This window comes from Heloderma suspectum, chromosome 1 (genome assembly GCF_057233095.1).
Source record: "Heloderma suspectum isolate Gila_16-S chromosome 1, 16-S_ref, whole genome shotgun sequence".
Classification (NCBI taxonomy): domain Eukaryota; kingdom Metazoa; phylum Chordata; class Lepidosauria; order Squamata; family Helodermatidae; genus Heloderma; species Heloderma suspectum.
Genome location: NC_139458.1, coordinates 9,952,501 through 10,096,679, shown reverse-complemented (window position 1 = coordinate 10,096,679; position 144,179 = coordinate 9,952,501). Strand labels below are relative to the sequence as shown.

At 46.6% G+C, this 144,179-nt stretch overlaps 2 protein-coding genes across 4 annotated transcripts; one reads left to right on the top strand and one right to left on the bottom strand.

Annotated features, from left to right (window-relative positions):
• Positions 1-83,210: 83,210 nt before the first annotated feature.
• On the bottom strand, positions 83,211-117,869 carry EXOC5 (exocyst complex component 5). 2 transcript variants are annotated; one of them, XM_084835397.1, is made up of 18 exons: positions 117,718-117,869; positions 113,002-113,096; positions 111,517-111,664; positions 109,764-109,958; positions 103,370-103,434; positions 99,733-99,761; positions 99,500-99,609; positions 97,631-97,675; positions 97,338-97,478; positions 95,703-95,785; positions 92,401-92,610; positions 91,208-91,355; positions 89,892-90,000; positions 89,269-89,389; positions 88,151-88,237; positions 87,695-87,803; positions 84,744-84,959; positions 83,211-84,485 (listed from the first exon to the last, which is right to left on the bottom strand). In XM_084835397.1, the coding sequence occupies exons 1-18, from the start codon at positions 117,826-117,828 to the stop codon at positions 84,297-84,299; spliced, it is 2,211 nt and encodes a 736-aa protein (XP_084691523.1). In that variant the 5' UTR covers positions 117,829-117,869; the 3' UTR covers positions 83,211-84,296. The 2 variants fall into 2 exon arrangements, with proteins under 2 accessions (XP_084691523.1, XP_084691532.1); XM_084835406.1 differs by having other exon boundaries at positions 83,697-84,485; positions 117,645-117,720.
• Positions 117,714-133,588, top strand: AP5M1 (adaptor related protein complex 5 subunit mu 1). Of its 2 annotated transcripts, XM_084835416.1 has the most exons (9): positions 117,716-119,075; positions 123,932-124,574; positions 127,339-127,566; positions 129,032-129,171; positions 130,487-130,572; positions 131,158-131,273; positions 132,271-132,468; positions 132,838-132,934; positions 133,248-133,588. In XM_084835416.1, the coding sequence occupies exons 1-9, from the start codon at positions 119,008-119,010 to the stop codon at positions 133,328-133,330; spliced, it is 1,659 nt and encodes a 552-aa protein (XP_084691542.1). In that variant the 5' UTR covers positions 117,716-119,007; the 3' UTR covers positions 133,331-133,588. The 2 variants fall into 2 exon arrangements, with proteins under 2 accessions (XP_084691552.1, XP_084691542.1); XM_084835426.1 differs by lacking the exon at positions 132,271-132,468 and having other exon boundaries at positions 117,714-119,075.
• The last annotated feature ends 10,591 nt before the right edge of the window (positions 133,589-144,179 follow it).

The following is a 144,179-nucleotide window of genomic DNA, read 5'->3' as shown; positions in this document are numbered from 1 at the left end:
GTGATGGCAGGTTTGCTTTGCCAGGAGTATGGGCCCTCCCTTCGCCCAGTAGGATATTACTCAAAGGTGCTTGACCCCGTTGCTTGATCATGGCCCGCCTGTTTGCGAGCTGTCGCAGCCTGCGCCCTCCTCGTTCAAGAGGCAGAAAAGCTAACCTTAGGAAGAGACATGGAAGCGGTTGTTCCCCATGGGGTTCCCCAGATATTAGGCTCGGGGGGGGGAATACCTCAACCCCGCCCGGCATTCACGCTATGAGATTGCCCTTCTGCTTGCCCCAAATCTCACCTTCAAAACCTCCACAACTCTGAATCTGGCAACCCTCTTGCCAGAGCCAGGCCAGGGAGCCACCTACGACTGCCTAGAGGTCCTCAACGAAGAAACCCTGGCTCGACCAGACCTGCGAGACGTTCCCTGGCCCAACCCCGATGAAGAATTCTACGGTGACGGGTCCAGTTTTATGAAAAATGGGCATCAACACACCGGAGCAGCTGTGGTATCCAGCTCAGACCGCTGGCTATATAAACTCTCAGCCCACCTTTCGGCCCAGGCTGCTGAAATGGTCACAATGACAGAAGCTTTAAAAATGGCCTCCGGTAAGCTGGCGAACATCTACACCGACTCCAAGTATGTATTTACGACAGTGCACGCACACAGCAAGCTATGGAGAGAGCAAGGTTTCATAACCGCCTCCAGACACAAAGTGGCCCACGGACATCTGATCACAGCCCTCCTTGAAGCTCTGATGCTGCCCAAGGAACTAGCAGTTGTGCATGTATATGCACATGGATGGGAAAAGGATCCCACTCAAAAGTGGAGGATCTCAGCCAAAGAAGCCGCCAAGGATGGGATGACGTGGATATGCCTGGCCAATCCCGCACCAGTAACAAAGCCCCAGTATACTGAAGAGGAAGAGACACAGGCCAAGATCTGCGGAGGGCAAAAGGGGACAGACGGGTGGTGGGTCCTGCCCCATGGAATCATGTACACCACTCTAGTAATTTTAAGGCAGATCTTGGAAGACCTGCATAATACCCAGGGCCATATGGGAGCTGGACCTATGGTAGATTTAGCTAGACACACCATCCTAGGGCCCGCCATGCACGCGGGTGCACAGAGAATAGTCACACACTGCCCTGTTTGCCTAAAAACGCACAGCAAAGGGAAACAGCCTCCCGCCCCGATGGGAGGGAGACCGTGGGCTCACTATCCATTCCGAAGGCTTCAAGTTGACTTTGCTGAGATGCCCCCATGTAAAGGTTTTAAGTATATGCTTGTGTTTGTTGATCAGCTCACTGGATGGGTTGAATGTTTCCCAACCCGTACCTGCCAAGCCCAAGTTGTGGCTAAGGCCCTACTCAATGAAATAATACCTCGGTTTTCTCTCCCTGAATCCAGTGAATCTGATATGGGGAGCCACTTTGTCTCTCAAGTTACTCAGAGAACCGCCCGGGCTCTAGGGATCCAGTGGCACCTTCACATGCCCTGGCGGCCCCAAAGCTCTGGCCAAGTCAAATGAATGAATAGGACCCTAAAGGAAACTTTAGTTAAGATAGGTGCTGAAACTCACCTCAAATGGGTTGAGGACCTCCCTCCCACCCTAACTAAAATCTGGAAAACACCCCGCAAAGGGATTAAGTTGTCCCCTTTCAAGCTCATGTTTGGGCGGCCACCCAGAGTTCTGTCCCCGGGACAACGCGAGGGAGCCACTTGGGAAGTGGAAAAGCAAATGTTGTGGGACCATGTTACTAGGTTGCAGTCTGTTTTGTTTCAGTTACACCGCCACGCCGCCGAGTTCCAGTCTTTGCTGCTTGACCAGACCATTCACCCTTTCTGCTCCGGAGACCAAGTCCTGGTCAAAAAGTGGAAAAAGGAGCCCCTGACTGCCAGGTGGGACGGACCCTATACTGTGGCCCTGACTAGCCACACAGCGGTAAAACTTTTGGGGTGGGATATTATTATTATTATTAAATTTATTAATCGCCCATCTGGCTGGTCACCCAGCCACTCTGGGCGATCTACAGCATACAATAAAACAGTTTAAAACAATAAAATTCTACAATAAAAACATTTTCTAAAATACCCTAACCCACCCCAAATGCCTGCCTGAACAACCACGTTTTTAATGCATGACGGAAGCTCATTAAAGAGGGGGCATGGCAGAGTTCCCTAGGGAGGGAGTTCCACAGAGTGGGGGCCACCACAGAAAAGGCCCTCTCTCTCGTCCCCACCAGTCTAGCTGTCCTGGCTGATGGGACAGACAGAAGGCCATCCGAGGCTGATCTTGTTAAGCGGCCTGTCTGGTGCTGCTGGAGGCGCTCCTTAAGATAGGCTGGGCCGGAACCATATAGGGTTTTACAGGTCAAAACCAACACCTTGAATTTGGCCCGGAAAACAACTGGTAACTAGTGCAACTCCTTCAGCACTGAAGTGATGTGATCTCGCCAGCAGCTGCCTTTAATCAGGCGAGCTGCCACGTTCTGTACCAGCTGCAGCTTCCGAACCGTCTTCAAGGGTAACCCCATGTAGAGTGCATTACAGTAGTCTAAACAAGAGGAGACCAGGGCATGTACTACCGATAGGAGCAGATGGTCGGAAAGGAAGGGGCGCAGCCGCCGTATCAGATGGAGTTGATACAGCGCTGTCTGGCTCACAGCTGACACCTGAGCCTCCATGGACAGCTGGGAGTCCAAAATGACCACCAGGCTGTGGACCTGGTCTTTCAAGGGTAGCCGTACCCCATTCAACACCAGGTCAACATCCCCCAGCCTCCTCTTGTCTCCCACCAAAAGTACCTCGGTCTTGTCAGGGTTCAGCTTCAGCCTATTCCTCCCCATCCAGCCACTCACCATCTCCAGACATTTGGGCAGGGATTCTACGGCCAACCTTGGTGAAGATTTGAATGAGAGGTAGAGCTGCATGTCATCCGCATATTGATAACACCGCACCCCAAACCTCCTGATGATAGCCCCCAGCGGCTTCACATAGATATTAAATAGCATCGGGGAGAGGATAGAACCCTGTGGCACCCCACAAGTGAGTGGCCACGGGTCCGAAACCTCCTCTCCCAGTGCTACCCTCTGGTACCTGCCGGAGAGGAAGGACCGGAACCACCGCAATACGGTGTCTCCAATGCCCAACCCCTCCAGGCGGTCCAGGAGGATACCATGGTCAACGGTATCAAAAGCTGCTGAGAGGTCGAGGAGAACAAGGAAGGAGCATTCACCCCTATCCAGAGCCCTCCTCATATCATCTACCAAGGCGACCAAGGCCATTTCTGTCCCATGCCCAAGCCTGAAGCCCGACTGAAATGGGTCTAGATAATCAGTTTCTTCCAAGTGTGCCTTCAACTGCATCGCCACCACCCGCTCAATCACCTTGATAGGTGGACTCATCATACTAGGATAAAAAAGTATCCAGACCAGACCTCTGCATCCTGTCCCCAGGGAGACCCAGGGTCCACAAGCAACAACCTTCTGCCCTCCCCAACCCCAGACACTCGGGGAGGCACAGGGCAAGATTTAGAGATGGCGTGGGACTATCAGGCTCTTGAGGGGCTGAAGGGACTTTTTCGCTGAAAATGAAGTGGCTGTGGGTCCTAGCACTACTTTCCAATGGAGTGGTGGGAGCGGGGCAATCTTGTTTTCAAGAAAATGGCCAAACAGTTTTCAGAACCTCTTTAGGGGCAGAATATTATGCATCCATGAAGTCCATCACCTGCCTTGGAAAAAGGGGTTTTGAGGTACAACTGATTAAACCTTACACCTACTACACTGGCAGCCAGAAACGCCAGTTACCATTAGGGACCAAGGTCTGCCTCACCAAGGGAGGACAGTGGGGATTAGATCAGTGGAACCCGCCGCGAGTTCGTAAAACCATCAAGCAAGTCATACAACAGGCCAGATTAATTACAAAAGCCCCTCCCAAGCCACCCTTAGTGGAAATCCCAGAAATAAAAGACCGCCCCTGGAGAGCCCAGTTAGGGATCCCAATGACAAAAGATACTAATAATGTATGGCTAGAGTGGGTAAAATACACAGCCAAGTCCTTAGACAAATCCGATTGTTTTGTATGCGCGGCCGGAAGTTCTGTCGCCAAGGTATTACCTTTTCCCTTAGGATGGGACCAGCCTTCCCTCCTTACTTGCATGATCCATCTGTTTCAACATCCCGATGCGTGGGGCAATGAGAGTTGCCAAGACCTCAATAAACTCTACCCCCCCCCTCAAAATAGAAGGTCGCGTCCTACACCCTGTGTCTTCCATGGAGGGATGGAACCACACTGGATGCATCTACCTGTCCTTAGAGCAAGATAGTAGCCCTCTGGGCAATGTCTCAACCTGCCTCAACACCACAACATTCCATAATAACTCTCTGCCCGTTCCCTGAGCGGGTATTGCGGTGGTGGTATTGCGGAGGCCTGGAGATCTTTGAAACCCTTCCCTCAAATTGGTCTCGGACCTGCGGGCTGGTTCAGCTTGCAGTCCCCTTTTCCATTGCTTTCCACCCACCCCAGCAGCTTGCTTGTTCCCGCCAAAGGTGAAGTGTGACCCCTTTTGACAATTGAATATATATAGATTCAGTAGGGGTGCCACGAGGAGTCCCTGATGAGTTTAAAGGGTGAAACCAGATAGCTGCGGGATTCGAATCTACTCTGTTTTGGTGGGCAACCATTAACAAAAATGTAGATTGGATTAATTACATCTATTATAATCAGCAAAGGTTTATAAACTATACCCAAGATGCTATAAAGGGATTGGCTGAACAATTAGACACCACTAGCCAAACGGCCTGGGAAAATCAGCGTGTTCTTGACGTGATGTTAGCAGAAAAAGGAGGAGTATGCGTTATGTTAGGCAGGAGATGCTGCACCTTCATCCCCGAAAACACTGCCCCTGACAGCAAGGTAACGAAGGCATTGCAAGGCCTCACCACCCTATCTGAAGAATTAGCCGAGAATTCAGGAGTTAACAACCCCTTAACCGTCTGGCTGGAAAAATGGTTCGGTAAATGGAAACATTTGGCAGCCTCTATCCTTATCTCGCTTGTAGTGGTAGTCGGAGTTTTGGTACTGTTTGGCTGTTGCATCATCCCCTGCGCTAGGGGTCTGTCCCAAAGATTAATTGAAACTGCCTTGTCAAAACAAATGCTTTTGCTTTATGACAAAGTCGAGATGGCTGACTAACGTGTTTAATGTCGATGAAAGGCTTTTAAGGGGGGATTGATAGAACCAAAGAGGCACCATCTTAAAGTATTGGCAGCCATCTGAGGCAGCCTCCTACAGTGGAAAGTCCTGAGGAAAATAGTCTTATCAACTGCCTTGTTGACACCAACAGTAACGGTCTGTTTCATATTAGGTACAGCCAGAGGAGCCCCCCCCCCCTCGAATGGCCGCCACTCCTGCAGCTGGTTAGAATCAGTTCCAGCTAGATCGCTTCCTGCCCAGCTTGCAAGAACAGGTCAGCCGTAGAGACATGTCAACTATGCATGCTTAATGAAGTTCATGAATATTATGTGGCCCACCCCGCATAGCTAATGAGGTCATTATACTGAATGTATATAAGCTGTACCAAAAACATCTAGGGTGTGGTTCTCCTTTGTGGCATTAGCCGCGACTCGAGAATCCACCCGAACAGTGCTGTTTGTCTCCTGCCAAATAAAACTGCGTTGGACTGAATCTCAGAGTTCTATGTGTTTCTAAGGGGATATTGGCATACCCCTCCTAGAGGGAACGAACTTAAGCATAATTTGTGCAACAGCCACCTTGGGTTCCTTGCAAGAGGAAAAAAAAGGGGGATATAAATGCAAATAATAATAATATCATCAAACTTGGTTCAGACAGCCATTTTAGCTCTGCCTCTCTGGTATGCCTGAAATGAACATTGCCTTAGAATTGCCTACAGCCTGACCATAAGACCCAGCTCCAGCGTCCATCGGTCCCTCAGCAAAGTCCCTCCTATGTCAGTGCCCTCCCCCGGGCTTACCTAGTGGGGGCCACAGCCAGGAACAGCAATACTCTGGTCAGTGTTCGGCAGCTGCCACCATTTAAATCTCCCACAATGCCCTAGAGCACTATTTGGATAGCATTGTGGGTAATTTGAATGGTGCCAGCTGCCCAGCACTGATTAGAGCACCCAGAATAAAGGGGCAGCAGGATATGCATTAGCAGTAGGCCCAATCCACTACTGTACAAGAAAGCTTGGATATATAAACCTCCAGTTACAGCCTAGACGGCGCTGATACAACAGTCTCCAAAGAACCTGTGCTCCTAGTCTAGGCACTTTCTGGACAGCTCCTCTGCCACACAGCACTATTTATTTATTTATTTTATTACATTTCTATACCGCCCAATAGTCAAGCTCGCTGGGCTGTTTACAAAGATGAAAAACATTAAAAATACAGTATACAGAGATTGAAAGCCATTTACATAAAAAACACAGGAACAGACAATGTACACAAGAGAACATATATCTAAAACAACTTCAAACAATCAATCTCAAGCAAACCGCCATAACCATAAGACAATCCAGGATTGATTAAAACTTATCATATGCTGCCAATTGCCTGGGAGAAGAGAAAGGTCTTAACCTGGTGCCAAAAAGATAACAATGTTGGTGCCAGGCAGGCCTCATCAGGAAGTTCATTCCATAATTGGGGGGGGGGCACCACTGAGAAGGCCCTCTCCCTTGTTGCTGACCTCCGAGCTTCCCTTGGAATAGGCAGCTGGAGGAAGACCTTCAGTGCTGAGCGTAGTGTCCAGGTACGTTCGTGTCGGGAGAGGCACTCCATCAGGTATTATGGTCCCAAGCCATGTAAGGCTTTATAGGTTAAAACCAGCACCATGATATACAGGCAGCCAGTGCAAGCAGGTCAAAGTCTGTGTCAGGAGTGTTTCTGGGTGCAGGGAGTTGGGTAGCAGTTCAGATTCTGAAGGAGAACTGTCAGACATAGGGGAGGTGTTTTCCCAGGCTAGTCTAGATATGAGCAGGCATGCTTCTCAGGTTACAAACGACCAGATGGCTGAGCATGAGGTTCCCCCCCACACCCCGTGAGAAGCAGTGAACAGGAGGAGGTGGGGTTTGGAGGTCATGACCTAATAGATGCTAGACACAAACGCAAAGCAAAGAGAGAGAAGGCAGGGGCGGAACTTAGACGGTCTACCCAATTGGCTTTGTGTGAAAAGCTGCGCTTAGATGCCTCACGAGAAGAGAGGGATCTCTAGGGATGTTGGGGAAATCCTCCACGGACCCCAATGAGGCCGGATTCAATAAAATCCAGCCCCCTGAAGTCCACGGAGGATCAGATCTCCTACCTGCACCTCCAGGAGCGCCAGCGATACAGCCGCCATTGCCATGTCGCTGGCTGGGCAGATTGACTGAGGATGCAAATGGCGTCCGGGATGCCATTTGCAGCCGTAAAGGCCTTGGTTCAAGGTAAATGCAGCCATTGATTCCATTGAATTTACCTTAAACGAAGGCCTTTACGGCTGCAAATGGCATCCTGGACGCCATTTGCGTCCGTGCTTTTGATTAACCCGATAGGCTACACAAATATTTGTGTAACCTATCATGTAAAAGCAGGGAGGATTAAAAGCTATAGACTGAAGCCTCTCGTCTGTGTATGTTTGGGAGTTGAAGTAAAGTGGGGACCAAGGGAATCTTGACAGTCTGTCTTATAGTTTGGACCTTCTGGTCCCCCTTATCAATCTGGTTGCCACATTTTGCAGGAGCTGCAGCTTCTGAACCATCTTCAAAGTTCAAAGGCAGCCCCACATAGAGTGCATTGCAGTAATCTAGCTTGGAGATTACCAGAGCATAGACAACTGAAGCCAGGTTATCTGTCTGGCTCTGTCTGCTTGGAAGGCCAGAAAAGATCAGGGACAGGTGATAATTCTTTCTGGTAGCAGCCTCTTGCAATTTGTGGGGTGCTGCTGCAGGGGCCCGAAATCTTGAGGAAGCTGTTCCGAGGCATGAGGGGAACCTGCAAACTCCCTGGGTGTGACCGTAAGTGGAACACTGCCTGTGACGTTTTGGATCCACCCAATATTGGTTTAGAGGCACCAGTGAGCCAGCACACCAGCCAAGAGATTCCCTTCTGGATCCTTTACAATGTCACAGACAACAGGACCTGGGTCACCCTGCAGCATCCTCCGCAATACCGCCAAGGTGCATCACTCAAACGGCAAGGTGCAGCTATTTGGGGAAATGCAATATCTTAGCCCTACACCCAGCCGACGGGCTTTTGCGGTGCCTTTTCTGACAGAGCGGGGCCCTTATACCTGCTCCTCTGTGCTCTGGAAGGAGACACAGGACTGGGCTCCGAATGGAGGACGCACGTCACTTGCATGTCGAGCAGAGCGCCTAACGTACCAGGCCTGACATCAGCGGGACACCGGGGGGACTCAGAATTGTGTCCCGCTGCCATGGGCTGACCCAAGTGCTTCTGCTGACCACCGTTCCCACCATCACCAGGTAAGCCCCCTGGGACTCCCAGTGACGTACAGGGGGCTGCAGCAGAGGGCAGTTTGCCAAGGATCCCCATCAAACCTGGAGTGGCCCTTTCACACACGGTTGGGCGCAAACCGTGAGTGTGGCCGCGGCGGCGGAAGACTTCCCTGGCCTCGGGACAGCTGCTGTCACAAAGACCTGGATCCCTACAAGCCTTTGCAGATGGACTCGTATGAAGCACAGCTGGCCTTTCGGTCTGCCTTGATGCAATTAGCCAGCCTGCCAAGCAGCCATTTTTCTGGACTCGAGCGTTCCCAAAATGTGACGAACAAGCACCGAAAGTTGTCACCTGCAGCTGCTGACTCTGCACGATGGCAGTCCAGCCTGGCTTAGAGCTCGGCCAGAGACTGTTCCCTGCCCACATGCAATCACAGGCAGCCTGCAAGACTCTCCTTGGGGGGGGGGGATTTGGGCTGCAACAAAGGAAAGTTAAACCTAGTGGCACTTTCCAACAAAACAGTGACAGCCACCTGGGCATTCTGAGTGGACAGATGGTAAGAAGTGGCGGAGGGGAGAGGGGAACCTGTACCTTTCCCTCGTGGGTAGATAAGGAGCTTGGGTGGGGGTGATTCTGAATGGGAAATGGCTCAGGGAGGAAGGAGAAAGGGGGTGATTCTGTATGAGTGAGGGTGATTGGGTAGGGGTAATTCCAAATGTATGGGGTGATTCTGAATGGGAAATGGTCCAGGGAGGAAGGAGAAAGGGGATGATTCGGAATGGGGGGATTCTGAATGGGAAAATGGCCCAGGGAGGAAGGAGAAAGGGGATGATTCTGAATGGGTGAGGGTGATTGGGTGGGGATGATACTGAATGGGTGGGGGTGATTCTGAATGGGTGGGGGTGATTCTGAATGGGAAATGGTCCAAGGAGGAAGGAGAAAGGGGGTGATTCTGAATGGGTGAGGGTGATTGGGTGGGGGTGATTCTGAATGGGAAATGGTCCAAGGAGGAAGGGGGTGATTCTGAATGGGTGAGGGTGATTGGGTGGGGGTGATTCTGAATGGGTGGGGTGATTCTGAATGGGAAATGGTCCGAGGAGGAAGGAGAAAGGGGGTGATTCTGAATGGGGCAGATTCTGAATGGGAAAATGGCCCAGGGAGGAAGGAGAAAGGGGATGATTCTGAATGGGTGAGGGTGATTGGGTGGGGGTGATTCTGAATGGGTGGGGTGATTCTGAATGGGAAATGGTCCAGGGAGGAAGGAGAAAGGGGATGATTCGGAATGGGGGGATTCTGAATGGGAAAATGGCCCAGGGAGGAAGGAGAAAGGGGATGATTCTGAATGGGTGAGGGTGATTGGGTGGGGATGATACTGAATGGGTGGGGGTGATTCTGAATGGGTGGGGGTGATTCTGAATGGGAAATGGTCCAAGGAGGAAGGAGAAAGGGGGTGATTCTGAATGGGTGAGGGTGATTGGGTGGGGGTGATTCTGAATGGGAAATGGTCCAAGGAGGAAGGGGGTGATTCTGAATGGGTGAGGGTGATTGGGTGGGGGTGATTCTGAATGGGTGGGGTGATTCTGAATGGGAAATGGTCCGAGGAGGAAGGAGAAAGGGGGTGATTCTGAATGGGGCAGATTCTGAATGGGAAAATGGCCCAGGGAGGAAGGAGAAAGGGGATGATTCTGAATGGGTGAGGGTGATTGGGTGGGGGTGATTCTGAATGGGTGGGGTGATTCTGAATGGGTGGGGGTGATTCTGAATGGGAAATGGTCCAAGGAGGAAGGAGAAAGGGGGTGATTCTGAATGGGTGAGGGTGATTGGGTGGGGGTGATTCTGAATGGGTGGGGTGATTCTGAATGGGTGGGGATGATTCTGAATGGGTGGGGGTGATTCTGAATGGGAAATGGCCCAGGGAGGAAGGAGAAAGGGGGTGATTCTGAATGGGTGAGCGTGATTGGGTGGGGGTGATTCTGAAAAGGAAAATGGCCCAGGGAGGAAGGAGAAAGGGGGTGATTGGGTTGGGTGGGATGATTGGGTGGGGGTGATTCTGAATGGGAAAATGGCCCAGGGAGGAAGGAGAAAGAAGCCCCTCTTCCACCACTGTTCCAGCCTCCCTCTGCTGGCCTTTTTTTAATTATTACTTTTAAAAACGTCAAGGGAAAGTTACACATTCCTGGGTGCCGCGTATAGCCTGAGCCTCTCAGGTGGAACTACTGGGCCAAACTATGTATGATGTCCAGTTGTGCACTGCTTTGCGCAGCAGAAGACTAGTGTGTGTCCAAGAATTGCTTTTTAAGCCTTCCCTCCCACCACCCAAGATTTATTCTACTAACCCCCTTCCAGCTGCTTTCTTACATCCCCACCACCATGAGTTCCAGACCCAGTATCTTTTTCCTCCTGCTCCTGGAGGGAGTGAGTCCTGCGTGGTTTAGCAAGCCCACAGTCTCACACCTTGAGCTAGTGTCTCTGGTAAACAGATGCCTGGAATCATTTGAATTTTCAAAAAATATAAAATAATCACAGTGGCATTATTTGAGAGGACAAAAATAAAATGCAGACTGAAGAATGAAAGGTTTCGTAATTGCAATTTGAAGAAAAGGCGAGAAAGATGGATTTTTACCCCCTTGGCTCTGCAGCTGAAAAAGCCTGCAAAAGAAAGGGATGTACAATGTGTGGAACACCAGCAGCAACTGTGTGTGTGCGCGCGCGTGTGTTTTCAAGACCTTTTGTGTAAAAAAAAAAAAAAAAAAGGAGATGGGGGGGAGGAAGAAATCCTTTGCAGGAGCTTTTCAATTAACAAAGTAGGATTGGTTTACCTGATAAAACGTTCCCCGTGTGAGTGTAATTGCATATTTATGCCCCACAGAGATTTTTTAATTTCTGTTCAGTTTGTTTGCCTTGAAAGTATTTGTCACTGGAAAAGGTTCTTGATGTGTAATTTTTAAGGCAGCATTAGCCGACTGTGAGCCTTGTTTTCATTTTAGATTTATTTCACCATGGACGGGTTTTGGAGATGATGCCTTTTGCAGTCCTGTATATACACAATATAATCTTTCTCAAGAAAAGAGGCAATATTTCAAAAAGCAGCAGAGAGGAAGCATATTGAATGGATACTGTCAAGGACCTGTTGTTATAGTTTTTCAGTGTGTCTGTAATTTTATTATTAGTATTATTCTCTATGGCTTGGAACAACTTGTATATCCAATTTTTTTTTCTTTTGTGGCTTGCCAAACAGAATCATCTCCCTGTATCATTAACAAAAACACACATACATAAAGTAACACGTCCTTTTGCACATTGTTAGCTTAAAGCCCATGTAGTGCAGTAGCAAAGAGAGTGCCTTTTTTTTTTTTTTTAAGTGTGATGGCTGTCACCCCCACCCCACCCCCCACAAAATGCCCTGGAATGGCACTGCATCGCAGGCATTTGGGAGGAATGAAAACTTGTTTATGAAACTCTGCACCGCTCCTTTTTACACCACTCCTTTCACCCACACCACCCCTAAAGGGTAAGCCTCTCAAACCTCTGAAGAAGTTTTGTCATCACCACTTTCCTTCCTCCACCAAAACCCCCTCATCCCTCTCATGTTCTTGAACCAAAGGTTCACTTTTGAGAATGTTTGACTCAGTGCGCTAATTAAAATGGTCTGTGTCCAGTGGAAGGAACTTATGGAACTTATCTTTCTCTTTCCTTCCCCCACTGCAGCCCAGGTACCCCTCCCCCCAAAAAACCCTCTCCAAAGTGTTGGGAGCCCCTCTTTTCCAGTGTGGGCATGAGAAAAAAATAATTTCTAAGTACTTGCTTTGTTTGTATCATTTCATTTGAATAGTACAGTCAGAGATACACATAATAATTGAAGAAGCAGCCAAGGCAATTTTAAAGAGGAAGGAAAGGACTTAGTAAATAATCACAGAACTTAAAACTGTGATTAGGTAACTTCAAGAGTATATATATTTCTGCTCATTTAGTAAAGCTAGGGACAGAAAGATTGATCAGCCCTAGGGTGCCAGCCCAGAAGTAGGACACCTTCTGCAATGAATCTTCCCCCCGCACACAATGCTTCCCTGTGCCATGCACACTGATGCTCAGTTATCTATTACATATCTGCTGACTGGTGCTTCTCCAGATTGTATGCAAGAAACACAATAATCACCTGTGTTTAGACTCTAAGAGGGTTTCTACACCAGCCTAAGGGGATCTCTACACCTCAAGTTTATTGCACATTCATGGTTGCTCACTGAATTGTGTGGGTCCATTACATGACGTCGTCGTTGTCCAGTCATTATTCCAGTATTTCCTCCCACCTATCCTGTGTTTTCCTCAAACAGAAAAAATGGGGTATTTTCCCAGATATGCGCAAATGGAGCGCCATCTCCTCCCCGTGTATTTCTCCCCTAGCGGGAATGAAGATCTCTGAACCGTTCTGCCACTCTGTTTTGAACAGGCAGGCTGAAAATGGCAAGGAGCCAAAATGGCACAGGAGTGGGAAAGCTGAACCCCCATAAGACCTTTGTCACCACCGTCGACATCATGACCATGCCCCCAAACATCCACACTCCCTGCTTCATTCCCGCTAGGGGAGAAATACACGGGGAGGAGATGGCGCTCCATTTGCGCATATCTGGGGAAATACCCCATTTTTTCCGTTTGAGGAAAACACGGCATAGGTGGGAGGAAACAGTGGAATAATGACTGGGCAGCAACGACATCATGTAATGGACCTGCACAGTTCAGTGAATGAGCAACCATGAATGCACAATAAACTTGAGATCCCCTAACTCAGGCCATGTATATGACAGTTGCCATATTTTTACAGTCCCAGTTAAGGTGCAGAAGGGGCGGGGGGCAAAAATAATTTCTCAGGACCCTGAGAGGCCACCATATATGCTGCTTCCTGGGCTGCATTCAGCTTGCTGGGCGACAAGTTATGCAGGTCTGATGGCAGCAATAGGTTAGCAGGTTCTAATGCCCCTTCAACAGCAGTTGGGAGACTCTGAAGTTGCTTTTGGGGGGAGAGAGAGAGAGAGAGAGAGAGAGAGATTACACGCATTACTTATTGTGCCCCACAGGAACTAGCACACATGACGCAGTCTTTAAAACGTTTTTGGATATCTTGGAATACAGGACTGACTGAATATCTGTTCTTCATCTAGTGAATACATACTATCGGCCCTGTGCATTGCAGTGTCCATCTATACTCTCTCCATCGCCAGTTCAGTTTAACGATAACCACCAGAATGCTAAACAGACCAACCAAGGTTTCATAGCCTAAAGTAATCCGTAGGTGCCACATCAAGCAATCTCTCCCTTTAGACACCCATGTGGAAAAGATAACGCACAACATCCAGCAAAGGACCTTTTCAGTTCTGCTGCCATCTGCATTTAAAATCCACAAATATGCATGTATTTAAAACTGGAGGGGGGGCGTTTGGAGGGGGGGCACAGGAGAGAAGCATCATAATCTTTACAGTCAGAGTCACTGATGCAGGTTTAGTGTGGTGTTTAATAGCCACCCTACCCAGAGCTGCCTTCATAAATGCAAGAGGGTTTCAGAATCTACGCGCCAGTGCCAAACTGCCAGGCTACGTGTGGATACAGCGTTAACACACTTACCAGGATAAAACAGATTTGGTTCCACCCTTAAATGAAATTACACACCAGGGAGATCGAAGGCAAAAGGAGAAGGGGACAGCAGAGGATGAGATGGCTAGATAGCATCACTGATGCAATGAATATGAACTTGAGCACACCCCGGGAGAGAGCGCAGGACAGGAAGGCCTGGCGTGCTGTGGTCCATGGGGTCATGAAGAGTCCGACACGACTGAATGACTGAACAACAAGAAAGATCTGCGCAAAATAGAAGTGTGAACAAAATCTGTCTCCTTAGTCCACAAAAGGCCAAAGGACTGGCTTTACTATAACCCTGTTCCAGCAGTCCTCAGAATACAGGTGGGCTAGACAAGGGGAGAAACACTCCACCCCTGACTTTGCACGTTCGGTGAGGGTTCAAAACAGCAAGAGGCCAGTGGAGGCTGGTGGCTCAGATGAGAGTGGGGCAGAGCACCTTGGAGAGCTCCTTTCAAGTTCTGACTGGTTCTGACTGAAACCTGAAGTGGGTTCGCCGCCCCACTGACATCAGAGCCACCAGCCTCCACTGCAACAGCCTTTGAAACGCATTCACCGAAATGTGCATAGAAGCCCCCTTTAGACATTCATGACAAATGCATGAAGATCAGCGGTGGAGCAGATGAGGGCAGCGTGTGCAGGATGTTGGGAGCAGGTCTATCATGCCCACTCCCAGGGCCAGCCCTACCATTAGGCAAAGTGAGGCAGTTGCCTCAGGCAGCAAATGCTGAGAGGAGGCAACAAGGTGCTGGAGGAGAGAAATGTGTGCCACGTGGCCTTCCCTATGCCCCCTAAGCTAGCCTGCTGCTTTCAGGTGTGGTGTCCCATTGTCAGTTTTGAAGACATATGTTCAGTCTTGGAGATAGGCTTTTGTACATGGAATGAGATGGGCCACCATCTTGTTCTTCACCTCAGGCAGCAAAATGTTTGGCCTTCCCTGCACACCCCTGTTCCCCATCCCAACTTTTAGCCTCCATGCATTCAAGCTAATGTCTGAACAGGGCTTATACCGACAGAAAATGCATGAAATCTAAGCATGCCTACTCGAAGCAAACCCGGAGAGTCCCAATGGAAGGCAGAGAGACACACCTCTCCTGCGTCATCCTTTTCTAAGTTGAAAAGCACCAAGAACTTGAGCCTTTCCTCAAAGGGAAGATGATCCAACTCTGCGATCATTTTGGTTGCCCCATTCTGCACTCTCCCAGCTTTACCGTATGGAAGGCTATGTACAATTCTGGTCACCACACTTAAGAAATGATAGTGTAGAGTTGGGAAATGTGCAGAAAACAGCAACTAAAATGATCAAGGAGCTGGAGAGGAGCAACTCTGCTATGAGGAAAGGTTACAACATATGGGACTGTTCAGCTTAGAAAAGAGGCAAGTGAGGAGAGACATGATAGAGGTGTACAAAATAATGCATGGTGTGAGTGGACAGGGAGACATTTTTCTCCCACTCTCATAATACTAGAACCCAGTGGGGTCATCCCATGAAGCTGACTGGTGGGTGATTCAGGACAGTTAAAAGGAAGGACTTCTTTATACAGCACATAGTTAAACTATGGAATTCGCTACCGCAAGATGTAGTGATGACTAGGGCTGTGCGGGGACCCCCCAATCCGGCTCAGGCAGATTTGGGGGGCCCCTGACCCACCTCAGACCCAAACCTGAAGCGGAGTTTGGATGGCGAACTCCGCTTCGGGGGGGCCCCAATGCCCCCACACAACCCCCCAGCTCCTTACCTGGGCCGCCTCCTCCTCCTCTGCCACCACCATCACCTTCTCCGTCGCCTCACCACCACCTTCGCTGCTGTCTTCTTCTTCTTCACTGCCACCTGCGGCCGCTGTCTTCACTGCTGCTGCTGCCAGCACCACCATCTCCTGAGGCCTGGACACATGGCGAATGGTCTTCTTCCAGGAAGTCATCATTTTTAAAATGGCAACTCCCTGCAAGAAGAGCAGTTGCCATGCGTCCAGGCCTCAGGAGATGGTGGTGGTGGGCAGCGGGCAGCACGGCAGCGGAGATGGCGGAGAAGGTGGTGGTGCGGCAGCAGTGAGGAGAAGGTGGCAGCGGAGAAAGGGGAGAAGGTAGGGACCTGGAGGCACGGGAGGGCTGTGCTGGGGGGGCTGGGCAGGAGGCCAAAGGTCCGAAGCACAACAAGCGCTTCAGTCAGCCCCCAACCCGCTCTGGGCCGCTTCGTGCCCCCTCCGTTTCGCCTCGGAAGGGGCACAAAGTGGCCCAAAGAGGCCCGCTTCAACTCAGGGTTCAGGCCTTGGGCCGAAGCAGTGCACAGCCCTAGTGATGACCACCAATTTGGATGGCTTTAAAAGGGGACTGGACAAATTCCTGGAAGAGAAGGCTATCAATGGGTACTAGTCCTGATGGCTATATGCTACCTCCAGTATCAGAGGTGGTGTGCCTATGTACACAGTTGCTGGGGAACATGGGTAGGAGGGTGCTGTTGCACTCATGTCCTGTTGTGGGTTTACCAATGAATGAATAGAATGCTGGACTAGATCTGATCCAGCACAGCTCTTCTTAATTCTTATGTCCTTATGTTCTCTTTTGATACAAGGTGACCAGAACTGTACACACTATCCCAGATATGGGGCCATCAAATGATGGTGCCCTATTTCAATCCCTTTTCTCAACATCCATAAGATGGAATTTGCCTTTTTCTACTATCACAGCACATGGAGCTGACATCTCTGCTGTGACCTCAAGAACTTTTTCTTGGGTTGCCACACTGGAATGAGGGTTGTTGTCCCAGACATTGTTTTGTTCCATGTGCATCACTTTGTACTTATTTACATAATCTCATCTGCCATTCTGCTGTCCATTTTCCCAAGATGGAATTTTACCACCTTGAATAATTTTGTATCATTTACAAACTTGACTACTTCACTGCTCACCTTTGACTCAAAAAAGGGAAAAGAAACCATGAACAAAGTAAATTAGACTTGAGAAGACTTCAGGCTTTTCAGATCAACTGTATATTTTACTAGAATCCTGAAGTCCACCAAGTGGAGCCAGGCATGAAATAGTTGCTTGGGAGCAAAACCAGAAGCCAGAGATCACTGGGGGCAGAGTCAAATATCTACTCCACCCCATGCACCGTACACTAGGATGACCTGAATATACAAATATAGATCTACATTTGAATTACTGCACAACAGGGATTCTAACAACCTAATTTAGAAAGGGGAAAATGCCTTTAGTTGTTGTGATTATTGTTAAACAACTGGGATTCAGAAATCTAAGACAACCTGGGGTGTTTCCAGATGGACAGTTCCTCCCACTGCAGCCATTCCATCTTTTCTTCCTCAGTAGAGTTTTTGTGGAAAGAAAAAAGATGGAAGAAACGGTGGGAAAACATGGGAAGATTACAAGTGGAAAATGTTGATGTTTAGACATGCGCGCACACACACACACACCAAAATTCTGTGAATTGCACAGTAAAAGTGTTATCTGGAAGCACCCCTGTACTCTTATGCCATACCTGTTAAGTTTTCCTACAAGCCTCTGGGCAAGGGTGTTATCAAAAGTGTTTGGCAGCCTGTTCCTATGCATTGTTACTAAAAAATAAGTCCTACTGAGTTCAGCGGGGCTTTGCCCCAACTAAAGGTGCATTGGATCACTCCCTGTGTCAACAGTGTCTACTAGATCACTTCTATAATCAAACAATCCAGCCCAATTAGAAGCAGTGAGAGACGTCAGTACAAAGTGGCTTATAGCCTTTGTATTTGTTGATGCTGATTCTTTTGCAGCAAGGTTTTGGGGTGGTGGGGTTCCCCATATGTTCAAACAATGGGTGCTAAGAAGCCTTCAGTAGCATTACAGTTCCTACTAGGGTTCTTTCTCCATTTGGAGCCATCCCATTTAAAGTGGCTCAAAGCTAGTTGCTCTAGAGCTGAGAGAATTTGGCTTCCTGAAATTCTCAACCCTATTGGCAGGTGGTCTGACCACTTGTGGATCATTTCATCAACTATTCTCCAGGGGGGGGATTATCCAGTAGTTTCTTGAGTAGCGGGATCAACCGTTAGCAGTAGCACAGCCTCCATTTTTCTTAAGGTTTAAGATACTGCTGGATACTGACCTTTGTCCCCCACCAAGGTCCTGATCCAGATCAGAGGGGCCGCACCAGCAATTTGCATTGACAAAAAAAGATCCCATTCATTTCATTGGGAACTTTTTTGCCCTTGCAAATTGCAGATGTGCCCCCCCGAACCAGATGGCGATCACAGTGGGGCACAAAGGGTTAAAGACCCCTACCATCTACACTAGGGTCCAGAACCAGATCCGGGAGTGGGGCATGCTGGCAATTTATGAAAAACAACTCTGCATTCAAAGGCATAACTTCATGACTTAAAATCACATGCCTGAAGGCCCTGAACATCAGGGGTTCTCCTCTGCTAGTTTTGACATTGAATATTGTTGTTGTTCAGTCATTCAGTCATGTCCGACTCTTCGTGACCCCCTGGACCATAGCACGCCAGGCCTTCCTCTCCTGCGCTCTCTCCTGGAGCGTGCTCAAGTTCATATTCATTGCATCGGTGATGCTATCTAGCCATCTCATCCTCTGCCATCCCCTTCTTCTTTTGCCTTCAGTCTTTCCCAGCATCAGGGTCTTTTCCAGGGAGTTTTCTCTTCGCATTAGGTGGCCAAAATATTGGAGCTTCAGCTTCAGTATCTGTCCTTCCAATGAGCAGTCAGGGTTGATTTACTTTAGGATGGACTGATTTGACCTCCTTGCAGTCCAGGGGACTCGTAAGAGTCTTCTCCAGCACCACAGTTCGAAAGCATCAATTCTTCGGCGCTCAGCCTTCCTTATAGTCCAGCTCTCACAGCCATACATTACTACTGGGAAAACCATAGCTTTGATTAGACGGACCTTTGTCGGCAAGGTGATGTCTCTGCTTCTTACTATGCTGTCTAGGTTTGCCATAGCTTTCCTCCCAAGGAGCAAGCGTCTTTTAATTGCATGGCTACAGTCACCGTCTGCGGTGATCTTGGAGCCCAAGAAAGTAAAATCTGCCACTGCTTCCATTTCTTCCCCTTCCATATGCCAGGAAGTGATGGGGCCAGATGCCATGATCTTAGTTTTTTTTAATGTTGAGTTTCAAATCAGCTTTTGCACTCTCTTCTTTCACCCTCAACAAGAGGCTCTTTAGATCCTCTTCACTTTCTGCCATTAGGGTGGTATCGTCTGCATATCGGAGGTTGTTGATAATTCTCCCAGCAATCTGAATTCCGACCTCTGATTCATCCAACCTGGCATTTCTCATGATGTACTCTGCATATAAGTTAAATAAGCAGGGTGACAATATGCAGCCTTGTCGTACTCCTTTCCCAATTTTGAACCACTCGGTTGTTCCATGTCCAGTTCTTACTGTTGCTTCTTGACCCTCGTACAGGTTTCTCAGGAGACAGGTAAGGTGGTCTGGTACTCCCATCACTTTAAGAATTTGCCACAGTTTGTTGTGATCCACACAATCAAAGGCTTTAGCGTAGTCAATGAAGCAGAAATAGACGTTTTTCTGGAATTCTCTTGCTTTCTCCATGATGCAGCGAATGTTGGCGATTTGATCTCTAGTTCCTCTGCCTCTTTGAAACCCAGCTTGTACTTCCGGTAGTTCTCGGTTCGCATACTGCTGAAGCCTAGCTTGTAGGATTTTGAGCATCACCTTGCTGGCATGTGAAATGAGCGCAATTGTACGGTAGTTTGAACACTCTTTGGCGTTGCCCTTCTTTGGAATTGGAATGTAAACTGACCTTTTCCAGTCTTGTGGCCACTGTTGAGTGTTCCAGATTTGTTGGCATATTGAATGCAGCACTTTAACAGCATCCTCTTTTAGGATTTTAAATAGCTCAGCTGGAATACTGTCATCTCCGCTAGCTTTGTTGTTACTAATGCTTCCTAAGGCCCACTTGACTTCACTCTCGAGGATGTCCGGCTCAAGTTCAGTGACCGCACTATCATGGCTATCAGGGACATTCAGATCTTTCCTGTATAGTTCTTCTGTGTATTCTTGCCACCTCTTCTTAATCTCATCTGCTTCTGTGAGGTCCCTGCCTTCTTTGTCCTTTATCATGCCCGTCTTTGCACAAAACGTTCCCTTGAGATCTCCAATTTTCTTGAAGAGATCTCTAGTCTTTCCCATTCTGTTGTTTTCCTCGATTTCTTTGCGTTGTTCATTTAAGAAGGCCTTCTTGTCTCTCCTTGCTATTCTCTGGAACTCTGCATTCAGTTGGGTATATCTTCCCCTTTCTCCCTTGCTTTTCGCTTCCCTTCTTTCCTCAGCTACTTGTAAAGCCTCATCAGACAGCCACTTGGCTTTCTTGCATTTCTTTTTCTTTGGGATGGATTTCATTGCTGCCTCCTGAACAATGTTACGGACCTCCGTCCATAGTTCCTCAGGCACTCTGTCTATCAGGTCTAATCCCTGAAATCTATTCCTCACTTCCACTGTATATTCATCAGGGATATGATTTAGGTCATACCTGAACGGTTTAGTGGTTTTCCCGACGTTCTTCAATTTAAGCTGAAATTTTGCAACAAGCAGCTCATGATCTGAGCCACAGTCAGCTCCAGGTCTTGTTTTTACTGACTGTATGGAGCTTCTCCATCTTTGGCTGCAAAGGACATAATCAATCTGATTTCGATATTGACCATCTGGTGATGTCCATGTGTAGAGTCGCCTCTTGTGCTGTTGGAAAAGAGTGTTTGCTATGATCAGCATGTTCTCTTGGCAAAACTCTATTAGCTTTTGTCCTGCTTCATTTTGTACACCACGGCCATGCCTGCCTGTTATCCCGGTGATTTCTTGACTTCCTACTTTAGCATTCCAATCCCCTATGATGAAGAGGACATCTTTTTTTGGTGTTAGTTCTAGAAGGTGTTGTAGGTCTTCATAGAACCGATCAACCTCAGCTTCTTCGGCATCAGTGGTTGGGGCATAGACTTGAATTACTGTGATGTTGAATGGTTTGCCTTGGATTCGTACTGAGATCATTCTATCATTTTTAAGATTGTACCCCAGTACTGCTTTTCCCACCCTTTTGTTGACTATGAGTGCTACTCCATTTCTTCTAAGGAATTCTTGCCCACAATAGTAGATATGATGGTCACCTGAATTAAATTCGCCCATGCCTGTCCATTTGAGTTCGCTGATTCCCAAGATGTCAATGTTCAATCTTGCCATCTCATGTTTGACCACCTCCAGCTTACCTTGATTCATTGATCTGACATTCCAGGTTCCTAAACAATATTGTTTTTTACAGCATCGGATTTTCTTTTCACCACCAGACACATCCACAGCTGAGTGTCCTTTCGGCTTTGGCCCAGCCGCTTCACTCTTTCTGGCGCTACTTGGAAATACCCTCTGCTCTTCCCCAGTAGCATATTGGACACCTTCCGACCTGAGGGGCTCATCTTCCGGCGTCATCTCTTTTAGCCTTGTGATACGTTCCATGGGGTTTTCTTGGCAAGAATACTGGAGTGGGTTGCCATTTCCTTCTCCAGTGGACCACATTTTGTCAGAACTCTCTGCCATGACCTGTCCGTCTTGGGTGGCCCTGCACGGCATAGCTTATGGCTTCACTGAGTTACGCAAGCCCCTTCACCACAACAAGGCAGTGATCCATGAAGGGGACATTGAATATAGGCCTGGTATTCTCTAGATATTCAAATATTTAGTCATTTATTTGTTACATTTCTATACCGCCCAATAGCTGAAGCTCTCTGGGTGATTCACAAAGCAAAACTTAAAACCATGCAATATAAAAACATAATAAAACATAACATAAAAACCTAAAACAGCTTAAAACAGAATGTTAAAAAAACAGCCAAACTCAATCAAAACCAACACATATTTGCCACATATTCAATAAATGCTTGAAATCTGTATTTGATATCTGATGGTATTTTGTTTCAATATTTGATATTTGATCATTGATATGCAATTATTTCATATGATAGTGTATTCAATAGTTGACTTACAATGGCATTTAGTGTTTGTCAGTTGATAACTCACATGATTTCATCGTGTTTCACACCCGCCAAACTCAAAACGATAAAGGGAGCCAAGAAAGCACTTTAATTTAAATTTAAGAGGTAAAAAAATTAAAATTCAGGACTTGAATGTGAGTTTCAAAATTTCACATTTGAATTTTGATATGGAGAAACTAAGCCATGGTGGCTTAGTGGTTAAGACGCTGAACTGCAGACCAGAAGGTCGGCAGGACAGCAGTTCGAGACCCGAGTGCTGTGTGACAGAGTGAGCTTCCGTCTTCAGTCCCAGCTTCTGCCAACCTAGCAGTTCGAAAGCAAGAAATTGCAAGTAGATAAATAGGTGCCGCTTCGACGGGAAAGGTGACAGCATTCCATGCACCTCAGTGTTCAGACATGCCGGCCACATGACCACGGAAGCATCTTCGGACAGCTCTGGCTCTTGGGCTTAGAAATGGAGATGAGCACCACCCCCTAGAGTCGGGCACGACTGGCTGGGGACACCTTTACCTTTTTTTTTTTTATGGAGAAACTAGAAAATTGCAAATAACTGTGAACTTGAAATATTTATGAATATTCATTTCAGCTCCAGCCTCCATTTAAAAATGACATCTCCTTATGCAAACATTGCTTGGGGTTAATCAATAAAAGATACACCATAAAGCAGTTTGTCTTTGATCTTCTTTAAAACACATAGGCGCACACTCATGTTGTGGGCCTTCCTTTGTTTGCCTGACCCATTTTTGAAATGCGACTTGTCACATAATCGATTCCACACTGCAAACGATACAACAGGGCTGAAAACAATTGGTGGCTGTGGAATAAATACCTTTTTACAGCCTATCAAGGTCAACTTTTTTGCCTGATGTACTTAACTAACCATGTAAAATATTACATCAGCAAGCCTACAGGGCACTTAGAGATAGATCCCTATTTGCATAATGTCCTCTGTTCGCTGCTCTGTGGTCCTTAAGGGTGTTTAGAATAACGGGCTTGCAAGAACATACTTAATCCAATCTCATTTTAGCTTTTTGCTCTTTTAAGATTTCAAAAATTAATAAATCCCCCAGATATTCCAAATTACCATGCGCTTTTATAAGCATAACTTTGTAACTTTAACCCATTTATGAACATACCCTCCAGGCATATGTACTAATGAATAAGAAATAACATTAGAAGTTTAAAAGATGGCTCTCTTTATGAAGTAATGTAGGAAAATCCTGTTAGCTGGATCAAGTACAAAAGTGTGATTTCTTAAAAATAGAAAATCCTTCACAAAATTACTTGTAATTAGAATAACCAAAGGATAAAAAGTAAGAATAGTTGAAGTATTGTCATTATTTCACTTGGTTTGTGGGGTATTTTTATGTATATATGATGAAACTTGTCACTAAAACCTGAGGTAATGTGTTCTTCCACAAAGAGCTGGCCCACAACATTGTCACGCCTGAGGTGGAAAATACAAATGGCCGTCCCTCTTCCAATAATTAAGATGGAGCACAATCCATGGGGAAGTTCTCCTACTCACTTCAATGAGGCTTGCTCAGGAGAGCTTCCCCACAAATTGTGCCCCATGGATCAGATGTATCTGTGTGTGGGGCGGGGGGGTCCAATCTGTCTTCACTAGCACACCAAATTTTCCAGCTAAGACGGCTGCCTCACCTTGCCTCAAGATGGAGCTCTCTCTCTGCCCTCAAGCCTACAGGAGCCTCCCTCCATCCCCTCCCTTTATTACTGTTTGTATTATATTTCGGATAAAATATAGGATGAAAATGCCATAAGCTTTGGGATCACAATGTGTGATAAACATTTCAGAAAAGGCAAGGCCGCTGCACATTAGGAAGCCCTTAACGATGGGGTATTCAGATTTTCAGGCAAGGAATTGACCCCTCAGGCCAATTCACTGTTTCCTTCTTTCTGAGTTAACACCGTCGCACAGGGGCACCACTCCAGCAAGGACAAACTGCATTAGGAAGCAGAGTTCCACGCATGGATTCTGCACCCAATCCCACACACAAGCCCCCTTCAGATGTGGCACACACATAGGAAGAGACTGAGGTTTCCCTAGGAGCTGCCTGTGGACTTCTACAGCTCCACTGTCCGTGCCTATCATATGGCCGTTAGGGGCAGCGGGAGCTGTGCGATGTTGCGGGTGAGGCCAGGCCAGCAGCATGGCGCCACTGCCCCTTTCTACATGTGCAGTCCCTTCATATGAGTAATGCATGAAGGGATCTACTTATAGACCTAATTCTCAGTGAGGTGATATAAACCTGTGACTCAGCTGTACCACTCCGGTTTACAGGTGGAGGCTCACATAATTGCTCCTCCCTTGCACACTGAAAACAAGAGTGTCAGGAAGAAGGCTCGCTCGAACCTTTCTGCCTGAGATGCTACTTTTCTATGTGCAGGGTGTCAGTGCTGGCTCCAGGTTTTTGAGGGCCCTCAGGCAAAGTACCCTCCATGGGCCCCCTCCCTCAGTGAGTCCACCTGTTCACCACCATGGTCATCCTCTTTCCCACCCTTGCTCCCACTTGCTTGCTGACAGGCGGAGAGCCGGTGAGCAAGCAGGCCGAGGCCTCTCCTGCTCCTCCTTCTCACCACCTCCGTTGTCTGGGCCAGAATGAGAGGCAGGTGGAGCAAGCAGAGAAGAGGAGGGGCGAGTCCAGGGGCTCTTGTCAGTGGGCCCTTGCTGGGGTGCGGACCCTCGGCAGGTGCCCGACCAGGCCTACCCTTGACCATGCCTGCCCTACCCCTGCGGAGTGTAGCCAGTTACCACCTGAGCCAAGAGGCCAGGTAGAGCCAAGCAGTGACACTCGCCCACCTAGGAACCAAGGGGTTGCTGTGGCTGCAGGGGAGGCTCTGTGGACCAAAGGGCTGGAAAAGCCTTGCTAGGGTGTTGATATACTAATGGAACATGCTTTTCTTCTGTAAGTTCTTAGTGGTGAAATCAGGCTTTTATTATTCCCTCTTAATAGTGGTTCGTGAGCTATTCCTGCCCCCCTTTTGTCGGTGTCATGCCACTGCTGGAGGAATCCACCTCAGAGGAGCTAGAGCTCCCAGAGCTGTTGAGGAACAGCCCATGTCAGCAGACCTGGGGGAGCCTGGGCCTTCAGGGAAGATGGCTGTGGGTCCATCCCCACAAGAGGAGGGGAACTTTGCCTCTGAGACAGAGGCTGAGCGACCATCTAGTCAGTGTAATCCTCTCAAGAGACAAGCCAGTAGACCTCCTATGAGAAGGAGTGCTTGGTTGGTTGCAAAGGAAGCCTCCCCAAGAGTAAAGGCTTTCTCTTGAGGAAATGCCATCCTCACAAACAGGACATTTGCCAGAGGGCCAGTGATGAACGTCAGCTGTCCCCAGGTGGGGTTCTGGCTATATAGGCTTTCAGTTAGAGCTTGCTAGCTGCTGGAACAACATCTTACTACGAGCTCCGGTGTTCAGTTTCCCTGATCTTGCTCTGTGACTGAGCCTCCATGCTACTGACCTTTGGACTCCTGCTTGACTTTGCTTCTTGGACTACTACCCCATATTTGGACCTTGGTTGCACCTCAGAGCTTTCTTTTGGAACTCACCCCTTTGCCTGGTGATACTGTGCCTTCAACCATTGCCTGTTTCCTGACTGCTCCTGCTTTGAACTGCTGTCTCGCTGGACTGACACCTCTGTGGTTGACCATTTGCCTGTTTATTGACTTGTCACTGGATCTGGCCCTTCATTTGCCTGAATGCTGAGTGTGACCCAGCCAAAACAGAACAGTTGTGGCATAGTGCATGATCTGCTGTGGGTCTCTGTGCATGGGTGGAAAAGGACACACGGTAACACAGGTGCTGGGGATCCTGCCACACTGGACCTGTGGGCAGCTCTAGTGCTAGAACTGGAAGTGAAATGGACTAGCTGGGCTAGAAGTGTTGCAGTGCTACTGTCATTGAGCTGTGGCCAACTCTGCGTTCTCCCATACACCAGTCCCTCCAGTGTGAGGCAAAGGGGTGGACACAGCTCTGATGATGTAGCTCCTCCTAGGGATCAGATCTTGAGCATGGGTCAGGTTTCTCAGGAAGCCAGGCGGAAAGGGATCAGCCAAGAAAACAGAAGGAGGTGAGCATCCAAAGGAAATCACAAAGAAGAGAAACAGATTCTCGGGATGCCAATAAAAAAAAATTGTTTTTGTTTTTTTAATTGTAGGAAGCCCAACACATTTCAGCCTTTTTCTTATTTTTAGGCCTTTTTCAGGGGGCTGTAACATCAATGGTAATAAAAACTTACAAATAGGACAACACACATAATTAAAACATTACTAAAATACAAATTGCCACAGGGGCTTATGCATGTATAACATTCTTATAAAAACCATATAAAACCTGCTTCTTTAATAAGAATAGCATACAAGTTCATACTTACTAGAGAAAAAAGTCCACAGAATTTGTTCAGCAAAAGATTGTCTCCTGTGTCACTCTGCTCACTGCACTGGCGACTAGAAAAGATGTTTCTCGAATCTTAAGGAAAGAGATCAGCACCATGGGAAGTTCTATGTGGGGCTGGAAGCTGAGTAGGATCCTCTGAACGATGCTCCAACGTGGATCAGAGCAAAACGGAGGCTTAAATAGGAGGTTACCAGAATTTGGGCTGGTTAGCTCAGCCTCTACATTGACTGAGGCTGTGACCCTTAAAGGGACCTAGCAGGGCTGGCCCAAGACATTTTGCTGCCTGAGGTGAAGAACTAGATTTTGCTCTCTCCCATTTCATGTACAAAAACTGGCCATATGGTTTCTTCAACACAGGTGATGGAACAGCTTCCTCCATTGAACCCAAAGGCAGCAGGCTAGTTTAGGAACACAGGGCAGGCCCTAAGGCACATAGCTCTCTCCTCTCACACCTTGCTGCCACCTCCCAGCATCTGCCACCTGAGGCAGCTGCTTCACCCTGCCTAATGGTAGGGCCTGCCCTGGGACCTGGTCTGTTTTAGCAGCCTCAGGCTGCGATGATGTGGGCTTGTCCTCATGATCTGAGTCCTCAGAGTCTGAGGATGGTAATAGAGCCTCTTCTGGATGCAGAGGAGCCGTGCCCTAGGGTTCCTCTTGAGAACTGGGTCCAGGGGAGACAGAAGCCTTATGATGCTTTCCGTGGCTGAATTAATCAAGTACATTTTAGTCAAAACACTGTCAGGGTTGCCCAAGCCCATCATACTTGGGGGGGGGGGATTCCAAAGGTGGGGTGCCGCAACCAAAAAGGCCCTTCCCCTGGTTGCTGTCAAATGCAGTGCAGGCTGGTGGCTCTGATGTCAGTGGGGTGGTGAATCCGCTCCAGGTTTCAGCCAGAACTGCTCTGCATCTTGGATAGCTCCTTTAGAGTTCTGACTGGTTCTGACTGAAACCTGAAGCAGATTCACCACCCCACTGACATTGAAGCCACCAGCCTCCACTGGTCAAATGTACATATGCCGACGATGGAACAACCAGGAGGCCCTGATCTGTGAATCCCCACAGGTGTCGTGGAGATTGGGCGCTCTAAAATAAGAGACCTATTGAACTTGTGCCCCCCCACACACACACACACTTCCTAGTGTAGCTAATCCAGAACAAAACACCCACACTCAGAGACACAGGCCTCCCAGGAGTGTTGGCAGAATCACGCCTGGAATCTGCCCCGCTTTACACCCTCCTTCCCATTATTGGAATGCAGGATTTAGTGTTGTGCTTTCACAGATATAAAATTAGGCTGACAGAAGTCTGGATTCTGGCTCTTGCTCTCTCCCGCTAAACTTGTACCGAGGTGGGAGCCAAAAGTTTTTGGAACAGTTGCCTCTCTCCAGATGCTGCCATTCATTTCTGTGGGAACAAGACCACTTACATCTAATTATGGTTTCTGCTCAAATTAACAGGACAGAAATGACAGCAACGAGGGTGGGGGGAGCCTCAGGATGAACCGGGAGACCTTTTCCCTGGCTTGGATTAGGACTTTAAGTTGGCTTTCAAGGACACCAACTCTTAGGCGGGGCCCGCTTTGCACACTTGACGGAATGCTTCACTTCTGTCAAAATGAAAGGCTTCTACACGCAGTCCTGCAAAGCACACTCCCCAAATGTATATTTTTCCTTTGTGGGATCCTCCCACAAATCTTTCAGAGTGCCACATATGTTTCCCATGGGAGAGTATAAAGAGCATTGCCATATCTTCCTGCAAAACTTACCGCAACATACGTCTAGCCCATTCGACCCACCAGGACAAAAGCCAGGGTGCTCACTGCTGAGAGTTCTTACTCTTTTGAATCATTTCGTTTGCCCTCGTTCTGCTAGTCCTGGAGAGGAGCAAGACGCTAAACTGGGCACCGAAGCCACACTGTCAGACCAGCAGCTCTTCTAGATGCTGAGATTTCACCAGGCATCGTTTACACACACTTTCAAAGATATATTCACAGTCATAAGCACTAGGAACATTTTAAAAATAATTTTAAAAAAGGAAGTTGTGTTCTGTGGCTAATACTTCATAGTGTGACTTTTCTGTGCTTCCACTGAAGTGTGGTATATACACAGCTCTGTTTATGCTTGATTTCATAATTAATATTCTTCCTTCTTTCCCTTCCTCGTTCTTCTTCATTCCTGGAGAAGTAACTGTCTCAGAACATTTCGATATCATGCCCAGTAGCCATTGATCCTCTATTAACCAGTTTAATCCTTTTTATATATTAAAAAAAAGACTAGGCAAGTGGCTATTACCACATCCTGGGCAGGGGTAGCTTAACCACTGTGGCCCATGCATTGGTAACCACAAGACTGGATTACTGCAATGGGGTTTACGTGGGGCTGCCCTTGAGATTTGTCTGGAAGCTGCAGTTGGTTGAGAACACCACAGCCAGGTTGTAATGGGAGCGGTTTATTGCCAGCATATTTCACCTACACTCATGGAATTGCAGTGGCTGCCTATATACCGCCAGGCCAGGTTTAAGGTTCTTGTACTTCTTTACAAAGCCCTAAATAACTTGGGACCAGAATACTTAAGAGATCACCTGATGTGCTCCTGGCGGTTCCATGTGAACCTATGGCCTACTTGGAATCTGCCTGGAGCACAGCCTTCAGTGTGGTGGCTCCCTCTCTGTGGAACTCCCTGCCACTGGATGTCTGGCAGGCACCAACATTGTTTTGTTTCCAGCACCTGCTGAAGACATTTCTATTTCAACAAGCCTTCAGCCACAGTTTTTATTGGTATTGGGTTTTTTTTTTTAAGTTTAATATTGTGTTTTATCTTTTATTGTTCTGCTTAGATGTGGAACAGTATATACATCTTGCAAATATAATAAAGTAAGTAAATAAACCCTCTACCAGCCTGCTCAGTTGCTGCACTCATCAAGAGATACCCTCCTGGTGGCACCCAAGATTTCAGAGGTTCAGTTCAGCACAGCTCGAAAAAGGGCCTGGAGGGAGCAACCCTATGGCCCCTAGTTCAGATTCCCAGCTCTGAGGCCGGAGACAGCACTCCGACATCGGAGGGGGGAATCCGAGATCCAGTCCGTTCCCCCTAGCAACTGGTGTGGAAAGAACCGTGCTGGCTGGCCTCTGAGGTTGGGACCGGGGGTGTTGCAGTGAGCAGGGCAGGGGGAGGCCGGGCTACAAGCTGCCCAGAGCCTCTGCCAGCCTCCTTCCCTCCCACTCCGAAGTGCTCCAGCTAGACGGGCAAGAAAGCCTGTCTAGCAAAACATTCCAGGGCCTGGTCTGAAGGCACGTGAGGCAGCCACCGTGCTGAAGTGAAGCAGGTCTGGGTCTGGTCAGTGCTTGGAAGGGAGCATGTAGCCGCCTTGAATTCCACAATGGAAGAAAGGCGGGATGCAAATGTAATGAAGGAAAGGAAGGAAGGAAGGAAGGAAGGAAGGTAGAAGGACAGGGAAGCAAAGATCACCTCTGCCACTCCTCCCACCCTGCATAGGATGATCATAAGCCTCCACGTTCAGGGGCTTATGATCATCGAGGGCACAATCAATAGGACTGTGTCCTTAGCGTCGTAGCGCCCACTCTCTGGAACTCCGTGCCACTACAAATTAGGGGGTTTGGGCACCGGCTGAAAACATGCCTTCTCCAAAAGACTTTTCAGGAGGTCATCTTGTCCTCTGTACATCCGTTAGACATTTCGTTAATGTTGGCAGTTCATAAATATCGTCAAATAAATAAATACCGTCCTCCCCTTGTTAGCCTGTAACTGAAGGTCCAGGCTTTCAACTGAGTCTGGAAGATGTGATGTGATTCTCTCACCTCTGCTGGGAAAACCTTGAACACTCCGTCTGTGAAAGCAAGACAGCTCGCCGTCGGTGGCCAGCTTCGGCCAATCGCTCCAGTCCCCAGCAGAGACTTCTCTCCAGCCAGCTATTAGGGTTACTGCAGCTCACTTCCAAGGATAAATTCCTGGCACCGCTCTGACTTGAGTTGACAGGATGAGTTTATCTAGAGGGAATGTATCATGGAATGTGCCACAGAACAGATTTTTCATTTGAGGTTCATTCCAAGAGCAGCAGTAACCAGCAGGAACAGTTACCCAAATGTAGGACAGGAACCCTTAGGTTGTTATTACCATTCAAAGTATGCATGAGAATAATAATTTTAAAAAATGCTGCTATTCAAGAAATTATTTTTGCCATTCTCCAGCTCTTGCAGAAAGCAAACAGCAAGTAGCGGGGCCTGTGACAAAACTGTGGAGCGCTCCTGTTCACGATGCCAGCCACCCAGCTAAGCCCAGTCCCACAATACTCTAATCCATTCCACCATCACTCCTTGCTTTTCCACGCCCACAACCAGTCAGTCAGCATTCCATTGTCACTGAGCATGCCCGATCTTCATTGGACTGTTTTTGCCTCCTCCAAACCTGGTGAGGGTGGGGGTGGGGGTAACTTTTTTTGTACTTTTGCAAATGTCAGGGTTCCCCTGAGCGTGCTGATACCTCCCTCTTGTGTGGGAGATAGTACAGGTTGGGCTACATAAGCAATGACACTCACATCCTGGACACTGGAAACAGAAGTGATGGTGGTGATGAAGCACTATCCAGGCACATGGAACTTTACAGAATAACAAAAGCAGCCTGGCTGGGGAATGCTGGGGGTTGTAGGACTTTCTTCTGTCTAGACATGCATAAGATTGTGCCCTTAGAGTCTAAACTTTGATATGAGGAGGCTATAGAGAAGGGATGAGCAACACTGGAGGATCCAGAGGGCAGTTTCCACTGTAGGGATGGTGGAGAATTTCTCCCCGAATCATCAGGGGGCCGAGTGCCAACGCATTCGGCCCCCTGAAATCAGCGGTGAAATTCTCCGCCACCCCCCCGGAATGGGACTTACCGTGGCCGAATGTCCCTCCTGGCGGTGGTTCGTCGGCTTTTCATCGGGGGCGGGGGCGGCAGCCGGTCTTCTGACCGGCTGCCGCCGCCGCCATTACAAAGTAAGGTGAAAAAAACAACAACCCCGTGATAGGCTACGTAACGATTAACGTAGCCTATCACGGCTGACTTTGGAAATCTAGCCGTGCTAGGCTACGTTAATCGTTACGTAGCCTATCACGGGGTTTTTGTGTTTTTTTCCCCCACTTTTTCTTTCGCGGCCGGGGAGACGGGGCGTGTCTCCCCGGCCTGAATTTCGGGCGGGCGAGGCGGGGCGCCCCCCCCCCGGCCTGAATTTCAGGGGGAGAAGCGAAGCGCCTCCCCCCCACCGCGAAACAAAGCTGCAAAAAGGTAAGTGACTTTCGTACATCCCTAGTTGCCACCCCTGGAGCCCACACCCTCACCCACAACTACTGAAATCGGCAGCAATTCGGCAGTGAGAAAAAAGCCACATTTTTGCTTTAGAACAAGGCATGCAGAGAGCACATGGCTTGTTTCAATGTAGGATCACATTCCTGAAGCCCCAGGACAGTGCAATTTTGCATTAAAACAACACACACACACACACACACACACACACCACACATGCACCCTTTGTTTTAAAGTGAAAATGCAGCTTTTTTCCTGGCCCTGGAAATTTGGCAGCAATTTGCCTGCATAGCAGCTATTGGGAGGGGGGACAAAAAAGGATGGGGGTCATATGCAGCCTGCAGGCTGCATCTCGCCTGCTCCTGCTATAGAGGGAGGGGAGGAGGATTGAAGGGAGGGTAAGCAGAAGAACAATATACATTCAGTCCAGTTGCGTGTACATAGGCTTGGTTTGGTTTCAGCTGGGGATGAGGACAGGGAGGTTAAGCCGGAAGCTTCACAATGGAAAAAATGGGTTTGGATCTGACAGAAGAGAGGCCACATCAACAGGTGTTCTGGGCGGGAGTTCCAGGGTATCAGGGACATGAAAGGAGAACAGGCAGCAACTGTTTTTAAGGGAACAGAAGCTGTTTGGATGGGTGAGGGTGGTGCGGTTCTAGGGGCAAATGTTTATTACAATCATTTCTCTGTGAAAGGTGTGATGATTTCTTTCTTTTTATTATTATTTATTTAAACTACCTATATGCCACTTGATATCATAAGGTTTCCAAGCGCCTTGCATTAAAAAATACAGAAAATATTATATAAAAACCAATGTAAAAACAGTAACAAATATGTTAAAACCATTACAAAAAGAGTAGAACGTTACAGAAATAGTGACACAGAGCAGTGCGATCGTAAGTCAGGGAAAGCCTGAGTAAATGCGTGCATCTTTAAGAGGCATCTAAAGTTTGCCACAGTTTACGCCTCTCAGATTTGGGGGTGGGTGGGAGGAGGGATCATCTGAGAATCTCGTCACATCTATAGAACAGAAGAGCCAATCAAGAGGCAGAGGTTGTGGGGGTGAGGAGGGGTCGTTGGGATCCTGCTCTACCTATTATGCCTCAGTTTTGCACAGCCTTGAGTCATTTGTGAAGGGCCATAGCTTTCTGAGATTTAAGGCACAATTTTATGCATGTTTAGACAGACAACTCCCAGCATGCCCCCAGCCAGCTATCCTTATGGAGATACTTTCATCACACCCTTTCAGGACTACCTTCACTACCATGAGGACTAGTGACTTACTTTTTGTTACAGAACAAAATGAAAAGTGTGATTCTTGGGAGGTTGCATTCTTAGCCCCAACACACATTCTGTTCCCTATGAGCAACTTCCCTGAACCCAGAAAACTAACACGGCAGGGTGTAGGCTAAGTTAGAACTTTGCTCCCTGCCGTGCCAATTCTCTATGCCGCTGGGACGTTTCTGTATGGAGGACCATTCTGTCAGCTGAGCCCTCACCTGCAGTCAGTGGAGGCTGGGGTCTCTGATGTCAGTGGGGCCCTGAATCCGCTTCAGGTTTTAGTCAGAACCAGTCAGAACTCTAAAGATGCAAATACACTTAGGTAGCTCCTTTAGAGTTCTGACTGGTTCTGACTGAAACCCAGAGCGGATTCACCACCCCACTGACATTGGAGCCACCAGCCTTCTGCTGCCGAAGGAAAGTGCTGCCATAGTGGTTGGCAGCTGGTCGAGGCCGCAACCTGCCAGCCGCAGCACCCGTGTTAAATTGAAGAGGGGTTGCCATGTTACTCTAAAGCAGTGGACAGGGTCCCTAAAAGCATATGCCAGAAGAAATGGGTTAATCTTTGAGGTGCCACAGGACTCTTGGTTGTTTTAAATTTAAGTGTTTGTATTGGCTAATCTTGAGTAGCAGCTATCTGAACCAGCCAGAAACTGCCGGGGGCAGGGGGGACATAGGCAGTGAGGGCACCAGAGAAGCAAGTATGAAGAGAGACTGAAAGAACTGGCATGTTTAACCTCAAGAGGAGAAGACTGAGGGGAGATAGGATAGCGCTCTTCAAGTACTTGAATGGCTATCACAGAGAGGAAGGCCAGGATATCTTCTCCATCATCCCAGAATGCAAGACACAGAATCATGGGCTCAAGTCACAGGAAGCCACATTCCAGCTGAACATCAGGAAAAACTTCCTGACTGTCAGAGCAATATGACAATGGAACCAATGACCTAGGGAGGTGGTGGGCTCTCCCACACTGGAGGCATTCAAGACGAGGCTGGACAGCCATCTGTCAGGGATGCTCTGACTTGGATTCTTGCATTGAGCAGGGGGTTGGACTCGATGGTCTTGTAGGCCCCTTCCAACCCTACTATTCTATGATTCTATGAAATTTAAAATGGGGCACGGGGTTGCAGCCTCGACCGGCGGGCCACCACAGTACTTTCCTTTGGCAGCGCAGTGGCAGCAGGAGGAGGGGGCTGGCATCAGGATCATATTACACCTGGCCTGAAACACCTGCCCTGGTTGCCAGTTGCTTTCTGGGCTCAATTCGTGGTATTGGTGTTAACCTTTAAAGGCCTAAACAGCTTAGGACCTGGCTAGCTAAGGGCCCGTCTGTCTCACTGTGAACCTGCCCAAGAATTAAGAACTGCAGGACAGGCCCTTTCGGGGACGCTGTTACCCACAGAGGCCTGTTTGTGGGGCATGCGTGAAAGGCCTTTCTCCTGTGTTGCCCCCAAACGCTCCCTCGAGAACTATGATTGGCCCCCACTCTTACAGCCTTTAGAAAGGGTGTAAAGACATACGCTTTCCATTTAGCGTTTTAAAATGTGTAGGGGGGGTTAAATGTGTTGTATGCCACCTGGATGGCTTTTTAGCAGATAAGGTGGTATATATATATATGGTAATAAGGGCACAATCCTATGCATGATTAGACAGAGAAAAAGTCATCCAACTCCCAGCATTCCCCAGTGAGCATGGCTGGCTGGGGCATGCTGGGAATTGTAGAACTTTTTTCTGTCTAAACATGCATAAGATTGTGCCATGAATGAATGAATGAATGAATGAGGTGCCAGAGGCACTGCTACTAATTTTTAAAAAACAACAACAAAGAAGCAGCATGTTGTGGCACGTGGGGAATGGGGAGGGCAGCTGGAAAGCACCTTGCTCAGGGCCCGCTCGAACTTGGAAGCACCTCTAGCAGCAATCCAAAATACGAGCCTGCCAAGCTTCTGCAAGCTGTTTTGAATGTCATAATTCCTCCCTGATGCTGGCTACCAACAAATGCCAATGGGATTACTCAGGAGGAGTACATTGGGTGAGCACCATGCCCTGTCATAGGCGCCGTTCAGATTGAACGGCATCATGCACAGCAACAACATGAAACTTTTGAAAAGCAAACAGCCAGTGTTTCAAGGAAGCATGATGGAGTAGTAATGGGGGACTTCCCCGATATTTGTTGGGAGACAAATTCTGCAAAACATGGCCCCTCCAAGAAATTCCTGACTTGTGTTGCAGATAACTTCCCCTACAGAAAGTAGAGGAAGGAACTAGAGGATCGGCTATCCTTGATTTGATCCTAACCAACAGAGATGACTTAGCGGATAAAGTAGCAGTTAGAGGAACTCTGGAGGAAAGCGACCATGTTATACTTGAGTTCTTGGTTCTAAAGGAAGCAAAAGCCGAGTGTAGCCAAACGCATACCCTAGATTTTAGGAAAGCCGATTTTAATAAACTCAGAAAAATGATCAGTAAGGTCCCATGGCAAGCGACTCTAAGGAGAAAAGGAGTCCAAGATGGGTGGGAGTTTTTAAAAAAGGACATTCTCAAGGCACAATTACAAACAATTCCAAGAAGAAAAAAAGGTGGAAGACAACAGAAGAAGCCAATGTGGCTTCACAAAAAGCTTAGAGATGACCTGAAAACAAAAAAGGACACATATAGGAAGTGGAAAGAAGGCCAAGCTACAAAAGAAGAGTACAGGCAGGTAACACAGAATTGCAGGGATGGCGTCAGGAAGGCTAAAGCTGAGAATGAGCTGAGGTTAGCGAGAGATGCTAAAAGAGAGGAAGGCCAGCATCTCTTCTTGATCATCCCAGAGTGCAGGACATGGAATAATGGGCTCAAGTGACAGGAAGCCAGATTCCGGCTGAACATCAGGAAAAACGTCCTGACTGTTAGAGCAATACGACAATGGAACCAATGACCTAGGGAGGTGGTGGGCTCTCCCACACTGGAGGCGTTCAAGATGAGGCTGGACAGCCATCTGTCAGGGATGCTGTGACTTGGATTCCTGCACTGAGCAGGGAGTTGGACTCGATGGCCTTGTAGGCCCCTTCCAACCCTACTATTCTATGATTCTATGATTCTATTTCTCTACAAATAGCAGTCTATGTTGTTCGTTGTTTATTCGGTCAGTCGCTTCCGACTCTTCGTGACTTCATGGACCAGCCCATGCCAGAGCTTCCTGTCGGCCGTCGCCACCCCCAGCTCCTCCAAGGTCGAGTCCGTCACCTCCAGAATATCATCCATCCACCTTGCCCTTGGTCGACCCCTCTTCCTTTTGCCCTCCACTTTCCCTAGCATCAGCATCTTCTCCAGGGTGTCCTGTCTTCTCATTATGTGGCCAAAGCACTTCAGTTTTGCCTTTACTATCCTTCCCTCAAGTGAGCAGTCTGGCTTTACTTCCTGGAGGATGGACTGGTTTGATCTTCTTGCAGTCCAAGGCACTCTCAGAATTTTCCTCCAGCACCACAGTTCAAAAGCATCTATCTTCCTTCGCTCAGCCTTCCTTATGGTCCAGCTGTCGCAGCCATAGGTTACTATGGGGAACACCATTGCTTTCACTATGTGGACCTTGGTTGTCAGTGTGATGTCTCTGCTCTTCACTATTTTATCAAGATTTGTCATTGCTCTCCTCCCAAGAAGTAAACGTCTTCTGATTTCCTGGCTGCAGTCAGTGTCTGCAGTAATCTTTGCGCCTAGAAAGACAAAGTCTGTCACTGCCTCCACGTTTTCTCCCTCTATTTGCCAGTTATCAGTGAAGCTGGTTGCCATAATCTTGGTTTTTTTGAGGTTTAACTGCAACCCAGCTTTTGCACTTTCTTCTTTCACCTTTGTCATAAGGTTCCTCAGCTCCTCCTCGCTTTCAGCCATCAAAGTGGTAGAGGAAATTAGGAAACAAAATAGCTGAAAACACAAAATAATATCAGTTTGGCTTCCCCACCCCACCCCCATTTCTGCTAAGCTCAGCAAATCACCCACAGATAATAATGTAAGACAATATTAACAATATAAGAACTTAAGAAAAGCCTTGCTGGGTCAGACAAAAAGGGTCCATCTAGCACAGTTTCCTGTTTCCAGTCGTGGCCAGGCAGATGATTCTGGGGAGCCCACAAGGAAGGCTAGAGTGTTGGACTGGGAGCCGGGAGATCCGGGTTCTAGTCCCCACTTGGCCATGGAAGCTCACTGGGTGACTTTGGGCCAATCACAGACTCTCAGCCCAACCCACCTCACAGGGTTGTTGTTGTTGTTGTGAGGATAAAATAGAGGATGAGGAGGATTATGTACACTGCCTTGGGTTCCTTAAGGAGAGGAAAAGGCAGGATATAAATGTAATAAATAAATAAATAAGGTATGAAGGCAACAGCCATCCCAGTGTTTAGTATTCGGAGGAGCTACAATGCCTCTGAGCCCGGCAGTTCAGTGTAGCTATAACCACTGATAAATCTCTCCTCTTTGTGATTGGGTACTTCCAGCTGGATGGCTCTTACTGCGAACAACCAAATGGCACTGGGAAGCTAGTCCATCTTGTCTTCCTTAACGTATTTTTTTCTGGTAAGAAAAATGACAGATGATGCGGTGGGAAAACATGGGAGGGCTACAAATTGAGGATGACATCGTCTGGACCCGACATCAAATTCCAGGAATGAGTCAGTGCAATTGCATAATAAATGCCTCATCTGGACACACTCATCTCATCCCCTTTTAAATTCACCTCAGTTAGTGGCTCTCATCTTGAGGCAGAGAGTTCCACCAGCTAATGTGCCACGTGAGGAACTTTCTTTTGTCATTCCTGAATCTGCTGCCCACTGGCTTCATTGGGTGATCTTCACGTGTAATGTCATGAGAGAGGGAAGAAAATGCCTCTCCAGTCACTTCCTGACTTACTGGCCCATTATCAGCTTGTGTAAATTCCCCCCACCCCCTACCCCATGCTACTTAACAAGTGATTTGCAGCTCAATTCAGAAGGAGCTATTTCTGCTGAAAAATCGGAAGTGAGAGCCAAGGCCCTTTTTCTGCAAAGACAATCTCCCTGCTTTTATGTCCAAGATCCTGGCTGCAAACCAAATGTCTGTCCTTGAGCTTGAATATGCTGTTGAATATGACTCCTCTCTGTACAAAATGCCTCTTTCTTTTTACCCTTTAACCAATAGGATTCGTGTATATGGGACAGAGAGATAGAGAGAGAGATAGACAGATGGATAGTTTTTGCCAGCATGAGACTGGCATGCTCTGCTCCACTAATAAAAGACCAGGCTGCAGAGAAGGGAGGGAGTATGATTTTCTGGTCCCACGTTTGACTCTGCTTCCACACTTCATTAGTATGCAGCCCCTGACAGATTACCCCTGAGGGAATGTGGCCCTTGACAGGAATTTTTTCCCCACCCCTGCTGCTATACAGCTTACGACCACAGTACCTGACGGAATACCTCTCCCGACCTGAACCTACCCAGACACTATGATCAACATCTGAGGCCTTCCTCCAAGTGCCTCCTCTGAGGGAGGCTCAGAAGGTGCCCACAAGGGAGAAGGCCTTCTCAGTGGTGGCCCCCTGATTATGGAATGATCTCTCCACTGAGTCCTGCCTGGCACCAACACTGCCATCATTTTGGCACCAGGTTAAGACTGTCTCTACTCCCAGGCATTTGATGGCATATGATGGGGACATTTGTGTTAGTTATTTTTTATCAGGCCCAGTACCTTATTGTAACTGTTTTTAGCTGTTCAAATTGTTTCAAATTTTGTATGTTAGAGATTTTGTATTATGTTTTTATTATCTTGTATTGTGGCATGTATTTTTGTGAATTGCCCAGAGAGCTTTAGCTATTGGGGGTATAGAAATGAAAACAACAACAACAACAACAACAATAACAACAACATGGAGCTTTAAATCCGGGACCTGAAGGGAGGGACGGGGGGAGGCCTTTGGAGGAGGGAGAGAGAACCAGGAGAGACTGGGGCCTATTGATATATGACTTGTATTACCAATTCTAAAACTGGAAATGCGGGGAGGGGTATTCTTCTATTGTAAAAATCTCACATTTGCATGCATTTCTTTTTACTTATTTCTTAAAAAATGTCTGCCCCACTTTTCTTTATAAAATGAACTCAATGTGGCTTACAAGCCCACCATTCATCAGCACATAAAAAACCATCAAACGGTTCAAGTTACAATAAAAACAGCTCAAATTACTGAAATCAGTTTCATATATTAAAACCAAGAACAGGATAGAATCATAGAATAGTAGGGTTGGAAGGGGCCTACGAGGCCATTGAGTCCAACCCCCTGCTCAATGCAGAAATCCAAGTCAGAGCATCCCTGACAGATGGCTGTCCAGCCTCGTCTTGAACGCCACCAGTGTGGGAGAGCCCACCACCTCCCTAGGTCATTGGTTCCATTGTCGTATTGCTCTAACAGTCAGGGAGTTTCTCCTAATGTTCAGCCGGGATCTGGCTTCCTGTCACTTGAGCCCATGATTCCGTGTCCTGCACTCTGGGATGATGGAGAAGAGATCCTGGCCTTCCTCTCTGTGACAACCTTTCAAGTACTTGAAGAGCACTACCATATCTCCCCTCAGTCTTCTCTTCTCAAGGCTAAACATGCCCAGTTCTTTCAGTCTCTCTTCATAGGGCTTTGTTTCCAGTCCCCTGATCATCTTCGTTGCCCTCCTCTGAACCCTCTCCAGTTTGTCTGCATCCTTCTTAAAGTGTGGTGCCCAGAACTGGACACAGTACTCCAGATGAGGCCTAACGAGTGTTGAGTACAGGGGAACTAGTACTTCCCGGGAATTGGAAGCTATGCTTCTATTAATGCAGCCCAAAAATGGCATTGGCCTGTTTTGCAGCCACATCACATTGTTGGCTCATATTCAGCTTGTGATCGACAACCATTCCAAGATCGTTCTTGCTTGTAGTGTTGTTGAGCCACATATCCCCCATCTTGTAACTGTGCATTTGGTTTCTTTTTCCTAGGTGGAGAACTTGGCATTTTTTTATCCCTGTGAAACGTCATTCTGTTGTTTTCTGTCCAGCGCTCCAGTCTATCAAGATCACTTTGAATTTTGTTTCTGTTTTCCAAAGCATTAGCTATCCCGCCCAATTTTGTGTCATCTGCAAATCTGATCAGCATTCCCTGCACCTCCTCCTCCAAGTCATTCATAAAAATGTTGAAGAGCACTGGGCCCAGGACCAAGCCCTGCAGTACCCCACTCGTTACCTCTCCCCAGCTTGAGAAGGTCCCATTGATAAGCACTCTTTGAGTCCGATTCTGTAGCCAACTGTGGATCCACCTGTTTGTTGTTTCATCTAGCCCACTTTGAGCTAGTTTGCTCATCAGGATATCATGGGGCACTTTGTCGAAAGCTTTTCTGAAGTCAAGGTATATGATGTCTACAGCATTCCCACGGTCTACAAGGGAGGTGACTTGATCAAAGAATGAGATCAGATTCGTCTGGCAGGACTTGTTCTTGACAATTTCATGTAGGCTTTGAGTAATCGCTGCATTGTTTTCAAGGTGCTTCCAGATGGATTGCTTTATCATCTGCTCCAGAATTTTCCCAGGGATTGATGTCAGACTGACTGGTCTGTAGTTCCCAGGTTCCTCCTTTTTACCCTTTTTGAAGATAGGGACAACATTAGCACTCCTCCAGTCATCTGGCACTTCGCCCATCCTCCATGATTTCTCAAAGAGAATAGACAGCGGTTCTGAGAGCTCTTCTGCCAGTTCCTTTATTACTCTAGGATGCATTTCATCTGGACCTGGAGATTTGAACTCATTCAAAGTAATTAGGTGTTCCTTGACCATATGCCTATCGATCTCAAGCTGCAATCCTGCCCCTTCAGCCTGTACTTCGCCTTTGCCAGGGGCGTCATAGACCCTCTTTTGGGAGAAGACTGAGCCAAAGTAGGAATTGAGCACCTCTGCCTTTTCTTTGTCATCTGTTAATGTTTTGCCATCCTTATTTAATAGCTGAACCACCATTTCTTTCCTCTGCCGTTTACTATGCACGTAGCTGAAGAAAGCCTTTTTGTTGCTTTTATCATCTCTCGCTAACCTCAGCTCGTTCTCAGCTTTAGCCTTCCTGACGCCATCCCTGCAATTCTGTGCTACCTGCCTGTACTCTTCCTTTGTTACTTGGCCTTCTTTCCAGTTCCTATATGTGTCCCTTTTTGTTTTCAGGTCATCTCTAAGCTTTTTGTGAAGCCACATTGGCTTCTTCTGTTGTCTTCCACCTTTTCTTCTTGTTGGAATTGTTTGTGATTGTGCCTTGAGAATTTCTTTTTTTAAAAGCTCCCACCCATCTTGGACTCCTTTTCTCGTTAGCGTCGCTTGCCATGGGACCTCACTGATCATTTTTCTGAGTTTATTAAAATCGGCTTTCCTAAAATCCAGGGTACACGTTTGACTACACTCGGCTTTTGCTTCCCTTAGAACCAAGAACTCAAGTACAACATGGTCGCTTTCCCCCAGAGTTCCTGTAACTGCTACTAGATAATTGGATAAGGCAATTCAGTATAAAAACAAGGGAGAGAGAACATTTAACCCACACTGAAAGTTTGGTGAAATAAAAAGTTCTGAGCTGCTCACCCGAAGCTAACAAGGGGGGCAAGTAAAAGTATAATTGAGTTTCGGTTCTCACAGTAAAAGTATAATTTCGGTTCTCTCAGTAAAAGTATAAATGCGTTTCAGTTCGCATATTGGTTCAACAGTGCGAAATTAGGTAAGTTTGCATTAAAATGTGAACCTGACGTTTTTCTCCCCCATCCCTGAACTTACATAACAACTGGATAAAGGCATGTGAAACTTTAAGGGCAAATTAAGACATGGCACAAGAAGGCCCGAAAACTTTAGATTTTGATGGAAGAAGAGTCTTGATATTTAAAAAATCACAGTCTATGAGATTGCTATACTACACACATGGAACACTTTCCAAATACCCATTCCCCTCCATAGGTATTGTGTTATTGTTTTTTAACTGATCAGCTCCAGGTGACATTTAATTGACCGATGAAGGCTTTTACCACCACACTTTGTTTTCACACAATTCTGCCTCGTTATATTGTTGGAAGATACCAACGGATCAATGCCTGTGCACTGAGGACAGACAGAGGCAAAAGAGAGCAGAGGGTGCCTGCAACCAAAAAGACCCTCTCTCTTGTATCATAGAATCCTAGAATAGTAGGGTTGGAAGGCACCTATAAGACCATCGAGTCCAACCCCCTGCTTAATGCAGGATCCACCCACTGGACCTCATTTTGCCCAATTAGAGCGGCCACAGGCAAAAAAAAAAAAAAAAAGCACAGGGCTCCATCCAGCGTTAATAATTGTGTAGGAGAGGCAAATTATATTAAAAAAAAAATATAGCTTGTTGTCAGACCTAGGAGAAATATGTCACACTTGAATTTGTGCTTGCTCAGCATTGGGGAACCTCTGGCCTGCAAGCTGCATTTGGGGGGGCAGCCCCCCATCAGGCCCATTGAAGCCCCATCCCCTCCCTAAAGCCTCACCCCTCAGAGAGGAAGTGAGGAGAGAGGGCAGCCAGCTCCCTCATCAGGAGCCACCACCTCAAGACAAGACCCCTGGAGCGCCCCCCCCATTGCTGCTCTTTGGCCATCTTCAAGTTGGTGTGCACGAATGAAGGGTATGTTCATTCCATATGTGAATGTGGTATGCATGCGTGTGAATGGTATGAATGGTGCGTGTCTGTTAGGGTGGCCGCTTGCACATCACCAAACAAGAGGAGAAAAGATGGCACTGATTTACATAAAATTTGCATATGCTCATTTAGAGCTAGAGGGATAGACAGGCAGACAAATGGAGAGATACAAATTCAGGGATCAATACCATAATTTAACTAGAAATGCAATACATCTCACGATAGCAGAGAAGAATGTGACCAGGGCTCCATCTACATAAGCCATTTACTCCGGGGCTGCTGTGATCTGAGGACCTTCGGGACATTCGACGCAGTCGCCACTTCGCAGCCTAGCCATGGTTTTCACAGGGAAAATGCGGATTTCCGCAGAGGCGTTTTGCTGTGATTTTTTTTAGCTTGCTGCGGGTTTCTCACGGTTGCTGAGCTGTCTGTCCCTTCCTCAAACTGACTTCGCAGTTTGTGGTGGGTGTGGGGTAGGCGTGCTTAGTGACTGCGTCACTCTGTGACGCCTTTTCACTCCTCCCTGTTCCTTTGCAGCTGCACAGTAACAGAGAGGTATCCATTTTGGAATGATGGGTAGGCATGTGCCTCTCACATGGGCATGCCCCTTCGCATGTGCAAACCATCGCGAGAGTTACCATGCCAAACAGTTGGCGTGGTAATGAAGGAGCAGACTACCCACATCTTTCCAAAGAGGAACAGACAGACACAAAAGAACCCCTAAAATATAAAACAACCACTAAAACTGAAGTGTCATACCTCTACCCTCACGTGGCTGCACAGCTGCGCATTTAAATATAATATGGGTTTTTTAAAAAAAGAGCAGCACGACTGCCGCAGTTGACTTTGCTTTAACGGCCATTTTTCCATTGGAGAAGTCCGCAGTAAATCACACGTGTACCGCAGCAGAAGCTAATTCACAGCTGCAATGCTGGGCAGTTACGACGGAGTGAATGTTGAAAGCGGTGCCGTGTAGATGGTCCCTAAGTGGCTACCTGCATCCCTGCTATTTAGTTCGCTGCCCAGGTGCTAAATCTGAATGGGCAATTTCAAGGCCCCTCCATCCTCCCCCTTCTCATGGACTTGGGATGGACAGCCATACAGTCAGAGGAGGCCTTCAAATAGAGGACTGTCCTCTGACAGGCCTTCCAAAGTAGGACACACGGCCACCCTGTGTGTGTGTCTACATACAGCACAAAGACTGAATTGAATTTCAGATTAGACTCGCTGATCCTGAGCTGCTTGTCCAAATAAAGGGTCCATTGCAATTTAAGATGGATCCTACTCAGCTTCAGTTGCTAGATTAGGGCCATACGAGGTTTTTGCGCATGAGTCAGCAAGGGAAACAAGAACTCCCTGGATCCAATTATACACTTACAGTGCAATCCTATGCATGTCTACTCAGAAGTCAGCCCCTCTGTGTTCCATGGGACCTCCTCCCAAGTATCTCCCAAGATCTTTCCACAGCATCTTCAACGCTGAAATATGGCATTATTCACATAGTTCCACTGTGTCAAAGGAGACATGCTGGTTGCTAGGAAAGTCTGGGAGAGAGACATTTGTATGTCTCTGACTTGGTGGCAGGGAGCACAGAGGATGTGTTCATTTTTTTTTCTAGTATTTCAGGCATCTTGGACTGCAAGTGTACTATATCCCAAGGCTGTAGGTTATTTTCAAGTAGCTTAACATTTTTCGTAGTCTTCCATTGAGGGCCGGGGATCTCTATCCCACTGGACTAACCACTGGGGAATACGTTCTTTCTCCTCAAAGCCAAGCAGATCCTTAAAAGCTGCTGAGCATATAAGATAAGCAGGCTTAATCTCACCTGTACTATTAAAATAATATCATAAGGCCCTTTCCCTTCTGCTCATTTGGCATCTGTTCTATTTAAACTATAGAAAAGAGAGGGAGGCGAGCATCCAAAGTAGACCACGAAGAAGAGAAACGGGTTCTCAGGATGCAAAAATAAATGTATTGTAGGAAGCCCAACGTGTTTTGGCCTTTCCCTTATTTTTGAGGCCTTTTTCAGGGGGCCATAACATGAATGGTAATAAAATTTACATGAATACCATTAATGTTACAGCCCCCTGAAGAAGGCCTAAAAATAAGGAAAAGGCCAAAACACGTTGCGCTTCCTACAATAAATTTATCTTTGCATCCTGAAAACCCATTTCTCTTCTTTGTGATCTATTTAAACTAGCAACAACAAAAAAGCTGATTTTTTTTCTGTGCAGGAACCCAGATCGAACACATAACATGCTTTACTAAAGTGCCATGAAACCAATAAATAATCACTTTTTTATCAGCAGCAAAGGTGTATAGAGTTGGTGGGTTTTTTATTATAATTATCAAATCAGGATTAATATACTGCCTCTCTCTTCTCACAGATTTAAATCTGTAAAAAGAACTCCCCTCTCCACACACACATGCATCCTGACTGCTATTCTTCCTGCCCAGCGAGGAACATTTCCACTGCACATGCCGTTTGGGAGACCCTTTAAATTACCATCCCCCTGCCTATTTGTTTTGTTTTTTCCTTAATGGCTCTGATGATGGATACTGTGTATGTGCTCTAATCTGTAAATAGACTCCTGGCCCAGAAAGCATCTCAGCAATGGAGCATCAATTGCACCAGCCTCCATTTAGTTGGGAGTTGAATAAAGCCACACGAGAGATGCATATAACATCAAACTTGCTGGATTAGAGAAGAGGACCTCGTGCTCTAAATCATGATTGTCAATCATTGCCCAGGATTAAGGGATATAGTTTAAAAACCTAAAAAGGGAGCACTTCCTTTTAACTTCTGCCTACTATGCATTTTGGATTATTCACCCAAAGAGAGCCTTGCTTGAGTCAAGGCTGCCTCCCTTCTGCCGCAGGAAGGAAATGCATCCTTTTGCCATCTGCCCAGCTGACTTTCAGCTGGAATCAAAGCAGGCGAGGGATTCAGTGGGAAGCTTCCTCCACCTCGATCTGCTGTTTAATTGCATCACTTCCCCCACCCCAGCCCCATTGAACTGGGTCGGAGGCGGCAAAGTCAATTTTCTAGTAAGCCAGTTTCCGAAACAAACGTGGCGTCTCCTCACCGGTCTCACCTGTGGGCTGGCTGGCCACCCTCTAGAAGTGCTGAGCTCTCAAACAAATTTGATGGGAGAATATTTCTTGGGTTTTATTATTCATCTGGCCATCTTCAGAAGTGAAATGCAAGGTGATAAAGGTTAATGGGAATAAATGAGCAACCTGTGTGTAACCCACTGGTATATTTTTCTTTAAGAATTCTGAGTGGGAATATTCCTGCACATGCTCAGTAAAAGGGTGAGATAGGGAGTGGCCACCATTTTAGGCAGTTCCCGAAATTGCAGAGTGGAAGACGCTTGCTTTCTCCTCCCTGTAAGACCCTGAACCTTAAGACAGGGCTGTTTATGATGTTCCTGTGTTGCTGGATCCTGATCCAATTTTTTTGAGAAGACTGTCGCGGAGCTGGAGCGAACGGAGTAGAAACTGTTTCTTTCCTCGGCCAGCAGAAAAATCAAGCTTCAGAGAGAAGTTTTATTTATATTGTTGTTGTGGACTCAAGCTGAAAAAAAAGACAGAACTTTGGGAGAGCTGTGCTGTGTTGTATTGTTTTGGTGATAAGTAAATTGTTATGCATGTAAAATTATTACATATGCATTATTATTGATTTTAATTAAGATATTAAAATACATGTCACTTGTTCCTGTACAAAGCCTTTGCTGTGAGTCCCTTTAGAGACCCTAAAGAAAAAGTGTTACATTTTCACCATATTAAAAAGGGTGATGATGACGATGACGATGATTATCCTTTAATATGCATGGTTTGTAAACTGATCTATACAGCCCCCCAGTTCAATATCCATGCTGCCGTGAATGTCCTAGGTGGCTAAGGCAAGGCCCTCTCCCACTTTCCCACTTTCTCAGCCTTGGCACCCATCTGCAATATAATATAATATAATACTGACCTATCTTGCAGGGTCCTTGTGAGGATTACAGCTGGATAATGGGGTTAGGTCCAGATTGAGGTGTGTGCAACTGGACCTCCTTGCTGCTTCTCTCCACTGCTTCTCCAACCTCCCCCCACCCAAAATGCTACCCAGACAGCTGGGGGACCCTGCTGAATGGAGTAGGTTGTGGTGCAGGGCACTGACATGGAAAGGGGGATCCCCAAAAGCTAGGTGGAGGCACCTCCTGTGAGCAGAACAGTGCTCACGGAATTTGCTTCTGCTCAATTGGAGACGATTCCCGCACACGCACACGCCACAGCATGCCACATTCTGCAGGGTCCCCTGTCACTTCATCGGGCATTTGGGGGCTGCCATGGGGAGGAGGGGGTGGGGAGCCTGCTTCTGCGTGCCCAGCTTCATGCACCTCAATCTTGAGCCAACCCTACGTAAGCAAAGTGCTTTGAATTTTCCAAAGTGCTCCATAAAGGCTAGAGATTACTAGCAGAGAGTCTGCATAACTCCCCAATCATGTACAGAGGGCCCTCCCTTTTATTCATACAACAACTCTGTGAGGTAGGTCAGGCTGAGAGATCACAAGAGGTCACATAGTCAAGCCTTCCCACGTATCGCAGTCATAAGAACATAAGAAGAGCTATGCTGGATCAGACCAAGGGTCCAGACCAAGGGGGTGTGGCCAGGAGAAAAGGGCGTGCCCTCTGGAAGGCTGTGGAGGGCCACATTCGGCCCCCAGTCTTCCGGTTCTGTACCCCAGCCATAGATGAGTTCTAAAGAAAGTTACCACAACAAATGTATTGATCTTATCCTCATATTTTTATATGACCTTTATATGGAAGATCTTAAAATACACTCTCTTTTCTGCAGTTTTATTTTCAGTATATTTGAGATATATTTGAATATATCTGATATCTTCCAGAAAAATGCCCCTCCCCTTGTCACTGGAATCTGAAATGACACAGCTGGTCCAAATATTATACTAAGGAGGCACCACATACACACACACACACACACACACACACAACACATACCATTGATACCTTTAAGACGGTGTTTCGATTAGTGCTGGGTACATCACTTAATCACCCCAAACATAAGCCCTTTTCACACAATTACACAGTTCCATGTGTCTAACGTATGTGCAGCTGTTGGGCGATGGCAGCTTTGGCTGGCAGCTTGACATGCAAACTCTCTCCAACGAGAAGGAGTTTTGTTGCTGAGGGGACTTGGAAGTTCTTGCTGCACACAGTGGGTTGCCAGATCGCCTGGGCTCAGGCCCTATAACCTAGGGGGGAGAGCATGGCAGCTAAGGAGCAGTGACTCACAGAGGTCAAGCGTGAAGCCTAGCCAGGTAGGGGATGCTATCTGATCGATGTGGGGGCAGAGCCTGGTAGATCAGGACGGAGCCTGATGTGCATGAGGGGGAGATAATAGCTAACACTCTCAGGCCAGGCAGAAGGTATCCTCCCCCCCCCCCCTGCCCGCCTTGGTTACGGCCTTTCTTTTTCAGCTGAGGTTTTCCTCCTTTTCTTGGAGACCCTGAGAAAGAAGTGAAAACCTGGAAGCTTCAATTCTGGCATCTAGGGATGGACAAGTCAAACATCCACTTGCCAGGAGTGTGTCCATGTCAGTGCCACCATCAAAAGTAAGCATGGTTGGGCTACGGATGGGCACACCCTCCCCAACATCCGGTTTGGGAGTGGGGATCTGCTGCAGGGAAATCCGGGCTTCTTAGGGCCCTGAAGTTTTCCCTGGAGCCCTGGTGCATCAGCCATAGTTCACCACAATATACATAGAAGGAGGGGCTTTCTGGCCGCAAAATGCCATAAACTATGCTATTTGTAGCCATAATTTTCCCACGGTAGGCTAATGGCGGCTGCTAGCCTATCACACCTTTTAGACAGCCGGAGAGCCGCCCCGCGAAATATGGCAGATGCACCAGGTAAGGGGGTTCCAGCCCGCTGCAGAATCCAGAGGTTGGATTCCTGGGAACTGGGCCTTATTTGGGTCCATAGTGGATTTCTCCAGGATCCCTAAGTTCAGTACCTGCCAAGGGCCCACACTGCAGCAGGGGCCCACTGACGAGAAGCCCCTGCACTTGATCCTCCTATTCCCCATTGCAAGCAGCTTCTTCCCCTGCTCTCGCTCTGGCCCAGACAACCGTAAGGTAAGGAGGAGCAGGAGATGCCAGGGCCTGCTTGCCCACCAGCTCTCGGGCTGTCAAGCAAGCAAGCGGGAGCAATGCTGAGAAAGGGGAGGAGGCGCAAGAGCAGCTGGCGGCAGTGGCGATGAGAAGATGGACTCCCTGAGGGAGGGAGCCCATTGTGGGAGGGGTGCCATTGGGGGCGTCTTGCCCAAGGGCCCTCAAAAACCTGGAGCCAGCACTGGGCCGTGTGTTCTACTTTACAGAGGACAGCCCTCTGCGAAGGTGTCCTCCGTTTGAAGTGCTCCCTACTCCGATCCCGGTTTAGCGATAAAGAACCCCCAGAAGGGAGAGCAGCAGGGGCAACCTTGAAGTGACCCACCCACGGTTGTTAGCGCCTGGTCAGCAGACTGAGCAGCAGGCACACAGGTCACCTTGTCTGAGCCTTTCTCACCAGGTTGAAATATATGATATTTCTACTGAAATTCCCAAAATAGTTTCCAAAGTTGCATGTGGGCAAATAAATCTGCATATGCCCATTTTATGCAGACCTGCGCCTCTTTTGTCCTCTTTTTGGGGGGTGCATTTCTTCTCTGGGGGGCAATATGTAAGTGGGCAGGGCCTGAACCTGGGACTTTCTGCATGCAAAGCATATGCTCCACCGCTGAGTAGGGATGTCCGGTGCGGGGAAATCTACCCTCTTGGGGCTTGACAGATTTTCCCGCCTCGGCTTGCATTTGCAAGCCAAGCCAGGGGCTCCCTGCCAGAAATCACAGACTTCTGACCGCTGCGGCAGCTGTGCGCAACTCATCTCCCCTTCTCCCTGCCAGGCCCTGGCAGGCCATTGCAGCGCCTGCCATTGTGCACAAGTGTCTCCTTCTCCCTGCCGGGGCCCCAGCAGCGAGAAGGAAAGGCTTGTGCACAATGACCGACCAGCAGTGGCAGGAAGGGCAGTGCCACGGCTCCCTCCCCCTTGCCGCCACCACCACTATCGCCTGCCAGCCGCTCCACACAACTCTCTCGAGCGAGAGAGTTGTGCAGAGTGGCCAGCAACAGCAGTGGCAGAAGTCCACAAGCTGGCCCAATTTGACGCACGTTGCATCAGGCCAGCTCACAGGCAAAGGAGCTGGAGGCCGGGAGGCCGGGCCACCAAGAGATCCGCGGACTTGACTCCACCAGATGGATCCCTCTGACATCCCTACCACTGAGCAACAGTCCATTTGATGGGGGGAACACAGACAGAGCCTCTGAAGCTGATCTTCCTGGCCAGGCAGGTTCATGCAGGAGAAGGCAGCCCTTTAGGTACCCTAACCCTGTGACTGTTTCACTTTCTGCCTGAGCACACCCCTTTCTCTAGACACACTGAAAGGCTGTCACAGAGAGGACGGCCAGGACCTCTTCTCGATCAGTGCAGGACACAGAATAATGGGCTCAAGTTTCAGGAAGCCAGATTGAAAAACTTTTGGGGAAAAACTTCCTGACTGTCAGAGCAATACGACAATAGAACTAATGACCTGGGGAGGTGGTGGGCTCTCCCACCCTGGAGGCCTTCAAGACGAGGCTGGACAGCCACCTGTCAGGGATGCTCTGACTTGGGTTCCTGCACTGAGCAGGGGGTTGGACTCGATGGCCTTGCAGGCCCCTTCCAGCCCTGCTATTCTATGGTTCTATGATTCTATGACATCAGACCCATTCAAAGCCTTACACAGTGTCGCTGCCTTGGTACAGAAGCCTTCCCCCACAGGATGCTCTCCAGATGTGTCGGACTACACTGCCCATAAGCCCCCAGCCCGATTATGGGAGTTGTAGTCTGACACATCTGGAAGGCACCAGTTTGGGGCAAGCTAAGGAACAGCAACATCCTGGTCTCATTACACTGGTGGTCTCATTACACCAGTGCAACACCACGACCCGTGACGTTTCTGCTTCTTGACTCCTGTCGCATCAGACCCCACAAACAAGCTGCCCCAAGATAAGAGGAAAGCAAATCCACTCTGGTTCTTTCAGGACAGGGGGAAAGAGGGTGGGGGGAAGAGCAAACCAAGTAATCTGATCAACACCTAACCTTTTAATCTGATTATTGCAACAACATGTTAATTTCTGGAAAAAGTTTGGCACTTTGTTAAATTGCTAACACCGCCGTGAATGGAGGCTCAACAGGTTGCTTCATTGAACGCATGCAGCCACTCCTGGCAAAGAAATTCCAAATTTGGACTTAATTAATATTCCTAGTGCTGGTTTCCATAGTTTCTTTTTAAACACGAGTACCAGCAGAACCTTGGCAGCAGCTTTGCCCATATTCTCAATAATAACCCCCCTCTGGCTGTCAATATGTACGAAAGAGAAAACATTTTTTGCATACCTAGAACAGCCTGTCTTTTCTCAATCTTTTGTTCTCCCCTCCCCCCCACCCCACAAAAAATATGTCAACAATGGTGGAGGGGGGGGTCATCTTTTTTAAAAAATGAAATTTTAATTAATTTATTTATTGCTTGACCCAGCTTAACGGACTTAACTCTCTCACGGTTGGTGTTCCACAAATGCACACACACACAAAATGCTTCCTCAGCAATATGTTAGGATTTCACAGCTGGTGACGATGACGATGATGATGATGCTTACAAAAGAGTAAGGATATGAATGTTCACGCGTGGTGTCAGCATGTTGCATCCTCAGTCAACTCCAACGTACCACCAGTCTCTCTGCTGATGCCTGCGGTCCCCATTTTTAAAGGTGGCTGGGTCTGGGAGCTGCCATTTGCGTTTCCCAGAATGCCCCAATGTAGCATCACTCCAGAGCATTGTGGGAAATTTAAATGGCAGCTTCCAGCCACTTAGCACGAACTCGGGGTACTGTGGTTGCCTGTTGCTGCTGCCAGAGTGACATTATGTGCCACCGCCACATAAGCCCAGCAGGGGCCACCAATGTGAAATGGGGCCCCCCAAAGGGCACTTTATGAGGACCCCCTTAAACCTGGAACTGGTCTTGAGGCTGTTTAGCAATAACAACGTACCTTAGCTAACCTAACATATTCCTTGCTGTATTTGTAAAAGACAGTGTACCACTTCTCGGTTTAGTCGTGCTTAATGTGCATGCTAGAATAGCGGATGTGACTGAAACACAAGCCCTCTCCATGCCGGGCCACGCCTGCTGCCCCGCCCCCTCTGTGGCAGCCCCGCCTCCTTCATTGCAGCTCTGCCACCCAGACCCACCACCTTCCATATAAAACTGTATGAGGCAGGGAGATCTCCCTAAAAGAGAGCCAGCGTTGTGTAGTGGCGAGAGCGTTGGACTGGGAGTCGGGAGATCCGGGTTCTAGTCCCCACTCAGCCATGGAAGCTCACGGGGTGACTTTGGGCCAGTCACTGCCTCTCAGCCCAACCTACCTCACAGGGTTGTTGTGAGGATAAAATGGAGAGCAGGAGGATTATGTACACTGCCTTGGGTTCCTTAAAGAAGAAAAAAGGCAGGATACAAATGTAATAAATAAATAAATAAATGGAGGCTGCTCCACACTTTCGGGTGGCCACTTACGCATTACCAAGGAAGAGGTCACCAATTTGCATACACCAATTTATATGTACAGGTAAAAATTCAGAAACAACAACTATCAATTTAAAAAGAAATACAAGACCATAGCGGGGAAGAGCGTGGCCAGGTGTCTGGTGTCCTGACTGTGGATGAGCGACTTCAAGGCCTCCCCTGGGCTCTCCTTTCTTCAGGTGCTTTGATCTTAAACCAGACGTGGGCTGGACAGCCGTTCAGATAAAAGGCAGCATCCTCTCCCAGCTCTCCAAAATAGAGGACTGTCCTCTGTAAAGTAGGACACCCGGCCACCCTAGCTGCGAAGTTTAGAACCTGGATTACACAGGGCTCTAAAATCACCTAGGGAGTTCATATCAGAAGAGTGGGCTCCCTTCTTCAGACCACCAACCTGTGCAGGGCAGTGGGGCTAGGTGATGGAGGAGGAGGCGCCACCCAGCTTAATGCATGGAAGATCTGAAATGGGGGTATCCGGGAGCCCTTAAGCACAGCCCTTGAGACAAGGGGGCAGAGTCTGGAAGCTGAGGGGCGGTGCTTTTGGGCAGATCATGAGTGGGAGGCCGTGGGGATGGGGTGTATCTCAGTGGTCCCCCGAGAGGGGCCAAAGACAGCACATAACCAGTCAGGAGAAGAGCTCGGCTGTGCCTGGAGCCTCTGGGGTGGAGCCCGGCGGTCCGGGTGGCGGAGCACATCGCGAGAGCTCTTACCAGGTCAAGCAGAAAATACCCTGGCCTCCTCGAGACCGGCTCCACTCCCTGCAATGTTGCTCCTTGCTCTGCGAGGCCTGAGGAGGAGGCTGAAACGTCAGGTTAAATCCCGCGCCCTGGTAACCCTACGTGGAAATGGGCCTCGCTCATGTGTGCAAGGATGGCAGAAGAACCAGTTCACTCCTGACTGTCCCCCAGGCAACGAACAAGGGGCCCGGAGCCCCAAGGCAAGCTGCGCGCACTGACACACGGACCCCGTTATTGCTACCAGCAGCAGGAGCAGGCCTACTGTGGCGGGAGAAGGAAATCTCGAGCAGGTGGGTCTGGCTCAGGCCGTCAGAAATGGCCAGCCTCCTCGCCAAAGCAGGTCCACAACGGCTTTAGCTGTGTGATTTGATTCCACCTTCTCCTGAGTAAAAAATAATAATATCGCTCTGCACGATAATCAGCCAGGATGATCCGCGTCTTTTCCTGACATTGCTGCTGCTCTTCTATGTTCTCAGCTTCTCAGCTGGCATTTTCCCTTTGGAATGTTTCTCACCGTCCTGCTTTTAATTGAAGCCCTTCGTGTTATCTAACTGTACAGTATTTGTCGGAAACAATTCTCACAGCTGCCCACTTCCCTGCGGTCATCTGCTTCATACTGCAGGCCTGGGTGGCAAGCGGCAACATGGCTTCCATTATTTGTTTCCAGAAAGGATTATTGCCTTGTTTTTGCTGCTGCAGCGTGTTAAAGGGGGCGAGTTCAGACATTCTACAGATGAGAAGTTCTTGGCCCATATACTAAGGGACCCCTGAGTGCTAAGAGGACTTCATGGCCGACCCCCTCTGCTTTCCTGGTGGCGGCAGGCCTCTTGCTGCTGCCAGTTCAGTTTCCCACAATGCCTCTGATGTTGCGTTTCTTGTGACACTGTGGGAAATTAAAATGTCTGTTCCCCAGACCCAACCACCCAGTGCTAACAGGGGTCCAGGGCAGATATCGGTGGTGGGCCCTGTTAGAATGAGTGGTTTGGGGTCCTACTTTATAGAGGGCAGCCCTCTCTTGAAGGCACCCTGTATTTGAAGAGCTGTTCAGTCCAAGTCTGGTTTAAAAATAAAGAGCCGTGAAAGAGGGGAGCGCAGGCAGGGGCACTGAAGTTGCACGTGGGGACTCACAACAGCTCCCTTGGTCACACTCTTCCCAACTGCAGTGAGGTATGTGGTGTTCCTATTTCAATTATAGTAAAGTTTTCTACATTTCCATCTACAAATAAATTAGCATCAGTAAATTTTATGCAGATTGGTATCCTCTTCATTGGCAATGCAATTCCTTTTACTTCTTTTTTTAGCTGAGGCACCGGCAGATGCCTGCGGATCCCATTCAGTATGCCCAGGCCTGTGGGACATGTCGTTGAGCCATCATGAAGTCCTAATCTACATATCCAGGAGAATCATAGAATCATAGAATAGTAGGGTTGGAAGGGGCCTACAAGGCCATCGAGTCCAACCCCCTGCTCAATGCAGGAATCCAAGTCAGAGCATCCCTGACAGGTGGCTGTCCAGCCTCGTCTTGAACGCCTCCAGTGTGGGAGAGCCCACCACCTCCCTGGGTGCCATTGTCGTATTGCTCTAACAGTCAGGAAGTTTCTCCTGATGTTCACCTGAAATCTGGCTTCCCATAGCTTGAGCCCATTCTTCCGTGTCCTGCACTCTGGGATGATCGAGAAGAGATGCTGGCCTTCCTCTCTGTGACCACCTTTCAAGGACTTGAACAGCACTATCATATCTCAGTCTTCTTTTCTCAAGGCTAAACATGCCCAGTTCCTTCAGTCTGTCCTCGTAGGGCTTTGTTTCCAGTCCCCTGATCATCTTCGTTGCCCTCCTCTGAACCCTCTCCAGCTTGCCTGCATCCTTCTTCAAGTGTGGTGCCCAGAACTGGACACAGTACTCCAGATGAGGCCTGACCAGTGCTGAGTAGAGGGGAACTAGTACTTCCCGGGATTTGGAAGCTATCAGGTGGTAGAAGTCTGGACCATACCACTTCACAGTGTGCAGGTGGGAGATTATCATTTTTTAAAAATTATTCCCACAGGTAAAAAGAAGGAAGTTCTTGCAATTAAAAAAAGTAGCATGTATGAAAGAATGGGACAGAGACAGAAAGAAGTTCTTTTGTAGACTCAAACTGTAATCTACCATCTACTCAATGGTTGGGGGTGGGGGGTATGCTTTGTTTATAACCCTTTCTGAGCCTTGGGGATTGGTAACAAAATAAATAAGTGATGCAGACATAGGAACATCGGAAGAGGCCTTATAATGAGTTGACCCCTGGTCCATCTAGCCCAGTATTGTCAACACTGACTGGCAGCAGTGGTCCCCAGGGTTCCAGGCAGGAGTGTGAGTTTCGGGAGTTTCAGGCAGGATGCTGGGGATTGAATCTGGGCCCTTCTGCATGCAAAGCAGGTGCTCTGCCAGGGAGCCATGTCCCTTCCCCCACAGACAGAGCAATAGTAGGAAGGTCACTGGACTTCTGTTAGGGTGACCACTTATGCATTGCCAAAAAAGAAGAAACGTTATCACCAAAACAGAGGACAAAAGAGAACAACAATTTGCATAACATTTGAAACATCCAGTAATTTAGAAATAATAATAGAAATACATCTCACCATAGTGTGGAAGGCTGTGACCAGGTGAGCTGTGTGACCAGGTGTGATTTGTCAGGTGTCCCCTGTGTGACTTGTCAGGTGTCCAGGTGCTCTTTGTGGATGGACAACTTCAAAGCCCCTAGATTCTCCGTCCTTATGGTTCTTTGGCTTTAAACCAGACCTGGACTGGACAGCCTGTCAAATAGAGGACACCTTCGAATAGAGGACTGTCCTCTGCCAGCCCTCCAAAATAGAGGACTGTCCTCAGCAAAGTAGGATACCTGGCCACTGTCGCTGCTGGCTACATAGTAGCATGGTACAGGCCTGAAACCCTGATCCACGTCCACCCTTTCCAAACTGCAGGCTGGCTCAGAATCTACATCTACTGCTTGATTTCTCAAATTCAGGCAGGAGGGCCACTTTCTACCTTATTATTTATTCTTTCCCTTCTCTAGGGGAAAGAAGAACGCAAGGTTCAAAAAGATAATTCGCCGCAGCTAAGCTAAGTCTTTAATTTTTGTCTCAGCGGGGTTCTTATTTCACACAGACAACAGTTTGGTAGCAATACCAGGCTACGTTTACCTTCTCGTTCTCTTTTTCTGTTCTTTTCCACACGGGAGCCATTTCAAACACGTTTTACTGTATTTTGCATAACGAAGTTTCCCAAGAACGGGGCAGAACAAGTCTTGTGGCACTCTCATGGCACACAAGTCTGAGCAAAACACGTTGCAGCACAGCGTTGGGCCAGAATGCGTTGTCCGGTTTTTAAGGAGCTGGACCGGACCGTTTCAGCTCCAAGACGCCACGGCAAGGGGGTCGCTATTTCTGGCAAGTGGAACACAATACCGAGCTGGGGTGGCACAGGAGTAGCACATCCCTAATCCGAAGTGTCCTGCTGGTCTTCCACTGCCCAGCCCTACCAGTGAGATACTGGTGGACCTTCACTGCAGTGCAGATAAATCGTTGCTCCGTGGTAGCAATGTATTTGTTTCCAGCATTTTTAGCCCATCTTTTTATAACAACCTTCCCCAACCTTGTGCCCTAGAGATGCGGCAGGGGATGGCTAGCGGCGGGGGGCGTGCGCCACGCCTCCTCCTCCTCCTACCTGGTCAGTTGTCAAGGAGAGCTGACCAGCAGCACAGTGCATGCCCCCACCACTCACTAGCTGCCTTCTCCTCGTGAGCAGGAGATGGCTGGCAGTCCTTGACAGCCAAACAGGCAGGTTGTCAGGATTCCTTTAGCCCCCACTTTACTTCAAACGCCCAAACATGCACAGACAAGACGCTTCAGCCTACAGCTTTTAATCCACTCACAGGGTCATACAGATGCAAATTCTCATCTACAAGGAATGGCTTCAGGGGATTCAAAAGGAAGTTATGAGAGTTGCCCACCATTTGAAGAGGGAGGCGGTCTCACTAGCCTAACTTAAGGTGGGGAGCTCCCTTTCTTCTTATGAGACCTCTAAACGCAGCTTTTCACGCAAGGCCAATCAGGTAGACCATCTAAGAAGTTATCCTCTGATTGCCTGATGGGTTCATTCCAGGAATCATTCCCTTTCCATGTCCGAGGTTGGAGCCCCATGAAAGGATTGTCTGGGTTAGGTACCCAGGAATCCAGAGTCCCTTCCCTTGTGTTCAGAACCGTGGAGATGGCAAACGGAGAAACCACGTTGATAAGGATCTCAGTCATGGTAGCAGTATTTAGCTTTGGACTGTTCTGGAATTACATAGAGCCTACAGCTACTGACCATCAGCTATAGGATTTCTGAGGAGTGTAACCATGAAGCTTTTGCCGTGGGATTCCCTGCAATAAAGAAATCTCACTGATTTGGGTGTCCAGTGTCAGATTGCCTGAGCGTGTGTGCTGGGGGGATCGGGAAACCTGACACAGATCACGTGTTCTTTGCCATGCTTCCCATGGCAGCCATTTTGTGGTGGTGCCCAGGATAGTTTCTCAAATTGCCAAAGGTTGCCCGCCCCTGCTCTACCCATTCGGCCAGAGGTGCAAAATGGGCAGCCCGTGAGCCTCCTGTGGCCCCCCAAGACATTTCCAGTGGCCCGCCAGACCTCCCTGCCTCTGGGGCCAGACTTCCTGTTCCTTGCGTATCTCTGATCTCTCATTGGAGACTGGAGACAAGCGAGGGATTGCTGTGCTAGCAGTAGTGCAGGACTCCCTTCCCTCTGACCTCTGATGAGTGGGTGGAGATCAACAGCGATCGCATCCGGGGGGGGCAGGCGGGGAGAAGGCTGCAGCACTAGCCTTCCTGAAATGGACATGCTGGGTGGGGATGATGGAAGTTGTAGTCCAACACATGAAGAGAGCACCAGCTTGGGGAAGGCTGCTCTAGGGGGCAGTCTTTGTGACTGCAGACTTCAGGTGCTCCTGGAAGAGGCTTTGCTGTGCTCCTAGGTTTGCCCGGGACTGCGGCAGGGCAGGGGCAGCCCCCCTTCTCTCCTGCCCTTCCTAACAAATGGTGCCATAATGTATGATACCTTATACATATAGCACGCTTTCAATATTTAACTCCAAGCAAATCATAATCACTCTATTGACCAGTGTGGAAACAGACACGATGTATCCTTTGATTGCAGCAGCTATGGGTCGGCTTGAATCCAGCCCCTAAGTTGAGGGTGAGGAGACCTTTTTTCTGTTGAGGGCCACATTTCCTCAGGGGTCATCTGTTGGGGGACACATGGTGGTGAATGGGGCCAATGCCAACTGTGGGGGAGGCCAGAACCAAAACTAGGCAGGGCTAGTGCTTATTCTCACTCACTCTTTCTGCCACCCCCTTTTCTTTCTCACTCTCTTTGCCACCCCTTCTCTCTCTCTCTCTCTCTTTATGCCACCCCTTTCTCTCTCCCTCTTTCTGCCACCCCTTTTCTTTCTCTCTTTGCCACCCCTTCTCTCTCTCTTTCTTTATGCCACCCCTTTCTCTGTCTCTGTTTCTGAGACCCCCTTCTCTCTCCCTTTTTCTGACACCCCCTTTTCTTTCTCACTCTCTTTGCCATCCCTGCTCTCTCTTTCTTTATGCCACCCCTTTCTCTCTCTCTTTCTGTTTCTGACACCCCCTTCTCTCTCCCTCTTTCTGACACCCCCTTTTCTTTCTCACTCTCTTTACCACCCCTTCTCTCTCTTTCTTTATGCCACCCCTTTCTCTCTCTCTCTCTGTTTCTGACACCCCCTTCTCTCTCCCTCTTTATGATACCCCCTTTTCTTTCTCACTCTCTTTGCCACCCCTTCTCTCTCTCTTTCTTTATGGCACCCCTTTCTCTCTGTCTGTTTCAGACACCCCCTTCTCTCTCCCTCTTTCTGACACCCCTTCTCTTTCCTCCCCACCCAGCAGGCTGCAGGAAGATGGACAGATTGCTCTTGCCAGAAGTCTGAACTAAGTGCTTGCAGAGGGCTTTTAAAATTAGGCCAAACTCTTCAGGCGGCTCTAGGGGTGGTGGCCGCTTACCCCTGCCCTAACTTGGAACCATATATTGGTTGATGGCAACCCAGCAACGAATACTTTTAGTGAGCTCAGAGTCTACTTTAAATGGCAGCTTCTTCCTTTCTTTTCTTTCAGACAATAGCATCAGTGAGAAGACATACTTGGGAAATGGTTGTTTCAAGCAAAACAGAAGCAGAATATTATCCCCCTCCTCCCTCCCCAATGGAAAACTTCCAATCTTTAAATTCTTTAAATGTTTTTAAAACTTCAGCCTAGTTGCACATTTTCCCCGTTTGCTCTGTTGCCCCCACACACACACACACCCCCATGCTCCCCCCATCCTCTCCAGCAGAACAGAGCAATATAAATAGTGCTAACTTGGTGGAAATGAATTATTGACAATTTTAATACATGTTGCACAGTACATATTAATATAGAAAAATACATGTTATCAGCACCGTACTGTTGACTGTGTACTAATCCATTCCACCTGCTCAAATATTAGTGCAAATAATTATATATTTGTAATGCATCATTGCTGTCTAGTTGGAATCCATGCCAGCGGAATAAATGTCTCTTCAGAGAAGCTGTTTGCCATTACAGGCACAATGCACCATATTCATACTCAAATTGACTTTGGATGGATAAGTAAGTAGATTGAGCAACCTTTAAAAATCCACTTGTGTGAGACTTAGCAAGTTATTTTAATGAATTGTTTACAGTCAAATGAATGTTACCCAAAAAAACAAAAATCCCATCACCATTCATATGGGATGCCCAGATGCACTGGCTTGTCTCAAAATACTCGATGGATGCATTGAAAAGCCAACGCTATTGCCACAGACAGTTTGAGCCCACTAGGGCGCAATCCAATGCATGTTTAGACAGAAAAATGTCCTACGACTCATCGCTGGCTGGGGAACGTTGGGAGTTGTAGGACTTCGTTCTGTCTAAACATGCAAAAGATTGCGCTGTTATATTATCACCATTAGCCTCCTCATTCTATAGTTGTATATTTGGTTTCTCTTTCCTATATATGCACTAAGGGCCAAACTATACATGACACTAAATGGGTCACTAAGGCTGTGTTTCCACCAGCAATTTATTCCAACCTGGCTGCACGGTAAGGTCTCTGTGTTTCCATGATGTCATGGCCATTCAGCACCAGCCCCCGCATTTTATTGCTGAAAAACTGCTTCTTCTGAGACTGCTTATAGTCCAACTTTTCCAGCTTTCGTCAGCTCCATTACTGATCTGTTTCCACAACTGCGCTGGGTTCGGTATCATAGTCCTGCTTATGGGGCATGTAGCCCAGCCTTTGTGGGTGTGTCGCTCTGACCTCCGTGACCCAGCCCTTTCCCTCCCTGTTTTCTGGAAGTTTCATCAGCGTTTTGGAGCAGGATGCCGAGGGACCAACTTTTAAAACATCATTGAAAATAAGCACTAGAACACTAGTGCGCATAAGCCTATCGCGGGCAAGCAAGTACCCCCACTACAGCCTGAAAATCAGATCACTTCCCCAGAACTACAAGTGGAAGGATCCACAGCTAATATTCTTTGTGTTGTTTGGACCAGGGAAATGATGCCGCAAGCATCATCGTCTACTTTTCATAATACGTGCTAAGTTGCTATCTCATTATTACACTGTTGTGCAAGTTTTCTATCATATACACACCCTCTATGTCAGTATCTTCCTATGACTCTATCACTCACTAACATGCATTTGCACTATTGTGCAATAACGATATTGCATGATAGTGCATTTTCTGGAACAAGCCCCCTTGACCTCAACAGGAGTCAGCAGGCATCCCTGGACTAATGTGCTACCGCACAATAGTGCTAACGCGCGATAGCGCTAACGTGTGTTAGTGCTATTTCGCAATTGAGTGATAGAGTCATAGCAACATACTGACGTGGAGGGTATGCTTACTGATGTGCGCAATAGTGTGATAATGAGATAGCAACTTCGCATGTGCATGCTAATGTGGTAGCCTTAGGGGTGCCTCCGAATGCAGTAGCCTGCTATTTAGAGGGAAGGGGGGGAAATGGGCGGAATCGGGCATATGTCCAGGAAGTCTACTCAGAAATAACTCCCATTGTGGTCAATGAGGCTTTTTCCCGAGTTTGCCATTAAGTAGAGTAGAGCCTGGAAGGGGGAGCCTCTCTGATTAGTTCACCAGCCCCTGCCAATCTGATGACATTTACTTCCAATCTGCCCACCCCACCCAGAAGTATGTTTCTGTCAGTGAAGCGGGAGAGGGAGGGGGGACTCAGCAAGAGGAGGAGGCAGGAACATGGATGAGGTAATCAGACCCAACCCAGACTCCACCCAGCCATCAAGAAAATAATTCGATAGAGCTCAGTGGAAACAGCACAGAGCCCCAGACTATAGCGATGATAAGCCAGGACTTTAAGCACAGTGGAAACTGGAAAAGGAGCAGATTCAATTGGGGAAACATTGCAACAAAGTTGCAAGCCAGGTGAAGCCAATAGTGTGGAAACACATCCTAAGCTGACATTGGGGCAGTTCAGGAACAGGCCTTTTTTGTGGTAGCCCCATGTTCGTAGAACGCTCTCCCCAAGGAAGCTTGCCTGCTGCTGACATTGTTCTCTTTTTGGTGCCAGGCAAAAACATACTTATTTTCCCAGGCATTTAGACATTAGTTATGATGCGTGATGGTCTGTTTTGTGATGGTTCATTCTAAGGTGGGGGGACACAAGCAGATGTTTTTGAGTATTGTGGATGAACGCTTTTTGTCATGTACTGTTTTTACGTTATGTTTTCATGGTACTTACTTCTGTATGTATTGTGCTGATTATGGTTTATATTGATTTTGGGTTGTTGATTTCTCTTACGTTAATTATAGCTTTCTTTCTTTGTCTATGGAAGTAGCATGTGTGGCCTTTATTAACCTTAAATCTGACAAGGGCAGCAGCTGATCCCATCTCGTTTCTCCCTGACACCCTTTGGTCACAATGTCCTAGAAGGGCCATGCTGCTGACTCCCTGTCCTTTTCTAGGACTGAAACAATTACTGATAGAGCCCTAAGAGCGCAATGCATGTTAAGACAGAAAAAAGGCCTAGCCGTGCTAGGTAGGGAATGCTGGAAGTCGTAGGACTTTTTTCTGTCTAAACGTGCATAGGATTGCGCCCTAACTTGCTTAGGTCCAACATACCTTTTCAAAAGTACATTGTCGGCAGGCACAGGAGGGAGAAGGCCAGAGATTCCCTCCATTTTCTGCACTCGGACCACTGGTGCTAGCCACCAAGAGCACCATTTGATGGAAAGGCAGGATACAAATTAAACAATTAATTAAGTGGGTGAATGGTTAATTAATTAGGTCAATTCATTCATGGTTAATTCGCCACCCCTTCTGCAAAGGCTGCCAGCAGCAGAGGTAGGAGATGGCTCATAATCTTCCATTTTGTATTGAGGAACTCCAGGAATGCAGAACTTCAGGCCCAGATGCCAAATTCAGCTCTGCTAAATGGCTCGCTCCTTTTCCACATAGCTCCACCCCCTTTCGCTCAACCACCAGTTGGTGGTTTCCCAACTTTTGTGCAGTTTTCCCCACATTTGAAAGGCTGAAATGCTTCTCCTAAGGCAGGAAGCACTTTAAGGTGTTTAGACTAGGGATGTCAGAGAATTCCACAACGGATCTCAGTGAGGCCGAATGCCAGTGCATTCGGCCCCCCGAAATCCGCCGTGGAACAACGCCCCCGCAACCCAACCCCACGAAAGGCGCACGGGACGAAGTCCCTGCCGCCCCCACGCCACGAAAGGCGCGCGAAACAGAGCACTTACCTGCTCCCATCCGCGCTGCTTTGCGAATGGCGGCCGTCCTACGGCCGCCATTCACCTCCTCCTCTTCAAGCCGTGATAGGCTTCGTCAATACTTACGTAGCCTATCACGGCTAATGCAGGGATGCCATTTGTGGGGGGGGGAAACCCCAGCGTACGCAAATGGCGGCAGCTACAACAGCCGCCATTTGCATCCCTGCAGGGCTGCCCAGCGGCTGGATGTCCAGCTGCAGGCGGCCGGAGCCGCCCAGCGGCTCCACGGCTTGGCCGTGGAGCGGAGCTGGCCGGGCATGATTCCGGGGGGAGGGACGGAGCACCTCCCCCCTGTCGAGGATTCCGGGGGGAGAGACGGAGCGCCTCCCCCCCATCGAGGATTCCGGGGGGAGGGACGGATCACCTCCCCCCCATCGAGGATTCCGGGGGGAGGGATGGAGCACCTCCCCCCCACCGCGGATGCCCCTCAGCGGAGCAAGGTAAGGGATTCGTACATCCCTAGTTTACACAGAAAAAATTTCTTGTTGTCTGGGGCATGCTGGGAGTTGTAGGGCTTCTTTTTCTGTCTAAATATGCATAGGATTGCACCCTTAAGCTATAATAGGCTGGTATGTTATAGCTTAAGGACCGGTTGGAGTCCACCAGGAAAACAGGAGCCTTCAGTGTGGTGGCCCCCTTCCTGTGGAACCCCCTGCCTTTGGGAGTCAGGCAGGTGCCAACATTGTGTTCCTTCCAGCACTTCCTGAAGACGTTGTTATTTCAAGAGGCCTTCCTTGCATGACCAGCCGCGGTTTATTAAATTCGACCTTATTGGAATTTGTCTTTTTAAAATATGTTTTAACTGTTTCAACCTGGTGTTTTATTCTTTTATCTTTGTTGTTCACCGCTCCAAAATCTTCTAACATGGAGCGGTATATAAATATTGCAAATAAATAAATAAAATATTTTGGGCCCTGCCCCTGTCCCCTTCAGACCTGCCTACCCCTGGAATAAGCCTCCTCCTGGAAGCTTCTCCAAAGGGGAATTTGGCGTTTGGGCTGCACCCCTTAAATATTAATCATTCCTTTATGCGATGTCGGTTTGAGCCTCTTTCAGACAGTCTTCCAGACTATATCCCTGGCTGAGGGATGCTGGGAGTTGTAGGACTATTTCTGTGTAAACGAGCATAGGATCGTGCCCTAAATCAATAGCGTGTAAAGCTCTTATGGAATGTAGCCTTCAGATACCTTTTTGGAGGTCAAAACCTGTGCCTTTGACAGCGGCATGAAAACCAGAGAGCTTCAGTCGAAAGAATGGGGCAGCAGCCCTAGTGCCATTACATACATTTCCTGGTTCTCCAGCTCTGTTGAATTCACATCCTCTTTGGGAGAAGGCAGACCTTGTCATTTCTGAGTAGGGGTGTCAGAGAATTCCGCCCGAATTTTAAATGGGATCAAATTCTGACAAATGAGGAGGGCTCTGGATAGGGGTGAATGCTCCTTCCTTGTTCTCCTTGACCTCTCAGCAGCTTTTGATACCGTTCACCACGGTATCCTCCTGGACCGCCTGGAGGGGTTGGGCATTGGAGACACCATATTATGGTGGTTCCGGTCCTTCCTCTCCGGCAGGTACCAGAGGGTAGCACTGGGAGAGGAGGTGGCTTCTGACCCATGGCCGCTCACTTGTGGGGTGCCACAGGGTTCCATCCTCTCCCCGATGCTATTTAACATCTATGTGAAGCCGCTGGGGGCTATCATCAGGAGGTTTGGGGTGCGGTGTCATCAATATGCGGATGACACACAGCTCTACCTCTCATTCAAATCTTCACCAAGGTTGGCCGTAGAATCCCTGTCCAAATGTCTGGAGACGGTGAGTGGCTGGATGGGGAGGAATAAGCTGAAGCTGAACCTTGACAAGACCGAGGACAAGACAAGAGGAGGCTGGGGGATGTTGACCTGGTGTTGAATGGGGTATGGCTACCCTTGAAAGACCAGGTCCACAGCCTGGGGTTCATTTTGGACTCCCAGCTATCCATGGAGACTCAGGTGTCAGCTGTGAGCTGGACAGCGCTGTATCAACTCCATCTGATACGGCGGCTGCACCCCTACTTTCTCAACCATCTGCTCCCATCAGTAGTACATGCCCTGGTCTCCTCTCGTTTAGACTACTGTAATGAGGTCTACATGGGGTTACCCTTGAAGACGGTTCGGAAGCTGCAGCTGGTACAGAACACGAGATCACATCACTCCAGTGCTGAAGGAGTTGCACTGGTTACCAGTTGTTTTCCGGGCCAAATTCAAGGTGTTGGTTTTGACCTGTAAAACCTATATGATTCCGGCCCAGCCTATCTTAAGGAGCGCCTCCAGCAGCACCAGACAGGCCGCTTAACAAGATCAGCCTCGGATGGGAACTCCGCCATGCCCCCTCTTTAATGAGCTTCTGCCATGCATTAAAAACGTGGTTGTTCAGGCAGGCATTTGGGGTGGGTTAGGGTATTTTAGAAAATGCTTTTATTGTAGAATTTTGTTGTTTTAAACTGTTTTATTATATGCTTGTACATCGCCCAGAGTGGCTGGGTGACCAGCCAGATGGGCGATTAATAAATTTAATAAATAAATAAATAAAATCCAGTCTGCAGAATCCTCCTCAGAACAGGGTGGCCCAGTCGGAGCTCACGCGGACCTTTTTTTTTTTTCTCCGCTGAACGGTGGTTTTTACAAAAATAATCACAAAAATAAATGCGTAAATTGGAAATGGAGGAAGAAGAATGCGAACGGCTTTACCCTTTTTATGAGGCATTTTCCCTGTGACCCGAGGCTTTCTTTCGCTGGGGCTGAGTTGCGAAGTCCATGGAAATCCTCCATCTTTTATCTTTATTGACTGTGGAGGTGAAGTCAGCTGAGGTGAAGTCAGGTCTGGTCAGGTGAGGTCAGGTGAGGTGAGGTCAGGACAGGTGATCGGAAGTTACGTGGGGAATCCCCACGAAGGGCTTTACCCTTTTTATGAAAACAAATAGGCTTACGGAGACCTATGGCGGGCACGCGAAAAGGGTTTTTCAGCGGTACTTATGGAATTATTTACGTAAGTTCGGGGAGCCAGGAAAACAACGGGGGAATCTGGGGCATGCAGACAGCAGAACGGGGCGGCCCTTGGCTCTGCGGAATCCTCATGGAGCGGAGCTGCTCTGCAAGGATTCCGGGGGGAGGAACAGATTGCCTCCCCCCCCCCGCGGATTCCCCACCGCAACAGACAGTGGGGAATCCGTACATCCCTATTTCTGAGAAATCACTGGAGAGTTCTTCTCCCTGCCTGCCCCTGAACCCTCCAGTGTGAACCCAACTTCACAACTGGCAGTACAAATGTATGTGGTTGGACCAATGGCCTAAATAGCCACATCCAACTCCTTGGTTCTATGAGTGCCAAATTGTGCCTCTGCATTGCACGTGTACCCCAAAAAATGCAAATTTAAAAAATGTAAATAGAAGCAGCTGGCTAAGAATTACAGGTATCCCAGAATGCGGGAAGGGGGGACTTCTCAATACAAATAGCAGGTTCAAAATGGCCAATTTTCATCTGTACTACAGAAGGGGAGGAAAGGGTTAAACTCCCCCCTTCCAACCTGCTCCAATCCCAATAATTATCACACGCCCCATTTGAATTGTATTAGAATGTACATGTTAAGTGCAAAGCCACATTTAAAATCATATGTGGTTTGGCTATGAGTCTCTCCTCAGTCATGTCAGCTGAGCGGAGGATTTTTTCCTAAAATATCTAACAACTTAGTATGATGTTCTTCTTTTGCATTCGTGTCCTGCTGTGGGCTGCCATGGTTGGTCTGATGCAGCAGAACTCTTCTTGGGCAGTATCCAACAGGGTGCTTCCGCCACAACTGATTCTTTTCTGCCCCACTGATTCTTTTCCACTCCGTTGCACAAATGGCGGGCCCTCGCAACTAAGTTGCACAAGCAGAACCCTCTGGTTATGCAAGGGAGATTTAGTGTTTCCTAGGGGATGCCCCCAAATGAGCAGAAATGCTTTTTCTGGAAGGAGGCAGGTCAGCAGAGCTCCCTTATGGGAGCTCCACCAACTTGCCTTCTTCCAGAAAAAAGCATTTCCGCTCATTTTGAATTGTCCCAGAAGCACTAGAGCGCAGCACTGCACAAGCAGTGGGGGCTGCTTCTTCAACACATTCGGCAGGGCGGAAATGCCCCATTGGATTCTGCGCCTTATCCTTTTCACCGATCCGGGGATTAGAAAGAGCCGCGCTGGTGATGCCATCGGCACTAGCCAATAGGGTACATCACAACTGTAACACAAGCCATATCAAAGCAGAGAACAGTTCAAGCTGAAATGATGCTGAAACCTGAAAAATATTTTTCCCCCACGGCTGTCGAAATGTATGTGTTTTGTGTTTTGCGGGAAGCAAGAGAGCTATCGACGTGCTTCCACTCTGCTCTGAAAATGTTACAGCTGCCTTCACCATTTATGACTCCCCACCAGCCTGTTCCTAAGCGCTTAAATATATATTTCTTTTTGTTCGTCCTCCTCCAGTTCCCTTCACAATATATATTTTTTTCAAGTTGCATGATGGAGTAGTAACTATTCTGTGTCCCCCCACTCCTTTCATTATTATTAGCCCTTCTGCCGTAAGGCAAACCGATTGCAAATACCAACTTGTGTTAAAAAAAAAATTATAGGACTTGTAAAGGGGGGGCGGTTGCAGGGAGAGCTCATACGGTTATTTTCTACCCTATTGGCAATCACCTATTTTAACCAATTGGAAGGCGTATAATTACACACGCCCTCCTCTCAAGCATTTGCTTGATTGCCGCTCATTAAATGCCAACGTTACAGGAAGGAATCTTAGAAAAGCAGCACTTTTAACTCATTATCTGAAAATAAAAGGCCATTTTTAAAATTTAGTTGTCGATAGTACTTAAATTATATTGAGGTGCTACTGGAAATATTTTCCTAAATTGCATGCCATAATAGCTATAATACTTGGAAATGCACAGCAGTTTAAACTGCCCACCCCCCTGAAACCCAAATTTTATTTTCCAAGTAATTTGTTTGTGCGAGTGGGGAGGGTTGGTCCGTGTTCCATCACCGTGGAAGCCCTAAAGCAGAAAAACTAACAGTGGCCTATCACATATGCTGAGGCTTGCCTGGTCTCAGGGTGCACCCCAACGTTCCAGGGTTTGGGCCCCCTTCTTGTGACTGAATCACAGGTTGTGGGTGAGATGGGGGTGATGCAAAAAACTAGCTAAAATCCCCCCAGTAGCGTGACAGCAGTATCACTTACCCATTGAACATCACCTGGTGTCTTTCCCAGCCTGCCAGCAACAGCCAGTCAGGTGGAACAAAAGCAGGGAAATACCTGACGAGATCATTGGAAGCTGCTTTATTGTCCTGTCCCAACTGGCGGAGGAGCTGGAGGTCCCAAAGCCCAGGATACCCCAGCCCAGGGACTGCCCCCAGCCCCACAGGAGCCTGAACCCTCTTGAGGCGACAGTGCTCCCGGGGATCAGGGGCCAGCTCAGCCTCTGCCTCAGAGGCAGAGTCCCCCTCTCCTGACCTGGATGGTCCAGTAGCCACCTCCCCCGAGGGTTCAGGCTCCTGTGGAGCTGGTGGCAGTCTAGTTGGGGCATGACATTTATTCTAAGTCAGACGCTTGGTACAGCTAGCCCAGTATGGTCAACACTGACTGGCAGCAGCAGCTCTCTAGGGCTTCTGGCAGGAGTTTTTCCAGCCCTACCTGGAGATGCCAGGGATCGTGCCTGGGACCTTTTGTGTGCAAAGCAGGGGCTCTACCACCAAGCTACAGGCCCCTCCCTTAAAATATAGCTCTTCATGGTTTCAGGTCAAGAAGGGTTTTTGCCATCACCCGCTTCCTTTTAACTGGAGATGCCAGGAAAGGAGCCAGGGACCTCCTCCATGGGAAACCAGCACTCTTCCATTGAGCGATGGCATCTCCATGTGACAATAAGAGTAAGCAATTCTATGTACATGTTTTAGCATGGGTGGACAACATCCAGGGATTGGGGGGGCTGCACTGCCCCCCTGCCCCACCCCCACTGAAATTCGGCAGTTTGGGGTGCAACGACAAGGGCTATTATGCTTTAAAATAGCCCCACTTTATGCTAACTGTTGAATTTCAGCAGCAAACCACTGATTTTTCCTTGTTTTCTTGCTGACAGAGTGGTGACGGTGGCAGGGCAGTGGGGAAGGCTGAGTTATAGAGCGGGAGATTCAGGACAGATAAAAGGAAGGACTTCTTCACACAGCACATAGTTAAACTGTGGAATTCGCTACCACAAGATGTATTGATGGCCATCAACGTGGATGGCTTTAAAAGGGGGTTAGACAAATTTCTTGAGAAGGCTATCAGTGGCTACTAGTCCTGATGGCTATGTGCTACCTCCAGTACCAGAGGCGGTAAGGCCACATACACCAGTTGCTGGGGAACATGGGTGGGAGGGTGCTGTTGCACTCATGCCCTGCTTGTGGGTTACTGGGCAACAGCTGGTTGGCCACAGAATGCTCGGCTGGATGGACCTTTGGTCTGATCCAGCAGGGCTCTTCTTATGTTCTTATGATAACTCAACACTTGGTTGCCGTTTGGGGTAGCATCATCAATACGAAGCCGATCAGAATGAGGGCAAACATCTGTGTACAGGGCACAAGGCAGACTGGTATGCAGCACCAGTGTGGTGTTTTGGTTAGTGTTGGACTGGGACCCAGGAGACCTGGGTTCTAGTCCCCACTTGGCCATGAAGCTCACTGGGAGACTTTGGGCCAGTCACTGCCCCTCAGCCTAACTTACCTCACAGGACTGTTGTGAGGCTAAAATTGAGAAGACGGGCACCATATAAGCCGCCTTGGGTTCCTTGCAAGAGGAAAGCATGGTCTGGGAGAACAAAATGAAGCAGGACATAGGCTGATAGAATTTTGCCAAGACAACTCACTGTGCATAACAAACACTCTCTTCCAGCAACCTAAGAGATGACTTTATACATGGACTTCACCAGACGGTCAACACCGAAATCAGATTGACTACATCCTTTGTAGCCACAGGTGGCGGACATCTATGGAGTCGGTAAAAACAAGACCTGGAGCTGATTGTAGTTCAGATCACGAACTTCTTATTGCACAATTTAGAATCAGACTAAAGAGAATAGGGAAGACCCACAGATCAGTTAGATATGAGCTCAGTAATATTCCTAATGATTATGCAGTGGAGGTGAAGAATAGATTTAAGGGACTAGATTTAGTACATAGGGTCCTGGAAGAACTATGGACAGAAGTTCGCAACATTGTTCAGGAGGCAGCAACAAAAAACGTCCCAAAGAAAAAGAAAACCAAGAAGGCAAGATGGCTGTCTGCTGAGACACTGGAAGCAGCCCAAGAAAGAAGGAAAGCAAAAGGCAACAGTGATCGGGGGAGATATGCCCAATTAAATGCAAAATTATAAGGAATTGTTTTTAAACAAGCAATGCGCGGAAGCGGAAGAAGATAATAGAATAGGAAGAACAAGAGACCTCTTCTAGAAAATTAGAAACATCGGAGGTAAATTCCAGGCAAAAATGGGTATGATCAAAAACAAAGATGGCAAGGACCTAACAGAAGCAGAAGAGATCAAGAAAAGGTGGCAAGAATATATGGAAGATCTATATAGGAAGGATAATAATATTGGGGATAGATTTGACGGTGTGGTCAGTGAGCTAGAGCCAGACATCCTGAAAAGTGAGGTTGAATGGGCCTTAAGAAGCATTGCTAAGAACAAGGCAGCAGGAGATGACGGTATCCCAGCTGAACTGTTTAAAATCTTGCAAGATGATGCTGTCAAGGTGATGCATGCCATATGCCAGCAAATTTGGAAAACACAGGAATGGCCAACAGATTGGAAAAAATCAACCTATATCCCCATACCAAAAAAGGGAAGCACCAAAGAATGTTCAAACTATCGAACAGTGGCACTTATTTCACATGCCAGTAAGGTCATGCTCAAGATCTTGCAAGGTGGACTCCAGCAATTCATGGAACGAGAATTGCCAGATGTACCAGCTGGGTTTAGAAAAGGCAGAGGAACTAGAGACCAAATTGCCAATATCCTCTGGATAATGGAGAAAGCCAGGGAGTTTCAGTAAAACATCTATTTCTGTTTTATTGACTATTCTAAAGCCTTTGATTGTGTGGATCATAACAAATTGTAGCAAGTTCTTGGTGGTATGGGAATACCAAGTCATCTTGTCTGCCTCCTGAGGAATCTGTATAACGACCAAGTAGCAACGGTAAGAACAGACCACAGAACAATGGACTGGTTTAAGATTGGGAAAGGAGTACGGCAGGGTTGTAAACTCTCACCCTACCTATTCAACCTGTACGCAGAACACATCATGCGACTTACTGGGCTTGATGAAGCCAAGGCTGGAGTTAAAATCGTTGGAAGAAACATTAACAATCTCCAATATGCAGATGATACCACTTTGATGGCTGAAAGCGAGGAGGAGCTGAGGAACCTCATGACGAAGGTGAAAGAAGAAAGTGCAAAAGCTGGGTTGCAGTTAAACCTAAAAAAAAACCAAGATTATGGCAACCAGCTTGATTGATAACTGGCAAATAGAGGGAGAAAACGTGGAGGCAGTGACAGACTTTGTCTTTCTAGGCGCAAAGATTACTGCAGACACTGACTGCAGCCAGGAAATCAGAAGACGTTCACTTCTTGGGAGGAGAGCAATGACAAATCTTGATAAAATAGTGAAGAGCAGAGACATCGCACTGACAACCAAGGTCCGCAGAGTTAAAGCAATGGTGTTCCCCATAGTAACCTATGGCTGCGAGAGCTGGACCATAAGGAAGGCTGAGCGAAGGAAGATAGATGCTTTTGAACTGTGGTGCTGGAGGAAAATTCTGAGAGTGCCTTGGACTGCAAGAAGGTCAGACCAGTCCATCCTCCAGGAAATAAAGCCAGACTGCTCACTTGAGGGAAGGATATGAAAGGCAAAACTGAAGTACTTTGGCCACATAATGAGAAGACAGGACACCCTGGAGAAGATGCTGATGCTAGGGTTGGCGGAGAATTTCTCCCCGAAACTTTGGGGGGCTGAGCGCCAACGTGTTCAGCCCCCCGAACAAGTTTCGGGGAGAAATCCTCCGAACCCCCCCCCCGCACCCCCCCCAGGACGGGACTTACCTTCGCCGAATGTCCCTCCCGGCGGCGGGTCCGGCCGGCGGTTCGGCGGGTGTTCGAGCGGGGCAGGAGCTCGAATGGCTGCCGCCGCCGCCATTGCAATAAAAGAAAAAAAAAACGCCCCCTGATAGGCTACGTAACGATTAACGTAGCCTATCACGGCTAGATTTGCAAAGTCAGCCGTGATAGGCTACGTCAATCGTCACGTAGCCTATCACGGGTGACTTAAAAAAAAAAAAAAAAGCTATTTGCGTTGCCCTTATTTTCGCCGTAGTCTACGTAAACATTTACGTAGACTACAGCGACTAAATAAGGAACGCGAATGGCGGCTCCCTATGGGGGCCACCATTAGCATACGCGTTTTTTTTTTTTTTTTAAAGTCACCTGTGATAGGCTACATGACGATTGACGTAGCCTATCACGGCTGACTTTGCAGATCTAGCCGTGATAGGCTACGTTAATCGTCACATAGCCTATCAGGGGGCGTTTTGTTTTTTTTAAAAAAACGTTCGCGTTTGCAGCCAGGCAAGGCGGGAAGCCTCCTCCCCGGCCTGAATTTCGGCCGGGGCGAGGCGGGAAGCCTCCCCCCCGGCCTGAATTTCGGCCGGGGCGAGGCGGGAAGCCTCCCCCCCCGGCCTGAACTTCGCGGGGGGAGCAGCGAAGCGCCTCCCCCCCACCGCGAACGTCCTTCGAGGACAGGTAAGGGACTTTCGTCCACCCCTAGCTGATGCTAGGGAAAGTGGAAGGCAAAAGGAAGAGGGGCCGACCAAGGGCAAAGTGGATGGATGATATTCTGGAGGTGATGGACTCGACCTTGGGGGAGCTGGGGGTGGCGACGGCTGACATGAAGCTCTGGCGTGGGCTGGTCCATGAAGTCACGAAGAGTCGGAAGTGACTGACCAAATAAACAACAACAAATTCATGTGATAGGGGAGAAATCCAGGAGCGCTTTTGGTTAGCAGCTCACATTTCAGAACGTTGCTTGTTCTCTTATAACACTGGGTGCTCCAGACGCAGGTCTCCTGGTGCTAACCATCAAGAGGCATTGTATAGCTATTCTGTCTTTTGTTCCTAAACAGATTTTTTTTTCTGGTAAGAAAAAAAGATGGCCAAAGCAGTAGGAAAACACAGGAGGGCTACAAATGGATGCTGCCAACATCTGGACCCCTTGTAAAAACCCCGTGAATGAGACAGTATGGCTGCCCAATAAACGCCTTGCGTGGGAGCACCTGTTTCTGATTTTTTTCCAGCAAAGGTCTTACAGAGCGAGGGCACCCCATACAAAGACAGGAAAATAAATTCACACAAACATCCCCAACATGAGCCACAGTGTAGCCTCACGTTTCCCCACCTCCCCTGTCATGGCAAGGGCTCTGCAGCCCAGGCCTGGTGGGGGCCAGATCTCAAGGCTTGGGGAAAGGGTCCTCCTCCCCTCACCCCACCCCATGCTTGGAAGCTGCCATCAGTGCAAGTTGGACATGATGATTCCCTTTGCTGCTTGTCGCCAGCATCTGGTCATCAGAGCTATATGCCTACTGAACATGGAGATTTCACTCTTCACTATTATTAGGGATGTACGAAAGTCACTTACCTTTTCGCAGGTGTGATTCGTGGAGGGGGGAGGAGTTCCGGCCACAGCCGGGCTGCTGTGGACGCAAATGGCAGCTGCCGTAGCGGCCGCCATTTGCATCCTGCCAGGCTGCCGTGATAGGCTACGTAAGTATTTACGTAGCCTATCATGGCAAAGAGCAGGGATGCAAACGGCGGCCGCTACGCCGTTTGTGCCGCTGCTCTTTCCGTGATAGGCTACGTAAATACTTACGTAGCCTATCACGGCAGCTTGGCAGGACAGAAATGGTGGCTGCAGCTGCCGGCCGAAAGACCAGCCGCCGCCAGAGCCGGAGCCCCAGGTAAGTTTTGTTCCAGGGGGTGGGGGGCTGTTCCGGGGGGCGGGATTCCACGGGGTGGCGGGGGGCTGTTCCACCACAGGTTTCAGGGGGCCGAATGCCAGTGCATTCAGCCTCACTGAAATCTGTGGTGGAATTCTCCACCATCCCTAGCTATTATGGCTCAAACCTGCCTTCCCCAACCTGGTGCCCTCAAGATCTGTTGGACTATCACTCCCATCACCCCAGGCAGCATGGCCCATGCTGGCTGAAGATGATGGGAGTGGCAGACCAACACATGCAGAGGCAGGACCAGCCCTACCGTTAAGCAGAGTGAGCCAGTTGCCTCAGGCAGCAGATGCTGGGAGGTGGCAGCAAGGTGCTGTGGGCCTCATAATTTGCCCTGCACCCCCTAGGCTGACCTGCTGCCTTCAGGCATGCTGGAGGCTGCTGTCCCATTGGCAATGTTGAGGCAAGATTCAACTGCCAGCCCACTTAGCTTTTGTGTATGGAGTGAAGTACTAGTTCCCATCTACTCAGCACTGGTTAGGCCTCATCTTGAGTGCTGTGTCCAGTTCTGGGCACCACACTTTAAGCAGGATGCAGACAAACTGGAGCGGGTTCAGAGGAGGGCAACAAAGATGATCAGGGGACTGGAAACAAAGCCCTATGAAGGGAGACTGAAAGAACTGGGCATGTTTAGCCTTGAGAAGAAAAGACTGAGGGGAGATAGGATAGCGCTCTTCAAGTCCTTGAAAGGTTGTCCCAGAGAGGAAGGCCAGGATCTCTTCTCGATCATCCCAGAGTGCAGGACACGGAATAATGGGCTGAAGTTACAGGAAGCCAAATTCCAGCTGAACATCAGGAAAAACCTCCTGACTGTTGGAACAATATGACAATGGACCAATCTCCCACCCTGGAGGCCTTCAAGATGAGGCTGGGCAGCCCCTTGTCAGGGATGCTCTGACTTGGAATGCTGCACTGAGCAGGAAGTCGGACTCGATGGTCTTGCAGGCCCCTTCCAGCCCTAGTATTCTATGATTCTGTGGGAAAGGGGGCCACCTCGTCCTTTGCCTCAGGCAGCAAAAGGTCTTGTGCTGGCCCTGTCTGGAGGGCACTAGGCTGGGGAAGGCTGCCTCAAACTATTAGAAGACCTTTCCTTCATGGATGCATGCAACCCTTTCCGCAGTTCTGAACTTACGTCCAGTCCTCCTGTATCCCCTCGTTCTTAGAGTGCTGATCCTTATGCAGCCAAAACGGCTCCACCCACACACGAGAGTGAGGTATCAGCAGGCTCAGGAGATGCCCAAGGTTTGCAGAAGTACAGAAAATCTTTAGTGGAAAAAACTACGTCTTTAGTAGAGGGCACCCCCCACACAGCCTAATCCGGATTCAGCATGTTTAATGGCTGTCAAGCATCTGCTGGAGGGGGGAAACATGGTAGGGAGTGGGGGAGATGGAATGGAGTATCCAGAAAGGGGATAACTGGATGGCACTCTGAGCAAGAGCAACTCCCCACTGCAACGTTTTGTTGCAGGTCCTACTTGTTTCACAATACTAAGTTTCGGATGGAGCCTGCTTTGTTAGTAATAGCCTTGGAACCATTTTCACTGTCGCTGCCCCATACTTTCCTTGATGTGCGGGGGGATTGGGCTTAATTGTTAGCACCAGTCTAGGAGTGATCGATGCCCCCTTTGACCAGGGGGCTGTCATGGCTGTAATGGACATTTAGCTTTGGCCAAAGAGACTCCATTTTAAGTTAGTGGCCATAATAAGACTAGAGCAAGAATGCAAGACAGAACACTTATTGAAAGTTTAGCTTAATGCAAAAGTGAAGAATAACAGGATGTAGTTTGTGGGTTTCTCTAGCTTCCTACAGAGCTTGCAGTTAAGCTAGCATTTTCCTGTCATCTGCTGTAACCTTTATGAACTTGGGGCTAAGCTTTAACACATTATTGCTTTACATGAGAAACCACAATGATGAATAGCAAATACAGGAGGGGAGGGCATGGAGGAATGTGGTTTAGGGTACGTTGTTTATCAACTATATCAGAGGGTTGAAAGTTCCGTTCTGTGCCACTCAAATGTTTGAGGTGAACCATTGCCGTGACTCAATACTCCGTCCTGAATAAAGCTTTTTGCCAGTGCAGACCATGTTAGTGTGGTCCTTGAAAGTCCAGCTAAGCCACTGATCATGACAGGGCAAACTATCCATTGTCCTCAACCAAACGTTATGAACCTCTGGTAGCCAGTTTTGTAAGCAGAAGTAGCTTTGGGAGAGGGCATTTTTTCATGGACAATTGGTTGCAGTGGGATCTTTCCGTACTTTCAATTCCTCCCACTCCTGACATGCATGCACAGCCTTAAGCTACTTCTCCCCTGCTCCAGACTAAACTCAAGTAAATTCAGAGTAAACACAATTGGCGCCCCATTGGGAGAGGGAGCCGCTTCGTAGGGAAAACTGCAGTGGTAGGGATGTCAAAGAAATCCGTTTGGGGGTTGGAGTTCGACGGGTTTTTCTAGGCTCGGCACCCCCAGACTCCATTTCAGTTCCCACTGCGGTACCCAACTCGATCTGCAGCAAGTTGGATCAGCATGCAAATTTTCCAGGAACTTTGTGCTTGGGGGGGGGGGGAGTTCTGCAATTTGTGCAAATTTCTGAGCAATTTGTAGAAATTATGGTCAAATTTGTGCAAATCACAGCCGAATTCACAGAATTTGTGCATATTTGGCCATAATTTGCACAAATTCTGCTGTAATGTGAGCAAATTGCTCAGAAATTTGTGCAAATTGCAGAACCTTCCAAAAATGCACAAAAAAGTTCCCAGAGTTTGGGAACAGCCCATAGGTCTGCTCACAGATGCAAAGCAAGTCATACACACCGCGGAACTCCATCGAGCCAAAAAAGAACTGAATTTCCCCATGACAGATATTCCTATGCAGTGGGAAAGTGACAGGCAGGGAGAGGGTTATGTACTCCCTCCCACTGCTTCACTGTACAAAAGCCTCCCCTCCCCAAGCTGTTTTTTTTTTTTTTTTTTTACAAAAAAAGGGGCTGCTGGAAGGGTTGTACATTTGTATGTAACACGTAGCTTGCCTCCCAGCACAATCCCCAGAAGGGATTTGCTTAATGAGAATAGAACTTCAGGAACAGGAGGCCATTTTTGAAGTATTTTGCAGCCTATAGAACTCCTTGCACATAACCAACCCCCTTCCCCAGTACTTCAGAAGGAAAGATCTGAGGGCAACCCTTACCCTGCTGTGCTAGTCACCTACTTGCTTGGGGTATTTTATGTAGAACAGGGGTGGGCAACTTGTAGGCCAAAACATCTGGAGGGTCACAACTCCCATCAGCCCTCACCATTGGCTATGCTGGTTAAGGCTGATTGGGGTTGTATGCCAAAACATCTGGAGGACCACAACGTGCCTACCCCTGATAGGGGAACATTAAAAATGTGGTCGCCCCCTCCCTTACCTGCAGTCTAAAGTGGTACAGTCCATTCGATCAGTTCAGAACTTTGCCACCTGTAGATGCAGAACTCAGGTCACAGAGCTTTGGACAATTGTGGCTACTCCTATTTAATGTATATTGGCACCAACAGGAAAAGCTTCCGCCTATACATTCCTGGCTCTGTCTGACAAGACACAGGCTGCTTGTTGAATCAATGCAGTGAACAGTGTGTGGGGTTTGGACTAAGGAAATGCCAGCTTCAGATCCTTGCTCAGCTATAGAACTCACTGGGTGACCTTGGACAGATCACAACTTCTCCACCTGTTAACCTTGCAGGACATTCCATGAGGTTAAGAAATTGCTCACCTGCTAGCCAAAGGAGCCCAGTACAGTAATGAGATCTTCAATGTTGGTTGTGAGGATTTCATTCTTACATTGCAAGTTTCACTTTAAGTAAAATTAATTTAGTATGATTATTGGCTAGGGGCCAAATGTGACAGGTTTGTGTTTGGTATTCCAGAGTGCAATACTCTGTCTTGAACATATGCAGCTGCACCTCTGGTCCATCTAGACCCACTCTGAATGGCAGTGGCTCTCCATCTTTGTCAACCCTGCCCCCGGAGACGCTTGAGATGCCAGGGGCTGCACCTGCACGCAAAACGTGCTCTCGCCCTCGCTCTTTCTCTCTCTGAGAGGCAGCCCCTAAACATCTTCACTGCCAGAAAGGTAAGGCAGCGCAAGCGGAAAATTAACTGTGGCCTTCCTTGGGCACACCATGCACCTCCAGAAGTCACGGCACCAGGAGCCAAGCCCCATCTGCTCCCAAGAACAGCACTGCCCACGCTTGGGGGGGGGGGTAGCTGGTTGGCCGGAAGTTCTGGCTACTCTACGTCGTGGCCACTGAAATCATTTTTTCTGCAGGCAGGATCGATTGAACACTGGCAAACGTTCAACCTGTACCAAGGTAACAAAATGGAACAGAACCTCAGGATGGGGCACCCTGCGGTGCCGCTGGGAACATGACTGGTTTAAAGGAACCATCCACATCCTGCTGTCAATACTAATTTTAATTGGCCTAACAGGGAGAACTGCAACACATGTGGGGCGGGGAAGAATCCTACTGAACAGAGTAAAGGAACAGCTGTACAACTTTAACACTTTTTTAAAAGAAAAGATGGTGCGGGGAGGAAAATGTACAGCATTACTGAAGTGTTCTTCTGATGCAGTTTGCCGACTTGCAACAATGCCAGATGTTTCCTGCTTGTCATTTTGAAATCTTTTGTTGCTGTTGTTCAGTCATTCAGTCATGTCCGACTCTTCGTGACCCCATGGACCACAGCACGCCAGGCCTTCCTGTCCTGCGCTCTCTCCCGGAGCGTGCTCAAGTCCATATTCATTGCATTGGTGATGCTATCTAGCCATCTCATCCTCTGCCATCCCCTTCTCCTTTTGCCTTCAGTCTTTCCCAGCATCAGGGTCTTTTCCAGAGAGTTTTCTCTTCGCATTAGGTGGCCAAAATATTTGAGCTTCAGCTTCAGGATTTGTCCTTACAAATTGACTAACTCCCCCCCCGCCCCTTTTTTAAAAAAACAACAACCCAAAGATTTATACTTGTGAGCAGAATCAATCCTTTAAAATGTTGGCTGTAAGATTCAGAGGTATCAGAGAGGTCTGCTTGGAATCCACATCACAGCTTCAGAAAACGGCAGCTGTACAGCAAGTGCCCCCCCCCCGTGTCCACAGAACCCTTTGTGCCTTTGCCATGGCCAACGAAGAGAGCAATGCGACTGAACGAAGCAGGCGTTTTCCCAGAATGCTTGAGGAAGCTTGGCATGCTTCTCCCCTCTCTGGTTTATCACTGTAATACTGTGCTCAATTTAAAAAAAAGAAAATCTACAGCATTCTAAATCAGGCAGTATTTCCTGAGCCTGCAGACGTTTAAAAGCTTGCAGGAGGATACTTGTAGGTTGATGTCAAGAGCAGGGCTGTCTGCTTAAAGCGGAGCAGGGAAAGCCTCTTGTAAGATGCACTGAAAGCACAGGCCAGTGATCTCCTTGGGGACAACACAAGTGGGATTAAGCAGTTCACCCCAACAGGAGCACACCTTGTTTCTTTGCCATGGGGAACATTCTCTGGTCGTCATGTATTCTTCAAGCCAAATGGATTATTAGGTTTGATTTTATCCACGGCCACCACCAGCTCTACATCTGGTTGTGGTTTCTTACTCTCAAGGCAGGAAGAAGATCCACAGGCCTTTCCTGCCTCACTGATGCCAAGGTCCATTTGCCCACCATCATCTCACTCGCACCACAGAATGGAGAAGGGATCCATTTCTAATCCAGAATGAGCAAGACCTCATCAAGGAGGTGTGCCTTGGAATACCTGCCTCACTGACAACTTGTACAAATGCACGCACCACACAAAGCTTGCAGGGCAATCATAGGCAGGTCCACTCAGAAGTAAGACCCTTGGCGTTCAATGGGACTTACTCCAGGTAAACGAGTATAGAATTGCACTGTAAATTAGGAGCTACTTGAAGGTCATGATACAGCAATTGTAGCCTTGACAGCAGCCTTCCTTCCGCAACCTGATGCAGTCTAAAACATCTGGACAGCAACTCCTATCAGCCTCAGCTAGTGTGGCCAATGGTCAGGAATCCTGGAAGTTGTAGTCTGGAGGGCACCAGGTTGGGGAAGGCTGCTCTACAAGTATTTCTCCAACATATTTTCACATGTTACTTTTCTGTTCACTCAAAGCACAAAAACATAAGAACATAGGAAGAGCCGTGCTGGGTCAGACCCAAGGTCCATCTAGTCCAGCATTCTGTTAACAAGGTGGCCAACCAGCTGTCGACCAGGAACCTACAAGCAGGGTATGAGTGCAACAGCACCCTCCCGCCCATGTTCCCCAGCAACTGGCGTACACAGGCTCACTGCCTCTGGTACTGGAGGTATCACATAGCCATCACGACTAGTAGCCATCGATAGCCTTTTCCTCCAGGAATTTGTCCAACCCCCTTTTAAAGCCATCCAAATGGGTGGCCATCACTACTACATCCTTTGGTAGCAAATTCCATAGTTTAACTATGTGCAGTGTGTAGAAGTACTTCCTTTTATCTGTCCTGAATCTCCCGCCAATCAGCTTCATAGGATGACCCCACTGCATTCTAATCTTTTGAGAGAGGGAGAAAAAAAGTCTCCCTATCCACATTCTCCATGCCATGCATAATTTCGTACACCTCTATCATGTCTCCCCTTACCCTCCCTTTTTCCAAGCTAAACAATCCCAGCTGTTGTAGCCTTCTCTCAGAGGGGAGATGCTCCAGCCCCTTGATCATTTTAGCTGCCCTTTTCTGAACTTTTTTCAGCTCTACAATATCTTTTTTTAGGTGTGGTGACCAGAACTGGACATAGTATTCCAAGCCACACCACAGATTTGTATAGGGGCAGTATGATATATGCAGTTTTATTCTCAATTCCTTTTCTAATTCTGCTTAACACAGAGTTTGCCTTTTTCACAGCGGCCACACACTGGGTTGACATTTTCATCAAGCTGTCCACCACAACCCCAAGATCTCTTTCTTTGTCGGTCACCACTGGGAATGTGCGAAACCCCTTTACCTGGAGTCCGCGGGGGGTCCACTGGGGGGGGGAGGCGATCTGTCCCTCCCCCCGGGAATCCTCGCCAGCCGGCTCCGGCCACTGGCAAACGTCCGGCCGCTAGGACACAAATGGTGTCTGGCGTAGTGGACACCTTTTGCATCCCTGCTCTTTGCCGTGTTAGGCTATGTAAATATTTACGTAGTATATCACAGCAAAGGGAAGGGACGCAAATGGCGTCCGCTACGCCGGGTGCCATTTTGTCCGCAGGACAGCAGCGGATGGACTGGACCGGCCGGTGGCAGGTAGGATCCGTTCTGGGGCAACTTCGTGGGGTGGCGGAGGTGGGTGTTCCGTTCTGCCACGGACTCCGAGGGGCCAGATTCTTTAGAATCCAGCCTCATTGGAGTCTGTGGCGGAATTCTCTAACATCCCTAGTCCCTGCTAGCTCAGATCCCATCAAGCTGTACTTGAAGTGGGGATTTTTTGCCCCAACATGCATCACTTTACGCTTGCTTACATTGAACCCCATTTGCCATTTAGATGCCATTCTCCCAGTTTGGAGAGATCCTTTTGGAGCTCTTCACAATCCCTTTTTGTTTTAGCCACTCTAAATAATTTGGTGTCATCCGCAAACTTGGCTATTTCACTGCTCACTCCTAATTCCAGATCATTTATGAACAGGTTGAAAAGCATTCGTCCTAATACAGATCTCTGTGGGACCCCACTATTTACTTTCCTCCATTGGAGAATTTACCATTTATCCCTACTCTCTGCTTTCTGTTCTTTAACCAGTTACTGATCCATAAGAAGACCTGTCCTCTTATTCCATGACCGCTAAGTTTGCTCAGGAGTCTTTGGTGAGGGTCTTCGTCAAAAGCATTTTGGAAGTCCAAGTAAACAATGTCTAACGAATCACCCCATCTACATGTTTATTGACAGTCTCAAAGAACTCTAAAAGGTTAGTGAGACAGGACTTACCTTTGCGGAAGCCATGTTGATTGTTTTTCAGCAGGGCTTGTCCTTCTATATGCTTACTAATTTTATCTTTAATAATGCCTTCAACCAATTTACATGGAACAGACGATAAATAGGCCTGTAATTTCCGGATCCCCCCTAGATCCTTTTTTGAAAATTGGTGTTACGTTGGCCATCTTCCAGTCCTCTTAGGGACATGTTGCATATTTTGGTTAGAAGTTCAGCAATTTCATATTTGAGTTCTTTGAGAACTCTAGGATGGATACTATATGGGCCTGGTGATTTATTTGCTTTCAATTTATCAATAATGTTGAGAACTTCATCTTTTGTCGCACTATTTGCCTCAGTTCCTCCCTGAAAGCATCAGTTCAGGCACAGGCATTTGTGCTATATCTTCTGCAGTGAAGAAAACAAGTTTCATGACACTTCTAAAAGGGAAGCAGCTAAACCTTCATGTATGAATGTATGGAGGGTATTAGATGGAGAGGCATTTCAGTGAAGTGACTTTGGCTCAAATGTTGAGTATACATGATGCCAGAGAATAGAAAATTAAGGCTACGTTCCATCCTGCTACTCCCTGAACATGGGCAGATGAAGGGGAAAATAGGTCTCATGGAAATTCAGTCAAAACGTAGACCAGTGAATGGACATTCACTGGTCTACGTTTTGACTGAATTTCCATGAGACTAAGAAGTCCCCTGTGAAAACTATCCCCTGTGAAAACTTCAGAATGTCCCATTTAGGGACATTCTGAAGATTAAATGAGGAGCTACTACACAGATGCAAGGTGATCCTGATCCATAGTCTGAAAGGGCCAAGGAGTATGACCCTTTTAACAACTCTGAGGAAAAGGACTGTTCCTACCAGAGTATTGCAGTGATGAGGAAACTTGAACCAGCTTTCCCCAACTTGGTGCCCTCCAGATGTGTCGGACTACAACTCCCAGCATCCCCCAGCCAGCCCTGAGTGTTTTAGTCCAACACATCTGGAGGGCACCACGCTAGGGAAGGCTGACTTAAACCAAGTGAGCTTTGCCCAGCTTCAGACCCCTTAAAAAGGGGCAGACCTCTGTGTTGGATGGAACAGAGTTCCCTATGAAGGCAATGATATGGTTTCTGCATGCACAGCCCTCCCCAACTAGAAAGATTTCCATACAAATGAGACAAAGACAACATTGCTGGCTTCAGGAGTGTGAGGCCCACCTTCTAATCTGTATGCTGCTCAGTTGTTTATGTCACATCTCTTTTAACAGCTACGTAACAGGCACAAATTTGGGATGTGATGCTTTTCCCAGTCCTATCATCACCGCGTCATTATGTATCAGTCAACTGTTGAATTTCTGTCCAACATGCAGCTGTCACTAGGAATTCTGCCAGAACAAAGGGGCAACCCTACCTGCTGTTCCCATGCCTGACATCTCAGCTGCTCCCAGTACACCAAGCCCCACTGCCATGCTTTGTCAGGAGACTGTGAAAACATGTAGAAGCGCAGAACTGCAAAGAGGCAGCCATAGTAGCTATTGGGGGCAAGAGGAGAAGGCGTTAGGGACGAAGGGCATGGAAAGTGGAGGGCACAGAAAGTGACTTGTTCTGCCTGTTGCAGAACAGAAGCACTACATCAAGAAGAACATTTACCTCTCCAGGGGACACAAATCCTGATACTTTTCAACCACAGCAGATTCCAATTTTAATCAGAGTAAATGTTTACATGTGGTGAATGCCATTTTGAGAATGCACAAAACCATTTAAAGAACACCCATCTACAACAGGGTAGAATCAAAGGACTGTTCCACTCTGCTTATTAAATGTGCTTTCTACCAGAGTGACTGTAATGTATTAGCTTTCGGTGTGGGAAACGCAACAAAATATGGTAGTGTGAATCCATGCTGTTTACACTGAAAAATACTAAAATGCAAGTCATTCCATTTGGAGAAATGCTGAAAATTTGATTTTTTCCCCCTCTCATTTGGAAGGGAAGTCAGAAAGGCTCATGTGCACCGCTCACTTTCTTGCAGCCACACGGTGTTGTTATGGATGACAGGAAGTGATTTTGCAGAACCTTGATTTCTGGAGACTGTTTATTTCACAAGGAAGATGAAAAGAGGACAATGGAAAGGCCCAGTTTAAGTTATGGCTGTTATTTTTGTTCTGAGCACCCGTGCCCCCCAGCCACCTCCCAGCCCATTTCCTCCTCAAAAGCTGCCACCACTGTGCTATCTAGTGAGCCAAGTCCCAGCAACCGCTTGATTTCATTTCTTCTGCACTCTCAGCTGAAGTGGCGGCCAAGACGAGCAGATCTGTAGTCAAGGCGGAGCTGTACAAAGGAGTGGAGAATGTTCTTCTCCAGAATAGCCAGCTGCTCTCCTGAGCAGACCTGTTTCAAGTTGTCTGGAGCTACGACAAGGAGGTTGCAAAGGGAATGGAGGGTGTCAAAGAGCTGCAACACCAACGCAATCTATGGTAATGGGGAAAAGCAAAGGAAAATCAGTGTAAACATCAAATGATGCCTCTGAGGTCAGCCTGGAGATTATTAGCAGCCCCTCTTAATGTACAGTTTTTCTTGTTCATGCACACCACAACCCTGGAAGGTGGATCACTTAAATATACCCATTTTACAAATGCAAGACTATAGCTTACATAAGGCCATCTACTTAAATATACAACCAAGGGGCTATGCCCCATATTGCACCTGGCAAGTATAACTGCCGCGTACCTTGAACTCTTTGGCGCACTTCCTGTATTCAGCCACATCACAAATTGCCAACATGCCGCCCATGCAGCTATAGGAATACTGTTGCAGGTGTTCATAGATGAGCCGGTGGAAACGAACGCCAAACTCCATAAGAACACTGTCTACATTCTTGCCATCCATAGAATTCCTGATCTTTTCCACTTGCTTTCTAACATAGGCACAGACTTTGGCACAGGCCTGAAAGGTAAGCAGGAAAGTTCAGGAAAAGGCTCCCTCAAGCTTGAAAGGCACTGGAAACAAAAAACGGGCATGTCCTGGACAATGAGAAGGTGCCACAGGCAAGGCGTCATCTTTCACTGGACTAAATGTTCTGTCACGTTCCCTCGTCCTCCCACTTCGCAATCAACACTCCTTAGGGTACCAGGCTTCAGGCTCACTATTTTATTAGTTAATGACCAGGTTCCTTACAAATGCAAAGAAACTCTCAGGCTACAAAAGAAACAGCTAGTCCACACAATTAAGAATACCAATAGAAGAGCCGAAGTGGAAGTTACAGAAGTTGCCTGCAGTTTTAACAAGAACATCCCAGCCAGACTAGCTTAGAGGGGATGCCCCTCCCTTACAATTGCTCCCTCCTACATAGGCTATCATGCATAACCAACCTGCAAGAGCGTCTGTGCTCCGCCTCTAACTTCTCCCGCTTTCCTCTGCAACGGACTCTAGCATCCCCCAAGTCACGCCCCTCACTCTCCTCCTCCCGAGGAAAGGGGGGCCCTCCAAGCCAAGCCATCTGTGTGCCAAGATCTTGAGAAGAAAGCCTTGCCATATCTGAGCTCACTAAGAAGAGAGCCTCCCCCTGTTCTGGCTGTTCCCATTCTGAATCTGAGCTGCTAGCTATCTCCATACACTCAGATTCATTCCTGACATGTTCTGAGTTACATACAAACCAAAAATCACCAGCTCCCTCCTTCTCCAGTCTCTCGATCATCATTCTAAAAAGAAACTAAGACTTTGCTGAATAGCTTGTTGAGTTCAAAAATTTCCTTATTACAAAAGATAATTCAGGTTTTAATCCTTTATAATGGATTACAACCTCTGCTTATTACTATACTGTGCCTATTTGAAGTGGAAAAATATTGGTGATCTGATGTGTATTCTGTGCAAACTGTCTTGCTCAAGAAGTATAACTGAGATTTACAGAGCCCTCTGTCGTTTGAGCTAGACACCCATAGGATTGCTCTCTTGATTTTCCAGTCAGTCTGGGTGGGTTCGCACAATCTGAGGAGAAATAAGCCACGGCGGCTCGTTTTCCCTCCTTGCGCATGCTGGTCCCAAGCCACCTAATTAGCATAATTACCCTCACTAGGCATGGGTTGTCATGATGTCAACACCTGGAGAGGGTGCGTGGCTGGCGGGGGGTTTACAAACCACCCCAGCCAGCAACCCTCACCTGAAATGTTTCAGGGTGGTTTGTAAACCACCCCAACCACCCTGCCCAGGTATGGACATCATAAAAACCCATGCCCAGCAAGGGTAATTATGCGGCTCACCATCGGCACGCGCGGAGAGGGAAAATAAACCACTGTGGCTGTTTTTCCCTCCATGATCGTACAAACCTGGTCTCTGTCTCCCAAAAAGTTCGGTATAGCCAAAAAGCTTGCATACTCACATACAGAGAGTTGCAGGTGCAACAGAAAGTTCACCTTACCCACTTAATCTCTCCTAGAATTTAAAAACCACTCTGGCATCCCAATACGCACACAGTTTACCTGCATGGAAATCCCACTGACGCCAATGGAGTTGTAAGCCCAAGTAAGTCTCAAGACTGCAACCTTAGTTTGGGAGCCATAGCAATGGTCTTAATGTGCCCACCACCAATATACACACTTCCAATAAATGCATGTACTATAACTGTCCAAAAACACTGGCTGCTCCCAAGGCCATTCTGAGCAGGGGGTTGGACTCGATGGTCTTGTAGGCCCCTTCCAACTCTACTATTCTATGATTCTATGACCCTGGACATACTTATTCTGTGTAACACACAAGATGGCCTTTGAAAGCAAACTGAAAAACAAATCACTATTAAAACACACTTCCTGGCAATTTAGGCATTATTCATTTTGAATGTTTTATTCTATGCCTAATATCTGAGATTGTACGAAGTTTGAATCTCTTAATACACTGTGGTTCTGTTGATGGCCACCATAAACGTCTGGGACAGGGGTGCACAACCTTCCCAAACTTTCCAAGGGCTGCAGGGGCCTCTGGCTCAGAGTGATCCTGATACAGAAGGCTCTTTCCTTGCTGCTAGCAGCCATGAGAAAAGAGCCATCTGTATGAGGATGTCAGGGGGAAATTGGGGAGGGGGGAATTCAGCAGGTGTCAGGGCACCTATGGGAGGGCCAGAGTACTGGCCTTGGGGGGGCCACATGTGGCCCATGGGCTGTGCACCCCTGGTCTAGGAATACAGAGAGGAGAGTCAGAAGTGTATTCCTTGACCTTTGGAGGAGAACATTTTTACTCCTGCTTTTTGTATGCAGCACACAATAGTTGAGATAGCAGTTACTCTGCAGGGTGAGAGGGTGGTTTCGCTGCTGAAGCTATAGAAATGCTAAATCGCAGTAGTACATAAAAAGGCTTAGTACATAAGAGAGGATACAGTCTTATTGCAGAGGGACTAAAGTATCTGCAAGTCTGGCCCTGATCCCATTTTTATATAGCACAACAGGACCACAACAACTAAAACTGCTGAGCGTTTAGGAACTACTACCGTTCTCTCTGGCTGAAATCTCACAATGGAAATGTGTCAGAATTCCTAGAAGAGTGAAAGAAAACTCGACTATTAAGTGAGGCACACGTGTGATAAAATGTATACACTGAGTGGAGTCAGCACCCGCAGGGAAGAATGCCAGCAGCAGTCTAATTACGTGCTGCGCCTCTTGTTGTTGACTAATCTATATATAGTTACTCACATTAGTGTACTGAATCAGAACATTGTTCTCATCTTCTGGTTTGAAATCGGTCTTCTTTTGTTCAGCCGCCAAGATGTGCCTCATCTGTCCAACCATGCAATTCAGCGTCCTTCAGAGTCAAAATACCAGGTGGCTGTTTTAAAGAGAGCGTTTTGAGCCCTACAAAACCCCAGCCAACACGATCCCGTATCAAAGTAACTGCTCACTTGTGATGAAAAGCAGTTGCACACCTATCCCCATAGGCTTCCAGTAATGGTGGACCACTAGACAGGATCAAGCATTGTTTTAAAATTCACTATATGCTCTATATTAATCAACATCCCCCACACATACATACATGCACACACATATGCACACACACACACACACACACACACCATTTTTTATTATTTGCCAGAGCCATGAACGTTGATGTAAATGCAGGGAGATGAACTAAAGTATGAAATCTTCACTTGCCTATCTATGCCCATGTCCAGTTTCACCTCCATTTGTTCTGTGATATCTTTTTTCTTCTGAAGGCATTCAGAGAGCTTAGGAGAAGAGCTGTGATAAATTAAGGGAGGGGAAGTCATTATCTACTGTTTATCATAATGCACCTATCAACAGGACACCTGGGATTCCAAGCATTTGAACCTGAAAGCATTTTCCAGCTCATCCTCCCTATTAACTCACAGAAGAGGCCTCCATGTGGAGGCGTTCAAGACGAGGCTGGACAGCCACCTGCCAGGGATGCTCTGACTTGGATTCCTGCATTGAGCAGGGGGTTGGACTCGATGGCCTTGTAGGCCCCTTCCAACCCTACTATTCTATGATTCTATGTTGCAATTGTGCATGGAACAACACAACTGATTTGATGCCTCTGGGAGGCCCACAAGAAGGACATGAAGGCAACAGCCCTCTCCCAATGTACTTCCTCAGCATGCTGCCTCTGACCCTGGAGTTAATATACAGCCCTCACAACTAGTACCGTTGATCTAATCCCATTCCGAGGCAACAGAATTAGACAGCATTTTCAGAATACAGAAAATCTCAGTTTTATCAGTTGACTAACTTAATTCTAAAAACAAGAGCAACTTTCCAGCCCTCGAGGGGAATACTTGAAAGTGTGTGTGATCTGAGAAGTCAGTATGGAGCTTCTGGTAGGTCAGGGAGCGAGAAATGCCAAGCTGCATATCTCTATGTCCTACTCACAAAGCCGCCAAAGGATCCTTGTTTATTTCCTGTTTATTTCAGACCCTTGCTACTTAAATTTGTGCAGGAACTCAGGGTCCATCTGTAAATGGGCATAATCATTATTGCCGATTCAGCATCTTCTAGTGGCAGAAACCAGGAGATTATTAACAGAAAATCTAGAGCCCAGCAGGACACGCAGGCTGTAGGCCATGTGGCCAAACCCTCAAGATGCAAGGGAAGCCCCTACTGCATCTTTACTATACTAGAGCTGTATGCTCTGCATCTTTTACATGGCCTCAGTCATGGGATAATAAGCCTTTTTCCTCTATGAAGGGATATTTATGAGTATGGATGCAAAGTCCACATGGCTTCTTGGCTCAAAGACACAACAAGTAACCTACCTAACCAATGGCATCAGGTGGTCATTGAACTGCTTGTCAAAAAGATGAAAAATGGTATTAGCCTGGTTCACAACATCCAGGAAATAAAGATTTGCATTCTTGGCATCTGGCGAAGGAATACCTAGAGGCAAATAAAGACACAGGTAAAAACAATTGAATGGAGCTCAGAAAACAATTCACCCAACAAGCACCAGTGACCTTGAGCAACAATTACCTACATTGCCAGAGGTAACAAGAAAATTGACTTTAAGCTGTACAAAGATACATTTTGATTAACACTTTTTAAAAACAGTAAGTTACGTATGGGAGTAGTCTATTTCATCAGCATGATGCTTCTAAGGTATATATGTATCTGCAGTTTTAAGAAGGGTGTTTGTTTGGGGATTTGGTGAGGTTTACATTGCTGTTGTTTGTTCGGAGTCTAATAAACAAGGCAGGCTATAAATAAAATATACTATGTTAGAATATTGCTCAGCCCAAATCTAAATTAATTTCTGTTTGTTCCAAGATGTATAGTTCTGTAGTTGTGCTGTTGCTATTAGAAATTAATTTCAAGAAATGGATACATGTCAGCTACTTTATGCTTTGCTATCAAATGGAAATAAAAGCCGTACTACACTTACCAGCCAGCCCAGTTTCCAAAGCATAATCAATGTGCTCGATACAAAAGAATTCCACGAGCAAAGAGAAAATTCTGAAGGCATTCTTTGGCAAATCTGAAGGATCAGAAAGCTTTAAAAATGGAAAGCATGTATGAGTGCTTTTCTGGCACTGAGATGTGAAGAAATCTGTGCAAGCTATTTCAAATAGACTGCTTTGCATGGCTTCAGTGAAGCCAATATAACCATGGAGAGGTAGAACACCATGCAAGCGGCAGGTTCTTGTTAGCATCCCGAGATCCCTGGCCTTAATTTTATGAAAACAAAGTCTCTAGCACTTGTAGTAATGCTTGAACCCATATGGGATGCATTTGCTGAATTCTCAAGAATTCCATCTCTCCTCAGAGCCCTATGCATCCTTGCATCTCTTACAAAATATTATTTCCTACCCCTCCTCTTGTCCATCTCTCTCTCCAACATTTGTGCACTAGGGATGTGTGAATCAGCAAAACCGGAGTTCCCTGAAGTTTTCTGAATTACATCTTGAAGCTTGTTCCAACCTGAGTCTGTATCGGACTGCAATGCTTTTTGTTTTCTCTTTGCATAAAAATCCATGTGTATTTTCTAAATGTTCACATCAGTTGTGCACATCTTTGAAACATACACATTCTTCTCCCATCAATTAAAGCATTTTTATGTGCATTTTTCAAAAATATGCATTTTTTCATGTGTATTTTTCAAATGTACACATGCTGTCAAATGCATTTTTTTTGATCCACGAATCATATTGCAGGCTCAGAAATGCATGGACTTTGACTGCAGATTGCATCCAAGTCCTTGTTCTGTCCGGAAGGTGTGAATTTGGTAAATCTTGATAAAAAAATGAACTGAAATGAATTTCTCATACATCCTTATAGTGCACCTTCCTCTTTCCGGAATCAGTGCTATCACCCTTTCCATCAATGATTTCTGAAAATGCTATCAGGAGCCAGTTTAAAAGGCTGGAGTACTTAAATTCTGACTTTTGAAGGCTCTGGGAACTGGGTTAAATGCATGTCTAATGCTGCGGAGTGGGGAGCTGGAACATAACCATACTGCAGAGGCCCTCCAGAAACAAATTACTGTCTTGCAGTTCCCATTCACCTTACTCTGGTCCTGAGAGCAAAATCTGAAATATTTATTTCATCTCTTCATGCTACCTTTCTACTAAAAATCAATTTACAAAGCGGCTCACAAAAAAAGCATAAAATGGATGATGAAAGTATAAGAAATTTAAAGAGTGAAATAAAGCATGCACTAAAATTGTGTGTCTGTGTGTATGCATACATGTATATACACACCCTGTGACACCTTTCAAAAGCTTGTTTTGTTTCTTGTAAGAGATTAACTACTACATCCTGGGACAGGAAAGTTTCACCATGGGTATCAATACTTGGGCCCAATGGCAAGTTTGTCCGTTGCCGTATTCTTTCTTTGAGGTCTTGAATGCTGGAAAGAGATGCACCAAACAGGAACGTTTACCCAAATAAAGTATTACTTTGATTAGGTTTTCAGCCACACAAAGATAGCAATTTTACATATTACATACAGCAACCAAATACCCTGAATTCTAAAAAAACAAAAAATACACCACCAAAACAAAAAAGCTTTCCTAAATCATGAAAGTCCGCAACATGTACCAGCATTTAAAACCAGCCACTTCTCCCATGTTCCATCATGATCCAGTACTGACAAGAAACACCCTCGTTGGCTGGAGACAGGCAATTGTTTTTAAGGAAGCTGAAGATGCTACGGAATAGGCAAAGCTGTCAGTGGGATACATACCCATTTCTTTTGTCCTTCTCTCACATCTGGTCTAACAGGTTTTACAGGTTTTCATAGTGCTTAAAAACCAGCAAAAAACTGTTAGATGAGCGATAATAGTGGGACAAAAGATGCAGTGTGCCCACCGCAGGCATTCACCACTCTCTTAAACCAACTGCTTGTCTCCAGCCTTAAGTTCACACCCTATATATGTGCCAAGTTACTGCAGCCAGGAAAGAGAGAGGCAGTCTTCATGGCCACACCACTAATGTGGAAACTCCTTTCTGCTAGAGTATCACCAGAGCCTGGGCAAAATCCTTGTAGCACATACGTGCAACGAATATATGGTAAATAAAAATGGGCCACATGGTATGTATGCGGTATACCTGCTAATTTTGGACTGTATGAAGGCGGCTTTATTTCTCTTCCCACTTTCCCCAGATATTCCAAAGGGTAAGTAACTAGAAAGTAGGAGGTAGACTAAATAAGATGTAACAGCTGGAAGACATCTTTATTTATGCTAAGTTATTTCACAGAATGCCTCTGCAGAATTTTCAGCCTGGTTTTGTGACTGCACATTAGACACTCAAGCAAACGTTACAGTTTGTACACACTTATAATTTTATTTGCTAACGTCTTAAAGAACAGATGTGCCCATAAAGTAGATTTGAGAATACTGCAAATTTAAAATGGTAGGAATACAGGAATTAGATTGAAAGCCATAACTTACCCTCCACTCCCAATGGCTCTCTTTTGGTGGTTTTTTGACTCATAATAGCGCTGTAAAATCATGGAGCTCCTGCTTCTCAAATAACCAATTTCCACCTCAATGTAATTCTCCAAGTAGGAAACGAAGATGGATTTGATAAGCTTAGACAAGAAAGTCTGCTTATCAGTGCCCAAGTTAAATTCCATCAATTTGCTTGAAAGATTAGTAGTCCTTTATGTTAAAGCGGGGGAGGGGGAGAGATAAGGAAACAATGTATTTGTAGCAGTTAAAATACAGGTGTAACATTTACGATGTTCACTTCTAACAGGGTGCAGTGAGGGGTCTGGATGCACCTAACAAATGTGGACCTGCTCAGTCCCCTGGATTGGAGGCCACTGTAAAAGCCCCGTGTAAGAACAGGAGATAAGTTCAGTAAGGGCGCAATCCTATGCATGTTTAGACAGAAATACATCCTACAACTCCCAGCATCCAATGCATGCTTAGACATACTTATAAAGATGGAGAAGCTCTGTACAGTCAGTACAAACAAGACCCGGAGCTGACTGTGGCTCAGATCATGAGCTGCTTCTTGCAAAATTTCGGCTGAAATTGAAGAACGTAGGGAAAACCACTAAACCATTCAGGTATGACCTAAATCATATCCCTTCTGAATATACAGTGGAGGTGAGGAATAGATTTCAGGGATTAGACCTGATAGACAGAGAGCCTGAGGAACTATGGACAGAGGTCCGTAACATTGTTCAGGAGGCAGCAACTCAATCCATCCCAAAGAAAAAGAAATGCAAGAAAGCAAAGTGCCTGTCTGAGGAGGCTTTACAAGTAGCTGAGGAAAGAAGGGAAGCGAAAAGCAAGGGAGAAAGGGGAAGATATATCCAAATGAATGCAGAGTTCCAGAGAATAGCAAGGAGAGACAAGAAGGCCTTCTTAAATGAACAATGCAAAGAAATGGAGGAAAACAACAGAATGGGAAAGACTAGAGATCTCTTCAAGAAAATCGGAGATCTCAAGGGAACGTTTTGTGCAAAGACGGGCATGATAAAGGACAAAGAAGGCAGGGACCTCACAGAAGCAGATGAGATTAAGAAGAGGTGGCAAGAATTCACAGAAGAACTATACAGGAAAGATCTGAATGTCCCTGATAGCCATGATAGTGCGGTCACTGAACTTGAGCCGCACATCCTCGAGAGTGAAGTCAAGTGGGCCTTAGGAAGCATTAGTAACAACAAAGCTAGCGGAGATGACAGTATTCCAGCTGAGCTATTTAAAATCCTAAAAGAGGATGCTGTTAAAGTGCTGCATTCAATATGCCAACACATTTGGAACACTCAACAATGGCTGCAAGACTGGAAAAGGTCAGTTTACATTCCAGTTCCAAAGAAGGGCAACGCCAAAGAGTGTTCAAACTACCGCACAGTTGCGCTCATTTCACATGCCAGCAAAGTGATGCTCAAAATCCTACAAGCTAGGCTTCAGCAGTATGCGAACCGAGAACTACCGGAAGTACAAGCTGGGTTTCAAAGAGGCAGAGGAACTAGAGATCAAATCGCCAACATTCGCTGCATCATGGAGAAAGCAAGAGAATTCCAGAAAAACGTCTATTTCTGCTTCATTGACTACGCTAAAGCCTTTGATTGTGTGGATCACAACAAACTGTGGCAAATTCTTAAAGTGATGGGAGTACCAGACCACCTTACCTGTCTCCTGAGAAACCTGTACGAGGGTCAAGAAGCAACAGTAAGAACCAGACATGGAACAACTGAGTGGTTCAAAATTGGGAAAGGAGTACGACAAGGCTGCATATTGTCACCCTGCTTATTTAACTTATATGCAGAGTACATCATGAGAAACGCCGGCTTGGATGAATCACAGGTCAGAATTAAGATTGCTGGGAGAATTATCAACAACCTCCGACATGCAGACGATACCACCCTCATGGCAGAAAGCGAAGAGGATCTAAAGAGCCTCTTGTTGAGGGTGAAAGAGGAGAGTGCAAAAGCTGGTTTGAAACTCAACATTAAAAAAACGAAGATCATGGCATCTGGCCCCATCACTTCCTGGCATATAGAAGGGGAAGCAATGGAAGCAGTGACAGATTTTACTTTCTTGGGCTCCAAGATCACCGCAGACGGTGACTGTAGCCATGCAATTAAAAGACGCTTGCTCCTTGGGAGGAAAGCTATGGCAAACCTAGACAGCGTAGTAAGAAGCAGAGACATCACCTTGCCGACAAAGGTTCGTCTAATCAAAGCTATGGTTTTCCCAGTAGTAATGTATGGCTGTGAGAGCTGGACTATAAGGAAGGCTGAGCGCCGAAGAATTGATGCTTTTGAACTGTGGTGCTGGAGAAGACTCTTATGAGTCCCCCGGACTGCAAGGAGGTCAAATCAGTCAATCCTAAAGGAAATCAACCCTGAGTGCTCATTGGAAGGACAGATGCTGAAGCTCAAATATTTTGGCCACCTAATGCGAAGAGAAAACTCTCTGGAAAAGACCCTGATGCTGGGAAAGACCGAAGGCAAAAGGAGAAGGGGACGGCAGAGGATGAGATGGCTAGATAGCATCACCGATGCAATGAATATGAACTTGAGCACACTCCGGGAGAGAGCGCAGGACAGGAAGGCCTGGTGTGCTATGGTCCATGGGGTCACGAAGAGTCGGACACGACTGAACGACTGAACAAGAAAGCATGCACAGGATTGCACCCAAAATCAGTCTTTTTAAGTTCACTTAGGGAATGCCAGCAACAACTCTTCCCAGATTATTTATATTTGGCTGCAACAAGATTAACTTGTGTTACAATTAGTGTTCCACTCCCAATTTATTTAGCATGAAGATTAACATCTTTCACGAACAGGCAGCAACCTTCATGTGTCACAGTGCAATCATCTCTGCCACTCCCCCTCCATCATCACCCATTATTTTGGGCAGGTGGTAATAAAAAGAATACTGAGCATATCCACATATTCACATGGGGCCACCAACAAAAGTCACTTTTGTTTGCCACATTTATTGACGCTAAATTCTTTTTGAATGCCACAGCAATGGAAGTTTCTAGTCTAACCTTCCACTTCCATATCCAAGTAAAGTTAGGCATGTGTGTGCACGTACCAGTGAACAGCTGTGTGTGCAAACACATACTATTCTAAAAACAACTGAAAATGATTACACAGCTCAAACAACCCGCTGTTCCAAGAGAAGGTAGCATCTACAGACATAGTATCAGCAGAGGGACAAACCAAATTAAGCAAGCAGACATGGATCTTTGTAATTTGATTTTTGAAGCATTACAAAGCAGCACCAACCTTGTATATAGTTCATAGAGGCTCTGAAGATACTGTTCTGCATCTGACTTCTTATGTTCTTCCAACTGGTCTTTTATATAACACTGTAAAACGAAAGGGAATATTTCCAGTAATTTATGTCCCTCAGGAATGCAGGCATCTTCTACACATTCATATACATTTAAACCAGTTTGGGGAAGTGCTTATCCAAGTCAACTGAAGTTGCAAAAGCATAACACCGCCAACATAATCCATGCCAATGTCACACTCCCTCCATTTACCCCTGCCACTTCAAAAATCACAGTTTCATTCCTACACTGTTAACATTTCACCCTTTCATTGTAACCTAACTACCACTATTCTCAACTTTGTTCTACACACTGGAGAAGGAAATATGGCTTATACTGGTCTCTTCTGCATCGTTTCCACCAGATGTGCTATATTGTACACCCCACTGAACAAGGTATCTCCCCATTACAAATGAGGTGCCAATATAGCTGAAGACTGAAAGAACGGGGCATGCTTAGCCTTGAGAAGAGAAGACTAAGGGGAGATAGGATCATGCTCTTCAAGTCCTTGAAAGGCTGTCACAGAGAGGAAGGCAAGGATCTCTTCCCCATCATCCCAGAGCGCAGGACACAGAATCATGGGCTCAAGTGACAGGAAGCCAGATTCCGGCTGAACATCAGGAGAAACTTCCTGACTGTTAGAGCAATACAGCAATGGAACCAATGACCTAGGGAGGTGGTGGGCTCTCCCACACTGGAGGCATTCAAGAGGAGGCTAGACAGCCACCTGTTGGGGATGCTCTGACTTGGATTCCTGCGCTGAGCAGGGGGTTGGACTCGATGGCCCTGTTGGCCCCTTCCAACCCTACGATTCTATGATTAAGGACAGGTCTACAGTGTGTCAGCACAAGCATCCAAGACTCCAGCCCGCTCACACACCATCTGTCTGCCCCTTCGCCATGCACAGGGATGCAGTCAAATGGGAAACCCAGGTCTCAGAGGTAAAACAATGTGGAGAAGGAAGAGCAGCAGATAGTACTCCCACCAATGCAGAGAAGTAGCTGCTCTGGAGCAGACAGTGCACCCTAGGTGGCTGTTCCAGGTGATGCTCCATTTGTAATGGGAGCATGTTCCACCATCCTTCTTTTGCCCGTCCTCATAGAGATTTTGTGCAGCAGGTCACTACTATGTTCAATGCACAAATGAGTACATCATGCTGTGTTTGTGTGATCTGCCCAATGTGACTACGACCAAGCTAGAGCTTGGGCCCAGGTGTCCCAAGGACAGTAGCCACGCATGACTACTTTGGCACACAGAGAGGCTGAGGGGCAGGCCCAGCACAGAGCCATAACTGCACGCCCTCTATCGAACACAATTCATTCTTGCATGGAAAAAGCTTGAGTTCATAGTCATTTAGGTCTGAAACGTTGGAACAGATAACTGTGGCACAAAGGTTATGTACTTCATAAAAAAAAAGCAATGAAACCCACATAGAATCATAGAATACTAGGGTTGGAAGGGGCCTACAAGGCCATCGAGTCCAACCCCCTGCTCAATGCATTTCTGTATATTAAAAAAAATACATACATTTCTGTATATTAAAAAAAAATACTTAAGCAGCAAATATCTTTGCGTTCTTGTGCATCACCTGAAGTCTGATTTCAAAGATATTCTGGATAAGTTTGGCCATTACGGTCTCTGGACTGCTAAATATATCTCCAACTTGTTTGTTCGCATTCTGGCAGAGAGTAGCGGTATCTTCAAATATATCACTCCTCAAGTAGGCACCCTGAATGTTGGAAAAGTCAAAAAAGAGTTTCCACTATAAAAATATCCATATCTGTAAAACGTCAACATAGCTCTATGTATCCTTTGCACATCTCACACACACACACACACACACACACACACACACACAAACCCTTTAAACCAAACCCTTACCTCTTGGCACTGTTTTATATACACATCAACACAGTGGGAATAGCCCTATGGGGGGAAAAGATGTTGCAGTTCAGACACATTATTACTACCATTAATGAATTTTTCAAGTTATATTTTGGGAAGGGCACTGGGTGCCAGACACCCTTCCTCCTCACTCTTTCCTTCCTCAGCCGCTTGGGAACTCAACACCGCCAGCAAAGACGGCACCAGGATGACAAAATGGACATACTTTCCCCGTAAAGTGGCTTTTTCACCTTTACCACACACACTAGCGGGGTTATGGTTATTTATTTTGTCAAAATCAAAAGCCTGTCAGACCCATTATTTACTTAACTAAATGAGTAGCAAAGGATCTGCAAATCACTATTCATTCAGAATAAGCCCTTTACTATTTGTAGTATTTGGGACTCCAAACTGCTTCACCTTGAGACAGATAAGAGTAGAACTCACACAAGGCCTTACCTACATGTGCCTACCTCATCTCCCTCCCATGGCCACCAAATTGAGCCCTTGTAGAAGATCTTAGAAGCACTTCCAAAAGATGCTCAGTTTTGAAGCACAGAAAGTCTCTAACGGAAAACAGATCCTCATTGTGGGACAGTCACCGAGAATTCTTTTCTACTAGCCCTGCAGGAACTTACAGTTGGGGGCTAAATCCCAGGGGGGAAATCCTGCAGAAACTTATGGTCAGGAGCTAAATCCCAAGGAGAGATTCCTGCCGAAACTTAAAAGTTCTTGCAGCCCTGCATGAACACAGATTCCTGAGCAGTTGCTGAGAACTTCAACCACATACTTAAAGTAAACCCATTTGGAAAGGGGCAATAAAAGTAATACATAGCTCTATAGTGACAAGGGCCACTGTGCAGACCTAGCTAGTGGAAGAGTCAGCTTATAAACAAAAAGTGTGGGCTTAGCTTCAATTCAGGTTCAGTGTTTAGGTCTTTAAGGGCAGCTCATCATGAACTAAACGTTAGGTATAGACATCATCTGATCCAGCACAGCTCCTATTATGTTCTTATGTTGTTACACAGAGAGTTTGCCAGCAATTGCAGAAATCACAAGGAGATGACCAGGGGTGGGGTGGGGAGGCAGTGAGGGGCTGTAGCTCAGTGGGTAGAGCTCATGCTTTACATGCAAAAGGTTCCAGGTTCAATCCCTGGCATCTCCAGGTAGGCAGGAAAAATCCTGCCTGAAAACCTGGAGAACCACTGCTGCCAGTCAGTGTCGACAGTACGAGGCTAGATGGACTAAGAGTCTGACTCAGTATAAAGCAGCTTCCTATGTCTCTGTATACAAGTTTCCACCAATTTGGGTGGGGAAAATAAAATGTGAAAACACACTAGAAAGAAAGAAGCACACTGCTTCCAAGGAGGGGCAAAGGAGGACCTAAGAAAACCAAAGAGCCTGAGCTTTCAAAATGGCACAGGTAAGAAGGGAAGGCCTTGTGATGTGCCTTGCAGAGACCATTCACAGCTGCCCATTAAAACAAGCGCAACTGCCATCCATGTAGTAAACAACACAACAGCCAAATTTCCAGGGACAGAGGAAACTACTTTTTCCAGCAGCAAAATGTATTGATTTACATGCTGGAAAACAGCCTGCAGGAGCCAAATCGTCTGGGTGGATTTATAATGGATGCACACTCCCACCACCCCACCCCTACAGAAAAAGTCAGTTTCTGGAGGGCACTATTTTGAGCTGGAATTGTTCAGATATTTAAAGGTAAAAACCCTTGTCTCAAATTATACCCAACCTGGTTTAGGCTGCAATCCTATGCACGTTTACTCAGAAGTGAGTCCCACTGTGTTCACTAGGGCCTACTCCCAGGTAACTGTGTATAGGACTGCAGCTGTAGAACTGACTTCTTACCTTAAAGTGAAGCAAGACTGCAGCTACCTCTCTCATCCTGTAGATCTGTCCCCTTCTTTGCGCACTGGTAAACTCCTGGATCAGTTGGCACTCTAAATCATGGTACTTACCTGAGTGCAAGCAATTGAGGGGGGGAGGGAGAATAAAATAAAATGTCAGAGTTGATGAAGCAGGAGCAACAGTCACTTTCTAATATATTAAGCAAGTTAAGGATAGAAGAGAGAGAATCTTACTTGCTATTTTGGATTTTACTTCAGAAAACCTGCTGACAAAAAAATACATATAATTAAAACCCACACACTTCAAGCCTCCACCCAAGAGCCACTTTACAAGTATTAGTTACAACACCTAAGATGTCTGTCTTATGTGTCCATTAAAAAATGTAAAGCATAAATGTGATGAACATGTGTACCATACAAGTACACTTTTCAGAAGATGAGATTGTGTACCACTCCCTGTCCTGTTAACCTTAGCGGCAAACACAGGTTTGTTCTGGCCTAGTGTATGAAAGCCAGAGTTAGCAGGAAGTGAACCGCTATGGCTCAGTGGACAATGGGTTGGACCTGGGAAACCAACTTTCAATTACCACCTCAAATGAGAGATTCACAAGGAAAGCCTTGGGTAAGTATCCGATGCTAAGCTTCAATTCTCCATCTGTACAATTCCTTCAATACTGGCTAACCTCTCTACCTGCCCTTTGCAAGGAGAAGTGTGTGTCAGTGCAAACTCAGAGATACTGCTAGAAGATGCACAAAATGCCACCGAGTGCAGAAAACAATTTATGACCAAGCTGATCCTCAGTCCATTTCAAACATGCAAGTTCTTCCTCAGGGGCAATCCCAATCGAGATATAAATGTGACCTAGAGAGCAAGCAGCTAGAACATTTCTGTCTTGTCTCCACTGTGATTTCCCCCAAAGGAGAATTTCCGTGTTCAAAATGTGTCAATAATCAGGTGAGCAATACAATTATTTTTGGTGTGTGGCTGTTTCTCCCTTTTGCATCTTTGTTATGTGCAGTGTAGCCCTCCTTCTGTCTGAAGCTATTGACCCAACTGCCTGAGGTTCTGCTTATAATACTAGCCTGGGTTACAGGGTATAGCCTGAGGACGCCGAGCTCCAACAAAAAATAAATGCAACCTTCCCTTAAAAGTAAGTGAATCCTGGAACAAAAAGTGGTACACCAGCAAAACAGTTAGCCCAGCCTTACCCAACCTGATGCCCTCCAGATGTGCTGAACTACACCTCCCATCACCTCCAGCCAGCAAAGCCAGATTATGGGAGTTGTAGTCCAGCACATCTGGCGGCTGCAAGGTTGGAGAAAGCTGAGTTAGCCCAAGTATGCAGAAAATAGAGACAAAACAGACTCCAGAAAGGAAGGAGTGGTGCTCCCTTGCCCAGCCTCAAAAAGAGCAAGGAAGTAAAGAGAGTGCTGGTCTTGAGATCTGGGTTCAAGTCCCCACTCAGCCATGAACCTCACTGGGTGGCCTTGGGCCAGTCACCATTCTCAGCCTAACTTACCTCACAGGGTTGCTGTGAGGATAAAAATGGGAAGACGGTGGGGGGAGATCACATATGCTGAGCTCCTTGGAGGAAGGGAAGCCAACTCCAGGTGTTCTTAGATGGAAGAGGTTTTCTAGATCCAGGTGGGCTTCAGGCCTGGTTTGGAGCCAAAAGTGGCTCAGGGGCCCTGTGAGACTGCCTTTGATGAGACAACAGAGGGAGTGTGACACTGCTGATTCTCTGAACCCTCTCAGCAGGTTTCAATACTATCAGCCATGGTATCCTCCCAGTAAGGTTGTCTGGGTTGGGGCTTGGAGGTACCACACTGCAGCGTTCCTGCTCCTACTTGAACGTTCAGTTCCAGAAGGCAGTGCAAGGGGAGTGCTGCTGTGCCCGGTGGCACTGATGCTATGGGGTCCCATGGGGCTCTATGTTAACATCTACATGAAGCTACTGAAAGAAGTCATCCACAGAAGTGGACTGATGACACCTCATCCCATCTCTCCTTTTCTTCTAATTCAGGTGATTCAGTGGGTCTTCTGAATCCAGGTTGGACTGGATGAGGGCCAATACACTGAGATTCAATCCATACAAGAAGAGGGTATAGTTAGTGGGTGGTTCACCTACCTGGCTAGATAAGAGTTCGAGCTGTTCCGCAAGGGTTGGGCTCCCCCTAAAGGATCATGTGCACAGTCTGGGAGTACTCTTCGATCCAGCATTGTCACTGGAGGAATAATGGGCTTCCATAGCTGAGCGCTTTTGATCAGCTTAAGCTGATATACCAGTTGCCACCACATCTGAGCAGAGGTTGTTTTGCTACAGTTATCCGTGTTAGTCTGATAAGCTTTCGGTTGGGTTACTGCAATGTGTTTTACATGGGATTGCCTTTGAAAACAGTCCAGAAACTTCAGCTAGTCCAAAATAGGGCAGCATATTACACCAGCTTCCAGTCAGTTTCCAGGCCCAATTCAAAGTGTTGGTATTAACCTTGAAAGCCCTAAATGGCTTGGGGCCAGGTTCTCTGAAGGACCATCTTTTCCGTGTACACCTACCCAGACCCTAAGATCATCTACTGAGGCCTTTCTTGGGTACCCCCACCAAAAGAAGTGAGATGGGTGGCCACTACGGAGAGGGCTTTTCGGTGGTGGTGCCCTGGTTATGGAATGCCCACCCAAAAGAGGATCATCTGGCACCTATACTGTGTCCTTTTGGCACCTGGTGAAGACCTTATTATTCTCCCATCTTTTTAGGGAGAAATCCTATGCATGTTTAGACAGATAAAAGGCCTACAACTCCCAGCATTCCCCAGCGAGCCATGGATAGGATTGTGCCCTTAATCTTTCAGATCTAGGGCACAATCCTAACTAGATAGGCAGCTGCCTCTGAATTCGGAAGCAATCGCCTATCCAAAGCAAGGAAGGAGAGGCACAGGGGGATCATTCCCTCCATGCCTCTCCTGCCTTGCTATTTTTTGCTAGACAGCCATTTTCGGCCGACCGGGAGAGAAAGCTGCCATACAACACATTGGATGTGTCGTACATGCAGTTCCGCTCTCCCCGTCCCAGAACGCCCCTTTTCAGTCGCTCCGCGTTCCTCTTGCGAGCGCGGAGGATGGGGCATCTTCGTGTTGCCTCCAAGGAAGTGCAGATGAGAGGGGCAGTCTGTTTTCTGGGAACCGACCATGGAGCGCAAGCTCCGAGGTTGGTTCCCGGAAATGAGCATATCCTATGGCCTGCTAGACAGTGTCTAGTGGCCACAGGATTGCTCTCCTAAAAATGTGTTTTAGATCCTTGTTCTGCTGTTGCCCTCTGCTGTTGGCTTTACCTTCGTTTTCTTCTGTGGCTCTTTTAATTTGTTTAAGTTTTCACATTATGTTTTATTGTATATGTGTACTTTATTGCTTTACCTTATTTTGTGAACTACCCAGAGAGCTTCAGCTAATGGCTAAACTGCAGTAAATAAATAAAAAATAAAGTAGGATTAAAAACTGTTTAAATATCAAGAATCTTGGGTAAGGTGTGCCTCCTACTCGCTAAGTCTGCAATCCTATGCACATTTACCTGGGAGTAAGCCCCACTGATCATAGTAGAACTTACATCTGAATAAATCAGCATAGGATTGCACTATAGATCATCTATCATGCTGTCACCTGCCACAGAAGTGAAAAACATCATTAAGCAGAGCGGGGGCCTTCTAATTCTAAAAGAAAGTATTTTGTTAATAAAGTTTTTTGCATGAAATTTATCGTGCCCCTAGGATTTAAGGTCATGACACCTTTTTCTTTCAAAACATTATTAAGGGAGTCAGTTGAAATCCAGCAGAAAGAGACAGAAGTCAAAGACAATTTACAGTTGTCAGTCACACTTAACCTGTCAAAAGGTAATTCCTGTGCTATCAGATGCAGCTTCTGGATAATATCAGCCGCCTCTTCAATCTATAAGGAAAAGACATACAATTTACTGTAAGAGAAAACTATGCCAATAGATCACTTGCTTCTTCAAACTGAAAGCATTTCCCAGTGTCTTCCTTAATTCACTGAAATTATATCAGACACTTTTTTTAAAGTCTGAAATATTTCTGAGCAATATTTCCACAGTGCATCTACTACTGATAAGTAACCTGGAACCTCCCCATATATTTAAAATCCTCCTTCAAAACTAAGTTGCAAAGAGTTTATTTAAATCTTTATTCACTAAACCTGCAATCATCTCCCTGACTGCATGTATATAGACTCCTCACTAGATTAATATAATTTTTGGGAGGTTCCTACCAGCTTCTTAAATCAGAAAGAGCTGCTCCTTTTGGCACAGCTGTGGCCTTGTCTACTCCACTGCATGTGACAGGCTAGAGGGGAGTGCAATGGTCCTCTGATAAGTCAGAAGATAAAGTATACTATAACCCTCGCAGACAGCTCAGATTTCTCCTGATCTAATGCCAGACCAAGTGTGGCATTGTGGTTGGAGTACTGGACTAAGATGAGGGAGTTCACTGTAGTGCAGTAGTAGAGCATATGCTTTCCATGCAGAGGGTCCAAGGTTCTATCCCTGGCATTTACATGTAGATCTGGGGAACAGCCATGTCTGAAACCAGGGAGAGCTGCTGACAGTCAGTGTAGACAACACTGAGCTAGATGGGCACAGGCTCTGATTTGGTATAAGGCACCTTCTTATGCTCCACCCTAGGTGGCCCTGGATGAGTCATCTCTCTTGGCCTAACCTACCTCAAAGGGTTGTTGTGAAGATATAATGGAGGGAGAACATTACAAACCACCCTGAGCTCCTTGGAGGAAGGGCAGGATAAAAATGTAAAACACAAATAAATGCCTGGTAGCTTAAAACAGGGTATATCATATTCCCAAAGTGCTTTGGGAACGAGAAATTGCCAAAATAAATTAAGAGTAATCCTTCAGCTGTGAATACAAATTTTTAAAGGTTAAGAGCTGGCTTTGGGCCTGTACAAAGGAAACCGTCAACTAACACCCAGCCAAAATGTTAGTGACAAAACATCCAAACTGCATAAAGAGGTTCTGCAAAATTCTAGTCTGGGTGGTGCAGAGTGAGATAGCCTAGCCTGACATGGTGAAGTACAATGGTTTGTCTTTTCATGACTGCTTGTCATGACAGGCTGGGGTAGCTGAGCAGGTTTTATCACCCAGGCAAGTAAATTTCAGTGAGATTTGCAAAGCTGGATTAAAAAGAGACAAAAATTACAGTTTTGAAAAATGCTTTAGTAAGGCAATCAGAACCCTTTGAAGTATGAAGTGGCCAAGTGAACACAGTGAGACATTTGGATATTTGCTTGCAGTCAAGAAACTGGAGAGCATCCTGGAATAAGGGCTGAAAATCCTTGTGAGATCTCGCAAGGAAGGCAAGAATTGAAAAACAATTGAGGTGGGGAGGTCCCAAGGGAGAGCTGTCTCCAATGCAGCTGCACTTTGGCAGGTCCAACACATTTGCTCTGAACATGAATATCTTGAATCAGACAGAGAAGGAGGGCTAGATGAGGATATAGGAGGTGTACACAAAATTCATAGCCCTCCTGACACCCATTGTGCTACCCACACAAATGCTTGCGTGTAGTGGGCTGGGCGCTATTGGGATTCTTCACACCCAGGGACTGAGATCGCAGTATAAGTGGATCATGCCTGCAGATGTATTATAAACACAAAACAATAGCAATTCATAATATTGAGGTAGGAAAGAGATTTCTGGATTATGTAATCGAAGACCACTCTCTAACACATATCTCCTAGGAAGAGCTGGTTGGGTCTTCCTGCTTGAAGGCACCCTGATTGCCTTTCAGCAGGGACATCCAATACACACACACACACACAAACCTGCTCACACCTTCCGAAGGGCAGGGCAGGGGAGGGTAGGCAGGAGTGTGTGGCTGGTAAAGCACAGCTGGTTGAATACATCCCAAATGCCTTCAGGAAGCAGCACCCAACATCCTGCAGAGCAGGAAAGACAGGCGGGAAAGGGGAGTGCCACCTTGGTCCCCACATGGCCAAGACACTGTAGATGTCTTGGCTGTGCAGCTGCCAAACAACCCCTGCTTTCCTCCCAACAGTGGGGTTGGTGGGGATTCCTGCAGAACTGTTGTGAGGCTCTCCACCCACTTCTGCAGCTTCAAAGCTGGGAGGAAGGCTGGCCATTCAGCAGAGGACAATGCCAGAATCGCCACCGTCAGCAGAATTGTCGAAGCCTTTCTATGGGATTCAACTGGACTTACTTCTGAGCAGACACATATGGGATTGGAGCCTTAGAAAGGGAGCAAAAACTCTTTAAAAAAAGTTTTATCTAGAGGCAGTTAGAGCTGGAAGACAGAGATTATACTTTTTTCTCTTGTCCTCATTGATCATGTTCTAGAACTGACTATTATGTACCATTCTTTGGTAAAAGAATGGTACATAATATTAGAAAAATTGTTACAGATTACAAGGGGACTTACAACAAAATGTTGCAACGTGGAGTGCTCCTGTTCAAGAGACTTCATTTTGTCCTCAACCACTTGCAGATACTTAGCATTTCATAGAATCAAAGAATAGTAGGGTTGGAAGGGGCCTACAAGGCCATCGAGTCCAACCCCCTGCTCAATGCGGGAATCCAGGTCAGAGCATCCCTGACAGGTGGCTGTCCAGCCTCGTCTTGAATGCCTCCAGTGTGGGAGAGCCCACCACATTTCATAGCCTCCGAGCATGCTCAGTCCTCACTGGGTTGCTTCTGAGGCTTTCTGCCCCATTAAGATTCTTTAGAAGGTTTTTTTTTGTATTTCAGCAAACCTCGGGTTCCCTCTGTATATGGGGCTACCCTTGAAGTGGGGTTACCCTTGAAGACGGTTCAGAAGCTGCAGCTGGTACAGAACGCGGCGGCTCACCTGATTAAAGGCAGCCGCCAGCAAGATCACATCATTCCAGTGCTGAAGGAGTTGCACTGGTTACCAGTTGTTTTCCGGGCCAAATACAAGGTGTTGGGTTTGACCTTTAAATCCCTATACGGTTCCAGCCCAGCCTATCTTAAGGAGCGCCTCCAGCAACACCAGACAGGCCGCTTAACAAGATCAGCCTCAGATGGCCTTCTCTCTGTCCCATCAGCCAGGACAGCTAGACTGGTGGGGATGAGGGAGAGGGCCTTTTCTGTGGTGGCCCCCACTCTGTGGAACTCCCTCCCTAGGGAACTCCATCATGCCCCCCCCTTTAATGAGATTCCGCTGTGCATTAAAAACGTGGTTGTTCAGGCAGGCATTTGGGATGGGTCAGGGTATTTTAGAAAATGTTTTTATTGTAGAATTGTATTGTTTTAAACTGTTTTATTATATGCTTGTACATCGCCCAGAGTGGCTGGGTGACCAGCCAGATGGGCAATTAATAAATTAAATAAATAAATAAATAAATAATAAATAACATATATGATGTAAAATGAAAAAAAAAAATAAAACCTTTTGCATTTATGACCGGGGGAAGCATTTGATTGCATGGAGTGGGAGCACGCTGTTTAAGGATTAAAAGCTTCTGACATTGGATAAACATTTATTAACTAGGGAAAAATTATATGTGCATCCTTCCCCATGAGCATAGTTTTGAATGATAATTTAACATAAAAATTGAACTGACTGGTGGAACTAGACAGGGCTGCCCCTTGTCACTGCTTTTGTGTAAGTTCAGAATCACTTGCTGTTATGGTAATAAACCATCCTAAAGATCAAAGGTTTAAAAATCAGCAGGAATGAATTAAAAGTGAGCAGGTATACTAACAATGTTTCTGTTATTTCCTACTCAACCAAAACATTCATCAGAAGAAACAACAATGATAGAAGAACTGGGGAAATATCAGATTATAAAACAAACAACAGTAAGTCTGAGGTATGATGTTTTCATTTCACTAACAAAGAGTGGGATCACACAGGGGAAATAGTTTACTTCAAATTTTAGAAAGAACCAGTTTGTTTATTTCTCTAGAAAAAACAAGGTCTATTATAGGCACTATGGAGATTTGATGGGAAAAATAAAATCAGTTTTAGATAAATGCACTCTGTTGAAGCCTCTTTTTAATTGGAGGATAAGAACAGCTGAGATGAGCTTATCCACAAAATTGATGTCCCAGTTGCACAGATGGGAAAACTATGGGCTGTATCCAATTGGGCTGCTGTGCTCCCTCTGATTTTGTTGCACCAGCACGACCCACCGCTTGTGCAACGGGAGTGGTTCTAAAAGTAACCCATGAAACAAGCCGATACACTCACTTCCAGACTGGGACAGGTCAAAGCTCCCCTATCCGAGCTCCGCTGATCTGCCCCATTCCAGAAACAAGTGTTGTTTGGATTGCCTTTAGACCCGCCAATTCCCCGTTGTGCTAGTGGGCAATTCTGCTGGCACACAGGCACAACAGCATACTGCCTATCAGAAATTTGGCAAGAAATGATATCTAGCTTCATCTGGAATAAAAGACGCAGCCCAGAAGAGACATGAAGACAATGGCTTGGATCCTAAGCTGCTCCTCTCTTCATGATAAAGAGGGGCTGATTTTTGCCCACTCCCCCTTTCATCTGCCACCCCTGTACCCCCCAGGGGTCCCCCAACTCCTAGGAGCAGAATTATGGGTGGTGCAGAATGGAAAACTCTGTTCTTTTCATGGAATGTAAGTGAAGATCCAATCCATTATGTAAAAACAGGAAAGAAAGAAGATAGGTCCTATCTAGGATGTACAAGAATTTGCAACCCTGAATGCAAATGTGAGCAGGAACACAATTCTCAGGAAACGTCGCAGTGTCCCATACTGGGATTTACATTCGAAAATATGCACGTGCATAAATGGGCACCCCAAAAAATGTGCATTTGCGCACTTGCGAACCCCCCCTCCACATTTTCACACTTCAACCTATAGAGGAAAATACACATTTTTGATCCAAGAAACGCACATTTTTTAAAATGTGTATTTTTTTCCAATTGGGGAAAAATTTGCACTTTTAAAATGCCTTCTTGCGGTGAAAACTTAAAAGACCATCAGAAATAAGGAAAACGCAGTTCTAGTTTCCTTAATGAGTGTCTAGGATAAAATTAGGCAGGTATTATCTCCAAATAACCCCCCCTTGTCATTAAATTCAAATATCAGTGAATTTGGGAGTACTGGATACTTTAAAATGTGGAGACCTTTTGGAATTAATAAGTACATGGACCTGCCTGAAATTGTATGAACTCTATGGAAACATCTAATAGGTTAAGAAAGCAATGGGAGAATATAGGCCACCTTTATTTTAGTAATTTCAGATTAGAAACATCTTAATTGAAAGTATAAGGATGAGAAAGCTCCCAGAATATTTTAAAAAATCCTATTAAAACACAAAACACTGTCACAGATGTAAATGGACAAAGAAAAGTAATGCATGTATTAAGGGGGGAGTTTGGGGGCGGTGTTGGAGAAAAGATTTAGAAATATGTGTGGAAGAAGGCAAACTCTATCTTCAGCACTTAAAGAAAATTGCTACAACAGGCTAATGCAATGGTATTTGATGTTTAAAGTGAAAAACTCTGGTTTAAGCACTGCTTGCAAACTAGATCTGATTGGACATCATGGGAAAGAATGGTTTAACAAACCACAGTTATTTGCCTCAATGCCAGACACATGACAAGAGGAGAGAACAAGGCTTATTTTTGGTCCAACAAAAATGGTTTATCGAACCAAAATTGTTACATTTGAACAAGGCCACAGTGGGGCTTTACAAGTAATGTCTTGGTTTAAAATAGTGAAGCCAGATTCACAAGGAGAGAAAAGCTCCCACATCTGCCAAGTTTCTTTTAACAATGCACCTCAGTTCTCATTGTATGCCCCTAGAAGAAATGGAGTATAGCACATTAACTGTTTCTTGGAGCCTAAAAACACATCCTGATAATATTTATCTCTGTAAAGAGAGATCTCTCAAGAGTCATTTAAGAATTATTCATTCATGAGTGAGAAGAATTAAAGCGAGAAGTTCAGAAGAACAAAAGAACACAAGAGTTTTCCAAAGTATTCTAAAGAGTTACTCTCTCAGCATTTTTCCAAGTTGCTTATGATTTTGGAAAATGAAAAAAAAAGTGGCAGCATTGCCACATTGAGAATGGCTGAATCTGCAGGTAAAGGAAGTTAATCTGCACTCCAGAACAATGCAGCTTGGGCAAGACGCTCACTCGGGAGTCAGGCCATGGAAAAGTTATAGCAAGAACTGTAATTAGGGCAACTCAGCTTATGGTGTGCATCCTCTTTCAATCCTGCTGACAGGTCTTACCTTTTCAGAGTTGGTGAAAACGTCAGACTTCAGCTCTCCATCTAGAAACTCATTAAAGTACTTCATCAGTTTGTGAGCCTCCACTAGCCGTTGCCGAGGAGTGTTTACCCCCTCCAGCAGGTCGCCAAGGTGACAGACTTTAGTTGCCACGTAGCTGACATGCTCATCTAGTTCTTGGAAGTGTTGGAAGGCAACCTGGGAGAAGCAGCCAGACAAAGCAATAATGTTTGTGTTTACTGTAATTAAGGAAAGTCAAGCTATTCAATAGCATTCAAAAGAACAAAAGGCTCAGATGCCAATACAAGGGAAGATTCAGCACCCAGCCGCTCTCCAGTAAAATGTGCAAACACCCACAGAAATCAAAAGCAAACTGTTGAAATAACACAGCCTGACACTGCACAAACTGAACTAATTCTACTGGTATCAACTGCATGGCATAGATCTGAACACAGATTTGATATAGGTAGTACCTAAAGTGTGTATCTGCCTAAATGCTCAGGCAGATTGGTTCTAATGAAATAGAAGTGAAATATACAGAATATTTCCTATTATTCATCTTAAGATGAAATATGTGTAATGCACAAGTTCTTTCCACCTCAATTACATGATTTTATTGCTGTAAGCCGCCTTGGGATGGCTTCTGCCCTGAAAGGTGGCCAAGAAATATTTTAAATAAATAAATAAGGGAGCAATCCTACGGCCGCTAGACAGCAGCTAGATAGCCATAGGATATCTGGTTTTCCAGGAACCGACCTCCCCCCACTTCCACACTGCCTCGGAGGCAGTGCGAAATAGCCCCATCCCCCGTGCTCATAAGAGGAGTGCGGAGCGGCCAAAAAGGGGCATTCTGGGGGGTGTTCCAGGGTGGGGAGGGCAGAAATGCCTGTACGATACATCCAATGTGTCGTACAGCAGCCTCCTCCCCCACTCATCCCTCCTGCGCAATCGGCTGTCTAGCAGAAAATGCAGGGCAGGAGAAGCGCAGAGGGAACGATCCCCTCCGCGCTTCTCCTGCCCTGCTTTGGATAGGCGGTCACTTCCAAGTTCAGAGGCAGCCGCCTATCTGAATAGGATTGCATTCTAGACAGAGAGAGAGAGAGAGAGAGAGAGAGAGAAAGAAAGAAAGAAGGAAGGAAGGAAGGAAGGAAGGAAGGAAGGAAGGAAAGAAAGAAAGAAAGAAAGAAAGAAAGAAAGAAAGAAAGAAAGAAAGAAAGAAAGATTCTGTCTTATTCATTGATCCCTGGAAGTTTGTGTTTGTAGTTCCGCAGTTGTAGGCTCATGCATGGTCAGCAGGACTAGCTAATGATTGCATATGCATAGTATGATGTAATCAAAGCAACTGGAGATACATTTTTATATGTAAAGGCTATTCATATAGACATTAAGGTGAACTGACTTGCTGTATCTCATTTCTCCTTGATGGTGGCTGATGAGAGGCAAAAGGTGGATTCCACTGTCTTAGTAACCACCCATCCTCTCTACCAAGAACAGTAATGCCCTCTTACTGAAGCCACTCCCCAAAACAATAAATAACAGATGCCTTCCCCTCAAATTATGTTTGCTATTAGTTATATGGGAAGCAAGTGCCTGTTGCTAAGTGACTGCTAGTTTATGCCTCTACTGTTCCTGAATTAAAATTCAGAAGACAAAAATGACATCAATAACTTGTTACTTAAAACTGGCATACAAGCTTAGGGCACAATCCAGTAGGACAGTCTCCCATGAAAAACATAGAATGTACTCTACTGCCTACCTGGTTGCTTTTTTGAAGCTCTTGAACTTTCTTGGCAAATTCCTTGGCTTCTCGCTGGACTTGCTGCTCTAACTTTTCCACCCGTCTCTGGATTCGTTCATCTAGCAACTTCAGCTCGTTGATATGATTCACAAATTCTTCTTGTAATCTGATGAGGGTTTTTTGAAGAAAGATTCAATAAGGCAGATGTTAGTATACAAAACCTTATTCCATGCCAATAAAAACATAAAATGATGTTACAGAATATGTTACGCGAGGATCATGGGGATGTTTTAAAAAAACTGAAGACAGGTACACCAGTGCAAATATACAGGACGGGTGTGCTTTTCAAAACAAACATATAGGATATCATCATTTTGCTAAAAGCATTTCTATCCTACTCTCTTCCCTTATTGCCCAAGAACTGCAGTCCTTAGTCTAACATAAGCTTTACAAGACCGTAATTTGTCACATCATACGATACTTTTACAGCATGCATTTGGGCCCAGAATTAGTCTAGTGAGGGTCAGCCCTATTTCTGTACCAAACCACAAAGAGGAGGTAAATTTTCCCCATAAAAAGCAGACTTCACTGCTTAGCCAGTCTCTAGGCATCCCCTTACTATAAGTCAAGCAAACACATAGACCAGGAAACCAACCTTAGGCCACCTCTCTTGACCTTACCAAGGACCATCCACATGAACTGTACATGTACAGTTGTACACCAGAGGAATCCCAAGCTGGGCAGAGAGACATGTAGCTCCACACTTGGGCCCCCGAGCTTCAGCTTCAGCTACAGGATCCTAGAAGGACTAGGAAAGACCTCTGCCCAGAAAGGGGAAGAACTAGATTCAAGACCCAAAGTCATGAATGACTGTCAGCCTCTTATATATAACTCCTCGCCAGTCACCTGAATAACTCACACTACAAACCCTAAAAATAGCAAAAACAAACTCTAGAGGCAACGGGCAAATAAAGACAGCCAGGAGAAAATTGATCTGCTTATTAAAATGGATTAAAAGAAATTTGTGAAACGGCACTTCACCTACCCAAATACCACAATTTGCTCTTACTGCATTCAACAGGTCGTATTGAATTCTATCCTAAACGAGCAACTTGCAAGAATCTGTCATGTATAGCAGTTCAGGGACTGATCCCCAAAGTAACTTCATTGAGCTCTTAATGTTACTTGTGGAAACCAAAATGGCCTAGTCATTAAGCCACATTAGACCCGTTCCTTCTCCAATCTGGGCTTTCAGAAGAAAACCTATCCCCTTCTACCCTGAGTTTTCTTGTTGCTTTCTACTTCCCCACCCCCTCCCCCCACCCTAACATGCTATTCTGAAATCCTGCTAAGGAGCTTGCATGGGGGGGGTCATAGAGATCCAGCAGCTTTCACAGCTGGAATGCTTATTGGATACTTATTTGATTTGCACAATGCTTGCTCTTTGTTAGAGATGGTTTAAAAGTATTCATTGTACTGCAGGATTACGCTGCTGAATTTTACCTTTTGGGATCAAAAGCTTCCATGCCACCTCGGGAACCTCCGCCAGGAGTCCTCCATGCCAGGCGTTCGATGTACTCATCTGCCACAAAGGGCTCCTAACCACATAAGAAAGAGACCCTTTTACAGCAAGCCGCAGCAGGAAGTACAAGATACATATTCTTTATATCTTACTGAGAAAGTAGTTAAAAGCTTTTCCTGTAGTGAATGCTTTACAAAGCATAGATAATGAGGCCAATGGTACTTTTCATATTTGCGCACCTAATCTAAAAATTAGGCATTTTGAGTATGGTGAACATCTCGTTCAAGGTTTGCAAAACTGGCCTGCATAAGCATGGTTCCCAACCTTTTACACTCCAGGACCTGTCATTCACTGCAAAGCTCCATCAGGATCTAGGCCCAATGCATTCACCAGTGTTCTCACTCAACAGTGATGCTAACATTGTACACAAAGGATCTTTCCCATCCAGTAGCTCAAAGAGAGGCTAGATCAGGCAAAGAAAGGCACAAATTGTTCCTTTACTTACTTCAGCTCATCAGCCTCCACTACCCCCTTCCCACACTCTTGCCTTGTTCCTTTTTGCCATACCGCTTATGGATGGAGGGACCATAGCACGGTCATCCACAAAGGCCCAGGTTCAGTCTTCGGCCTCTCCAGTTATAAGGATTGCAGGTAGCAGGACTGAGAGACCCTCTGCCTGAAACCTCAGAGAGCTGCTGCTAATCAGAGTAGACAATTCTGGGCTAGATGGGTGGTTTCCCTCAATATAAGGCAGCTTCATATGTTCCACACCCTCTTCCTTTCTATTCATCAAGTTATTTCCTTCTAAGTTCACAAGAACAAACTTGCTGGAGCAAACCAAGGGTTGTCCAGCATCTACTGTTTCCAACAGTGGCTAGCTGAATCCTCTCAGGAAACCCACAAGTAGCCAACTCCAAGACCCATTTTTCAGCACTTTCTTTAAACTCACCTTACCTGCTCCTCCACTGTGACCTTCACCCTCCTACTCCTATCTCCAATGCACTATTCATTTATAAATCCCAAACCCTGAACATATCCATGTCTTATATTGTTCATATGGATTGTAGACCCTGTGGGAAGACTGTATCCCTTCTGTGTAGCACCAAGAACATTGCTGGCACTATATAAACATTTTAATTTTTGAATTTTAATTATTTTTACATTTACAAAACACAATCAAATTTTAAGGAGCACCTCCAGCAACACCAGACAGGCTGGTCAACAAGATCAGCCTCAGATGGCCTTCTCTCTGTCCCATCAGCCAGGACAGCTAGGCTGGTGAGGACGAGGGAGAGGGCCTTCTCTGTGGTGGCCCCCACTCTGTGGAACTCTCTCCCTAGGGAACTCTGCCATGCCCCCTCTTTAATGAGCTTCCGCCACACGTTGAAAACTTGGTTGGTCAGGCAGGCATTTGGGGTGGGTTAGGGAAATTTTAGAAAATTATGTTTTAATGTGTAATTCTATTGTTTTTAAACTGTTTGCATTATTGTACATTATCCAGAGTGGTCAGGTGACCAGCCAGATGGGCAATTAAGAAATTAAATAAATAAATAAATAAATAAATAAATAATTAGCCAAACCAGTTCTACACATAGCTGTAAAACTCGTCAAGAATGGACCTAGAGAGTTTTTAAATTTAAAAATGCAAAGTTTTATTTGTTGAAAAAAAAAAACGTGAAAAAAGCAAGCACAGCCATTGCAGAAATGTTATAATTACTTCTAAGTATATAAAAATATAATTTACCAGTGGGAGATAAGAGGATTTTTTTTTAAGGCATATTGAGAACACTAGTCATAAATTGACTTTTCCCAATTCAAAGTGCTAAGACGCCACAAATGGTGTTGAGTTCTGGGCATCTGAACATTGGTGATAGATGTAACATCATGAAATATAGTACTTGACTAGATATAGGAGTCCTTTCACACCCACACTGCACCAAAGTAGCAATTCAAGCTTGTTCTGTTCACTGGCCAAGCAAATCGTGTCTTTGGTTTAATTCACCCATTTGGCTTTCCACTAGTAAATTCGTTTGTTTGTATTGCAGCTACTACATGGGACACTTAGCACCAAACTATAACTAGGTACACATGAGCAGCACAAAATTCTACATCTCAAGTTCAAAACCCCATCTTAACCTCTACAGTGGCTTTCAAGGGGATACATAGAATATATTTCCATGAAGAATGGGACCACAGTGAAAATCAGTATGTACATTTACCATACAATTATCCGCTTATACTTCAGACACCTGTTTGTAATTATTATATATGGCATTTTATTTTATTTTTTTTATTGATTTCATTGTATGTCAGTCTGGGAGAATCCTATGTACAATCCTATGTACACAGTAGTAAGCCTCAAGAAATTCAATGGAGCTTACTCCAGGTAAGTGTGTGTATAGGACTGCAGCCTTATACTGAAGGGATGACTATAAATTTATTAAATGTGAATTTTGACTTGGCAAACACCAGCAGAGTTTGCAGGCTTCATTAGCTTTTACTCTTTTGGGCATTCATATTCTTGTCCCAATGAAAATGTCCTTCTCATCTAAACTTTTAGGATGAGAGCAGAATATTTTCTTCAAGCTGCATCTGAAGAGAAGCGAACCACCATTATGACTAACAGCTGAGAAACTTTTACCCTACATACACACCCAAGTGTGTGCATGCATGATATTAGAAGGAAACATCGTAGACTGCCCTAAGATACCAACAGATATTGTTTTTATTCTATTATTGTCGTGTTTTAATTGTTTTAATGCATTTTTATTATAGTTTTAATCAAGTTTCATTTATGATTGTAACCTGCCGTGAGTGCCATTTTTCTTGGCAAAGTCGGGGGACGGATCAAATAACTAAATAAATGGCCACCATCAAAGAAAGGTCAAGGGTCATTGCTGAAGGAAGGCCAGGGCTTGGATTTGTCATAGGAGACTCCTCAGAGCTCCCTGCATGTGAAAGATCCCGCCACCCCCAACTGAGATTCCGTTTTCCAACTCCCTGCTGACACACATACATTCCATCATGCTACATGGCTATACTTTGTCAGTGCCTCACCATTTCACACTTTACATTTCTCCATGAACACAAGGAAGGAGAGACAAAGAATGATGTATTCTTTGGGATACATCTTTGGGAATACTAGTTCCAAATACATCTTTGGGAATACTAGTTCCTAGAGCAAGACTGAAGCTCATCTTTCTGCTACATGCACAGGTAAGTTTGGATTGCCACACACACAGACTCAGCAGGGCTCCTGCGCCTTGAAGAGCTACTGAACAGGAAGAAATTCAGAAAATCTCCACGACAGATGAACTTCTGCCCAAAAGGTAGCTGTTACAGACACAGGAGCCCTGCCAAGAAAAAAAGGTAGCAATCTTAAACAATCTCTTAATACAAATCAGTATGTTACTTCTTCAGCAACTTGGGATTGCAATGAACGTGGCTCTCAAGACCAGAGCATAGCAGTACCTACCCTCCCACAGAATCCAGGCAATTACCTGAGTGAGGTGAGCTAAGCGGCCATTTATTTATTGAAAAACTTTAAAGGCCTCTTTCCCTGGGAAAAATAGCCACAGCAGTGCACAAAAAATAGTTTTTTGGAGCAGCAGAAGTGGTTCTGGAAAGCTTGTCAACAAAAACTGGATTTTTGCTCCTAAATTCCTCCATCTCTCCAAACAGCAACACCGTTCTGGATACAACCTAAGTATGCCTCTTGGTGCCCCCCAAACTGCACCCCCAAATGCTTCTGCCCCAAGACAGCTCCCCGCTACTCCCACCCATCTTTCACCACCCCTCACTCCCATTCCCATTTGTGCTGTACCAATCTAACATGAGGTCTCCCGACATTACAGCTGCTATCATTACAGCTCTTTTAACAAACCACCAGTCCCTTCTGCAGCTGCATGACAAGCAGATCACCCAGCAGCAGGCCAATATTTTCCCTATCCCTGCAGGAAAAACCTGGCCTGCTGAATTTCTCCTTTTCATGTGGCTATTAAAGGTTTAGAAAAGAAAAACAGCAGCCGTGCTATACTACGCCAGTGTCTTCCCACCCCTTTCGCTCATAGAGCCTCCCTTATCTCCCCCATTCTTGACCCCAGAGAAACCATATTTTTCTGTTACCCCAATGGCAGGTGCCTTTTCCCAGCTACCTCCCCACTCCCCCCACCCACCCCACACTTATTCTCCATCCCCATTTTGGGACCCTTAATATTTTATTGTCCCAGTGACAGCTCCCTTCCCCGCTGCCTAGCTCGCCCCCAACTCCCTCCCCCAGAGACCCCCATTTTCTCAATTTTACACACCCCATCAATCCTCTCGATTTTACCTCCCCGCCCCGCTTTTTTCCTACTGCCCCAGTGGGAATGTAAAAGGACGGTCACGCAGGCAGGGCGCGCCCCCCCCCGCCATCCCTCTTTAAACTGGGCCTTCATACCCCCCCATGTTTCTCCCCCCACACACTCTATCCGCCCCTTCGGCTCACCCTCAAACTTCGCGCCCTCCCCAAGACCCCCCCATCTCCACCTCATCAGCAGCACCCCCTCCCCAGGGCTACCCCACACATAAGCGCCATACACCCCGCCCGTGACAGCCCCCTATTCCCTCAGAGGGGCGGCCTCACCCCGCCGCCAAACGGGGCTCCCCTCCCCGGAAAGGGAGGACAAGGAGGGCGCCCCAGCCGCCCGCCCCCTCACCTCAAAGAGCTCGGGCGTGACGGCCGCCACGGGGCCGCCTCCGTCGTTCTCTTTGTCCCGCAGCCGCCCCCGCAGGCCGCCCGCCCGGCGCCCCGGCCAGGCCTCCTCCATTGTCTCCCTCTCGACCTGACGGCCCTCGCCCCGGCGGCGGCGGCGGCGAAAACTCCCAGCTCCTCCTCCTTCGCCCAGCCACAGGCCTCCCTGGCGGAAGCGGCGGCTACTCCGGCTCCCAGCCTCGGCGAGGCCTGCGAGGCGGCTCCGCCCAAGCGCCTCAGTCAGCTGCTGCCGCTGCCGCCTCCGCCTCGCCGTCCTGCTCCCAGGCCGGAAAACCGGACCGCAGCCGGCCCCGTCCTCGGTGGAAGGGAAGGGGCCGTGGTGGGGTCGGGGGTCTCCTCAGTCAGCCGCCCTGAGCGGCGGTGAGGTCGGGGGGCGCTTATGTTTTAGAGGCGAAGGAGGCCCTGATAGATCCGGAAGGGAGAGGAGGAGGAGGCGGTAATGGAGGGCGGGTGGGGGGGGATGCATTTCCCGTGATAAAACGTGGCTCTGCTTGGAGCAGTACAGGGGCGGGGGTCGTCTCTGAGGGGATCTAAATAGGGGGCGGCATCCCCTTTAGACAAGGGGGTGCGATAAGAGTGAGGGGGCTCTCGGGAGATTGCCGTGGAAGTTGGGGGGCTCTGTGCTGAAAGGGGGCTCCTTGATTTGCGGGGGTGCCCGCTGTAGGTGTGAGGGGGGGCTCTGAATATAGGGGAGGGGGCTCCCTGGCTTGGCAAGGGAGTCTAGTGTGCAAGAGTGGGGAGGCGCCTCGCTCGTAGAAGCGTAGCAGGGCCTGGAAAGGGTGTGTGTCTTTTCAGTTGCAAGGAGTCGGGGTGGGGGGTCCCCAGTCTAGAATTAAGTTCTCTGATCTAGGGCGTTTTGCTTTGGGGCACAAGGGGGCTGCTCATCTGCCCAGCAGGGGCTCTTGTTGCAGTGTATAGGTGGAGGGTCTGTATAGCTTAGGTCGAGGGGTTTCTTAACATTTTGAGGGGCACTGAACTAAGGTTCCCTAATCTACAGCAGGAGTCTCTGCTAGATTTTGGGTTGGAGGGTGTAGCCGAGGAGAGAAGGGATTCTGATCAGGGAAGGGGAGAATCGGGGAACCTGTTCCTCCTGTCAAGAAGCTAGTAGTTGCACTGGGATCCAGGAAGAGGAGCAGGAGTTCCCTTAGCACCCTAATGATGCCTGCAACAGGAAGCTCCTTGGCTGTGAGGCCATCACGGAAATGATGATGTCGCGACCCGTTAGCTGCCTGCGATGGCTGTAAGGGGACTCTGGCTCATCAGCCATGAACAAGGGGCACGTGGCACTGTGCTGTTTTCCAGGTAATACACTGTACTGCCTGTTCTCAGCCTATCTTAAGAGCTGGCACCCCAGTGGCAATTTTTATACTCATTCCTGGCCATGTTGTGAAGCAGAATTCCTTGCAGGGGTTGAGCCACCACCTAGGAACATCAGAAGCTGCCTTATACTGTGCCAGACCTTTGGTCCATCTAGCACTGACTGGCAGCAGTGGCTCTTCAGGGTATCCGGCCCAAGTTAAGAACATAAGAGCCGTGCTGGATGAGACCCAGGGTCCATCTAGTCCAGCATTCTGTTCACACGGTGGCCAACCAGCTGTTGGCCAGGAACGCTCAAGTAGGGCATGAATGCAACAGCACTCTCCCTCCCATGTTCCCCAGCAACTCGTGTTCATTGGCTCACTCCCTCTGGTACTGGAGGTAGGACATAGGCCTCACGCCTAGTAGCCATTGATGGCCTTCTCCTCCAGGAATTTGTCCAATGCCCTTTTAAAGCCAACCAAATGGGTAGCCATCACTACATCCTGTGGTAGCGAATTCCATAGTTTAACTACATGCTGTATGAAGCAGTCCTTCCTTTTATCTGTCCTGAGTCTCCCACCAATCATCTTTGTGGGATGACCCTATTATGCAAGAGGGAGAAAAATGTCTCCCTATCCACATTCTCCACAACATGCATAATTTTGTACACCTCTATCATGTCTCCCCTTACTCTCCTTATTTCCAGGCTAAACAATCCCAGCTGTTGTAGCCTTCTCTCATAGGGCAGATGCTTCAGCCCCTTGATCATTTTAGTTGTCCTTTTCTGTACTTTGTCCAGCTCTACAATATCTTTTTTTAGGTGTGGTGACCAGAACTGGACACAGTATTCCAAGTGCGGCCGCAACATAGATTTGTATAGGGGCAGTAAGATATTGGAAGTTTTATTCTCAATTCCTTTTCTAATTATGCCTAACATTGAGTTTGCCTTTTTTACAGCGGCTGCACACTGGGCTGACATCTTCACTGAGCTGTCCACCACAAGTTTTTCCAGCCCTACCTGAAGATGCGGGGGATCGAACCTGGGACCATCTGCATGCAAAGCAGGGGCTCTACCGCTGCGCTGCTGCCCTTCCCCTAAGTGAGCATCAGCCAGTATTTAAGGGAAGGACATGTTCAGTGGTAGAGCATGTGCTCTACATGTGGAAGGTTCTTGGTTCAATCCCTGGCATCTCTAGTTTAAAAGGGACTACTCTCTGCCTACAAAACTCCCTAGTGAGCCGCTCCCAGTCACAACAGACAATACCGGGCTAGATGGGCGGAGGGTCCAGACTGGTATAAGGCAGCTTCCTCAGTTCCTGTGTAACCTTTGTGAAATCTATTTTTGCCTAGGATTGCCAGTTTGAGATTAAAGATGTGAAGGCTTGGTGGGGGGGAAATGGGAACATTCCAGAAAAATAGGTTTTTGTCTCCAGATTTTCCCAAAAATTGAAAAAAATTCAATTCAGGAAAAAAATGAGGTTTTTTTCCCACATCCCCCCCCCTTTTCCTTTTTTTTTTTTTTCCCTTCAGGACTTTGAAGATAACCTAACTAGTTTGCAATATTATCTGTTAGATGAATCATCCCAGCAATGATACTGTGACTTGTTTTTGAGTTCTGTTATCATAACCTAAGCAGCTGGATATCTGAAAACATAGGGCACATATATGCTATGGAGTGTTTCTTGTTTAAGAGCCCTTTTCCCTCAATCCAAGGAACTTTTGGCAATTGTAGTTTGGGGGTGGGGAGATCTCTAACACAGAAGTCTCTGTAGGTATGTGAACTACAGTTCCCAGGATTCTTTGGGGGAAGGCAGGACAGTTAAAATTGTGTAAAATCTGTATGTCAGAGTATACAATACTAGACTACACAAGCAAATAGTCTGACATGTTATAAGACAGCTTCTTATGTTCTTCCTATGTGACTAAGGTGGCGTCTCTGTGTGATTGCTGCACTGTAATGTTTCCGTTTGGAGGTGTGCTGGAGAGGCCATGGGAAGCTCCCTGATTGGAACTACCTCTTTAGCAATCATTTATTATCCATCAGTTGCATTTTGGTCTGTGTCTGTGCTTGGAGTTTGTGTTACGCAAGCATGGAGGGAATAGCAAGGGGGATTGCCAGCCCTATGCACGGTACCATCCTCCTCTGCAGGGCCAAGGATGATCCTCTCATCAGTGCAATATTGCAACCACAAAACACAAGTAGGAACTTGGACAATGAGTGTGAAGGGTCAAGGACTACAGTTTAAATTGGCGTTCCCCAAACTTCTGGTAGCTGAGGCACACTTTTTTTCTGAATTGCAACCAGAGGTTTACTCTTACACCCAAATTTAAGAATAAAAATAGACCACCTCCTTCATGAGTCACCGTCCTGGCTTATGGAGGCAAGTGCAGAGTCAGAGGTGCAGCTGTCTAGGGGATGGGCAACTCAGTTGGCTCATTCAGCCATTGCCCAATGCTGCAGAACTACTCTCCCACCCTCACGTGGAGTCTGACTGGAAGAAAAGGCCAGAGTAGTGACTCTTGCAGAGAGACAACAGGCAGCCTGTCATTAGGTGGTGGGGACGAGTAATTCTGCTGCTTTTCAATAGTGATTTGATTGTTCAGTTTTGTCCAGCGAATGAAAGAAGACCAAGTCAATTATTCATGCAGAGATACAATGGGCAGTCTGTGCTGGGGGGCGGGGGGGGGGCGATAATTGTTCTGCTTCTCAGAACTGATTGAAAGACACAATCACACACCTGATGTGGCAGAACTAGCACCCGTCTGCCCACTCCACCCCCCAGCAGAGGCAAGGCGAGGGCATGTAGCACAGGGGTGGGCAACTTGTTGGCCTACAACTTCCATCAGCCACAGCCAGCATAGCCAGTGGTGTGGGATCATGGGAGTTGAAGCCAAAACACACGTTGCCCACTCCTACTAGTGGATTGGAACTTTCTTCCTGGGAAAGCCCTTGAATTTATTTCTTGCAGCGTACGCACCGTTTGGAAAGTACTGGTCTAAACAGATGGCAGAATTGCAGCTGGAAATAGGATGTTGCCTAGCTTGCCCCCAGCAGCCCTTTGCAGCCACCCTGATCGACAGGTTATGTTTATCATGCAGAGACTACTTGGAATCAGCCCCATTCAAGGGCTCACAAATTTTGGCTAGCCTTGGTAGCCAACCAGAAATTTGTGGAAGTCAGTAGGTGGAGTGGTAGACCCTGGCCACATTTTTCTGGGGTGGCTATCACTAGTGTGGAGACACTGCATACAAACAGAACAGCATGATGACCTGCTTTTACATATTACAGAGATGGTGGCACAAGCCATAACTTGAAAGCCATTATCAAGCAGTCTGTGCTAAACATAATGTGTTGCCTGGTCCTGAAATCAGACTGTTCTGTCTTGCTGTGGGGTCAGAATCCTTGGTAACTTTGGATGAGCCACTGCCATGGTTCTTGAATTCACCAGGCCTTCGTGTGGTGGAGCAGTAGTGAAGAGAAATCCTCCATTCCACTGTGCATATAATGTCATGTATGGTGTCAGTTGCCACATGGATGCAAAATCACTCAAATGCCTAATTTAGCCCCCTCAAAAAGGCAGGAGTTTACATGTAGGGGAAGGGCTTGCACCACTCCAGTCTAAAAGAGCTGTTGAGTGTGTGAACAAGACCGCACTCTTCCATCCACAGGTCTCCATCACTTTCACGTGAACGTTGGGAAGGTTAAAGAAAAAGGAACACAAAAAGCATATACGGAGTCTGTAAAATCTGTACACAAACTGTGATGGTGATTATTGAGGTACAGCAATAATTGTAGTCTGCATTGTAGACTCAGGAACACTTCACCATCCTTCAGCCAAAAAGGGTATTAGAGACAACAAATAAAAACCTTCCACCATGCCAGGTTCAAACACCAATTCCACATAATGCCAATTATCCCCTTTTGTTCATTCCTACTGTACTTTAAAGTGACACTGTTAACTTGACATTTTGGAATTAAATTAATTTTGAAAAAAAATCTAGCTTCTGACGGTGGAGTCTTTTAAAAATAATTACTGTACAATGTAGTTGTTAAATCCATTTGTAAAAAAAAAAAAATACAGTTTTTCTGCTCTCCTGTTGATACTACAAGGGTTTGATAGTTCTTTTACCCCTCTAAATAAGGGGAGAATTAACTATAGGACTGTATTTAATAAGGCGAGATACTAAAGCAACTGATGATCAGTCGACCAATTGGAGGAGACAAACATAAGTAATTGTTTCTCAGGTTTATGGCAGAGGCAAAGGACAAAAGTGTGGAGCCGAAGTGATTTGCCTGTTTTAATTGTAACAGACCTATAAACAAGCAAGGCTGTAGGTTTTCCCAGGGTATGGAGTCATGACCTCTCAGGGATGACTGTAAAAGCGGCAAGTCAGGTCACGAGCCCATGAGTGCTTATGGGGTCCCATTCTGCTCCGTATACGTAACGGCACATGTGAAGGAAGAGCTTCATAGGAAGGCCCACATGTACAGTGGCCTGATTCATGCTGTAGATCCCGTTCAGAACAGGAGGGAGAACGAAGCTGCCAAAAGAGTCACTGTGCATACAGGCCTCTGCATCGAACGCCCGCTTCTCATGTGATGGTGTGTCAGGGTGTCAGTATGTGAATTGGAACAGTAATTTGGTGAACCATGTTGGCCCAGTGTAGGGTTGGTTTCGTGCCATGTATTTAATCGTGTAGAATAACGGCCGACAGGTGTGGAGGGATCTTCCACTCTTTGCGGGTACAGATTTGAGGCCAGTTTGAGGCATGCAGTAGTACTGTTATAGATGTGCTGAACCATTAGTTGAGCAATGGAATGTTAATGTTGCTGTCGTTCTTCTGTTTCCGTGTTGCAGGCGTTACCCTACAGTGGAAAAACGAGCAAAGTTTTTCAATGGATCAAGTTATGTGCCCGTGCCAGAAGATGGCCCTTTCCTTAAAGCGTTACTTTTTGAACTGAGGCTGACCGATAAAGACCAAAGCTTTGTAGAGCGTAGGGATGGCTGTTCCCGAATCAACAAGACTTCTGTCTATGCACTGCAGGCCGAGAGAGGGGACCTCTGGCCTGTTGTGGCTTTCCAGAAGAGTGGGCTGATTTACGCTTGCCTCCCTTTGGTTGAGCAATCCGTAACACCACCACCACCCCTCTTCAGTATCAGTGGGATCTCTCAGGCCTTTGACCTTTTGTCCAAGCTGCTGGCTTTCATGAACTCCAGTCAGAAGAGCGAAGGGGAGAGGAGCACCAAAATCAGCCACCTCCCAAGCTTGCTCATGCAGGCCTGTCCGCTTGGCACCCCACTAGATACAAACCTGAACAGCTCAGAAAATAATCATGTTGTTCCAAGTAGCCACCCTCTGAAGCCACCAGCTTGGAGAACCAGTACATACAAGGGAAAGCCCCAAGTTAATGTCTGTATCACTGAAAAAGTCAAGTCTGTTCAGTATGACAAAAGGGATGTGGCAGACATGTGGCAGGTTTATGGAACTGTAACTTGCAAGGTGAGACAATTTTCTGTGCAAATCTCTCTAACCTATTTGACACATGAATGCACCTGGAAAAGTAAAAATTCAGCTCATTTTTATCTTGGCATATGTGGGAGCTGAACTTAATATTTTTAATGCTTCAGCATGCTGCAGAGAAGATACTGCTTTTTTTAGATTTTGTGAATTAAACAAGAATGAAATTCTCACTTTACAGTTATGCTTTTGCAAACCTTGCTCCTAGTTTTGCTGGCTTAAATAAGAATTAAAAGATGCTGCTACTAATATTTTGTCATTTCTATATCACTTTTCAGTGTACAGTTTTCAGCATGCAATCCTTATGTTATCCATCCTCATAATAGCCCCATGAGAGAGGTTAAGGTGAGAGACTGTAGTTTATTCAGACATCATACCAAACAACTATGTCTTGGCATGATATGTGAATTGACACACCGTGGGTTGTGATCAGCCAGCGAACCTGAATCCAGAAATATGGTTTGAAATGGGCTTGCAAACTGATTCATTGCTTGGTCTCTGGAGGGCCCTACAAAATAGAATTGGGAGAGCTGAGCAGATGGAAAGCAAAAGCAGTAAGCTGCTCTAAACCAGGGTTTGACTGTTCATTTGGAAGCTCAAACCATGGGTTGGGTTCTAAATAGTGGTTAGTGCAAACCATGGTTCAGTGTGATGTCTGAACAGAGTCACTGGCTTGGCCATCGATAATGCAGTCCTTGCATGTTTACTCAGTATTAAGTGCCACCATGTCCAATGTAGCCTACTCTTTAATAAATGTGTTTGGGACAGCAGCCTAAGTAGGTTTTATAGCAGAGTAGTGATTTGATCCCAGGTAAAAAAAAAAAAAAAGGAATGTTTTACATTTTAGGGACATTAATGGAATTAGGTTTGGAACCAAATTTAGATCCTCTCCTCTATCTGATTACAAATACAAAACATTTAAAATATAAAGCTTATGAACATACGTGGTTAATGCAACTAGAACATTCCATGCAAAGCTTGGAAAAGAAACAAGCTCTCAAACATAAAAGGAGTAGAAATATATACCGTGGAACTGTGCTGTTATGCCAAAACTAACCAATTATGTAAGTGAAAGAAATACAGAAAGTAAGCTGCATCAGTTGTACAGCTGCTTTTGTAGTTCTGCTAAGCTCTAAATGCGCAAATGAAAGTGTTCCATGTCACAATTTTAGTCCTTTAATGTCCTGATCCTAAACATGTTTATTCAGAAAAAAGTTGCACTAGATTCAGTGAGCTTATGTCCTTGTAAGTATGCTTAAGAATGTACAAGATTTGGGAAATTTAAAAAAAAAATTATAAAATAAAACAGTAAAAAATATTACTTTTCCCCTTGCAAGATAATGTAATGAATTAATGTGAGAGATCCTCCACACTCCAAAAACAACAAAAGCAAACCCCACCCAGCCCCCACCCTTCCCCTCTAGCCAGGAACTGGAGAGGCAGGCAACATTCCTGTCATTGCACATGGCCCTCAACGTGACCATATGGCCGTTCCCTGCCCCTCCACAGCTCCAAGCTAGAAAAGAAAGCTAAAGTTCGTCTTGTCACCCTCACCAGAGGGTGCTGACTCACTCACTATAGCAAGTGGAAAATGGGCCTCTGGGTTTGCCATTATAGCTGTTCCAACAGATGCCATTCTGTATGGCATTGGTTGCTAGGACTGCTTTTTTACCAGCTTAGGGCTAGTGTGGCAGCTGTGGCCTTACCTAGAGAAAGCTGTCCTAGCCACAGTGACATAGACTTTGGTTATATCCAAGTTAGATTACTGTAATGCATTCTACAGGGGGCTGCCCTTGAAGATGGTTTGGGAACTGCAACTGGTACAGAATTTGGCAGCTAGAACACTTGTGGGAACAAGGTGGCTCAGAGGTTTGTTTCCAGGCCCAATTCCAGGTACTTGTTTGGGCCTTAAAAAGCCCTAAATGATTTGGGACTACGTTATCTGAAGGACCGCCTACACCTGTATGAGCCTGCCCAAGCATTCAGATTGGTGTCGGTGGCCCTGCTCTCCAGTCGTCTCCAAGGAGAGACATATGGCCTCATCACTGCTGGCTTAAAAATAAAACCTCTTTAGGGCACAATACTATGGCCACTAGACAGCCTGTGCTCCGAGGTCGGTTTCTGGAGAACCGCCTCCCCACGCCCTCCTCTGCCACCTCATAGGTGGTGTGGATCATCCCGTGCTTGTAAGAGCAGCATAGAGCGGGGCAAAAGGGGGTATTCCCCAGGGCAGGGAGCATGGAAGTGCCAGTATGACATTTCCTATGTATTGTCCGGCCTCCCCACCCTGCACTCCGATGTCCTGCAGCTAGATAGCCGAAATCAGCCATCTAGCTGCAAATGCAGGGCAGCTGGAGCACAAAGGAGACGATCCCCTCTGCGCTCCTCCCACCATGCATTAGATAGGCGGTTGCCTCCGAGTTTGGAGGTGGCTGCCCATCCCCATAGGACTGTTCCCTCCAATGCATTTATTCCAGTCTGCAGTTGTTACTTTAAAAATCTTTGGCCACTGTTGCTGCGGGGGGCGGGGGGAAGGCTGGTTATTTAAAATTGCGATAGTGTTTTCATGTGTTTTGTAATCTTTTAACCCATCTTGTGAGGTCCATGTGCCCTGAGAGGCAGGTTAAAATATATATTTAAAATTAATAAATAGGAGGTTGTGAATAGACTGTTCAGCAGTGAGGTCTGTTCCAATTCTCATGGAGTTCTGGGGTTGCTTTGAAGCCCTTTGATTTTGTCTTTGAAGTGTGACATAGAAGGCGCTGCTCCCAACGTGACTGTCGGCCTGAACCTCCCTGCCAACGGCTCTCCTCTCCAGGATATTTTGGTTCACCCTTGTGTTTCTTCCCTTGACTCTGCCATCCTGACCTCCAGTAGCGTTGGCATAATGGATGACTCGGCTTTCAGCGGACCTTACAAATTCCCTTTAATACCTCCTCCAGACCTGTTCAATCTGTGCTTTTATACTTCCCAGGTAAGGTTGCAGGATGCATAATGCGAACATGAATTGGGCAGGGCTGGCATGGTCAAGCATTTGCCAGAGTCGATGCTCCTGCAGGGGGTGCACAGACAGGCACCGCTGGCCCTGCCGCCACCTATGAGCTCATCTCTGCTGCAGTGGGGATGAGTGTTTGAGTGGCAATGGCAGAAAGAATGTGGAGCAGCTGGCAGCAGTGGCAGTGAGGGGAATGGGGACCACACTGAGCCCCTGCCAACCCAGACTCGGCACTTTAATCAGGGCAGGCCCACTTTTGAACACTTGGAATGAGCAGTGTTTTGTTCACTCAACTGGAAGACCCGGCTGCCTACATGGGCCTTCTCTTTCACTGACAGCCTGCCATCCTCAAATGCAAACAATATTAATTACATGTAAAATAATTCTACAGTAAACCTATTGGGAAGTCTGCGAAATGGCTTCCCAGTGTGGCTGGTGGACATGGTGCCACATGAAATCCCCACCTCAGGTGGGCTACTGGTAATTGGAGTCTTGGCCAGATGGCAAGGTAAATGCAGCCTGTACAATGCTATGGGTATGGTGGTTCTTCTGGGTTTGGACCCAGACAGGAAGTAAAAAGTCCCTTCCCTCTCTCTGCCTCCCCATTGTAAGTGAGGGGGGGGGCGTTTTTCAGGGTTTTCAGGGCCCATCATGTAGTTATAGGAAGTGATGTGGGTCATAAAAGAGAGCCATGAGGAAGGCCACAGTGCAAATATTCCACACATATTGAGTGGCATGAGCTGGTTCTTTGGTGGGGCAGGAGATGTTGATAGGGTGGACAAAGAGGAGAGAATCCAGCACACTTAACAGATTAGTGAAGGAATATCTATCTGACTGATCAACTACCTATGTAAAGATACTTGTCTCAAAAAAAGTATTTAATGGATATGGAACTTCACACATGGGGTCATCTTTGCTCAGTTTTCATGTATTTGAAGGCAAAGTAGCTGCCATACCTTCCTATATTAAAACTTGGCCTCTCATAACAATAGATGATCGTTTCTCAGTTCTATGATGCTGAAAGGAATCTGAAAGTTAGTAATGGCCCTCCAGCTCATTACATGCTTTGAGTGTGTGGTTGGATGAGTTTTTGGCCTTCATCCTAGAAATATTTCCAACACCCTGCTGATCAGTGGTTTAGTGAATCTAGCTTGCAAATGAGTTGTTAATTCCTATTTTCCATCAGAATTAAGCACTTTCTGCCTAATTATCTTACTATTTAGCAATCAGAGAGTTTCTATTTGACATCTGGAAATTGTCATCCCATTTTAATTTTAATTTATTTTATTTTAGAATTTGCACTCTTATCACACACCTCCAAAGAAGCCTCAGGGTAGCTAGCTTACAACATACCCAAAACAGAAACCACCAATAGGTAACACACATGAAAATGATCTTAAAATAGAAATATAAAGAATTCAGCTCTTTCTCCTACCCTGCCCAGGTGCCTGTTCCTCCTATTTTGGGGTTTTACCAGCTGAAAGAAGAAGAATCACAGTGGAAGTTCACCATTCACCTCAAGCTTCATGAGAGTGTAAAAAATTCTTTTGAATACTGCAAAGCCCGGGTTCCCTTTTCCAACAGGTGAGAATAATGCAATTTTCATTCATTCATGTATTTCACTTCTATACCACCCAATAGCCAAAGCTCTCTGTGCAGTTCACAAAAATTACAATCCAAAATATATAGGAATATAATATAAAATCTTTAACCAACATTTTAAAACAGTTTAAATACCTAAAAACAGTTCCAATAAAATACTGGGACCTGATAAATTCCCCAGTGTTCCCCTGTTTCAAGTGGGAATTTCAAAAATCAGCATGCCAAAGGTGTTATTTCCTTCCTTGGCTGTAGATGAATGTTGTCTTTGGGGACAAGTCTTGAAAAATCTCCCTCCATAAAAGCCAGTTTTCAACAGCAGCAATCATCAAGCTCACAGAGAAAGGAGAGATGATATCTAGTCCCTCTACTTACCTATCGTCTAGTTTTCTCACGAAACCCATTAAGCCTGTTTCTAAGGAAGCTGCTAGTGCCTGGTTGAGTTTCTGAACAGCTGTGGCTAGCCAGAGAGCCCCTCCACCCCCCTCCATGAACCCCGACCAAGGAGCAAGTGGTGATAACCCTTCTGGTTGGCCCAAAGGTGCTCACATCTGGGTGGGGCTTCTTTTGGGGCTTGGCCACAACCACCACGATTCAAAACAGCAGTGGCAGCCAAACTAGCAGAGAGAGGGGTTGCCTGCAAACTGTAGCTTGACACAGATAATGGCTAGCCAAAACCAGGGCACACATACATAGAGCTAACCATAGTTCGCGCCGAAACGGAAGTGGATGCCTGCACAAGAGAGGAGGAAGAGGTGGATGTGGAACTGATGATCTTTCGGAATGTTTTAAGCAATTTGGTTATGTTGATGTGCTTTAATTGGAAGATCTGCCCATGTGCCACTTGGTATGTTCACCTTGATGCATCCCTTGCCTGCAATCCTAAAGTCATTGCCTGAACATGGGGCTCTCCATTTAATACTGTGTCATGACAAGTAATGGGTGGGCCATTATTTTAGATGGGATTTCCAGTTCATGTATTACAGAGTGCCACCCCAAGATAGGGAGGGAGGGAGGGAGGGAGGGAGGGAGGGAGAGTATCTATATATATTTCGCAAGGAGGACCCGCTAGGCCTGCAGTTACAACATCCTGGACCATTTACTGCAGAGAGGAATGAGAGAGGCTGTGGGTCACATCACCCAGCACTTATTGCTGTAAACTGTTAATTTACCCCAGGCACATCTTGTATGGGAGGAGCGCACTATTGTGTCACTTGTCCGTTACTTAACAAAGCAGCTTTGAGCAACTCGCCGGTTACTGTTAACGTTCAGTGGTGCTTTGCTCTCCTCTTGGTGACAGGGGGCCCATTACACACTTGGAGTACAAAGCCAGCTATGGCCAGCTTGAGGTATCGAAAGAGAAAAGCCTGCTGGTTTGGGTCATAGGTAAGATATACCGCCTTTTCCCCCCTTTTAGGCCCAGGGAGGGCAGCTTGTTTGGAAAGACCTTGCTGGCTGCTATGTTTCCTGCTGGGCAAAGAAGACGGGCCAAGTCCTCATTTCAGTGGGTTCTACCAGCAAGGACTCCTTCTACTATTCTAGCCTTGAGTTGGAGCTGGGCTGTGAGCCAGGAACCTGCTGCTTCTCAGCTGCAAATTAATTACATGTGGCCTTGGTAATATCGCTGCCCCTCAGTTTCCCTTTTGTAATGTGGGGCGAATAATAATGTAATAATTAATGCAATTAATAATAATGTAAGCCGCCTTGGGTTCCTTGCAAGAGGACAAAAGGTGGGGTATAAATGCGATAGATAGATAGATAGATAGATAGATAGATAGATAGATAGATAGATAGATAGATAGTACTGACCTTCCTCAGATGCTGCTGCTTGTTTGGCTCTTAGGAGAAGTGCCATTATTATTAGTTTTTCTGAAATCATCACCAAAATCATTATTAGTTGCTCTGAAACTATCATCATCATCATGAGTTGCTCTGAAATCTTTCTAGAAACCTTTCTTGCCTCCTGTACAGGACAAAAATTTCCCAAATCGCTGGACATTTCCCTAACTGGGACGGTTGCTTTTGGCCCCATGAACCCAGAGCAGCCAGTTGATCCTGTGTGTACTGGCAGCACAGCCTACGTCAAAGTAAGTGATGGTCTCTAAGAGAAGCTGGAGCTTTGCTATCCAGCTGTGGTAGCCCATGGGAGGAAGGGTGTGTCCCTGCCCCCAAAGGATGGGTGTTCCTGGGCACTGCTTTCATTCAGGTGGATCCTTTGGGCTTTCAATCTGGATAGGGGTGGATGTTGGAGAATGAGAAGGGTCTAGCCACTGGATCCCATTTTCAGTTGCTGTCCTCGGGTGGCAAAACACACACACACACCCCTTCTGTGCAGGGATGTCCAAGCAGTGAAGTGAAGTGAAGTGCAGGCACTGATCGTGACAGTCCCCAGGTTTATCTCACAACAATACGGGAAAATCCTAGGGATGTCAGAGAATTCTGCCACGGATCTCGGTGAGGCTGAATGCCAGTGCATTCGGCCCCTCGAACTCTGTGGCGGAACGGCCTGCTGCCCCCCGCCCCCCCCACAAATCCCCCCCAGGACGAGACTTACCTGGGGCAGATGTTCCGGGTGGCAGCGGCAGCAGCTGGTCTTCCGACCAGCTGCCGCCACCGCCATTTGCAGTCTTATCGTTGTTTTTTTACAAGACGTGATAGGCTACGTAAAGATTTACATAGCCTATCATGGCTGGGTAAAAAAAAAAAAAAACGCGTACGCAAATGGCGGCGGCTACGGCCGCCGCCATTTGCATTCCTTATTTTTGGCCATCTTAGTCTACGTAAATATTTACGTAGACTATGATGGCGAAAATAAAGGGGAACGCAAATAGCGTAGCAGGCGCTATTTGCGTCCCTTTTTGATTCGCCGTTTTTGCCTACATAAAGATTTACGTAGGCTAAAACAGTGAATCAAAAAGGGACGCAAATAGCGCCCGCTACGCTATTTGCGTTCCCCTTTATTTTCGCCGTCATAGTCTAGTAAATATTTACGTAGACTAAGACGGCCAAAAATAAGGAACGCAAATGGCGGCAGCCGTAGCCGCCGCCATTTGCGTACGCCGTTTGTTTGTTTGTTTTACCCAGAGCCCTCCGCGGCCGGAAATCCAGCTGCAGACGGCTCTGGCCTGGGCCTGGCCGGCTGCTCTGCGGAGCTGCCGCGGAGCACAGCTGGCCGTGGAGGATTCTGGGGGAGAGGAACGGATCGCCTCCCCCCCCCGGCGAGGATTCTGGGGGGAGGGACGGAACGCCTCCCCCCCCACCATCAACATAATCCGCGGAAAGGTAAGTGACTTTCGTACATCCCTAGAAAATCCATTCCCCACCCACTGTGGGGATTGCAGTTAAGCTCAGAGGGAACAGGGAAGACTACGGGGTTGGGGGGGGGGGTTTGCAGATGATGTCATTGTCCCTGCTAATCAAAAAGCCCCGGTGCTTTGACCCTGGGAGCCTTGGCTCCACTACACCACTGATCTCACTGCACGAGAGACTGAACAATATGGATATCATCAGTCTGCTTAAGTTAGCAGGATATTTTTGCTGCTGCCGCTGTTCTTATGCAAAGATTACATGTAAGTTGCCAGCATTTTTTTTCCCCCCAGCAGGAATGAGTCCCTGCATCTGGCTCAATGTTTTCTGCTTGGTTGTGTTTAGCTTTATTTTAGAATCCTGGATTTCACACTTACTGGATGTTACACCGAGCAGCATTCCATCCAGGTCTTTTCATCAGGAAAACCAAAGATCAGTGCAGGTGAGCAGGTTACATCTTTGGCAGTTTCAGTTGAACCAGAACACATTTGAGGAAGCATAATGTAACCCAGGTGAACGCACCATCGATTGGCCATTTCAAAATTATTTTCTGCAGAATTTAGCTTTTAACAATATAAATGTCTAAGTCAAAATATTATGGACTTTTATTATGTCTTATATAAGTATCTGAGGGTTTTTTTAAATTATGGAATATTTAAAATCCAAATATATTTATTTTACTGATTTGTGTTATTCCTGTATTTCACGATACCACCCAGGAGCTCATTTTCCTTCTCCCTTTCTTTCCATTTTAGCTCGAGAAGTGCTTTCTTCAGATTACTACATCTGGAATTCCAAAGCCCCAGCACCTGTTGTGTATAGGACCTTACTTTTCTAATTTCCCCTCAGTTTTGTACTATAAATGAAAAAATAAATTTACTGAAATATTTTAACCTATGTATTTGCTATTTAAACTCCCATTTTGGAAAGCAATAAAATAAATAAGGGCTCAATCCTATGCATATTTAGGCAAAAAAAGTCCTACAACTCTCATTCCCCAGCCAGCCTGGCTGGCTGGCTGTGGAATCCTAGCTGCTGTAGGATTTTTTCTGTTTAAATATTCATAGGATTGAGCCTTAAAGCATCTTTATTTTTCAGAATGTCTCCTCCCACCACTTTTTCTCCCCTATTTCAGACAATGTGTGGTATATGTTGTTTTTTCATTCACTCGCTTCCGACTCTTCATGACTTCATGGACCAGCCCACGCCAGAGCTTCCTGTCGGCTGTCGCCACCCCCAGCTCCCCCAAGATCGAGTCCATCACCTCCTGAATATCATCCATCCATCTTGCCCTTGGTCGGCCCCTCTTCCTTTTGCCTTCCACTTTCCCTAGCATCAGCATCTTCTCCAGGGTATCCTGTCTTCTCATGATGTGGCCAAAGTACTTCAGTTTTGCCTTTAATATCCTTCCCTCAAGTGAGCAGTCTGGCTTTATTTCCTGGAGGATAGACTGATTTGATCTTCTTGCAGTCCAAGACACTCTCAGAATTTTCTTCCAACACCACAGTTCAAACGCATCTATCTTCCTTCGCTCAGCCTTCCTTATGGTCCAGCTCTCGCGCAGCCATAGGTTACTACGGGGAATACCATTGCTATGCACGGTATATAACTGCCTTTAATCAATTCTTGAATAGCCAGAATTACCTGTAGCCAAATACATTGTGTGTGTAACTTCATCACCACCATATCATCAATACTATTTAAATAACCCTCCTGCTTTTCTAAGATGCTAGATACTGTGATGATTTGGACAGGAATAGGGGGCGAAAACCCTTTTGTGGGTAATAAGGGGAGAAAACTCTTGTGGGTGCTGTTGGCTTTGGTTTTATAGCCCCATTTCTACTTTAATTGTTCCCGTTAAGCATCATACTTCCCATCTTCGTCCAAGCCCTTTAAAAAAAAAAGAAACATGTATAAAGTAATTTGATTTTTAAAGTACCTCTGAGCATGTGCAGTGTGCCTTTCCCTCGCCTCTGAGCAACTGCACCTTGTCCCCACACCCTTAGAATTATGGAGCTCCCCAGGCAGATGAGAGGACCCTGTGCTGCCCTGAGTTCTGCAGACGCAACTGCTGCTGCTGCTATTATTATTATATTACTTTGTGTCTCTTCCTACTGCAGAAAGCAGTCTTGAAGCAACTTACACACACAACTAGAGAAATCATATTAATTATTATATTAACCGTTATTAATATAATGGAACCCCCTGGAATCAGTAAATTCCATAATCAGAACAATAACACAAATAAAAATAAACACCATTAAAGCATGATCTAAAAACAATACAACAAAAGCATTCATCCACAAAACACAAAAATCTCTCCCCTTTCTTGGAGAGGGTGTTCCATAAGTGTGGAGCTATTGCAGGAAAGTCATGTTCCCCAACTGCTAGCCCCTCCCTCCCAAGTTTATCTCAGAGGAAGCAGACAGAGGGGTCCCTGGAGCTGACCTCAGGGCCTGGGTGGCTCCTACAGGAAGAGGTGGTCCTTGAGGTCTTCGTGGCACTGTAATACTAGCATGTCGAGCGACCCAGGGTGGTTGTTTTTTTACCAGTTTTGCCCACTGCCTCTGTAGCCTGGCCAAACAACCCCATGGTTCTGGGTTTCCACATAAAAGCCTCTAGTTAAAATAATCCAGAGTTCATAACCCAACCAGAAAACATGGGCTCTCTTTGTGGGTTGTTTGTGGTTAACAACCCATAGTTAACCCGTAGTTCCAGGTTTGGACATGATAACCCAGGATTCAACAACCTCTGCTCCGAGTTAGGTGTGAAGCAAGTCTGCAGCCTTGCAATGAAAATGTCTAAAATAAATTTGGGGCAACCAGAAGTGAACAACACTCAGAACTTTCTCACATCTGACTGCCCGTATTTATGGCAGCGTTTCCAAACATACTCTCAGTGGGCATTTCATTAATAAGAAAATAAAGTTTTCATGGCACAAAAAATGACATTGATGCTTGTACATCTTGTGAATTAAGGGGCTGGATCCACATTTAAGCTGGATCAGCTGTGCTGGCAGAAGTGGACTTCCCTGTCCCCTCCTTCCCATGGCAGCTGCCCTCCCCCCACTGCTCCTACCCTCTGATAGTGCTGCATAGAGTGTCAGGTGACCCTGCAGAATGGGTCAAGCTATCATGTGAGGCGGGGAGGCAGGGGGGACCCAAAAACTGGCTGGAGGGACCTTCCTGGTGCAGAAGGCACACGCTGGATACAATCCCATATCTTTAAATGCAATTTTGCTCTTTTCAGATTTGTTTATGGGCCCATTCACAAAGTGCCCTTTGAAGACAGAGAACAATTCTTAAAATCTAAAGTGTATCAAAGGAAAAAAAGCAGTACCAGCAAAAGATGCTGACCAGTATTAACACAGTCACCAGGTTGCTCCCGCTTTAAAAGCCAGCAAACAAACACAATCAATACTTTTCTGAATTTTAATGATCAAGGATGCCACAAACTAATTCTGTTTGGGTTTTGCTTGTTTTTAATGGTATCTTTCTGAACACAGGAAATGGAATTCCAGCAAGTTACCAGAAAATGAGCAAATTTGTGAAAAGCGGGTGGAAAAAAAACTTGGGAACCTGGAGGGTAGCACAAAGGCAAATGGCATCTTTCATAGCCAGGCACAATGGTAACTTTTGTTTAACTGTATGCTGTGTGATAAATAAGATCAGTGATTGCGTATGGTGGAGAAGTTTTAAAAGCATAATTTGAAATACGGCCCAGGTTGAGATAGTAATCTAAGAGCTGGTTAAACATCATAAAGGGTAGCTTGATTAGCGCAAGCCATGCCGCTCTGCTGAAACTGCTTGGCAAAACTTCTGAAAAGACAGCTAGGGTGTGCTGAAATTAAAATCCCCTGTTTCTCAAAGATACCATCTAGGTGATACCACGTGTGCAACATTCGTTGCTTCTAGAGAGGTGTGTGTATGTGCGTACACACACATCCCAGCTAACCCTTTGTTGTGCATAGACTTACCTGGTCCACACAAACAGCTGATGGGGTGCTAAATTTGCTTCTGGACCACACCACGGGAGATCACACAAGCACTGAGTGGTCAGTCACACACTGCCAAAAAAAGAGGACACAAGACAGCGCAAAAATAGCATATGCTAATGTATAGAGAGAGAGATGCACATTTAGAAATGAATTTAAATAGAAATACGATACATTTCACCATAGTGGGGAAGATTGTGACCAGGTGACCTGTGTTCCTGCTCAGTCTGCTGTCCAGGTGATGTTGGTGAGCATCTACAAGGCCCTTTAGCTCTTCCGGTGGTTCTTTGTCTTTAAACCTGACTTGGACTGGACAGCCCTTGAAAAATAGGACTGTCCTATGACAGACCTTCAAATAGAGGACTGTTCTCTGTAATGTAGGACACCTGACCACCCTGTGATGAGCATCTCCTTACCATCTTGCACATAGAAAACTGAATTCTGGCCTTGCCTTCTCTATCATATGCTAGCCCCGCATACAGAAAACCACCATGCTGGAGGTAAAAATTCTAGGCTAGTTTTCTATTCGTGGGGAGGTTTTTGTGGGGGTGCATTCAAACATGAGATTCTACAGATCAGTAAACTGAGGGTCAAAACATTTCACATGGAAAGTGTCTGAATAGATTTCCCAATAATTTGGTTTTTTGTTAATTTTTTAAAAGCAGCTACAATGGGAAGGGCCTGAATTGGGGGGGGCATATGGGGAGGGGCTTCTTAACCTTTCCCCCTGCATTGATCTTCCAATTGAGCCACTTCCCCAAAGCCTGGGAGTGGGGCAAGTTTCTGTATTTTCCCTCCTAAGGAAATGATAACAGTCTTGGGAAGGGGGCAGTTTCAAACACCCCTTCCCCAAGTAACACAACGCCAATCCAATACACCCCATAATTGCTTCTAATTTTTTTAAAAAAGTGAGAAGACCAAGTCACGTCTGTTTTGATCCTTAAAGTAAGAATCAAGGCAGAGGTCCCCAACCTTTTTGGCACCAGGTACCGGTCTCGTGGAAGACAATTTTTCCACGGACCAGGGGGGATGGTTTCTCTGGCAGACTTCTGGCCACTGGGACACAAATGGTGTCCGCTATGCGGACGCCTGTTCTTTGCAGTAATAGGCTATGTAAAGATTTACGTAGCCTATTACTTGAAGAACAGGGATGCAAATGGTCCTTGTTCTTTGCAGTAATAGCTTACATAAAATTTCCGTAGCCTATTACTGAAGAACAGGGATGCAAATGGCGTCTGCTATGCGGACACCATTTGCGTCCCAGTGGCCGGAGCCAGCTGGCAGACGGATCGCCTCCCCCCCCCCCCCCGCAGGCCCAAGGTAAGGGGGTTTCGCACACCCCTGCTGTGGCCCGGTTCCTAACAGACCACAGACCGGTACCGGTCTGCAGCCCGGGGGTTGGGGACCCCTGACTTAAGGCACAATCCTATGCATGTTTAGACAGAAAAAATCCTGCAACTCCCAGCATTCCCCAGCCAGCCATGCTTTTCTGCCTAAACATGCATAGGATTGTGCCTTAATCATCCCAGGTCATCCCTACACACTGGGATTTAAGCTCTAATCTCCCGCAGCCAGTACTCTGTTCATTTGACCCCACTTTTTCTCTTCCACTTGCTCTCCCATGCACTGGCAAAAGGGCCTTTCTTGACACTGTCCTTTTCCCAGGCAGACAGCAGAGCCATTGCTAATCCACCCAGACAGCATTGCCTCTGCAAAACACATCCATTGTTGGTGAGTCGCTGTGACCACCACATCACTCCCACCAATAACTGCAGTCACTGGGAAACAGCAATCTGTGCCACAGTCAGTTTTTTCGGTGTGAGTAAAAGTTTTGCTACCATTAGGGTGCCTATTGGACAGTGTCCATGCCATCATTGCTAGAGGATCACAAGTTCTAGCCTGTGCCATTCTGAGTAACCCCTCTGTTCTTTTGCTTTCTTTCCCTTCAGAAGCAGTCCACTCACTCTCTCCATCATTCAAGCACGTCTCCTCCCATTGAACACCCCCCAAATCTCTCCCCCCGCCCCAAAGAACCCCGCCTTCCCGCACAGTAATTTGCGCACTTGTGGGATATCACTTTAGGAGGCTAGCGCTAGTTCAGCGCTAAGCCATAAAGGAAACTGGTAGAATATGTATGTGAGCAATATAGAACATCTGAGGGAGTTTATGTGAAGGAATGTTGGGATCAAGATAGATTAGCCATTATTTCCCTCTTCAGCAAGTATGACACAGCTCTCCCCTCAAAAGTGGTGTCATGGCACCCACTCATTAACACACACACACTCTTCTGTAGCATACGAGAACCGAGCTTTGACAATAAGTTAACTAATGTGAAGCATTTGGACCTTCTCTTCTCGCACGGAATCCACTCAACGTGTTTTATTATTTTCTTCTTGTCGCTGTGTTTCTCATCTCTGGAGCCTTCCTCAGCTTTGCCACACCTGCTCTGAAGCTGGAGGCGGGGGGCACAGAATCAAAAACAGTGTAGTAGGGATGATCAGCTGATCACCAGGGGAAGAGAATCAGGGGTGCACACAAAGAAGCAGAAGACACTCTCTTGGGTGACACCAACCAGAGCGAAAGGCCAACGTTTTTGTTGGGGGGAAAGAAAAAATCCAGCGCCCTCTGTAGCGAGCTCCCCTCACATCGTAGGGCAAAAGCGCCTCTGTTTGCATCCCCTGGAGATCAGCTGGTCATTCTGACGCTGCTTTTGATTCTGTCTAGGAAACCTATCTTTTCGAGATAATTTCTTTCACAAAACAAAAAGAAAGGGAGCGGGGGAAGACAAAAGTCTGTTTCCCGTTTGGTAGGTGACCTGTTTAATGTTTTCTCTGTGTCTGGGAACTCCTTAGTGTAATTACCGACCTTTGAACTCGCCAACTAATCCGGAGCTATTTTGTATTCCCGACTCATCTCAAAGGGTGGACCTTTCTTTTCTTCCAAGTCCGCTGCCACAATTAAAGAAGCAGCAGCTGCATTTCAAAGGGATTCCAATTCCAGAAGCTTAATCGTGATTGACATGTTCTTATTTTAAGCTATAAGAAACTCTAAGAGTCCTTTCTTGGGTTAAAACTTCAATCATTTTCTAAAAAGTTATCTCAATATGGATTTTATTCATTTTCTTTGATAGCCATTCTTTTCCTTTGTGTGTGTGTGTATATATATATATGATGCTTTGCCTTGGCAACGAATATGAACTGCTAGCAGAAGGGAGACTCAAGAGTGTCAGACATATTCTAGAGAAAGAAGTGGGAAAATGCCGTTTAGTGTCAAAAAATATGATTAGGAAATCGGACATCTGCCAGATAGCGTAGCATGCTTTGGGATATCCAGAAGATGAAGGAAGGGGGACTTCCTTGAGTTGGCCACCAACAGGGAAGGCTTGTCATGAACCTAATGATAAAAGGCAGGAATAGCAAGTCACTTCTTTTTTTACCAATCAAGGAACACATAATTTGTTACTCCAGTTCAGTGTAACTTTCGGTTCCCTAACCCAACAGCAGTGGGTCTGCAAAAGACCAATGATTTGCTATTTTTCAAATCGGCGAATGCCTGCTTTGAAATGATTAGCAAAATACGTAACACTAGGGAAGTGGTTTTTAAGACAAGTTTAAGAATATTCAGGAAACTGTTTCTGGAACCAGACACAGAAAATGTATAGCATAGATGGCCAAACTGGGCTTCCAAGTAAGGATAGCACTAAATTGGGAAAGCAAGTAAAATTCCTGTAAAATTAAACCTTTGGGGGAATGGAGAGCGAGAATCCTAAAATCATTCCATTCAATTCACTTTCCAGAATTGTTTGGGGACAATGTATATGCTTATTTGGGATCCATTGTAGGGAAATGCGTAGATACATGCTGTACTGTTTTCAAATTGCATTAAGTTTGCAAGAACAGCTTGCAAAAGGGAATGAATGACTCCATGAACTGACTAATTACACGTTCACCTGTATGATCTCACCAGCATGTTTTGTGAACCTTTGGCTATTGGGTGGTATAGAAACGTTATAAACAGTAAATGAATAAGATAATTTCCCTGAGTCACTTCTGCAAAAAATTTATCATTGTCTTGTGCCTCCAATATTGATCAGCAATGGTGTCCTCAAATAAGATCGTATCGGTCTACACACCCAATCACGTTCATCAGCCAGCTAGACTGTAATACCCCAGACACCATATGAACACTAGCAAGATGCCATTGGTGCTCAAGCACCCATAATGCACCTTGACTGCAAAGCACATGTGGCAAGGATCAGGAGCGACTCAAAGTGAACTGACCCCAACAGAGTTCTTTACATGCGAGCCAGTTCGATAAAGGCTCTTTAGAGGTTTACGACAACGACCAGAAATAGAATTTCTAGGAATAACTTCCTTATAGGTATAGCTGGTTGTTGTTGTTGTTCAGTCGTTCAGTCGTGTCCGACTCTTCGTGACCCCATGGACCATAGCACGCCAGGCCTTCCTGTCCTGCACTCTCTCCCGGAGTGTGCTCAAGTTCATATTCATTGCATCGGTGATGCTATCTAGCCATCTCATCCTCTGTCGTCCCCTTCTCCTTTTGCCTTCAGTCTTTCCCAGCATCAGGGTCTTTTCCAGAGAGTTTTCTCTTCGCATTAGGTGGCCAAAATATTTGAGCTTCAGCTTCAGTATCTGTCCTTCCAATGAGCACTCAGGGTTGATTTCCTTTAGGGTTGACTGATTTGACCTCCTTGCAGTCCGGGGGACTCGTAAGAGTCTTCTCCAGCACCACAGTTCGAAAGCATCAATTCTTCGGCGCTCAGCCTTCCTTATAGTCCAGCTCTCACAGCCATACATTACTACTGGGAAAACCATAGCTTTGATTAGACGGATCTTTGTCGGCAAGGTGATGTCTCTGCTTCTTACAATGCTGTCTAGGTTTGCCATAGCTTTCCTCCCAAGTAGCATGCGTCTTTTAATTTCATGGCTACAGTCACCGTCTGCGGTGATCTTGGAGCCCAAGGAAGTAAAATCTGTCACTGCTTCCATTGCTTCCCCTTCTATATGCCAGGAAGTGATGGGGCCAGATGCCATGATCTTCATTTTTTTAATGTTGAGTTTCAAACCAGCTTTTGCACTCTCCTCTTTCACCCTCAACAAGAGGCTCTTTAGATCCTCTTCGCTTTCTGCCATGAGGGTGGTATCGTCTGCATATCGGAGGTTGTTGATAATTCTCCCGGCAATCTTAATTCCGACCTGTGATTCATCCAACCCGGTGTTTCTCATGATGTACTCTGCATATAAGTTAAATAAGCAGGGTGACAATATGCAGCCTTGTTGTACTCCTTTCCCAATTTTGAACCACTCGGTTGTTCCATGTCTGGTTCTTATTGTTGCTTCTTGACCCTCGTACAGGTTTCTCAGGAGACAGGTAAGGTGGTCTGGTACTTCCATCACTTTAAGAATTTGCCACAGTTTGTTGTGATCCACACAATCAAAGGCTTTAGCGTAGTCAATGAAGCAGAAATAGACATTTTTCTGGAATTCTCTTGCTTTCTCCATGATCCAGCGAATGTTGGCGATTTGATCTCTAGTTCCTCTGCCTCTTCAGAACCCAGCTTGTACTTCCGGTAGTTCTCGGTTCGCATACTGCTGAAGCCTAGCTTGTAGGATTTTGAGCACCACCTTGCTGGCATATGAAATGAGCGCAATTGTGCGGTAGTTTGAACACTCTTTGGCGTTGCCCTTCTTTGGAACTGGAATGTAAACTGACCTTTTCCAGTCTTGCGGCCATTGTTGAGTGTTCCAAATGTGTTGGCATATTGAATGCAGCACTTTAACAGCATCCTCTTTTAGGATTTTAAATAGCTCAGCTGGAATACTGTCATCTCCGCTAGCTTTGTTGTTACTAATGCTTCCTAAGGCCCACTTGACTTCACTCTCGAGGATGTCCGGCTCAAGTTCAGTAACCGCACTATCATGGCTATCAAGGACATTACTATCATGGCTATCATGGACATTCAGATCTTTCCTGTATAGTTCTTCTGTGTATTCTTTCCACCTCTTCTTAATCTCATCTGCTTCTGTGAGGTCCCTGCCTTCTTTGTCCTTTATCATGCCCGTCTTTGCACAAAACGTTCCCTTGAGATCTCCGATTTTCTTGAAGAGATCTCTAGTCTTTCCCATTCTGTTGTTTTCCTCGATTTCTTTGCATTGTTCATTTAAGAAGGCCTTCTTGTCTCTCCTTGCTATTCTCTGGAACTCTGCATTCAGTTGGATATATCTTCCCCTTTCTCCCTTGCTTTTCACTTCCCTTCTTTCCTCAGCTACTTGTAAAGCCTCCTCAGACAGCCACTTGGCTTTCTTGCATTTCTTTTTCTTTGGGGTGGATTTCGTTGCTGCCTCCTGAACAATGTTACGGACTTCCGTCCATAGTTCCTCAGGCACTCTGTCTATCAGGTCTAATCCCTGAAATCTATTCCTCACTTCCACTGTCTATTCATAAGGGATATGATTGAGGTCATACCTGAATGGTTTAGTGGTTTTCCCTACATTCTTCAATTTAAGCCGAAATTTTGCCACAAGAAGCTCATGATCTGAGCCACAGTCAGCTCCAGGTCTTGTTTTTACTGACTGTATAGAGCTTCTCCATCTTTGACTGCAAAGGACATAATCAATCTGATTTCGATATTGACCATCTGGTGATGTCCATGTGTAGAGTCGCCTCTTGTGCTGTTGGAAAAGAGTGTTTGCTATGATCAGTGTGTTCTCTTGGCAAAACTCTATTAGCTTTTGTCCTGCTTCATTTTGTACACCAAGGCCATGCCTGCCTGTTATCCTGGTGATTGCTTGACTTCCTACTTTAGCATTCCATTCCCCTATGATGAAGAGGACATCTTTTTTTGGTGTTAGTTCTAGAAGGTGTTGTAGGTCTTCATAGAACCGATCAACCTCAGCTTCTTCGGCCTCAGTGGTTGGGGCATAGACTTGAATTACTGTGATGTTGAATGGTTTGCCTTGGATTCGTACTGAGATCATTCTATCGTTTTTAAGATTGTACCCCAGTACTGCTTTTCCCACCCTTCTGTTAACTATGAGTGCTACTCCATTTCTTCTAAGGGATTCTTGCCCACAGTAGTAGATATGATGGTCACCTGAAGTAAATTCACCCATGCCTCTCCATTTTAGTTTGCTGATTCCCAAGATGTCCATGTTCAATCTTGCCATCTCATGTTTGACCACCTCTAGCTTACCTTGATTCATTGATCTGACATTCCAGGTTCCTAAACAATACTGTTCTTTACAGCATCGGATTTTCTTTTCACCACCAGACACATCCACAGCTGAGTGTCTTTTCGGCTTTGGCCCAGCTGCTTCACTCTTTCTGGCGCTACTTGGAAATACCCTCTGCTCTTCCCCAGTAATATATTGGACACCTTCCGACCTGAGGGGCTCATCTTCCGGCGTTATATCTTTTAGCCTTGTGATACGTTCCATGGGGTTTTCTTGGCAAGAATACTGGAGTGGGTTGCCATTTCCTTCTCCAGTGGACCACATTTTGTCAGAACTCTCTGCCATGACCTGTCCATCTTGGGTGGCCCTGCACGGCATAGCTTATGGCTTCACTGAGTTACGCAAGCCCCTTCGCCACAACAAGGCAGTGATCCATGAAGGGGCTATGGCTGGTATATGGGTGCAATACAATCCCCGCCCTTCGATTATCTCTCCAAGAC

Coding starts and splice junctions, on each gene's coding strand:
- AP5M1 (XM_084835416.1), top strand. CDS start 119,008: ATGGCTGTAAGGGGACTCTGGCTCATCAGCCATGAACAAGGGGCACGT. Junction 132,469..132,837: donor TCAACATAATCCGCGGAAAG/GTAAGTGACTTT, acceptor GGTTGTGTTTAG/CTTTATTTTAGAATCCTGGA. Junction 132,935..133,247: donor AAAACCAAAGATCAGTGCAG/GTGAGCAGGTTA, acceptor TTTCCATTTTAG/CTCGAGAAGTGCTTTCTTCA.
- EXOC5 (XM_084835397.1), bottom strand. CDS start 117,828: ATGGAGGAGGCCTGGCCGGGGCGCCGGGCGGGCGGCCTGCGGGGGCGG. Junction 109,959..111,516: donor AGCTTCAAAAAAGCAACCAG/GTAGGCAGTAGA, acceptor TGCTTCTCCCAG/GTTGCCTTCCAACACTTCCA. Junction 97,676..99,499: donor CAGTCTTGCTTCACTTTAAG/GTAAGAAGTCAG, acceptor TTCCCCCCATAG/GGCTATTCCCACTGTGTTGA.